This window comes from Pongo pygmaeus, chromosome X (assembly GCF_028885625.2).
Source record: "Pongo pygmaeus isolate AG05252 chromosome X, NHGRI_mPonPyg2-v2.0_pri, whole genome shotgun sequence".
NCBI lineage: Eukaryota > Metazoa > Chordata > Mammalia > Primates > Hominidae > Pongo > Pongo pygmaeus.
The window spans coordinates 159,513,863-159,635,758 of NC_072396.2; the positions used below are offsets into that span (position 1 = coordinate 159,513,863).

General features: G+C 42.4%; 2 protein-coding genes and 1 pseudogene across 7 annotated transcripts; all 3 read right to left on the reverse strand.

Annotated features, from left to right (window-relative positions):
- Window positions 1-9,331: 9,331 nt before the first annotated feature.
- LOC129024240 (RNA-binding protein 7-like) lies at window positions 9,332-12,721 on the reverse strand (annotated as a pseudogene).
- A 2,724-nt stretch (window positions 12,722-15,445) lies between these two features.
- LOC129024802 (cancer/testis antigen 2) lies at window positions 15,446-17,236 on the reverse strand. 2 transcript variants are annotated; one of them, XM_054472017.1, is made up of 3 exons: window positions 16,719-17,236; window positions 15,966-16,100; window positions 15,446-15,736 (listed from the first exon to the last, which is right to left on the reverse strand). In XM_054472017.1, exons 1-3 carry the CDS (start codon window positions 16,985-16,987, stop codon window positions 15,598-15,600), a joined length of 543 nt encoding a protein of 180 aa, XP_054327992.1. In that variant the 5' UTR covers window positions 16,988-17,236; the 3' UTR covers window positions 15,446-15,597. The 2 variants fall into 2 exon arrangements, with proteins under 2 accessions (XP_054327992.1, XP_054327991.1); XM_054472016.1 differs by lacking the exon at window positions 15,446-15,736 and having other exon boundaries at window positions 15,737-16,100.
- Window positions 17,237-44,752: 27,516 nt separating this feature from the next.
- GAB3 (GRB2 associated binding protein 3) lies at window positions 44,753-120,409 on the reverse strand. 5 transcript variants are annotated; one of them, XR_010125360.1, is made up of 11 exons: window positions 120,301-120,409; window positions 86,446-86,749; window positions 83,677-83,896; window positions 82,699-83,171; window positions 70,490-70,545; window positions 69,780-69,999; window positions 67,639-67,720; window positions 66,421-66,523; window positions 49,716-49,832; window positions 46,904-47,880; window positions 44,753-46,421 (listed from the first exon to the last, which is right to left on the reverse strand). XR_010125360.1 is itself a non-coding variant. In XM_054473093.2 (10 exons), exons 1-10 carry the CDS (start codon window positions 120,370-120,372, stop codon window positions 47,764-47,766), a joined length of 1,761 nt encoding a protein of 586 aa, XP_054329068.1. In that variant the 5' UTR covers window positions 120,373-120,409; the 3' UTR covers window positions 44,753-47,763. The 5 variants fall into 5 exon arrangements, 3 of the variants coding, with proteins under 3 accessions (XP_054329068.1, XP_054329067.1, XP_063516236.1); XR_008497207.2 differs by having other exon boundaries at window positions 44,753-45,249; window positions 46,179-47,880; XM_054473093.2 differs by having other exon boundaries at window positions 44,753-47,880; window positions 83,677-83,893.
- Between the last annotated feature and the right edge of the window lie 1,487 nt (window positions 120,410-121,896).

Here is a 121,896-nt window from a genome sequence, read left to right on the forward strand (position 1 = left end):
CATCAGGCAGCCCCTGGGTCTGTCGTCTGGGAAAGAACCCCTTGTCCTCACATTGCCTTCTGTAGCCACCGGCTCTGCCCTCTAGCGGTCTCTCCTTATCCATCTGTCCCCCTGGGCCACACCTGATGTGAGCATTGGGGAGTATGGGCTTCTTGGAGGTCACGCAGTGATTCAGTTACAATGTTTGACCCCGCCAAATCTCATGTTGAATTGTAATCCCCAGTGTTTGAGGTGGGGCCTGGTGGGAGGTGATTTTGGGTCATGGGGGTGAATCCCTCATGAATGAGGCCTGGGCTGTCTCCTTCTTGATGCGTGAGCTCTCAGTCTGAGTTCACACGAGATCTGGTCTTTAAAAGTGTGTGGCAGCCGGGCACAGTGGCTCATGCCTGTCATCGCAGCACTTTGGGAGTCCAAGGTGGGTGGATCGCTTGAGCCCAGGAGTTTGAGACTAGCCTGGGCATCGGGGCGAAACCCTGTCTCAACAAAAAACACAAAAATTAGCTGGGCGTGGTGACGCACACCCCTGGTCTCAACAACTCCGGACACTGCATTCCAGCCTGAGCGACAGAGTGAGACCCTGTCTCAAAGAAATGAACAAATTAATAAAAGTGTGTGGCACCTCCCTCCCCTACTGTCTCTGTCTCTGTCTCTCTCTCTCTCTCTCTCTCGTTTTCACCATGTGAAGTGCCAGCTCGGTCTTCACCTCCCACCATGAGTTAAAGCTTCCCGAGGCCTTTCCAGAAGCAGATGCCAGTACTACGCTTCCTGCACAGCCTGCAGGACCGTGAGCAAATTAAACCTCTTTTCCTAAAAATTACCCAGTCTCAGGTACTGCTTTATAGCAACACAACAATGGCCTCACACGTGCAGCCTGCTACCTACCGGTGCAGGTTTCAGGAACCCCAAAGTGTTGCTGGAGGGTTGGAACAATCACTGGCTGGCAGGCACGGCTTGTAGTTTCATTGGCAGTACAATTCCCTCTAAAGATTGGTTGGCTTCCAGCCAGTTCCGCTACAAAAATTGCTAATCTAGATTTGGTTATTAAGCCTGAAGTCTCTTACCTTTTATGCAGTGGCCTCCCTGCTCGCCTGTGTCCCTCTCTGACAGTCACTCAGTAGGCTCAGATGGGAATGCAATACTCGTAAGCTGGTCTTAACTACTTGGCTGGCTCCTAAAGTCTGTATCGCCTCCTCAGGATGCTGATTCCAGGGCACCTGCGCAAATGGCTGCAGTTGGAGCTTTAGAAGTAGTTAGCTTCCTCAGCCTGTAAGTTTCCAAATGTTCAGGCTCTCATTCAGCAAAGACTTCAGGTCTCAGGAGGAGAGCAACGCTCTCAGAAGTGCATCCCCTCCCAGCTCTGGCTTGTAGAATCCTAGCTCTAGTCCGAGTTCATCTTCCTCTTGTAGGACTCTTGCGGAAGTGACAAGAAGCCTCTGACACATCTCCAACAGTTTGGTTCTTTCTACCATTTCCCCCAACACTTGGCATGCTCATTCTTTCTCATGTTAGCCCTTCTACTAAGTATGCGGTGGTATCTCACTGTGGCAAGTATGATGTGGTGATATCTCAGTCTCACTATCCATTTTCCTAATGCTAAATGATGCCGGTTCTGGCGTAGCTGAGGATGAAGGTTGGCTACTATCAACTGGCCGAGTCATTTTGTCTACAGTGCTGGCGAGGGGGCGTGACACATGCCAGCTTCAGCATCACCAGGTGCTGGGCTGGTAGCAGAACCAGCAGGGTAGGGCCTAGGGCTCCTCCAGACCAGTTGCCACTTTCTCTTGAGCTGGAGAGAAGGCTTAGGGTACAGGCAAAAGGGAGGCACTGAATTGGGAGTGGGGTCTGGCCCGCTCCTTTCCGCTGGGACCTAGATAGAGCTCTTCACACTCAGCTTGAGTATCTGCCACTTTGCCCTGCGGGGAATCAGATAGCCCGTGCCGAGCCACAGCCTGTGGTGTACATGTTTACAGCAGCGTCATTGTGTGCAAGGGTTGTGTTCACGCTTCTCTCTTTCCCCGCCCTGCTGACCAGCAGCCCCATGCCTCCTGGGACAGCGCCCCAGTGCTGGCCTTCCCCCATAAGTCAGAACTTGCCTGGATGTCTCAGCTGCCAGAAGCTCCAACTGGACAGTCTCTGTCAAACGTATTCAGGGAGAGACAGTCGGCTGTGTTCTCCCTCCAAACGATTAGCGTTTGAGACAGGGTCAAAGTCTTAGCCTGGGTACTCAATCACAGCTTCTCAAGTCAGAGTATTATTATGTATTGCATCATACAAACTTATGACACCAGGTTAGTATTTTTGGAATTTGTAAGTCTATGTTGTTCCTCATAATTCACTATTACTCCTATTTGGTTTTCAAACTATTCTCTATATATTAAAAAGCAACATTGTGCCAAGGCTGTAGTATTCAAAAGGATCCCTGGTTTTCTTTTTTTTTTTTTTCTTTCTATTTTATTTTATTTTATTTATTATTATTATTATTATACTTTAGGTTTTATGTTACATGTGAGCAATGTGCAGGTAAGTTACATATGTATACATGTGCCATGCTGGTGCGCTGCACCCATTAACTCGTTATCTAGCATTAGGTATATCTCCCAATGCTATCCCTCCCCCGTCCCCCCACCCCACAACAGTCCCCGAAGTGTGATGTTCCCCTTCTTGTGTCCATGTGTTCTCATTGTTCAATTCCCACCTATGAGTGAGAATATACGGTGTTTGGTTTTTTGTTCTTGCGATAGTTTACTGAGAATGATGATTTCCAATTTCATCCATGTCCCTACAAAGGACATGAACTCATCATTTTTTATGGCTGCATAGTATTCCATGGTGTATATGTGCCACATTTTCTTAATCCAGTCTATCATTGTTGGACATTTGGGTTGGTTCCAAGTCTTTGCTATTGTGAATAATGCCGCAATAAACATACGTGTGCATGTGTCTTTATAGCAGCATGATTTATAGTCCTTTGGGTATATACCCAGTAATGGGATGGCTGGGTCGAATGGAATTTCTAGTTTTAGATCCCTGAGGAATCGCCACACTGACTTCCACAAGGGTTGAACTAGTTTACAGTCCCACCAACAGTGTAAAAGTGTTCCTATTTCTCCACATCCTCTCCAGCACCTGTTGTTTCCTGACTTTTTAATGATTGCCCTTCTAACTGGTGTGAGATGGTATCTCATTGTGGTTTTGATTTGCATTTCTCTGATGGCCAGTGATGGAGAGCATTTTTTCATGTGTTTTTTGGCTGCATAAATGTCTTCTTTTGAGAAGTGTCTGTTCATGTCCTTCGCCCACTTTTTGATGGGGTTGTTTGTTTTTTTCTTGTAAATTTGTTGGAGTTCATTGTAGATTCTGGATATTAGCCCTTTGTCAGATGAGTAGGTTGCGAAAATTTTCTCCCATTTTGTAGGTTGCCTGTTCACTCTGATGGTAGTTTCCTTTGCTGTGCAGAAGCTCTTTAGTTTAATTAGATCCCATTTGTCAATTTTGGCTTTTGTTGCCATTGCTTTTGGTGTTTTAGACATGAAGTCCTTGCCCATGCCTATGTCCTGAATGGTAATGCCTAGGTTTTCTTCTAGGGTTTTTATGGTTTTAGGTCTAACGTTTAAGTCTTTAATCCATCTTGAATTGATTTTTGTATAAGGTGTAAGGAAGGGATCCAGTTTCAGCTTTCTACATATGGCTAGCCAGTTTTCCCAGCACCATTTATTAAATAGGGAATCCTTTCCCCATTTCTTGTTTTTGTCAGGTTTGTCAAAGATCAGATAGTTGTAGATATGTGGCATTATTTCTGACGGCTCTGTTCTGTTCCATTGATCTATATCTCTGTTTTGGTACCAGTACCATGCTGTTTTGGTTACTGTAGCCTTGTAGTATAGTTTGAAGTCAGGTAGCGTGATGCCTCCAGCTTTGTTCTTTTGGCTTAGGATTGACTTGGCGATGCGGGCTCTTTTTTGGTTCCATATGAACTTTAAAGTAGTTTGTTCCAATTCTGTGAAGAAAGTCATTGGTAGCTTGATGGGGATGGCATTGAATCTGTAAATTACCTTGGGAAGGATGGCCATTTTCATGATATTGATTCTTCCTACCCATGAGCATGGAATGTTCTTCCATTTGTTTGTATCCTCTTTTATTTCCTTGAGCAGTGGTTTGTAGTTCTCCTTGAAGAGGTCCTTCACATCCCTTGTAAGTTGGATTCCTAGGTATTTTATTCTCTTTGAAGCAATTGTGAATGGGAGTTCACTCATGATTTGGCTCTCTGTTTGTCTGTTATTGATGTATAAGAATGCCTGTGATTTTTGTACATTGATTTTGTATCCTGAGACTTTGCTGAAGTTGCTTATCAGCTTAAGGAGATTTTGGGCTGAGACAATGGGGTTTTCTAGATATACTATCATGTCATCTGCAAACAGGGACAATTTGACTTCCTCTTTTCCTAATTGAATACCCTTGATTTCCTTCTCCTGCCTAATTGCCCTGGCCAGAACTTCCAACACTATGTTGAATAGAAGTGGTGAGAGAGGGCATCCCTGTCTTGTGCCAGTTTTCAAAGGGAATGCTTCCAGTTTTTGCCCATTCAGTATGATGTTGGCTGTGGGTTTGTCATAAATAGCTCTTATTATTTTGAGATATGTCCCATCGATACCTAATTTATTGAGAGTTTTTAGCATGAAGGGTTGTTGAATTTTGTCAAAGGCCTTTTCTGCATCTATTGAGATAATCATGTGGTTTTTGTCTTTGGTTCTGTTTATATGCTGGATTACATTTATTGATTTGCGTATATTGAACCAGCCTTGCATCCCAGGGATGAAGCCCACTTGATCATGGTGGATAAGCTTTTTGATGTGCTGCTGGATTCTGTTTGCCAGTATTTTATTGAGGATTTTTGCATCAATGTTCATCAACGATATTGGTCTAAAATTCTCTTTTTTTGTTGTGTCTCTGCCAGGCTTTGGTATCAGGATGATGCTGGCCTCATAAAATGAGTTAGGGAGGATTCCCTCTTTTTCTATTGATTGGAATAGTTTCAGAAGGAATGGTACCAGCTCCTCCTTGTACCTCTGGTAGAATTCGGCTGTGAACCCATCTGGTCCTGGACTTTTTTTGGTTGGTAAGCTATCGATTATTGCCACAATTTCAGCTCCTGTTATTGGTCTATTCAGAGATTCAACTTCTTCCTGGTTTAGTCTTGGGAGGGTGTATGTGTTGAGGAATTTATCCATTTCTTCTAGATTTTCTAGTTTATTTGTGTAGAGGTGTTTGTAATATTCTCTGATGGTAGTTTGTATTTCTGTGGGATCGGTGGTGATATCCCCTTTATCATTTTTTATTGCATCTATTTGATTCTTCTCTCTTTTTTTCTTTATTAATCTTGCTAGCGGTCTATCAATTTTGTTGATCCTTTCAAAAAACCAGCTCCTGGATTCATTTATTTTTTGAAGGGTTTTTTGTGTCTCTATTTCCTTCAGTTCTGCTCTGATTTTAGTTATTTCTTGCCTTCTGCTAGGTTTTGCATGTGTTTGCTCTTGCTTTTCTAGTTCTTTTAATTGTGATGTTAGGGTGTCAATTTTGGATCTTTCCTGCTTTCTCTTGTGGGCATTTAGTGCTATAAATTTCCCTCTACACACTGCTTTGAATGCATCCCAGAGATTCTGGTATGTTGTGTCTTGGTTCTCGTTGGTTTCAAAGAACATCTTTATTTCTGCCTTCATTTCGTTATGTACCCAGTAGTCATTCAGGAGCAGGTTGTTCAGTTTCCATGTAGTTGAGCGGTTTTGAGTGAGATTCTTAATCCTGAGTTCTAGCTTGATTGCACTGTGATCTGAGAGATAGTTTGTTATAATTTCTGTTCTTTTACATTTATTGAGGAGAGCTTTACTTCCAAGTATGTGGTCAATTTTGGAATAGGTGTGGTGTGGTGCTGAAAAATATGTATATTCTGTTGATTTGGGGTGGAGAGTTCTGTAGATGTCTATTAGGTCTGCTTGGTGCAGAGCTGAGTTCAATTCCTGGGTATCCTTGTTGACTTTCTGTCTCGTTGATCTGTCTAATGTTGACAGTGGGGTGTTAAAGTCTCCCATTATTAATGTGTGGGAGTCTAAGTCTCTTTGTAGGTCACTCAGGACTTGCTTTATGAATCTGGGTGCTCCTGTATTGGGTGCATATATATTTAGGATAGTTAGCTCTTCTTGTTGAATTAATCCCTTTACCATTATGTAATGGCCTTCTTTGTCTCTTTTGATCTTCGTTGGTTTAAAGTCTGTTTTATCAGAGACTAGGATTGCAACCCCTGCCTTTTTTTGTTTTCCATTTGCTTGGTAGGTCTTCCTCCATCCTTTTATTTTGAGCCTATGTGTGTCTCTGCACGTGAGATGGGTTTCCTGAATACAGCACACTGATGGGTCTTGAGTCTTTATCCAATTTGCCAGTCTGTGTCTTTTAATTGGAGCATTTAGTCCATTTACATTTAAAGTTAATATTGTTATGTGTGAATTTGATCCTGTCATTATGATGTTAGCTGGTTATTTTGCTCGTTAGTTGATGCAGTCTCTTCCTAGTCTCGATGGTCTTTACATTTCGGTATGATTTTGCAGTGGCTGGTACCGGTTGTGCCTTTCCATGTTTAGCGCTTCCTTCAGGAGCTCTTTTAGGGCAGGCCTGGTGGTGGCAAAATCTCTCAGCATTTGCTTGTCTGTAAAGTATTTTATTTCTCCTTCACTTATGAAGCTTAGTTTGGCAGGATATGAAATTCTGGGTTGAAAATTCTTTTCTTTAAGAATGTTGAATATTGGCCCCCACTCTCTTCTGGCTTGTAGGGTTTCTGCCGAGAGATCCGCTGTTAGTCTGATGAGCTTCCCTTTGATGGTAACCCGACCTTTCTCTCTGGCTGCCCTTAACATTTTTTCCTTCATTTCAACTTTGGTGAATCTGACAATTATGTGTCTTGGAGTTGCTCTTCTCGAGGAGTATCTTTGTGGCGTTCTCTGTATTTCCTGAATCTGAATGTTGGCCTGCCTTGCTAGATTGGGGAAGTTCTCCTGGATAATATCCTGCAGAGTGTTTTCCAACTTGTTTCCATTTTCCCCGTCACTTTCAGGTACACCAATCAGACGTAGATTTGGTCTTTTCACATAGTCCCACATTTCTTGGAGGCTTTGCTCGTTTCTTTTTATTCTTTTTTCTCTAAACTTCCCTTCTCGCTTCATTTCATTCATTTCATCTTCCAGGGCCGATACCCTTTCTTCCATTTGATCGCATCGGCTCCTGAGGCTTCTGCATTCTTCACGTAGTTCTCGAGCCTTGGTTTTCAGCTCCATCAGCTCCTTTAAGCACTTCTCTGTATTTGTTATTCTAGTTATACATTCTTCTAAATTTTTTTCAAAGTTTTCAACTTCTTTGCCTTTGGTTTGAATATCCTCTCGTAGCTCGGAGTAATTTGATCGTCTGAAGCCTTCTTCTCTCAGCTCGTCAAAGTCATTCTCCGTCCAGCTTTGTTCCGTTGCTGGAGAGGAACTGCGTTCCTTTGGAGGAGGAGAGGTACTCTGCTTTTTAGAGTTTCCAGTTTTTCTGCTCTGTTTTTTCCCCATCTTTGTAGTTTTATCTACTTTTGGTCTTTGATGATGGTGATGTACAGATGGGTTTTTGGTGTGGATGTCCTTTCTTTTTGTTAGTTTTCCTTCTAACAGACAGGACCCTCAGCTGCAGGTCTGTTGGAGTACCTGGCCGGCCGTGTGAGGTGTCAGTCTGCCCCTGCTGGGGGGTGCCTCCCAGTTAGGCTGCTCGGGGGTCAGGGGTCAGGGACCCACTTGAGGAGGCAGTCTGCCCGTTCTCAGATCTCCAGCTGCGTGCTGGGAGAACCACTGCTCTCCTCAAAGCTGTCAGACAGGGACATTTAAGTCTGCAGAGGTTACTGCTGTCTTTTTGTTTGTCTGTGCCCTGCCCCCAGAGGTGGAGCCTACAGAGGCAGGCAGGCCTCCTGGAGCTGTGGTGGGCTCCACCCAGTTCAAGCTTCCAGGCTGCTTTGTTTACCTAAGGGAGCCTGGGCAATGGTGGGCGCCCCTCCCCCAGCCTCGCTGCCGACTTGCTGTTTGATCTCAGACTGCTGTGCTAGCAATCAGCGAGACTCCGTGGGCGTAGGACCCTCTGAGCCAGGTGCGGGCTATACTCTCCTGGGGCACCGTTTCCTAAGCCCGTCGGAAAAGCACAGTATTCGGGTGGGAGTGGCCCGATTTTCCAGGTGCCGTCTGTCACCCCTGGAAAGGGAACTCCCTGACCCCTTGAGCTTCCCGAGTGAGGCAATGCCTCGCCCCTGCTTAGGCTGGTGCACGGTGCACTCACCCACTGGCCTGCGCCCACTGTCTGGCACTCCCTAGTGAGATGAACACGGTACCTCAGATGGAAATGCAGAAATCACCCGTCTTCTGCGTCGCTCGCGCTGGGAGCTGTAGACCGGAGCTGTTCCTATTCGGCCATCTTGGCTCCTCCCGGATCCCTGGTTTTCAACAAACGAATTCTTATAAAGAATTCTGCCATGAAAAGGAAACAGTATCTCAAGATGTAAAAGTTTTGTTAAACAGGATTCAATAATTTTCAAGTCAGAAAATGTGAAGAGTAAATTTTTTCAAAGGTTCAAAGGAAAAAGCAACCTGTGCAAGCTCCATTAAACCTGTCTTTGCACACACTTCCTGAGCACTTTGAAACTGCTAAAATTTTTAAAGTTTGACTGAAAGAGGCAGTACTTAAAGTCTTCAGGAATCTTCTTTTTTTTTCAAGAAATGTACCGATAGCCATTTCAGACGGTCACCTGGGATGCTTTCTATTACATACAGCAAAATCTGATTCATGAACAAGAAATTTCTCGCAATACAAAAAGATAAATGATAATTAAAATATCTGCTTTATCATACAACCAATCTGCATAATCCATTCCCTCCTAAAGTGTTTAAAGGATTAGGAATGGAGACACATTGTTTTGCATAAAACCTTTCCTCTACATAAAACCCAGGGGTGAAAGATTATTATTCATGTAATAAACCACAATTATTTCCATTTTGGTATTAAATTGTAGCTATACATTTACAAAACTTTATAAAGAAATGTGACAACTTGTAAGGCTGCTCTGTACAGGTTTTCAACAAAATAGTTCCACACCAACTTAGACAAAGGGCCTAAAAATAACCCTATAAAAACAATGTTCTTTTAACACTTGTTAGTGTGAGATGAGCACCATTTTCCCTCGTTACTACTGTCTCTTCTGTTATCACAGTCATAGTGGATAGTCCAGGTCGCTGAGGTTGAATGAGGTCAGAGGGGCAGGCCCCTGGTCCTATAGGACTGGAGCCCCCATGAGAAAAGGAAGAGAGCTGCATTCCTGCCAGGCACTGCGGACCTTGCTTGGCCTTAGTCCCTCGCTGCATCCTCTGTAATGATGGTTACATCCATGATCAGTGTGACGCCGTTCCCGGCTATAATGTCTAACTGCTAGGTAGGGATGAGCATTCTGTCTGACTCTGCACAGTGATCAGGGTGCATCTTGGCGCCACTGAGAGCTTGAAGACTGGTTCAAAGTATGATTGTGTGATTGAACTGATGGTGAAAATCCTAACTGATCCAGAGGCGGAGAACCAAATATGGTATTTGTCTCAAATCACTGCTCATCACTGCTTGTCTCTGAAAATTTTCTGGAGAAGAGAAAGATCTCTGAAGTATCTGTGCTGATGGAGCCCTGTTACCCACAGTCCTTTCATACCCACCGCTGGGAGATGTGGAGGCAGGGCTTGAATTTGCAACATGAGGCTGGGGGCATGACAAATGGATATCCTGTGAGGCATGACTACTTCCTGTCTAAATTGAATTTTGATAGGCCTTCCATAGAGTTTGATTCCACTAAGAGGAGCAGATACTTCCTGTGTGAAATTCACAAATGCAAATTGCTTTGGTTTACCATCCTCATCTTTTGGAATTTTCACCTTTATTACTGGCCCAGCCTTGGTGGATAGCTTGAGAAGGAGCTCTTTGGTCATGTTTGTTTCAACGTTGTCCACAAAGAGAGTGGCATTCATCTCAGCAACAAGACCCTGGAGGCAGCAGTGTGAAAAGCACAGGATGGAACAGAGAGGAGTGAGGAGGAGGGGCCAGAGCCAGCCACGAGTGCAAACAGGGTGACTGAGAGGTGGCATCCTGTGTGTCCACCGGGACCCACATCCTACTCCTCCTCTTTGCCAGATGAGGGCACCAGCCAGGGTTGCTCAGTCTGAGTTGGGAAGAGGTGGGCTATGCCGCATCCAGAACACCACTGCACATTTACCTTAACATCAGGTACCGATAAGCGCTGTAAAAGAGAAAAATAAAGCCAGTTGGTTTCAGGGAGAGTGGTCAGGAAAGGTCTTCTTGAGATCATGAAAGGAAAACACAGGCTGCCATTTGTTGAACACGCTCTTCGTGTCAAAAATCACTGTTAGGGACATTCGTGCAATAAACAAAATTTCGTTCCTAATGACAAACGTGAAAGCTGCATTACTCGTCAGAAACCTGGTAAGGTATTAAAAAGAGATTCATAGACAGGCCTTTCTGGCTCCAAGGCTTCTGTTCTGCCTGACATTCTCCCTCCAATTACCAGTGTGGAGGGAAGAAACAAGGCAGTCGTGCTTTCGAAGGCCTACCCGAGCTACCCTAGCCATCCCAGAGTCGGCCGGAGGAGAAGTCACTCACTCACAGTCTAAAAAGAAAGACATGGCTGGATAAGATTCTTGTAGGGTAAGGAACGCAGTTCTTAGGACGTACACTGGACACTTAATTGCCAACAACTTCAATAATTTCCCTGCCTGCTGCCCCCATAGACAGAACAGCGAGGCCTCTCCAAGTCTGTTCCCTCATCCATAAAGTGGAGCTGATAGTGACGTCTCCCTTGAGGGTATCTGTATTAAATGAGATGGTGGCCGGGCGTGGTGGCTCACGCCTGTAATCCCAGCACTTTGGGAGGCTGAGGCGGGTAGATCACGAGGTCAGGAGATCGAGACCATCCTGGCTAACACAGTGAAACCCTGTCTCTACTAAAAATTCAAAAAAATTAGCTGGGCATGGTGGCGGGCACCTGTAGTCTCAGCTACTCGGGAGGCTGAGGCAGGAGAATGGCATGAACCCGGGAGGCGGAGCTTGCAATGAGCAGAGATCGCGCCCCTGCACTCCAGCCTGGGTGACAGTGCGAGACTCCGTCTCAAAAAAAATAAATAAATAAAAATAAAATGAGATGGTGGATGCACATAATTGTCTTCCTGAGAAAAAACCTCCATATTCTCAAATTTCCCCACACCAAGGAACTCAGCCTGTGGCTCAGGGTCAGGCCAAGGACTGAGAGGGTGCCACAGACACTAGGATGCCACAGGAAGCCAGATGAGAATGGCCCAAGCTGGGCTCAGGGCACGCGTTTTGAGAAACGACCCTCAAGAGGCTTTGGAAGACGTTTGATGTGGAAGTTGAAGATACAACATTATAGCTAGGATACAACATTATAGCTAGATAGGAGGAATAAATTCTAGTGTTCTATACCATTGTAGAATGGCTATAGTTAACAATAATATATTATATAGTTTCAAATAGCTAGAATGAGGATATTGAATATTCCCAACACAGAAATGATAAATGTTTGAGACGATGGATATGCTAATTACGTTGATCTGTTCACTGTACATTATATGTATCAAAACTTCACTATGTACCCAATAAATATGTAGAACTGTTATGTGTCAATTAAAGAAATAAAAGCCATAAAAACCCATATTGATGTATATGGTAAATACATACAATTTTACATGACAATTTTAAAAACAAATAAATTTGAAACATCTAAATATCTAATAGGAAAGAAATAATAAAGATAAGAGCAGAAATTTAAAACTGTAAAATGAACAAACAACAAAGAAAAATCCATGAACCTGAATGCTTTTTAAAATACCAATAAAACTGAAAAAAGAATAACCAGGAAATATTAGGAGCAATATTTGGAAATAAATTTGCCAATTTCGATGAAATGGACAAATTCCTTGAATGACTCAGATTACCAAAACTTGCTCAAGAGAAGTAGAAAACCTGAATAGCCTTCAATCTGTGAAAGACATTTCATATCCTAGGCTCACGTCTGTAATCCGAAGTACTTGGGAGGATTGCTTGAGGCCAGGAGTTCCAGGCTACAGTGAGCTATAATCCCTCATAGCCTGGACAACAAAGTGAGATCTCGTCTTTAAAAAAAAAAGTTATTTTATTGTTTTTCCTCTGACGCTGTAGATAAAACAGTTTCACGGGAGGGAAAACAAATGAGCAATACAGAAAAGTATAGAGAAGAATGTAACTGTCACCCACAGCCACATGAGAGGACTGTCAGGATCCTGGTGGCCCTACTGCCTGCACATGCCTCTGCACATGCACTCACACACACACACACACACATACACACACACACACGCTCATATGGAGAGTGCATAGCACACATGTATGCTGCATGACCCAGACACATTCATCATTGTCACGTCCCCAACCTGAGTCTCATTTTGACAGCCATGTACCTCCCCACACTTTTCCCCCATGCCATGTGCTAATGCTAGAAAATGAGGTGGGAGGATCATGAGGTGGGAATCATGAGGTGGGAATGGCCTCGCCCATTTTCCCTCCTCACCAAGCTGGCCACTCCAGCGCCCGTGTGGCTGTGAATTGGGGGCATCCTTCAAGACAGGGCAAAAGGAGAACCTGCTGTCTGTCTGCTCTCCACCTCAGGGAGCCCTCCTGCCCTCTTGCGTTTCCTCCTGGGCCCTTGAGGTCACTTGAGGGAGGAGAGGGGAAGCCTAACACACTGGAGACACAGCTTTGGGAAGGAAGACACAGAGCTGAGCCAAACAAAGGAGGCCGCTCTGGGAAGCTCAGGGAATGAGGCCCCAGAGGACAGATGAGCATCACAGGCAGAGCGCGGTCAGATCCCCCGTGAATTCAATACTTCAGCCAAGCGGGGTTTACATCCTAGGGCAGGAGGGGAAGAGGCAGCTCCAGTTAAGGAAGGGCCGCCCTCTGGAGACAGGCCCCGGGTCACTCCGGGGGCCTCCCTGCAGCGCCTGTAGTGTTGCTCCCAGACTCAGTGGGCCAGCAGGTCCCTACCTGACAGTTACTGTGCTCCTGGATCTTCATCTTTGCTCCCTGGGCTTCTGCTTTTGTGCCCGTGATGTTGGCTGCAGGGGCCGGTGGCTCAGCACCTGGTCAAAGTTGTCTGGATGCAGTTACAGCCTGGAGTTCTGAGCCAGCCCGGCCGGGGTCCCGGCCCTGGGGCACAGTGACCTCTCCGGGTGCTGCTTCCCCTGGGGCACGGTGACCTTGCTGGGGCGGGCACATGCTGGACTCGTGGCCAGGTTTGCCCGGGCCTCCCTGTTTCACCAGGAGTCAAACTCCTCTAACCGTGTGTGACGACCACCCTGCATGTTTGAGAGGACGGAAGTTAAGCGGACTCTTCAGACTTGACTTGGAATTCTGGAATATGAGAGCTAGAGGGAAGCATTAGGGACCTCTTCACCTGAGGCTGGGGTGTGTTCTGCCACAGCCTTGACCCATGCTCCCACCAGCTGTGACAGAGCCCTCAAGGGCTGGAGCACTCACTGGCTCCCAAGGAATCCCGCTGGCATGACAGGAAGGTCTCTCTGACATTGCTGCTGGTCTTTCAGTTTTCCTTTGCGCAACTTGCGCTGAAACAGAGCGAGTTCACTAAGTCCCTGCGTTCCAGGAAGCTCCCCAGGTCTCAGCGTCCTCTCTCAGCTTCCATCCGTCCCTGGCCTTGACAGAGACCCAGGCCTCTCCTAGCACACCACCGATCCAGAGGAGAAGGAAGCTGCTCACACCCTCCGGGGCAGGCATGCCGAGGTGGCATTCGCCTGGCTTCCTGCTGGGACTTCCTCACAGCGTGCCCACGTCTCTTGGAAAAACTCCGCTGCTCTGAGACAGAACTGGCTTTGGCACCGCCTGGATGTGCCAACCCCCCTCGCCTTCCTCAGTTGTGCAGTGATTTGTTCAGCCTTTCCGCAGCTGGTGGACATTTACATTCTAAAAACTATTTACGTGGTGGTGTCATTAAGATGCCGGTGGATTCTATCTCATTTGCATATCCAGGAGTTTCTCAGATGGATTCCTCAAGGTGGGTGGAAGGGAATGCACATCTTTCCCTTAATAGAAAATGCCAAATAGATGTCCAGATAGATGTTACTACCACTCCTACTGACAGCATATGAGTCCTCGTTTCCAGCTACAGCCTTGCCAAGCATTGGAGATTATCGACTAATACTATTAATCTTACATTAAAATCTGCTATGTTCCCACTGAGCAAATCCTAAAACAAAACTCAAAGGGATCAAGTTGTCTCCAAGCAACTTAAGAGCATCTCAGAACACAGCTCAAGCATGTTTGTTTTGCTTTGTCAAACAGCCCCTTTCCAACCTAGCTCTGCCCAAGATGGTGCCAGCGTGACCTCCCCGCAGACAAGGCACCTCAGCATGTCATGTAGACCCCACAGCTGCCTGCTCCCTCCCCTTCCTACCATTTATGCCAAGTCCTCCTTTAAAAGGCCCTGCTTTCTGCCCCCAATGAGAAGCAGTGCCCTTAAAGGCAGGAGCCTGTACGTCTTCCCCTAAACCAAGCATGGCAGAAAGTCCGTTTCTTTACAGCAAACCTTGCTCTTGTTCATTGGACTCTGCAAGCAGTAAGAGAATCTGTGTTTTGTTAACATTATGTGTTTACAAACATTTTACGCTGTTCACATTATTACTATCACTGTTACTTTAGAGTCAGGGTCTCGCTTTGTCACCAAGGCTGGAACTCAGGGATGCATTCATAGCTCACTGCAGCCTCGAGATCCTGGACTCAAGCCACCCTCCCATGTCAGCCTCCTGAGTAACTGGGACTACAGGTGCCTGCCACCACTCCCTCCACCCCTAATTTTTAAATGATTCTTATGGAGATAGAATCGCACTACATTGCCCAGGGTGGCCTCCAACCGCAGGTCTCAAGCCATCCTCCCACCTGAGCCTCCCAGAACAATGGGAATACAGGTGCGGGCCACCATGCCCGGCCCATATCACATGTTTAACGGTGAAATAATGCTGGTTTTATGCATCTATTCAAGTACATGTTTTTGAAACATTTTTAGAAAGCACAAAAGCTCATATGTTCAATGAAAACAATTTGGGAAAAAATTTAATGCTGACCTGGAAAATATTCTAAAATGTCCACAGTAGTTAATGCTGAATGGCAGGACCCAGTGGCTTTTCATTTTCCCCCATTTCCCAAATTGTCTCCCATTACCTTGTGCTACTTCAATCTGTGAATCCCAGAGCCTCCTCTGCAACCCGAGGACAAGGGCATGCAAGTCCGAAGGTGCCTTCGCTCGCAGAAAAGAGACTCAGACACGGAATCGTAGCTCAGTTTTATTTTCTACAGAAACAAACATGCAAGCCGCCCTCCTCCAGCGACAAACAATCAGGCCTCCACAAGGAAGTCGCCACTCGTGCTGGGACCATACCCTAGGGAAGGAGGCACGACTTAGGAAGGGGCGCCAGGCTGGGCTTAGCGCCTCTGTCCTGAGTGAAGCAGAGCCAAAAACACGGGCAGAAAGCACTGCATGACCCACATCAACAGGGAAAGCTGCTGGAGACAGGAGCCGATGGAGAGCTGGAGCTGGCGGTGGTCTGCAGCAGTCAGTCGGCTAAATGTGAGGGGCAGAGAACATCACGTTAAAGGCGACACCTCTGCACCCATCTCCCTGGGCTCCCTCGGGTGGCGGCGGGCCTGGTGTACCAGGTCTCTGTTCTGAGACCTTGTGTTTGGGTGTTCCGAGGTCTCTAGCTTTCTGCCCCTCCGGGGAGGCGGATCCCAGCCCCCAACCCACCACTCTCATCTGCCCAGCGCCTTCCCTGTCCTGGTCCCGAACTGACATAAACAGTAGGTTGCCGGACACGGCGAAGTCCTTCAGAACCGCCTCTGGTCGGGGGAGCGGTGCGGCATCCGGGGACAGGATCCTGCGGACCAGCTCCGCTTCCATGGGCGACGAGAAAGGCATCGTGATGTGGCTGGTGGGGACACGGTTGAGGTGCCATCTCCTAGGATTTGGCCGGTGCCCATCTCATATCCTCAAGCTGTCTCCCCACTCACTGGCCCAGGTCCTGCAGCAACCCCACCCAGCTGTCTTGATTCCCCACTTTCCTCTGTTGCACCTCAAGCTGACTCCTGCGTGCCCTTCCAAGGCCCTCCCCACCATGCCCCCTGCCGCATCAGCCGGGACCTCTCCTCATCGCTTGATACCACCCCCATCCAGCCCACACCCCAGCCACCGGCTCCCACCTTGCACGCTTCCCCCCAACTCCTGATCCCTTCACACACCCAAGAACCCGTCTCCTGTCCCCCTGCCCCTCACCCCATAGCCCAGCACCCAACTGTGCACACGCTCCACCTCCCATCCCCTACCTACTCCCTTTCTCTGAGCCATCCCTCGACCTCCAACTCCCAGCACCCACCCCCACCCCATCCGGCCCCTTACCCCCATCTCCCAAACCCCACCTCCCGCACCTGGCCCTACCCTCACCTACCTCCTGGCCCTGCCCCCCACCTCTTGACCCTGTTGTCCCCATCTCACGGCCCCCACCCCGCCATCAGAACCTCCTAGAACAGAACAGAACAGAACAGGATACAACTGAAGCAGGCGGCTGTCCGGCCTCCTGGCCTCGCAGGGGCACCTTCCATCCTGCGCAGAAGTGGCATCGCCGTGCGGACCCCGCGGGGTGCCTCCTCCCGGCCCCGAGGCCCTCGCTGCCCCTGCGCCCTGGGGACCTCCGCCACCGGTAGCACCCGCCTCTCCTGGGCCGCCAGCATCGCCCCCTGGGCCACCAGGAGCGCCAGGGCCTCCTGGGCCATCAGCATCGCCCGCCGCACCCCCTGTGCCCTGGCCTGCGGCCTGCATGGCTCCGGAGCCTCTGCGTCGCTCTCAGAAAGTCAGGGCCCACGAGGACGTGGAAGCAGAGAGGCTGCAGGAAGTTCCGCCCCCTGGCGTGAGATGGGGAGCCCGGGATCCTCAGGGCGCCTGCGCACAGGGGCCCTACTTCCGGCCGTGGGAGACCCCGAGTGAGCCCCGGAGCACGTGACTGGTTCTCACCAACCCCGCCCCTCCCCAAGAGAGCCCGGGCCGGAAGGTGGCTGCAATGCCAGCTTGGACCCCTCACCCCTGAGCAGCCGGCTGTCCGCCGGACCCCTGTCCCGGGAGCCCTGCAGGGAGTCAGGCACTGCGGGGCCCAGCCTGTCCCATCCCCCGGGTCTCCCTCACACCGAGGAGCAAGACAGGCCTGGGAACACGGGGCCGGGGCTGTGCGGCCGTCATCCCGGACCCTACCTGCCCTGTCCGTCTTGGGGGAGCTCCCAGGACAGACCCCGGGGACAGGCCTCTAACTGGGTTCAGCAGCCTCCGTCCCTGTCCTGGTAGCCCAGCTGGTGGGGTAGCTGGAACTGCATGTCGGGTGGGAGTGGCCTCGCGCCAGCCAAGGTCTCCCAGGTGCCAGGTCCAGCCAAGGTGGACGGGAGGGCCCAGTGGGACCCGGGGCCGGATCTCACTCCTGGGTTCAACGGGTTCTGTCCCTGTCCTAGTCGCCCCGCCTGGTGGGGGAGCTGGAGCTGCGTGTGGGGTGGGTTGCGGGTGGCCTCCCACCAGCCAGGGGCTCCCGGGCTCTAGGCCTGGCCCAGGTGGACAGGCGGGACCTGCTGGACCTGAGGCTGCGTCGGGCCTGGCTCCTGGGTTCGGCAGTATCAGTTCCTGCCCTAGTCGCTCTTGCCTCTCCCTGGTGGGGAGCTGGGAGGTGACCCTGTGTCTGCCGGGTGCTGGCTTACTTCTGTGTCTGGAAGGGGGTCAGATCCACAGGAAAGGTGCTGCGAGAGGCGGGCAGGGGTGGGGGTGGCATGGCCCTAGGAGCTGGGTGTCTGTCCCCACGCCCTGTTCACAAGTCTGTGGGGCGAGAGGCTGCAATACTCCATCCCGGGTGTCTGGGCTGCTCACCAGGCCGGCTCAGGCTTCCCACATCCTGTACCCTGGGCTGGGCATGAAACCGATCAAATCGTCCCATAGGCTGTTCTTTTTGATACACATAGAAACTGACCCTTCTGGTCTTCAAGCTTGAACCTTACAGTTGTTTTATCTGAATTCCTTCCTCAGGAAATGACTTTCGGGCGTCTCAAAGTATCAAAGAACTGAAACTCACCAGATCACCACATCCAGACAATGAGATGCTGGACCCCCCTCATTCATCAGGATTGCTTTCTGGGCCCTCCCGAGTTCCTGTTTTCCTACACATTGGTGCATTTCTTCCTTGCTATATAAACCCCTAGTTTTAGTCAGGGGGATGGATTTGAGACTTAACTCCCATCTCCCCGGCTGCAGCACCCAATTAAAGCCGTCTTCCCTGGTAATTCTCTTCGTCTCAGTCAGTCATTGGCTTTCTGTGCGGACAGCAGCAGGACCTAGACCAAACCCTTGGTATTTCGGTAACAGGCACACCCCCAGGAAAGGGCCCCGGACATGGCTCCCACCTCTAGGCTTAAAGCGAATGCACTTCCCGCACCTCTAGTCTTCCGTGTAGCAGCTTTAACCTATGTATGTCTGTGCCACATCCAGTCCTCAGACGGCTGAGTGACCCTGAGAAAGGCTTCCCCGACACCAGGACAGAGGCTGGAGGGCTGGGGCTGGGTGAGGGTGGCAGGACTGCGGGGACATTCTTACAGTGCTAAAAAGCCAATGCACACATAGCAGTAAAAGCATGCCATTTTCCAAAGCAGGCTCCTGCTTCCGCCTCTGCTGCTCTAAGAAGGAGTCGAGGTGCAGGAGGTTGGGGGATCCTCCTCCAGCTGGAGCTGATGCAGTGAGCAAGACTGTGCTCTGGAGGCCTCTGCGGCCGGCACCCTTCTGGGGACTGGGAAGGGGGCAGGGAAGGCAGCAGCCCAGGGAAAGCCTTGTCCCCCTGGAGCCGAGGCAGTTGGGGAGAGCAGGACGAGAGTGAGCTGGAGAGCAGCCACACCCGCGGGGAAGGGTGGGTGAAGGGATTCCACAGGTGTCTAGAAAACTGGAAAGAGCTCCTTAGCAGGTCCAAGCCCCAGGTGTAGGGGAGGACCAGATGTGGAGGATGAAGACGGTTGTCCAGAGGGATCTCCAGGCGTTGGCATTACTGGGTCCTACTGAGATGCCGTCAAGGAGAAAACACAGGCTGAGTGGGGCAGGGCGACAAATGAGTGCTGCTGCCAAGCTCTGTCCTGTTTTCTATGCACGTCTCGGAGCCCCTCCAGTGACCGTCATCTCCGGCCTCCTCTTGTGCATCTGTGTTCGTAGACATCTCACATCTCAGATCCTGCTGAGCCTCTGCGCCCCCTGCACATGCCTTCTGCCTCTCGGCTGCTGGGATGGGGACCTCTGTGCCCTGTGCCAGCGCCTCTCCTGCAGCTCACGACACATCTGCTTTTTCTCCTGTGCCCTACACAGGGTGGGCCTGGAAGCTCTGGGGAAGTTGTACCCTTGGACACAGCCCCCCACCGATGGGGCCAAGAGTCACTGGTTAAAAGTCTTAGTCTCTCACTCTTTGAAGGACAACTCTGAGTTGCGGCTGACTGTGGAGCGAATGAAATGAAACGGATGCACGGGGATGGGTGTGGACAAAGGAACGCCGACTTCTCAGGCTGCCAATACATATCTCAGTAGAAGCACCGGGGGAATGCTATATAGAGAAATATTTCTATAGTATCTGAAGTGTTTAGAATGTATTGACCTAATATATACACAATAAAAGTAAAAACATTGGAAGAAAATTTAGATGAACTTTATTTGATTGTTGGAATGGAAAAGACTTTTCTCTCTTTCTTTCTCTCTTTTTCTTTCTTTCTTTCTTTCTTTCTTTCTTTCTTTCTTTCTTTCTTTTCTTTCTTTCTTTCTTTTCTTTCCTTTTTTTCATTATTATACCTTAAGTGCTGGGGTACATGTGCACAATGTGCAGGTTTGTTAACATAGGTATACATGTGCCATGCTGGTTTGCTGCACCCATCAACTCGTTGACCTAGCAATCCCATTACTGGGTATGTACCCAAAGGATTATAAATCATTCTACTATAAAGACACATGCACATGTATGTTTATTGCAGCACTGTTCACAATAGCAAAGACTTGGCACCAACCCAAATGCCCATCAATGTTCGACTGGATAAAGGAAATGTGGCACAGACACACCATGGAATATATGCAGCCATGAAAGACAATGAGTTCATGTAGTTTGCAGAGACATGGATGAAGCTGGAAACCATCATTTTCAGCAAACTAACACAGGAACAGAAAACCAAACACCGCATGTTCTCACTCATAAGTGGGAGTTGAACAATGTGGACACAGGGAGGGGAACATCACACACCGGGGCCTGTCAGGGGGTGGGGGGCAGGGGGAGGGATAGCATTGGAAAAGACTTTTCTAAACCTACTAGCAATGAGAATAATAATAACCAATAACATTTCTTGGGTGGTTACCACGTCCCAAGCCACTGTTGTAAGCACTAGACAAGAATTGGCTCATTTATCCAGAAATACACCACATTTTCATTGTCGTTATCCTTGGCGGTGAGATAATGGTTAGTTTTTTATTTTCTCTTCCAAACTTGCCCATATTTCCTCTTCTTTTGCAGTGAACATGTATTACATTTATAAGCAGAAAGCGATTAAGAAAGTTATTCATTACTTGCCATTGAGGAAAATTTCTAATTAGCTCTGGAGTGAGCCAGTTTGCCAAAGTTTAAATTAGCCTGTTCAATTCATTGGAGGCCGTATTTTTCCTCTGAAACTTGTTCTAATTGGCACCTTTTCTTGATGCAATGAGGCAGACCGTGCCGTGATGAAGTCCCTGAAGTCACCGAGCCTCGGGGCCCACGCTAGGCACCACGGGGCGGATGTCGCCCGGCTCTCCCGGTCGTCTCTGTGGCTTTCGGCCGCTTCCAAAAAACAATTGTTTCCAAATTCCACACACACAGTTCATCCTGCCTTGAAAGTTATTCCTCCAGAGGGCTGTTGATAGTTTGCTTCATCAGCATTTTGTCACTATTACACAATGAGATGTTTTTTTTTCTTCTGCACCTTGGAGGTACACATGAAGAACACATGTGTGCTTAAACGCAAAACCTACCAAGGCCCATAACAGCCCCTCCTCTCCAGATGGCGGGTCCTGGTCCACACACGCTGGCAGTGACAGCCTTTGTTTCCGAATCAGAGAAGACTTGCTTGGAATGGATGAAATGTATTTGAAATCACATTAGGCATCATCTGGAATGCTGAAGCTTCAGAGGTGACAGGGCCAGGATGTCTATATTCAAAGAGGGCCATCGAAATAAAGTTAAGCAGGGATCTGTGCTTGAATTCCAGAGTTTCAAACCAGCACAGTCATGTGAGCTTGGATGGCCTGTAGGTACTTCCAACCCAACCTGCCCCCAGCTGGCCTCACTGCCTGTCCCCCGACTCCTGGAATGGCTTCCCTCTGCTTCATTCTCTGTCTTGGCGACACGCGTTTCCATGGCCCCACACTGTCATCTCACCTTCCGTCTAGTCAGTTTCCTTCAATGTGTCCTCTCCACCCTCCATAGGCCAGGTCGGCATCATCTCTCACCTATATGATGAGAACAATCTTCCCAGGTCTACACAGATTCCCGACCCCTTTCCTAGGAATTTGGCCTGAGTGGGGCGGTCTAAGTGGGGATGATGTAGGCTGGCCTCATATGGCCCAGGGGGAGGGCCCAGCCATAGCTACCAGGGCTGGTGAGCACGGCTTGTTTCGCCCTGTGGGGGTCATTGCAGGCTCTTGTGAGGGACTCGGGATGGAGGTCTGTTGGGAAGCCCCGGATGGCCTAGTGTCCTGGCCTTGAGCCTTTGGTCTTCTCTGAGCGCCCACCCGCCATCACTTGAGAACAGTGAAAGGCAGCTGTGTTGACCCTTTGAGCAGCATGTGGCCGTTCCTAGGTTTGGTGGTAGGGGTGAGTGACCCTTTCCTGTGAAGGAATGGCGAGTAACCATTGTATGACAGTGAATTGTCTTAGTGCCTAATAGCCCAGCCTACTTTGTGAGCTCCATAAAGGCAGGAAACTTGTCTGGAGCTTTTCTATATCCCCAGTGCCAAGCCCTGTAATGGGGAGACACGAGGTACTCTCTCATTCTTTCTTTCGAGAAATATTTCCTGGCCAGGTGCAGTGGCTCATGCTTGTCATCCAAGCATGCTGTGGAAGATGGGGTTTAGCATGTGAGTGAGGACTACACATAGCACAGAGAGCACCCAGTCGCCCAAGCCAGAGTATGCAGAGCTGGGAAGGATGTAGCAGGGGACTGAAATGAGGTAGAAAAGACCGATCATAGTGAGATGGGCAACACAGGTAGAAAAGGCTTTTCTTCAGCCCTGGGTGGAATGAATCCTGAACAGCAGCCACAACGTGTCCATAGGAGACCACGACCAGGACGCAGGGTGTGAGAGCCACTAGAAAACTGAAGAACAGGGCAAGTTCATTGGTACGTGTGCTGGAGCAAGAGAGTCTGAGCAGTGACGGAGGTCGCAGAAGAAGTGGGTGATGAGGCAAGGCCTGCAGAACTTGGGTAGAGCTGTGAGGATGCTGTAGGTGAATGTGTTGGCCAAGGCCAGCAGGCAGGAGATGGAAGTGAGGCCCGTGTGGGTCAGTCAGCCCGAGGACAAAGTAGTGCAATGGCTGGCAGATAGCTGCATAGTAATCATAGGCCACAGCTGTGAGGAGGAAGGACTCCCAGGGTGCCAGGAAGTGGAGAAAGCATATCTGGATGAGACAAGCACAATAAGGTATGGGCCCTACCGGAGCCAGCAAATGCACCAGCACCTAAGGCACCATGTTGGAGATACAGGCGGTATCCATCAGCAAGTGGCCGCCCAAGAAGAAGTACAGGGGAGTGTGGCATCGGTAGTCCACTGTGAACACGTGGCTCCCAACCACAACCACTATGTAGATTAGCAGAAAGGTGGTGAACAGCAGGGGCCTCCAAGCCTTGCTGTCCCTCAGGCCTTTCAGAAGAAACTGGGACACTAGGGTCCCATTCCGCAGCTTCTTGGAACCACGCACAGAACCCTGCACCTGTAGTATCCAACTCAGAGTCAGATAAGGGTCTAGGTGTGGAGTCCCAACTTACAAGGAGGGGAGGGGATGAGGGATGGACTAATGACTAGGCAGGCAGGTTTCAGATTTAATGGAGGAAGACTTGTTGGTTCAATACAATGAGGAGCCTCAAATGGCCAGGCAAATCTTTCATCTCCCATTGAATAGAGCCTTTTTTGGGAGGAAGTGATGGGGATCAGTCTTTAGGGTATCCATAGATGGCTTTGCTGGCAAAACTGTGGCAGGTGGGAGGGCAGATACATATACAGAAAAAGTCTCTATTCCTGGGACAAAAATTCTACTGCTCCCTGAATGAGAGAATGGGTCCAATATAATCCACCTTCCACCAGGCAGCTGGCTGCTCCCCCTGAGATGACAACCTAATAAGCTTTGCTTTACATCGGGTACACAGCAGAAGTACCCAGATCAGCCTCGGTGTGGTGAAGACCATGTTGTGTCATCCTTCCCGTAGCTGTGTCTCCAGTCTCCCTGTTTGTAGAGTCAGCCCAGGCTGTGTGGAAGGCTGCGGCCACCAGCTTGTGCATACCTACCTATCTATGTGTCCAAAACTAGGTCTGTTAGCTCAAAGACATCAGGACAATAGACACCAACCTGTCTTGTCTGTGAGGAAGGTGTGGGGGGAGGAAGAGGGTGCCTGGTGTCTGGAGTGGCTTGTGGCTTGAGAGAGCATCTCACCGAGCAAGGTCCCCACAGAGAGCCCGCCCCTGGGGCTGACACCGTATCTGCGTCCTGTTCTCTGACACTTTGCCCTCTGCAGGCAGCATTCTTCTCTTCTTAGGCCTGTGCAGGAGGAACCTGCAGCCAGAGAACCGGAGCCAAAACCACAGGGCCCCCTGCACCTAGGCCGGAGCATGGTTCGAGGGGTCAGACCAGGCTGGCCTCCCTTCAGTTGTAGCCAACTTAAGTCTTTGCTTTCATTTCCCAGATAATCTGACCCCGAGGAAAGTAATTCAACACTGCAGAAATGACTGAGATGGAGTGAAAGTTTACATATGCACACTCCCCCCACAACCCACAGAGTGACTACTGTTACCACGCTGGGTAGGTGCTTCATAGCTAGAGTTCATGTTCTACATATCACATAAGGCTATATCTTTGTAATTTCTTTCCTTCTACTAATGTTGTGCTTACTTTGTTCTTGTGATTCTAGTTTCTTGAAATGCAACATTAGGTCATTTATTTTAGGTATTTCTTCTTTTTGGTGTATGCATTTATTGCCATAAACTTCCCTGTTAGAATTGGTTTTCCTGTATTCCACAGGTTTTGATATTTTGTTTCCAATTTCTTTACTCCCAGGGAATGTTTAAATTTCCCTTTTAATTTCCTAATTGACCCATTGATTGTTCAGAAGCATATTTTTAAATTTAGATATTAATATGGTTTGGCTCTGTGTCCCCAACCAAATCTCGATTCAAATTGTAATCCCCATAATCCCCAGGTGTTAAGGGAGGGACTGAGTGAGAGGTGAATGGATTATTGGGGAAGTTTCTCCCATGCTGTTCTCCTCATAGTGAGTGAATTCTCACGAGATGTGATGGTTTTATACGTATTTGGAAGTTCCTCCTTCACTCTCTGTTCTCTCTCCTGCTGCCTTACAAAGAGGTGCCTGCTTCCTCTTTGCCTTCCGCCATTATTGTAAGTTTCTTGTGGCTTCCCCAGCCACGCAGAACTGTGAGTCAATTAAACCTCTTTTGTTTATGAATTATGCAGTCTTGGGTAGTATATTTATAGTAGTGTGGGAACAGACTAATATAGTAAACTGGTACTGCAGAGAATGGGGCACTGCTATAAAGATACCTAAAAATGTGGAAGCAACTTTGGAACTGGGTATTGGGCAGAGGTTGGAACAGTTTGGAGCGCTCAGAAGAAGACAGGAAGATGTGGGAAACCTTGGAACTTCCTAGAGATTTGTTGAATGGCTTTGACCAAAATGTTTTGTTTTTTTTTTGAGACAGAGTCTTGCTGTCGCCCAGGCTGGAGTACAGTGGCACGATCTCGGCTCACTGCAAGCTCTGCCTCCCAGGTTCACGCCATTCTCCTGCCTCAGCCTCCCAAGTAGCTGGGACTACAGGCGCCCGCCACATCGCCTGGCTAATTTTTTGTATTTTTAGTAGAGACGGGGTTTCACTGTGTTAGCCAGGATGGTCTTGATCTCCTGACCTCGTGATCCACCTGCCTCGGCCTCCCAAAGTGCTGGGATTACAGGCGTGAGCCACCGTGCCTGGCTGACCAAAATGTTGATAGTATTATGGAAAATGAAGTTCAGGCTGTGGTGGTCTCATATGGAGATGAGGAACTTCTTGGAAACTGGAGCAAAGGTCACTCTTGCTATGCTTTAGCAAAGAGACAGGAGGCGTTTTACCCCTGACCCAGAGATCTGTGGAAGTTTGAACTTGAGAGAGATGATCTGAAACTGAAACTTACGTTTAAAAGGGAAGCAGAGCATAAAAGTTTCGAAAAGTTGCAGCTTGTTGATGCGGTACAAAAGAAAAACCCATTTTCTTGGGAGAAATTCAAGTCAGCTGCAGAAATTAGCATAAGTAATGAGGAGGCTTTTTAAAAAAAAATTTTTATTTTATTTTAAGTTCTGGGATACATGTGCAGGATGTGCAGGCTTGTTACGTAGGTAAACATGTGCCATGGTGGTTTGCTACACCTATCAACCCATCACCTAGGTATTAAGCCCTGCCTGCATTAGCTATTTATCCTGATGCTGGAGAAGCCAAATGTTAATCACCAAAACAATTGGGAAAATGTCTCCAGGGCATGTCGTAGATCTTGGCAGCAGCTCCCCCCCATCACAGACCCAGAAGCTTAGAAGGGAAAAATGGTTTCCTGGGTCGGGTCCAGGGCCTCTGCTGCTCTATGAAGTCTTGGGACTTGGTGTTCTGCATTCCAGCTGCACCAGCTGCAGCTGGGGCTACAAGGGGCCAAAGTATAGCTCAGGCAGTGGCTTCAGAGGGTGCAAGCCCCAAAACTTGGTGGCTTCCATGTGGTATTGGGCCTGCGAATTCACGAAAGTCAAGAAGTGAGGTTGGGGAACCTCCGCCTAGATTTCAGAGGATGCATGGAAACACCTGGACGTCCAGGCAGAAGTCTGCTGTAGGGGCTAATCCCTCATGGAGAACCTCTGCTAGGGCAGTGTAGAAGGGATATGTGGGGTTGGAGCACCCATAGAGAGTCCCCATTCACTAGAATGGCATTCACCCATCCACCAGAAATGCTGGGTGATGGTTCACCAATTATTATGTTGCCTCTCCAAGAGTGATAATCTGGCCATGCCAGGGGGAGAGGCTATTTCCTGATGGTCCACACCTGTTAACATCAAAATGTTAATTGGATGCAGGCCCCAGGGAGAAGAAACTTTCTGGGCATGCATATTAAGAGACAAAAATGGTGAAGTATTATCTTCCACTGGAAAAAGGAAGAAAGCCTCAGGTGGGCATGCGTGTATAACTCCCTAGACACACTGGGCATGCTCACTTCCCAAGGGTAAGGAGGGCTCCATGTATGTGGGCAGCCCACCCTAAGGGAAGAATCACGGGAAAGAGGTAAGCTTATAAATGTCCTAGGATCACAGTTAAACAGGGCATTTGACCTTCTCTCTTTAATTAAACCTTCATGTGCCCCCTTGGGTCTCTTCCAAGTGCACCTTCCTTTCCTGTTGTAAGGCATTTTAAAATAAACTTCCATTCCTGCTCTGGAACTTGCCTCAGTCTCTTTTTCTGCTTTATGCCCTGCAGTCGAATTCTTTCTTCTGAGGAGGCAAGCACTGAAGTTGCTACGGACCCATACAGATAGGCCAACAGTAACATGGGGTAACTCAAATTTCTGCCACCGCTAACAAGTTCTCACAAGATTTGATGGTTTTGTAAGGCAGTTTTCCCTGCTCTTACTCACTCTTTCTCACCTGCCACCATGTAAGATGTGCCTGCTTCCCCTTCCACCATTTCCTGAGGCCTCCCCAGCCATGCAGAACTGTGAGTCAATTAAACCTCTTTCCCTTATAAATTACCCAGTCTTGGGCATGTCTTTCCAGCAGTGTGAGAACATACTAATACAGATATACGTGTGGATTATCCGAAGTCCCTCATTTTCTAGTTTTATACCATTTTGTGATCAGAAAAGATACCTGATATGATTTCAGTCTTCTTGAATTTGTTAAGACTTCTTTGGTGGCATAACATACTATATATCTCAGAGAATGTTCCATGTGCAGTTGAGAAGAGAGTGTATTCTGCAGCTATTGGATGGATTTTTCTGTATATATCTGTTAGGTCCATTTGCTCTAGAGTGTAGTATATGCTTGTTGTTTGCTTACTTATTTTCTGTCTTGACGATTTGTCCATTACTGAAAGAGGGTTGTTAAAGTCCCCTAGTATTACTGTATTGCGGTCTGTCTCTTTTTCAGATTAATTAATATTTCTTTTATATATTTAGGTGCTCTAATATTGAGTGCACATATGTTTACAATTGTTATACGCTTTTGTTGAAATGACCACTTTATCATTACATAGTGATTTTCTTTGTCTCTTTCTAGAGGTTTTGACTTAATGTCTATTTTATCTCTTACAATTATAGCTATTCCTGCTCTCTTTGTGTTTTCATTTGCATGGAATATCTTTTTTCATCCCTTCACTTTGACTCTGTGTCTTTACAGGTGAAATGAGTCCCTTGTAGGTAGCAAATGTCTGGGTCTTAATTTTTAAATCCATTTAGCTAGTCTATGTCATTTGATTGGACAATATATCCCATTTACATTCAAGGTAATTATTGATAAGTAAGAACGTACTACCGCCATTTTGTTAATTGTTTTCTAGTTGCTTTGTTGATTCTCTCTTTTTTCCTCTCCTACTGATTTTCTTTGTGGTTGAGTGATCACTCTCGTAGTATGTTTTCGTTCGTTGTTTTTTATTTTTTGTTTATCTGTTATAGCTTTTTGCTTTGTGGTTACCATGAGGCTTAAAGGAAACATCTTAAAGTTATAACAGGTTATTTTAAGCTGGTAACAACTTAGATCACAAAAATAAAAACCTCTGCAGATTTACTCCACTCCCTCCACACACATTTTTTTGAGACAGGAACTCACTGTTGACCTGGTTATAGTGAGGTGGCATGATCACAGCTCACTGCAGCCTTGACCAACAGGGCCCAAGTGATCCTCCTGCCTCAACCTCCCCAGAGGCTGGGATTACAAGCACAAGCCACCATGCCCAGGTAATGTTTTCTTCTTTTTACTACAGATGAGGTATCCTCATGATGCCCAGTGTGGTCTTGAACTCTTGAGCTCAAGCAATCCTTCCACTTCAGCACAAAATTCTGGGATTACAGGTGGCAGCCACTGCATCTGGCCCACATTTTGAGTTTTTCATGTCACAATTTACAACTTTTCATATTGCATATTTTAAAATAAACCACTGTCGTTATTCTTTTTTAATTATTATACTTTAAGTTCTAGGGTACATGTGCACAACGTGCATGTTTGTTACATAGGTATACATGTGCCATGTTGGTTTGCTGCACCCATTAACTACTCATTTACCTCAGGTATTTCTCCTAATGTTATCCCTCCCCCAGCCCCCCAACCCACAACAGGCCCCGGTGTGTGATGTTCCCCATCCTGTGTCCAAGTGTTGTCATTGTTCAATTCCCACCTATGAGTGAGAACATGCGGTGCTTGGTTTTCTATCCTTGTGATAGTTTGCTGAGAATGATGGTTTCCAGCTTCATCCATGTCCCTGCAAAGGACAAGAACTCATCCATTTTTATGGTTGCATAGTATTCCATGGTGTATATGCACCACATTTTCTTAATCCAGTCTATCATTGATGGACATTTGGGTTGGTTCCAAGTCTCTCCTATTGTGAATAGTGCTGCAATAAACATATGTGTGCATGTGTCTTTATAGCAGGATGATTTATAATCCTTTGGGTATATACCCAGTAATGGGATCACTGGGTCAAATGGTATTTCTAGTTCTAGATCCTTGAGGAATCGCCACACTGTCTTCCACAATGGTTGAACTAATTTACACTCCCACCAACAGTGTAAAAGTGTTCCTATTTCTCCACATCCTCTCCAGCATCTGTTGTTTCCTGACACTTTAATGATCGCCATTCTAACTGACATGAGATGGTATCTCATTGTGGTTTTGATTTGCATTTCTCTGATGACCAGTGATGATGAGCATTTTTTCATGTGTCTGTTGGCTTCATAGATGTCTTCTTTTCAGAAATGTCTGTTCATATCCTTTGCTCACTTTTTGATGGGGTTGTTTGTTGTAAATTTGTTTAAGTTGTTTGTAGATTTTGGATATTAGCCCTTTGTCAGATGGGTAGATTGCAAACATTTTCTCCCATTCTGTAGGTTGCCTGTTCACACTGATGGTTGTTTCTTTTGCTGTGCAGAAGCTCTTTAGTTTCATTAGATCCCATTTGTCAATTTTGGCTTTTGTTGCTATTGCTTTTGGTGTTTTAGTCATGAAGTCCTTGCCCATGCCTATCTCCTGAATGGTATTGCCTAGGATTTCTTCTAGAGATTTTTTGGTTTTAGGTCTAACATTTAAGTCTTTAACCCATCTTGAATTAACTTTTGTATAAGGTGTAAGGAAGGGATCCAGTTTCAGCTTTCTACATATGGCTAGCCAGTTTTCCCAGCACCATTTATTAAATAGGGAATCCTTTCCCCATTGCTTGTTTTTGTCAGATTTGTCCAAGATCAGATGGTTGTAGATGTGTGGTGTTATTTCTGAGGCCTCTGTTCTGTTCCATTGATCTACATCTCTGTTTTGGTACCAGTACCATGCTGTTTTGGTTACTGTAGCCTTGTAGTATAGTTTGAAGTCAGGTAGTGTGATGCCTCCAGCTTTGTTCTTTTTGCTTAAGATTGTCTTGGCAATGCAGGCTCTATTTTGGTTCCATAGGAACTTTAAAGTAGTTTTTTCCAATTCTGTGAAGAAAGCCATTGGTAGCTTGATGGGGATGGCATTGAATCTATAAATTACCTTGGGCAGTATGGCCATTTTCACGATATTGATTCTTCCTATCCATAACCATGGAATGTTCTTCCATTTGTTTGTGTCCTCTTTTATTTCATTGAGCAGTGGTTTGTAGTTCTCCTTGGAGAGGTCCTTCACGTCCCTTGTAAGTTGTATTCCTAGGTATTGTATTCTCTTTGTAGCAATTGTGAATGGGGGTTCACTCATGATTTGGCTCTCCGTTTGTCTGCTATTGATGTATAGGAATGCTTGTGATTTTTGCACATTGATTTTGTATCCTGAGACTTTGCTGAAGTTGCTTATCAGCTTAAGGAGATTTTGGATTCAGACAATGGGGTTTTCTAAATATACAGTCATGTCATCTGCAAAAAGGGACAATTTGACTTCCTCTTTTCCTAACTGAATACCCTCTATTTCTTTCTCTTGCCTGACTACCCTGGCAAGAACTTCCAACACTAAGTTTAATAGGAGTGGTAAGAGAGGGCATCCTTGTCTTGTGCCAGTTTTCAAAGGGAATGCTTCCAGTTTTTGCCCATTCAGTATGATATTGGCTGTGGGTTTGTCATAAATAGCTCTTATTATTTCGAGATACGTTCCATCAATACCTAGTTTATTGAGAGTTTTTAGCATGAAGAGCTGTTGAATTTTGTCGAAGGCCTTTTCTTCATCTATTGAAATAATCATGTGGTTTTTGTCGTTGGTTCTGTTTATGTGATGGATTACGTTTATTGATTTGTGTATGTTGAACCAGCCTTGCATCCCAGGAATGAAGCCAACTTGATCGTGGTAGATAAGTTTCTGGATGTGCTGCTGGATTCAGTTTGCCAGTATTTTATTGAGGATTTTCACATTGATGTTCATCAGGGATATTGGTCTAAAATTCTCTTTTTTTGTTGTGTCTCTGCCAGGCTTTGGTATCCGGATGATGCTGGCCTCATAAAATGAGTTAGGGAGGATTCCCTCTTTTTCTATTGATTGGAATAGTTTCAGAAGGAATGGTACTAGCTCCTTTTTGTACCTCTGGTAGAATTCGGCTGTGAATCCGTCTGGTCCTGGACTCTTTTTGGTTAGTAGGCTATTAATTATTGCCTCAATTTCAGAGCCTGTTATTGGTCTATTTAGAGATTCAACTTCTTCCTGGTTTAGTCTTGGGAGGGTGTGTGTGTCCAGGATTTTCTAGTCTATTTGCATAGAGGTGTTTATAGTATCCTCTGATGGTAGTTTGTATTTCTGTGGAATCGGTGGTGATATCCCCTTTATCATTTTTTATTGCATCTATTTGATTCTTTTCTTTTCTTTTTTTTTTTTTTTGAGACGGAGTCTCACTCTGTTGCTCAGGCTGGAGTGTAGTGGCGCAATCTCGGCTCACTGCAAGCTCCACCTCCTGGGTTCACGCCATTCTCCTGCCTCAGCCTCCCGAGTTGCTGTGACTACAGGTGCCTGCCACCACGCCTGGCTATTTATTTTTTTATTTTTTTTAATTTTTAGTAGAGACAGCATTTCACCGTGTTAGCCAGTAAGGTCTCAATCTCCTGACCTCGTGATCTGCCCATCTCAGCCTCCCAAAGTGCTGAGATTACAGGCCTGAGCCACCACGCCTGGTCTATTTGATTCTTTTCCCTTTTCTTCTTTATTCGTCTTGCTAGAAGTCTATCAATTTTGTTGATCTTTTCAAAAATCTAGCTCCTGGATTCATTGATTTTTTGAAGGGTTTTTTGTGTCTCTATCTCCTTCACTTCTGCTCTGATCTTAGTTATTTATTGCCTTCTGCTAGCTTTTGAATTTCTTTGCTCTTGCTTCTCCAGTTCTTTTATTTTATTTTATTTTATTATTATTATTATTATACTTTAGGTTTTATGGTACATGTGCGCAATGTGCAGGTAAGTTACGTATGTATACATGTGCCATGCTGGTGCGCTGCACCCACCAACTCGTCATCTAGCATTAGGTATATCTCCCAGTGCTATCCCTCCCCGCTCCCCCCACCCCACAACAGTCCCCGAAGTGTGATGTTCCCCTTCCTGTGTCCATGTGTTCTCATTGTTCAATTCCCACCTATGAGTGAGAATATGCAGTGTTTAGTTTTTTGTTCTTGCGATAGTTTACTGAGAATGATGATTTCCAATTTCATCCATGTCCCTACAAAGGACATGAACTCATTATATTTTATGGCTGCATAGTATTCCATGGTGTATATGTGCCACATTTTCTTAATCCAGTCTATCATTGTTGGACATTTGGGTTGGTTCCAAGTCTTTGCTATTGTGAATAATGCCGCAATAAACATACGTGTGCATGTGTCTTTATAGCAGCATGATTTATAGTCCTTTGGGTATATACCCAGTAATGGGATGGCTGGGTCGAATGGAATTTCTAGTTCTAGATCCCTGAGGAATTGCCACACTGACTTCCACAAGGGTTGAACTAGTTTACAGTCCCACCAACAGTGTAAAAGTGTTCCTATTTCTCCACATCCTCTCCAGCACCTGTTGTTTCCTGACTTTTTAATGATTGCCCTTCTAACTGGTGTGAGATGGTATCTCATTGTGGTTTTGATTTGCATTTCTCTGATGGCCAGTGATGGAGAGCATTTTTTCATGTGTTTTTTGGCTGCATAAATGTCTTCTTTTGAGAAGTGTCTGTTCATGTCCTTCGCCCACTTTTTGATGGGGTTGTTTGTTTCTTTCTTGTAAATTTGTTGGAGTTCATTGTAGATTCTGGATATTAGCCCTTTGTCAGATGAGTAGGTTGTGAAAATTTTCTCCCATTTTGTAGGTTGCCTGTTCACTCTGATGGTAGTTTCCTTTGCTGTGCAGAAGCTCTTTAGTTTAATTAGATCCCATTTGTCAATTTTGGCTTTTGTTGCCATTGCTTTTGGTGTTTTAGACATGAAGTCCTTGCCCATGCCTATGTCCTGAATGGTAATGCCTAGGTTTTCTTCTAGGGTTTTTATGGTTTTAGGTCTAATGTTTAAGTCTTTAATCCATCTTGAATTAATTTTTGTATAAAGTGTAAGGAAAGGATCCAGTTTCAGCTTTCTACATATGGCTAGCCAGTTTTCCCAGCACCATTTATTAAATAGGGAATCCTTTCCCCATTTCTTGTTTTTGTCAGATTTGTCAAAGATCAGATAGTTGTAGATATGTGGCATTATTTCTGAGGGCTCTGTTCTGTTCCATTGATCTATATCTCTGTTTTGGTACCAGTACCATGCTGTTTTGGTTACTGTAGCCTTGTAGTATAGTTTGAAGTCAGGTAGCATGATGCCTCCAGCTTTGTTCTTTTGGCTTAGGATTGACTTGGCGATGCGGGCTCTTTTTTGGTTCCATATGAACTTTAAAGTAGTTTGTTCCAATTCTGTGAAGAAAGTCATTGGTAGCTTGATGGGGATGGCATTGAATCTGTAAATTACCTTGGGAAGGATGGCCATTTTCATGATGTTGATTCTTCCTACCCATGAGCATGGAATGTTCTTCCATTTGTTTGTATCCTCTTTTATTTCCTTGAGCAGTGGTTTGTAGTTCTCCTTGAAGAGGTCCTTCACATCCCTTGTAGGTTGGATTCCTAGGTATTTTATTCTCTTTGAAGCAATTGTGAATGGGAGTTCACTCATGATTTGGCTCTCTGTTTGTCTGTTATTGATGTATAAGAATGCTTGTGATTTTTGTACATTGATTTTGTATCCTGAGACTTTGCTGAAGTTGCTTATCAGCTTAAGGAGATTTTGGGCTGAGACAATGGGGTTTTCTAGATATACAATCATGTCATCTGCAAACAGGGACAATTTGACTTCCTCTTTTCCTAATTGAATACCCTTTATTTCCTTCTCCTGCCTAATTGCCCTGGCCAGAACTTCCAACACTATGTTGAATAGAAGTGGTGAGAGAGAGCATCCCTGTCTTGTGCCAGTTTTCAAAGGGAATGCTTCCAGTTTTTGTCCATTCAGTATGATATTGGCTGTGGGTTTGTCATAAATAGCTCTTATTATTTTGAGATACGTCCCATCAATACCTAATTTATTGAGAGTTTTTAGCATGAAGGGTTGTTGAATTTTGTCAAAGGCCTTTTCTGCATCTCTTGAGATAATCATGTGGTTTTTGTCTTTGGTTCTGTTTATATGCTGGATTACATTTATTGATTTGTGTATATTGAACCAGCCTTGCATCCCAGGGATGAAGCCCACTTGATCATGGTGGATAAGCTTTTTGATGTGCTGCTAGATTCTGTTTGCCAGTATTTTATTGAGGATTTTTGCATCAACGTTCATCAAGGATATTGGTCTAAAATTCTCTTTATTTGTTGTGGCTCTGCCAGGCTTTGGTATCAGGATGATGCTGGCCTCATAAAATGAGTTAGGGAGGATTCCCTCTTTTTCTATTGATTGGAATAGTTTCAGAAGGAATGGTACCAGCTCCTCCTTGTACCTGTGGTAGAATTCAGCTGTGAACGCATCTGGTCCTGGACTTTTTTTGGTTGGTAAGCTATTGATTATTGCCACAATTTCAGCTCCTGTTATTGGTCTATTCAGAGATTCAACTTCTTCCTGGTTTAGTCTTGGGAGGGTGTATGTGTCGAGGAATTTATCCATTTCTTCTAGATTTTCTAGTTTATTTGTGTAGAGGTGTTTGTAATATTCTCTGATGGTAGTTTGTATTTCTGTGGGATCGGTGGTGGTATCCCCTTTATCATTTTTTATTGCATCTATTTGATTCTTCTCTCTTTTTTTCTTTATTAATCTTGCTAGCGGTCTATCAATTTTGTTGATCCTTTCAAAAAACCAGCTCCTGGATTCATTAATTTTTTGAAGGGTTTTTTGTGTCTCTATTTCCTTCAGTTCTGCTCTGATTTTAGTTATTTCTTGCCTTCTGCTAGGTTTTGCATGTGTTTGCTCTTGCTTTTCTAGTTCTTTTAATTGTGATGTTAGGGTGTCAATTTTGGATCTTTCCTGCTTTCTCTTGTGGGCATTTAGTGCTATAAATTTCCCTCTACACACTGCTTTGAATGCATCCCAGAGATTCTGGTATGTTGTGTCTTGGTTCTCGTTGGTTTCAAAGAACATCTTTATTTCTGCCTTCATTTCGTTATGTACCCAGTAGTCATTCAGGAGCAGGTTGTTCAGTTTCCATGTAGTTGAGCGGTTTTGAGTGAGATTCTTAATCCTGAGTTCTAGCTTGATTGCACTGTGATCTGAGAGATAGTTTGTTATAATTTCTGTTCTTTTACATTTATTGAGGAGAGCTTTACTTCCAAGTATGTGGTCAATTTTGGAATAGGTGTGGTGTGGTGCTGAAAAATATGTATATTCTGTTGATTTGGGGTGGAGAGTTCTGTAGATGTCTATTAGGTCTGCTTGGTGCAGAGCTGAGTTCAATTCCTGGGTATCCTTGTTGACTTTCTGTCTCGTTGATCTGTCTAATGTTGACAGTGGGGTGTTAAAATCTCCCATTATTAATGTGTGGGAGTCTAAGTCTCTTTGTAGGTCACTCAGGACTTGCTTTATGAATCTGGGTGCTCCTGTATTGGGTGCATATATATTTAGGATAGTTAGCTCTTCTTGTTGAATTAATCCCTTTACCATTATGTAATGGCCTTCTTTGTCTCTTTTGATCTTTGTTGGTTTAAAGTCTGTTTTATCAGAGACTAGGATTGCAACCCCTGCCTTTTTTTGTTTTCCATTTGCTTGGTAGATCTTCCTCCATCCTTTTATTTTGAGCCTATGTGTGTCTCTGCACGTGAGATGGGTTTCCTGAATACAGCACACTGATGGGTCTTGAGTCTTTATCCAATTTGCCAGTCTGTGTCTTTTAATTGGAGCATTTAGTCCATTTACATTTAAAGTTAATATTGTTATGTGTGAATTTGATCCTGTCATTATGATGTTAGCTGGTTATTTTGCTCGTTAGTTGATGCAGTCTCTTCCTAGTCTCGATGGTCTTTACATTTTGGCATGATTTTGCAGTGGCTGGTACCGGTTGTGCCTTTCCATGTTTAGCGCTTCCTTCAGGAGCTCTTTTAGGGCAGGCCTGGTGGTGACAAAATCTCTCAGCATTTGCTTGTCTGTAAAGTATTTTATTTCTCCTTCACTTATGAAGCTTAGTTTGGCTGGATACGAAATTCTGGGTTGAAAATTCTTTTCTTTAAGAATGTTGAATATTGGCCCCCACTCTCTTCTGGCTTGTAGGGTTTCTGCCGAGAGATCCGCTGTTAGTCTGATGAGCTTCCCTTTGATGGTAACCCGACCTTTCTCTCTGGCTGCCCTTAACATTTTTTCCTTCATTTCAACTTTGGTGAATCTGACAATTATGTGTCTTGGAGTTGCTCTTCTCGAGGAATATCTTTGTGGTGTTCTCCGTATTTACTGAATCTGAATGTTGGCCTGCCTTGCTAGATTGGGGAAGTTCTCCTGGATAATATCCTGCAGAGTGTTTTCCAACTTGTTTCCATTCTCTCCGTCACTTTCAGGTACACCAATCAGACGTAGATTTGGTCTTTTCACATAGTCCCACATTTCTTGGAGGCTTTGCTCATTTCTTTTTATTCTTTTTTCTCTAAACTTCCCTTCTCGCTTCATTTCATTCATTTCATCTTCCAGGGCTGACACCCTTTCTTCCATTTGATCGCATCGGCTCCTGAGGCTTCTGCATTCTTCATGTAGTTCTCGTGCCTTGGTTTTCAGCTCCATCAGCTCCTTTAAGCACTTCTCTGTATTGGTTATTCTAGTTATACATTCTTCTAAATTTTTTTCAAAGTTTTCAACTTCTTTGCCTTTGGTTTGAATATCCTCTCGTAGCTCGGAGTAATTTGATCATCTGAAGCCTTCTTCTCTCAGCTCGTCAAAGTCATTCTCCGTCCAGCTTTGTTCCGTTGCTGGTGAGGAACTGCGTTCCTTTGGAGGAGGAGAGGTACTCTGCTTTTTAGAGTTTCCAGTTTTTCTGCTCTGTTTTTTCCCCATCTTTGTGGTTTTATCTACTTTTGGTCTTTGATGATGGTGATGTACAGATGGGTTTTTGGTGTGGATGTCCTTTCTGTTAGTTTTCCTTCTAACAGACAGGACCTTCAGCTGCAGGTCTGTTGGAGTACCTGGCCGGCCATGTGAGGTGTCAGTCTGCCCCTGCTGGGGGTTCCCTCCCAGTTAGGCTGCTTGGGGGTCAGGGGTCAGGGACCCACTTGAAGAGGCAGTCTGCCCGTTCTCAGATCTCCAGCTGCGTGCTGGGAGAACCACTGCTCTCCTCAAAGCTGTCAGACAGGGACATTTAAGTCTGCAGAGGTTACTGCTGTCTTTTTGTTTGTCTGTGCCCTGCCCCCAGAGGTGGAGCCTACAGAGGCAGAAAGGCCTCCTTGAGCTGTGGTGGGCTCCACCCAGTTGAAGCTTCCCAGCTGCTTTGTTTACCTAAGTGAGCCTGGGCAATGGCGGGCGCCCATCCCCCAGCCTCACTGCCGACTTGCTGTTTGATCTCAGACTGCTGTGCTAGCAATCAGCGAGACTCCGTGGGCGTAGGACCCTCTGAGCCAGGTACGGGCTATAATCTCCTGGGGCACCGTTTCCTAAGCCTGTCGGAAAAGCACAGTATTCGGGTGGGAGTGGCCCGATTTTCCAGGTGCCGTCTGTCACCCCTGGAAAGGGAACTCCCTGAACCCTTGAGCTTCCCGAGTGAGGCAATGCCTTGCCCCTGCTTCGGCTGGCGCACGGTGCACTCACCCACTGACCTGCGCCCACTGTCTGGCACTCCCTAGTGAGATGAACACAGTACCTCAGATGGAAATGCAGAAATTACCCGTCTTCTGCATCACTCACGCTGGGAGCTGTAGACTGGAGCTGTTCCTATTCGGCCATCTTGGCTCCTCCCTCCCAGTTCTTTTAATTTTGATGTTAGGGTGTTGATTTGAGATCTTTCCTGCTTTCCCTTGGTGGCTTTTAGTGCTATAAATTTCCCTCTACTCACTGCTTTAAATGTGTCCCAGAGATTCTGGTACATTGTGTCTTTGTTCTCATTGGTTTCAAAGAACATCTTTATTTCAGCCTTCATTTTGTTATTTACCCAGTAGTCATTTAGAAGCAGTTTGTTCAGTTTCCATGTAGTTTTGTGGTTTTTAATGAGTTTCTTAATCCTGAGTTCTAATTTATTGCATTGTGGTCTGAGAGACAGTTTGTTATGATTTCTGTTCTTTTACATTTGCTGAGGAGTGCTTTACTTCCAATTATGTGGTCAATTTTAGAATAAGTGCGATGTGGTGCTGAGAAGAATGTATATTCTGTTGATTTGGAGTGGAGAGTTACATAGATGTGTGTTAGGTCCTCTTGGTGCAAAGCTGAGTTCAAGTCCTGGATATCTTTGTTAACCTTCTTTCTTATCTGTCTAATATTGACAGTGGGGTGTTAAAGTCTCCCATTATTATTGTGTGGGAGTCTAAGTCTCTTTGTAGGTCTCTAAGGACTTGTTTTATGAATCTGGGTGTTCCTGTATTGGGTGCATATATATTTAGGATAGTTAGCTCTTTTTGTTAAATTGATCTCTTTACCATTATGTAATGGCCTTCTTTGTCTCTTTTGATCTTTGTTGGTTTAAAGTCTGTTTTATCAGTGACTAGGATTGCAACCCGTTTTTTTTTTTTGCTTTCCATTTGCTTGGTAGAACTTCCTCCATCCCTTTATTTTGTGTCTATGTGTGTCTCTGCATGTGAGATGGGTCTCCTGAATACAGCACACTGATGGGTCTTGACTCTTTATCCAATGTGCCAGTCTGTGTCTTTTAATTGGGTCATTTAGCCCATTTACATTTAAGGTTAATATTGTTATGTGTGAATTTGATCCTGTCATTATGATGTTAGCTGGTTATTTTGCCCGTTAATTGATGCAGTTTCTTCATAGCATCAATGGTCTTTACAATTCGGCATGTTTTTGCAGTGGCTGGTTCCAGTTGTTCCTTATCATGTTTACAGCTTCCTTCAGGAGCTCTTGTAGGGCACACCTGGTGGTGACAAAATCTCTCAGCATTTGCTTGTCTGTGAAGGATTTTATTTCTCCTTCACTTATGAAGCTTAGTTTGGCTGGATATGATATTCTGGGTTGAAAATTCTTTTCTTTAAGAATGTTGAATATTGGCCCCCTCTCTTCTGGCTTGTAAGGTTTCTGCTGAGAGATCCGCTGTTAGTCTGATGAGCTTCCTTTTGTGGGTAACCCGACCTTTCTCTGTGGCTGCCCTTAACATTTTTTCCTTCATTTCAACCTTGGTAAATCTGACAATTTGTGTCTTGGAGTTTCTTTTCTCGAGGAGTATCTTTGTGGTGTTCTCTGTATTTCCTGAATTTGAATGTTGGCCTGCCTTGCTAGGTTGGGGAAGTTCTCCTGGATAATATCCTGAAGAGTGTTTTCCAACTTGGTTCCATTCTCCCCGTCACTTTCTGGTACACCAATCAAGCCTAGAGTTGGTCTTTTCACATAGTCACATATTTCTTGGAGGTTTTGTTCTTTTCTTTTTACTTTTTTTTCTCTAAACTTGTCTTCTTGCTTTATTTCATTAATTTGATCTTCAATCATTGATATCCTTTCTTCCACTTGATGGAATCAGCTATTGAAACTTGTGCATGCATCACGAAGTTTTCGTGCCATGGTTTTCAGTTCCATCAGGTCATTTAAGGTCTTCTCTACACTATTTATTCTAGTTAGCCATTCATGTAACCTTTTTTTCAAGGTTTTTAGCTTCCTTGCAATGGGTTAGAACATGCTCCTTTAGCTCAGAGAAGTTTGTTATTACTGACCTTCTGAAGCCTACTTCCGTCAACTCATCAAAGTCATTCTCCATGCAGCTTTGTTCCATTGCTGGCGAGGAGCTGCGATGCTTTGGAGGAGAAGAGGCACTCTCGTTTTTAGAATTTTTAGCCTTTCTGCTCTGGTTTCTCCCCACCTTTGTGGTTTTATCTGCATTTGGTCTTTGATGTTGGTGACCTACAGATGGAGTTTTGGTGTAGATGTCCTTTTTGTTGGTGTTGATGCAATTCCTTTCTGTTTGTTAGTTTTCCCTCTAACAGTCAAGTCCCTCAGCTGCTGGTCTGTTGGAGTTTGCTGGGGGTCCACTCTGTACCCTGTTTGCCTGGGTATCACCAGTGGAGGCTGCAGAACAGCAAATATTGCTGCCTGATCCTTCCTCTGGAAGCTTCATCCCAGAGGGGCACCCATCTGTATGAGGTGTCTGTCAGTCCCTACTGGGAGGTGTCTTCCAGTTAGGCTACACAGGGTTCAGGGACCCACTTGAGGAGGTAGTCTGTCAGTTCTCAGAGCTCAAATGCTGTGCTGGGAGAACCACTGCTCTCTTCAGAGCTGTCAGACAGAGACGTTTAAGTCTGCAGGTTTCTGCTGCCTTTTGTTCAGCTATGCCCTGCCCACAGAGGTGGAGTCTACAGAGGCAGTAGGACTTGCTGAGCTGTGGTGGGCTCCGCCCAGTTCGAACTTCCTGGCCACTTTGTTTACCTACTCAAGCCTCAGCAATGGTGGATGCCCCTCCCCCCACCAGGCTGCTGCCTCACAGGCTGATCTCAGACTGCTGCGCTAGCAGTGAGCAAGGCTCTGTGGGCATGGGACCCACCGAGCCAGGTATGGGAGAGAATCTCCTGGTCTGCTGGTTGCTAAGACCATGGGAAAAGTGCAGTATTTGGGCAGTAGTGTCCCGTTTTTCCAGGTCCAGTCTGTCACGGCTTCCCTTGTCTAGGAAAGGGAAATCCCCTGACCCATTGCACCTCCCGGGTAAGGTGATGCCCTGCCCTGCTTTGGCTCACCCTCTGTGGACTGCACCCACTGTCCAACCAGTCCCAATGAGATGAACGAGGTGCCTCAGTTGGAAATGCTGAAATCACCCTTCTTCTGCATCGATCACACTGGGAGCTGCAGACCAGAGCTCTTCCTGTTAGGCCATCTTGGAATGGACCCCCATTGTCATTATTCTTAATAGTTTTGTCTTTTAACCTTCATACTAAAGATGTAAGCAAAGTATACACCATCATTACTGTAATATTGTAAATTGAACTGTGTACTCACTTTTATCAGTGAGTTTTATAAGTTCAGATGTTATCATATTCATTAGCATCCTTTTCTTTCAGCTTGAAGAACTCCCTTTAGCATTTCTTGTAAGATAGGTCTATTGATTATGAATTTTCTCTGCTTTTGTTTTTCTGAGAAAGTCTCTATTGTCTTGATTTTCTGGGTATAGTGTTCTTAGTAGGTAGTTCTTTTCTTCCTTCAGCACATTGAATATACTATCTCACTTCCTCTTGGCCTGTAAGGTTTCTACTGAAAAGTCAGCTACTAGACATATTGGAATTCCCTTATGTGTTATTTGCTTCCTTCCTCTTGTTGCTTTCAGAATTCTCTTTTTGTTTTTGTTATTCGGCAATTTAATTCTAATATGTCATGGGGTAGTCTTATTTGATTCCATCTGAGTGGTGTCCTTTGACCTTCCAGTACCTGAATATTTATATTTTTCTCCAGTTTGGGAAATTTTCTGCTATTATTTCTTTAAATAAGCTTTCTACCTAGTTGTTTTTCTCAGTCCTGCTTGAACTCTGATGACCCAAACACTTGCCCTTTTGATGCTATCTCATAAATCCCTCAAGCTTTTTTCATTCCTTTTTATGATCCTTTTTTTTTTGCTCCTTTGATTGGATAATTTCAAATGTCCTGTCATTGAGCTCACTGCTTCTTCTTCTTCTTCTTGGTCTATTCTGATGTTGAGGCATTCTATTGATGTTTTAGGGTTCAATTATTGTATTCTACAATTTTTTTTGAGACAGAGTATCTCTCTATCAACCAGGCTGGAGTGCAGTAGTGGAATCTTGGTCACTGCAACCTCCACCTCCTAGGCTCAAGCAATTCTCCCACCTCAGCCTCCCAAGTAGCTGGGACCACAGTCTTGAGACACCACACCAGCCTATTTTTTGCAATTTTTGTAGAGACAGGGTTTCACCATGTAGCTCAGGCTGATTTCAAACTGTTGAGCTCAATTGATCCACCTGTTTTGGCATCTCAAAGTGCTGGGATTACAGACGTGAGCCACCAAGCTCCACAAGTGATTGTATTCTTCATCTTTAGGATTTCTATTTGATTTGTTGTTGTCGTTGTTGTTGTTTGTTTCCATTTCTTTGTCAAATTTCTCATTTTGTTCATGAATAATTTTTTATTTTATTTAATTATCTATTTGTATTTTTGTAGTTCTCTGAACTTCTTTAAGAGGGTTATTCTGAATTATTTGTCATTTATTTCATAGATCTCCTTCTCTAATGGGTCCATTACTGAAGCTTTATTAGTTTCTTCTCGTCTGTTGTATTTTTCAGATTTTTTCATAATCTTTGTGTTTTTACATTGATGCCTGTGCATTTGAGGACCCAGCCACCTCTTTAATTCTTTGCAGGTATTCTTTGGTGGTAATAGACCTTTAGTATTTAGTCTAACCTGAGATTCTGAATGGGCCAGCTGGTTACAACCATATACAAGCAGTCTTTGGTGTCATGTTCTTGAGTTGCTTCCTGCGCCCTGAGGTTGAATGGTAGTGCTGCCTCTGCGCCATGGTCCAGTGAGACCACTGGCTGGAGTCCACTGTCAGGTGGGGCTGCTGGCTGGGCTCTGCAATCAACTCTGGTTAGGCAGGGTTGCAGTTGTCTTCCCAGGCCACGTGGTACTACTGTTTGGAATCTGTATTGTATTTCCGAAAGTGTGATGCCATTGGCTAGTTTCTCCAGCATGGTGCCTCCATTGGCTAGAATGCAGAGCAACCACGAAATCTGTTCCCTTGTCACTGTAAGCTCCACCCCTATCCTCCATCTCCAACTTACCCCAGGTGTCCAGCCCTGCTGGCACTCCCAATGTTCCCTGAAGTATGTGACAAGACTGAGCCCCCTGAAAGGGGTTCAGAATGGTGGGGAAGACAAATGTCAGCCTCCAACTCACTGCTCCCACAGTAGAAACTATGAGCTCAGAAAAATTCTGTGTGCGGTAGTGTGCCAGCCTGGAGGAAGGGCAGCAGGGTCAGAAAAGAATTGTTCCTCTTATCATCTGATTGTGGGCTTTCTAGATTCGGTAGTTCAAAGGGGTGTCTCACATTCACTTCTGAGTTCTGTGGTGCTCACAATGGTAGTCTTGCCTTTTGATAGTTACTGGTTGGATTTCTGTTTGGGAGAGTAAAGCTGGAGAACTCCTATTCTTCTACATGGCTGAGATCATTCCTATATTTAGACTATAATTTATTCTTATTTCTTGTTTTCTTTTCATTTTTTTTAAAGACAGGGGCTTATTCTAATACCCAGGCTAGAGTGCAGTGGCATGATCATAGCTCACTGTATTCTCAAACTCCTGGGCTCAAGTTATCCTCCTGCCTCATCCTCCCAAGTAGCTAGGATTACAGGTGTGTGCCACCATGCCAGGCTAATTTGTTGTATTTTTATTTTTGTAGAGACAGGGTCTCACTATGTTTCCCAGGCTGGTCTCAAACTCCTGGCCTGAAGCAATTCTTCTACCTCAGCCTCCCAAAGCACTGGGATTACAGGCATGAGCTACTGTGCACAGTCTAATTTGCTTTTCTATATCTGATTTTCTAAAATATTGTTCTATCAGTTACTAAAAGAGGAGTGTGAAAATATTCATCTCTGTGGGTTTACGTATTCCTCCTTTTTTTCTATGAGTTTAACTTCATGTATTTTGAAGCTCTGTTATATTCAGTGCACATATATTTATTGTGTCTTCTTCATGAATTGAACCCTTTATCATTAATAAATGTCCTCCGTCCCATTTTATTCTGTGTATTCCATGGGTGATGAGAAAGGCATCCTGATGTGGCTGGTGGGGAACTCGGTTAAGGAGTCTCTCAGTTGGCCTTATGGGCCAACCTGCTGTTTTGTGGGTCGGAGACTTGGTCTAGAGTGTGTGTGTAGGGAAAAAGTGTTCATGATTGGCCTCATACTTCACCAGTGGTGAGGGATTTAATGTGGCTTTTTGTCCTTTCTCTAGGCCCCAGGATTCCCCAGGCCTGTTCTCTCTATGCCTTTGGCCTGTTTCCCCCAAACATGAGCCTGCCCCCTCCCTACTTTGTTTGTCCCTTCCTTGTTTCATGGCCTCGAGATGCCACTGACCCAGCACCCAGGGCATCTAGGAGACTCAGCTATGAAGAAAAGGGAGGTGGTGGCAAAAGAGACGCCTGCTGGGGACAGGCAGGCGTAGGGCAGTTGCCTTCTCATGCAAGTAATCACGAAGGTCATGTTATACATGGTGTCAGGGAGAGCAGTTGATTTTACTGTCAATTATCAAAGCAAGTTTCCAACGAAGAAATAAAGAAAATGACAAGATATGGTTTGGCTGAGCCGAAGCAGTACTGATTACAGACACCTGCTCAACTGTTTGCAGTGAAATAACATGCACGTGAGTCAGGTTAAGTTTGTTGTACTTCAACGTAAAAGTGGTTATGAAGTCCATTTTCAAATATTCCGCTTTCAAAACATGTTCCTTATTTATATTGGATGTCATCAGTTAAATAAAAAAGAACTTAAGTCACGATTTCTCCTTATAAGACTTTTATTAATGCCAGAAATGAAACAGCAAAAACAAAATGAATTTGAAAAATCAGTGTGATTGTGGCTGCAGAGATGGTATGAACAGGGACTGAGGAAAAAGCCAGGTCTGAGGAGAGCCTTCAGTTTCAACTCGGAACTTTTAAAGGTCATGATTCAGCTGATCCTGTGAAGTGGACTGTACAGTGGGTAGGTCGCTTCGTGCCTTTATAGCCAGGCTGTGTGCTGGACATCAAGGCTCTTCCCTCCCCAAGGAAAGCTTAACTCCCAGTGCTCCTGGGTTTGTCACCTTCTGGACTTGCAGGCTTGAGACCCTTGGGTCCCCCGTCCTGCAATGGATGACCCCTGACTGGGAGGAATTTTCTAACGAGATGAGACAGAAGAAAATGAAACAAAAAGGAACTACAGAAAACAATGTGGGGTTAATTGCTGCATTGCCCTGTTGTGCTGATTCCCACATCTTGCAGGTCTCTGGGATCATTTCTGTAACAAACATCAGGACCTTGGTCAGAAACATAGCTCTCTCTCACACATGCACACATCGATCATCTCCACCAAAACCAATATTTTGACTTATGGTGGCTTTGCTGCTGTCAGCTCAAAAACGACCTATACTTTGTTTCCTTGAATCGTTATGCTTTTGCATAGCCATCCTCTAGCAGTTTTATCAAAGCAGGACATAATTGCATACACTCTGGAAATGAGGGGTGAGTCACCTTTTTCAAAATTAAATTTTTAAAATTCTGACCCCTATCGCCTTACATACCTTTAATGTAGAGAGTCCCTATTCAGAGCATTCCATTTTTAAGTAATCACATCCAAAGAGGTCACACTACCCATGTGTGTATTTCTTCATGCTATAAATACGTTTCTGGAAATGTTTTGTAGAAACAGATTTCTTTTCTTTTTTCAGTGGGTCAATTGAGTGACATTTCACTACTGACATAATTTCAGCTATTCTTTTCTATCTCCAATCTGGTGTGGTTCTTGACACTTGGGCCTACAATTTTTTTCTGCACCAGTCTTTGTCAGATAACCACTGATCCTAACACAAGTACTCCACATGAGGGAACCACCCTCCATGGGAACTGGCAATTTGAAGCCCTGGTTTCTTGCCTGAGACTCTTTGCAAGTCACATGGGGAAGAAGGTAGCTCCTCACAGGCTCTGGCTGTGTGTGGTGATGCAGAGCTGGCTGTGGGGCTTAGGGAGTGGGGAGCCCTCTCCTTGCTCTGTCCAGGCTCACTAAGGACCCTGAACTCAGTTAAAATACTTAGAAATTTTCCCCCACTTTGTCCAAGGAAGAAAATAATGTCACCAGAACCTGCTTCTTTGAAAATCAAAATGGCTTCTTTGAAAATCAAAATGACTTCTTGTATGGTCTGAAAAAAGAAGACTTTGGCATTTACTTACCTGTGGGGTGACTGGAAACCCTGAAATCCTGTAGCAAAGTCTACAACTGCCCCAACTGCACTATCATGGGCCTGACTGCCAATTTGATCTATCCTCATAAAGAAGACACAATCTCAGTCAGAATACAGGACCAGTATCTGCTTAGTTTCCAGCTGTAGGTGCTCAGAAGGATCAAGAACGGACATTAAATAACACTTCATGCCCAACTGACACCTTCATTCTGGGTCTCCTGGACCCCAGGACCTGTAAAGGAAGGGGTGACATGATGCCCTCATTATAAAGTGGGAGTGTTTGTACTTTCAGTACCTAGTCACTTCTCAAGCAGAAGGGAGCAATTGGCTGGGAAACCTAAGAATGGAATTCATAGGTTTTTTCCTGGTCATTTTTCTCTATCACTCCAAAGCTTGGGCCCATCATAGGATAACCAGGGACAACCTATGCTTTCCCCAAGGTGGTAAAAATTCCTCTGCTAGCATTAATCAGCTCACAGGGAAACACACCGTATAGGTGACCATGAGAATGGCCTTCAGACTGACCATCAGTAGGTATTTCTAATTGTAACTACTGATGAGAGAGTTCCAGTTGAACATCGCAGAAAGAAACCCTCACTTGACATGCACACCTTTCAAGTGTCAAAACACCTGTTCAGATCCCTATTGAAAGGGAGACAGGATGATTACTCATTTTGTGTCTGCAGGTGTTTCCCACATGTCTCCAAGGCTCACCCAATTAATCCATTTTGTCAAAATCCTCAGAGGAAGTATGAGGTAGAGGAATGAGCTTGCAATTGGCAGCCTGGACAACTCTATTCTCTAAGCCGGACTCTGGGTCTTGGCTTTGTGAGTAATCTTGGGCAAAGCGTTCCCTCCTCTAGTTCTCAGTGTTCTTTTCTTCAAAGTGGCATCAACAGTCTCTTCCAGGCCTATCTTCCAAGGTCTTTCGGAGAAGATATGAGACGATGCATGGGAAAAGGCCAAGAGCGGCAGAATACCTGGCTACAGGTAGCTGCTTAATTGCAATATCCTTAGAGCCACCGGTGTCATCTGATATACTTATCTCAGAGCCTGAGATCCATTGCCCCTCTCACTTGTCTTTCTTTGGGTATTGAAATAACTAGTCTGCTGAAGTCTGTGGAGTAAGATTCTGCCACCATTGCTGGGCTTGATCTCCTCAACTGTCTTCAGAGGCTGGAACAAGATGGTCTCCGGAGGCCCCTTTGCTAGGATAATTTATCATTCTCATTGAAGCACAGGAGAGAGGTCAGAATTTCAGGTATTGGAGTCAAATGATAAAATCCTGTTGGTGGCAACACTCACTCCAATATTTGCTCCAATAGGACAGAGGGGAGGCTAGATTCTCTCAGCGCCCCCTCTGGAAGGCAACTGCTTCCTTCTTTTCTTCCTTCAATGTATAAACAGGTCTTCTTTCCTAAAGGTTCTGGCCAAGACCTTGAAAACTACACATTCTCTCTTGGTTTTGACCTGTGTTGACCATCAGTGTGTTTTTAGTGGACAAAAAAAAAAAGAAAAAACTCAAACTGAGCCCTAAGCTTCCCTGTTTCACACATGGCGCAAGCCCGCACCTCTCATACTTTGGATTGCCTTTCATCCGTCCACTCCTGTTTTGTGCTCTGGAGAGCCTGTGTCTTCTGCTCATCCACTTGGACATAGTCTACTCTTTGTTCTTCTGAAAGGAGAAGTTTCTGAAGGAGGAGAACAAAAAGGTTTTCATTACATCTAACTTAAAATGTCAGGAAAATGTTTACCCTTTTGTATTAAATTACATTGTTAAATATTTGTTGCCCTTTCCTCTGTGTGGAAGCTTTATACTTTGTATGTGTGCTTGTGCTTCCCTCAGCTTTGCTCTAGCCACTTGACTTGCTTTGACCAATATAATGTAAGTGGAAGTGACATGGCCTGGCACGGTGGCACGTGCCTGTAATCCTGGCACTTTGAGAGGCTGGGATGTGGTTTGGCTGTGCCCCTACTCAAATCTCATCTTGAATTGTAGTTCCCATAATCCCCATGTGCCCTGGGAAGGACCTGGTGGGAGGTAATTGAATCATGGGGATAGTTACCCTCATGCTGTTCTCATGATAGTAAGTTCTCAAGAGATCTGATGGTTTTATAAGGGGCTTTCCCCACTTCACTCTGCACTTCTCTTTCCTGCCGCCATGTGAAAAAGGATGTGTTTGCTTCCCCTTCCACCATGATTGTAAGTTTCTTGAGGCTTCCCCAGCCATGCTGAACTGTGAGTCAATTAAACCTCTTTCCTTTATAAATTACCCAGTCTCAGGTATTTCTTCATAGCAGTGTGAGAATGGACTAATACAGAGGCCAAGGCAGGAGGATCACTTGAGCCCAGGAGATCAAGATCATTTTTTATTAAAAAATAAAAAACAGCTGTGGGTGATGGTGTGCAACTGTAGTACCAGCTACTTGGGAGGCTGAGATGGGAGGATAACTTGAGCCCAGGAGATCGAGGCTGCAGTGAGCTATGACCATGCCACTGCACTCCAGCCTGAGTGACAGAGTGAGATCTTGTCTCAAGGAAACAAAACAATAATAACAAAAAGGAAGTGACATGTTCCAATCCTAAGGAGAAAGAGGTATTCTGTGATTCTGCAATCTCTCTTTTTCCTCTGCCAGGAGGCCAGCACACCTCAGATGGGGGCTGCTTCTCTTGCCTCGGCCCTGGACTGGAGATGACCTGGAACACAAAGGCTCTGGCCTGCAATAAAAGAGCCTTTGTGTTGAAAGCAGATGAGATTTGGGGGTTGTTTTGAGTGCATAGTCTACCAAAACTGACTAATGCTCCTTTTATACTTATTGCTCCCATCCTTCTTACCAGCTTTTCTCCAATCTCATATCAGGTTTTTGGAACGATATTAAAAGCAGAAAACAAGTAGGAGTTACCTCAGCAAAAGAGCAGGAAAGTCCTCCATTGTTTCCCATGCACTCATTCTTTACGCTGTACAGTGGGTGATACTAGTTCACAGATATGATAACTTACATGTATTAACTCAATTAATCCTCACAACAGCCCTTGACATAAATGTTGTCATTTCTGATTCCCATTTTTCAGATGAGAATTCTACCCAAAGGGGTAGCTGCCCAACTTAGCATTCAAGGCCCCTTACTGAGGGGTTCCACTTCCAACTTACAGTTCTTTCCACTGCTCCCTCAAGTCTAACCAAACTAGGCTATCACTTGACAGGATGTTCCTACACCTGGAGGGTCCTCTACTCCACCCTCATTTCTGCCTGAGATATTTTTCCATAAGCTTTTTGGTCCAAATTTTGAAGTGTGAATATCACATCTATTTATACATATACACACAAAGAACACACCCTAGAAGGAAATACACCAAGATTTAATTCTCTCTGGGAGGCAGGATGAGGGCTGATTTTAATATTCTTCATTATACATGTCTGCATTTTTAACACTTTCTAAGGAGAATATGCATGGTTTAATAATCAGAAAAGTCTAGGCAGAGATGGAATCACCTGGGAATTCTTAGACGCAAAGCCCTTCCTACCTGCTGCATGGGGGCTGGTGATGCTGAATTGAAGTCCAGGGCCAAATAATCTAGGCTGAATTTCTTTGTCCATGTAAGAGCACCACTGCTCAGGGAACTGGCTGTTCGGTGCTCCTCCTAGGAACCAACATCACAGGAGTCAGGTTAATGATGTCTATCTGGGTTGCTCAAGGGAAGGAGGGCAAGTTGTGGCTTCATCCAAGCAGCTGCCGTCAGATTGTAACAGAATAGTCTGATGAGACCTGAGTCAATCAGCCTGCATATCTGAGTGAGAACTGTAATTTCAAACAGAATATAGCCAATTTGGCCTTCACAATGAAACCATACCATTATTCACCATGGGAACAGTTTGCCAAAATTCACTCAAAAAGGAATTTGCTTCACGAATCTGACAGGCCTGTGACACTTCAGAGATTAAACCCTGACAATATCAACTACACTTATTAAAGTTATCGTGAAGGCATATCCCAAATGCACTTAAATATGGTTTGCACAATACAAACAGTTATAACACAGATGAAAATCAGGGCCCAGCTTCAGAAGTGAAATGCTACCAATCCATATCTTTGAAGCTGTTTCCCCTCTACCATCTTTCCTTCTCCTCCCAAGAGGTAAAGCACTATCTTGAATTTTGTGCTTACCGCTCCTTTTACTTTTAAACATAGTTTTATGAGTATGCAAGTATCCTTAAATAATAGACTATTTCATTTTGCCTGTTTTTGAATGTCATATCAACAGAATCACATTGTATGCATTTTGGGTGGCTTCAGCTTTGTGTTCAATATTAGGTACTCCACATTCACTTGTGTAGAAGCATTAGCCCTATTTCACTCATTTGCACTGGGTCAGATATTCCATTGCATGACTTATTTAATCATTCTGCCATCAAAGGATATTTCAGTTGCTCCCAGTTTGGGGGCTATTGTAAGCAATGCTGCCATGGACATTCATGCACCTGTGGGAGAAATTCTAGGGCATTTACTTGGGAATAGAATCACTGGGTTATAGGATATGAGCATCTTCATCTTTACTAAATATCACCAAACTATTTTCCAGACTGAACCAATCTACACGTGTACCAGGAGTGTATAAGAACTTCTATTGCTTCCCATCCTGGCCAACACTTGGTATTGTCAGAATTTTTAACATTTTTCCTACCTGAGACAGGTAAAATGGTATCTTACTGTGGTTTGATTTTCCATTCCCCTGATTATTAATTAGTATGAGCACCTGTTCATATGTTGAAAGGTCATTTGTTTATTTCTCCTCTGTGAACTGCCTGTTTGGGTTTGTTTTGTTATTTTTGTTTTTTTTTTGCCTTGTTTCTGGTTAATTTTTGTATTGAATTATTTGTATATTTTTCTTACTTACTCTTAGTACTTTTTCCTCTGCCCTGGAGAGTAATCATTTGCTATCATGTATGTTGCAGATAGCTCATCACACTCTAGCTTCTTGTCTTTTCATTTCTTTTTATGGTATTTCTTTTGACTAAGAAATACTTTTAATGTAATATGTCGATCTTTTCCTGTATGGCTTACTTTATGTTTAAGGAATCCTTCCCTATGCTAAGGTCATAATTTATTTCTCTGTATTTTTCCTGAAGTTATAAAGTTCTGCAATAATTTGCTTCATGTTTAAGCAATAATCTCACTTGAACGGATTTTAATATTGTATATGGTGGTCCAATAGAAATAAAATTCATTCCATTTTTGTTGTTGTTTTTACTCAACATGGATAACCTAGTTTCCCCCAGAATGTCTTGCGTGATCTTGACCCTTTTAGAATCAGCTTCAAAGTTCCTCAAAAATCTCTGTTAGGGAATTGGTTAGATAATGTCTTTAATATTTGAGTCTTCCTATTCAGGAACATGGTCTACTTTTCCACTTATTTCATTCTCCTTAATGTCTTTCAATAAGTTTTAGTAATTTTCTCCACAATATTTTTTGTTAGATTTATCGCTAAATGCCTAGAGTTTGTTGTTACTGTAAATGGTAAGTTTTGTTTAAATTCTTTTTTCTATTTGTTACCATTATCTAGACATCGAACTGGATGGTGTATATTGATTTTATATCCATCAGTCTTGATATCTTTTATTAATTGTAATTATTTATTTTACTAACTTAGTAATTCTAATTATTTCTAAGTAGATTATTTTGAGTTATCACTCATATAAGCAGATTATTTTGAGTTATCGCTTCATCTATGAATAATCACTCTTTGTCTTCTTCCTTCCTTTCCAATTCTTATTCATTTTGTTTCTTTAGGAGATGTTTTTAGCTTTTAACCACTGAGTATGATATCTACTATAGGTTCTATAAGATTCATTTTTCATTTGTTATGAGGTTAAAGAAAATTCCTCTATTCCTTGTTTACTAATAGATTTTTTCATGAATAGATGTTGAGTTCTATCAAATGCTTTTTCTGCATCTAGTAAGATAATATATCTTTTTTCTCCTTTAATCTGTTAATGTGCTTGGTTGACTTAATAGATATTGCTGGTTTATGGTTGTAATAGCTCATCTCTCTGAGAATATTGGTAATAGTAGAGTTTTAAAAAGGGTTTTCCTAGCCGGGCGCAGTGGCTCACGCCTTTAATCCCAGCACTTTGGGAGGCCGAGGCGAGTGGATCACTTGAGGTCAGGAGTTCAAGACCAGCCTGGCCAACATAGTGAAACTCTGTCTCTACTAAAAATACAAAAATCAGCCAGGCATGGTGGCGCATGCCTGTAGTCCCAGCTACTTCGGAGGCTGAGGCAGGAGAATCGCTTGAATCCGGGAGGCAGAGGTTGCAGTGAGCTGAGACTGTACCACTGCACTCCAGCCTGGGTGACAGAGTGAGACTCCGCCTCACAAAAAAATAAAATAATAAATAAATAAAAAGGCTTTTCCTTCTGGCATAGTTCTTATTTCCTCCAATCTGTTTTGATTTCAATCTTTCATGCTAGAGTTCTCCTGAAATGTCACATGAAATCACTGACCGTTGCTTATGAGTGAAAGACCAAAAAGCTAACGTGAAGCTTTGTGTACATGGATGGTGTTTGTCAACTCTGGAGTTTTCTGCAAGGTGATCCCATTGGGTGGTTATCTTGAGTAACCACCAATATTAGGAACTACGTTTTGCCACTTGGGCTGCTCAAATAGCCCAGAGAAATATTTTCTAATCTCCAAACTCAATTGTAAAGGTCTGGTTGTCAACATTCTGGAAAAGGGCTTGAGAATAGTTCTCATATCCATTATGCCTATTTACTTAATCACCTTGTTGTTGGTATAGTATTCGCGGTCAAATATGTCTAGTATGCCCCAGTGCAGAGACCTTTTGTTTTACTCTCTCCAGAGAGCCTGAACTTCAACTTTTCTATGAGATGGGGGATGGAAAGTCACAGTGTTTCACCTCCATGGAGTGAGGGAAGGGATCTTGGAATTTACCTGATGCCTTTGACCATTACTGCTTCTTTTACTTTCCCTTCAACCCTACTTCAGAACTACCTACTGTGGACAATTCCTGAACTCTTTGGGTAGTCTGCAGTATAAGTCAAGTTGCTTCTTGCCTTCCTTCCACCACATTTAAGATTTAATTTTTTTGCGGGGGGGGAGGGGTCTTCTAAGTCATTTACTACATATCTACCTGCAATCCAGTTTCCAATATGTTACTGCTATTTTCTTCTCCAATTCTTCATATCTTTGTGGGTTTATGCCTTTAACAGATTTCTTTACTGTTATTTTAGAGGGTGTTTTGGGATGGAGAGAAATTGGAAGCTTGCGGTCAATCTTCCATCTGAGGTTCATATGTCAGCACTTTATTTCTTTTTATAGCTGCATAATACAATGGAATATTATACTACATTTTATTATATATTATACTACATTTTATTCACACATTCATCAGTCGATGATCATTTGAGTTGTTTTCCCTTTCTGGCTATTATGAAAAAATGCTTCTATGAACATTTGTGTACGAGTATTTGGTTAGACATATTCTTCTTTGGGATTTTGAAATCTGCATCCACCAGTAACATTGGCCTACAGCTTTCTACTTATGTAATTGCTATTTGTTTTATCAAATTATTTTAGCCTCATAAAGTAAGGTGGGTAATATTCTCTTCTCCCATTCCTGGTAGGTGTTTATGTAAGATTGCACTTATCTCTTCTTTTTGGTAGAAACTATCTGTAAAGTTTTTTGGGCCTTATGATCCTTTGTAGTACAAATTTTCCTACTGATTCAGTGTCTTTATTAGGTACATAAACATTCAGATTTTCTAATTCTACTTGAGTCAATTTCTGATTTTTTTTTAATCCAGAGAATTTGCCTATCACAAAAGTTTTCAAATTTATTGGTACAGAGTTGTTCACAAAATTCTCTTAGGTAGTTATCTCTCATGTATTTGTAATTATTATCTGTTTTTCATTCTTAATATTACTTATTTGTATTAATATCTTTTGTATTAGTTTTGTTAAATTTTAGTCTTTTTAAAGAGCCAATTACAGCTGTATTGATCCTCTCTGATTTTGTTGTTTATTTTGTTAGTTTCTGTTTTTGCCTTTATTCTTTCACTTTTGTAGGGTTTTTCTAAACTTATTATTATAAAATTTTTCCAGCAATCAGCCAAATTAAAGAAAATATACCCACCATGTATACTCCACTAACATTTTATTATACTAACCTGCTTGTAAGTCTTTGGGCTTGTGGAGGAATGGTACCTTTCATGAATTGTGAGCAACTCTAGCATTATCCCTTGACATATTGCTTCTCTCCTATTTTTCTATAATCTCCTTCAACAACTCTGACTATACAAATATTTGACCTTCTTATTCTATCTTCCATGTCCCAAATTTCTTTCATATTCTCCATGTTTTTAACTCCTTGTTCTGATTTATTAGTAACTTATTCATAAATTATCTTCCGGCTCACTAAATCACTCTTTGTGCTTAGTCTGTTTATCTCATTTGAGTTTCTAATTTCATTCTTGTTTTTATTTCTACAAGTTGTAAATGGTCTTTTACAATCTACTTGGCCATTTTTAATAGTATCTCATTACTTAATCCAACTTTCAATTTCTCATTTATTTCTTTAAATATAGTAAAACTACTTATTTTATATTCAAAATCCAGTGTTTCCAAAAACTGCCTACTTCCATATTTGATTCTATTGTTTGTAATTCTTATTAATTCGGGGGTTGCTGTTTCTCAATATTTTTGGCCCCAGAGATTTCTTTTCCCTTCCCTTCTTGTCAGCTGAGTTTTAGATTTAAAAATGTATCATATTTATAATAAGAGGTGTTTTTCATGCTATCTCGCCTACCAAAGTGTTCCATCAAATTTTAAAAACAGAATAAATGTAGTTTCACCTCCAGTAATGTTGAATAAAGTAAGTTTGATCACCCTTCCTGCCGAGAACAATATTTTTTTTCCTTTTTTGGTAGAAATTAAAAAATTGTTTCTAAAATTTTTATGGGAGTAGAAAAGTCAAAGAAAAAAAACGAAAAAAACCTAGAGGAAGGTAAACAAAGCAGGAGGACTTACTTTCCTTGATATTGAGTCTTATAAAGCTACAGCAACTAAGGGAGTTTGTATTGTTCAAAGATAGACAGGGAAACCAACAGAATAGAATTAAGAGTCCATAAAAAACCGTACATATATGGATATTTGATTTATGGCAAAGATGGCACTGCCGAATAGTCAGTAAATGATAGTCATTTTACATAAATGGTGCCAACCAATTAGATAAACATATGGGGAAAAATGAGTCTTGACCCCTATCTCACAGCACACACAAGTTAATTCAAGGTGGTATAATCCAAATGTGAAGGTAAAACTAGAAAACTCCTAGGAAATAACCATAATTCACCCGAGATCAAATAGATAATGATCCTGTATTAAATAAATTGAATTCACCCAGAGGGTTTCACTGGTGAATTATACCAAAAATTTAAAGAATAAACAAAACTAATTCTACACGATCTGTTCCAGAAACTAGAAGAGGAGAGAACACTTCCTGAGGAGCCTGGCATGACCTTAATACCAAAACCACACAAAGACACTACAAAAACCTAAAGATCAACACCCATTAGGAACACAGACATGAAAATCCTCAACAAAATATTAGCAGATGAAATGCAGCAATATATACAAGGAAATAATACACCATGACCAAATGGGGTTTATCTAGAGAATACAAGACTGGCTTAAAGCCTGGCACAGTGGCTCATGCCTATAATCCCAGCATTTTAGGAGGCTGAGGTGGGAGGATGGCTTGAGCTCAGAAGTTCAAGACCAGCCTGGGCAACGTAGTAAGACCCTGTCTCTACCAAAAAAAAAAAAAAAAAAAAAAATCCCAAGAAATCTGAAGAAAATAAAAACCTCCTATAATTAATAAGTTAATTCAGCAACCTCAAACTCTTGGGCTCAAGGGATCTTCCTGTCTCAACCTCCTGATTAGCTGGGACTATAGGCACAGCTACTATGCATGGTTAATTTTTAATAACATTTTTGTAGAGACAGGGTCTCACTTTGTTGCCCAGGCTGGTCTTGAACTCTTGGGCTCAAGCCATTCTCCCACATCAGCCTCCGCAAAGTCCTGGGATTACAGGTGCGAGCCACTGAACTCTGCCAATCATATTTCTATATACCACCAGTGGGTCATTGGAAGCTGAAATTTAAAAAATACCATTTATAATAGCTCCAAAAATGAAATACTTAGATATAAATCTAATAGGACACGCATAAGATCTATGTAAAAATTCCAAAATTATGAGGGGAAAAAAAAATCAAAGAAAATCTGAATAAATGAGCCAGGCGCGATGGCTCATGCCTGTATTCCCAGCACTTTGGGAGGCTGAGGCAGACGGATCACTTGAGGTCAGGGGTTCGAGACCAGCCTGGCCAACATGGTGAATCCCTGTCTCTACTAAAAATACAAAAAGTTAGCCAGGCGTGGTGGTGTGTGCCTGTAATCCCAGCTTCTTGGGTGGCTAAGACATGACAATCACTTGAACCCGAGAGGCGGAGGTTGCAGTGAGTCGAGATTGTGCCACTGCACTCCAACCTGGGTGACAGAGCAAGACTTTGTCTCAAAAAAAACAAAAAAACAAAACAAAAAAAAACAAAAACCAATCTGAATAAATGGAGATATATACTGTGCTCAGTAATTGGAAGATTCAGAATAGTAAAGACTCAATTCTCAAATGTATGTATAGATTTAATGCAATTCCAATTAAAAAAAGTGTTAGGCCGGGCATGGTGGCTCACGCCTGTAATCCCAGCACTTTGGGAGGCTGAGGTGGGTGGATCACGAGGTCAGGAGATCGAGACCATCCTGGCTAACATGGTGAAACCCCGCCTCTACTAAAAAAAAATACAAAAAACTAGCCAGGTGGGGTGGCAGGCGCCTGTAGTCCCAGCTACTCAGGAGGCTGAGGCAGGAGAACAGCGTGAACCTGGGGGGGCGGAGCTTGCAGTGAGCCGAGATGGCGCCACTGCACTCCAGTCTGGGTGACACAGCGAGACTCTGTCTCAAAAAAAAAAAAAAAAAAAAAAAAAAGTCTCAGCAGGATATTTTTGTAGATAAAGAACATCTGACTCTAATTATACATGGAAAGGCAAAAGAAGTAGAATAACAAAAACAAGTTTTAAAAACAAGAATGACGTTAGAGAAAATACACTTCCTGATTTTAAAATTTACTCCAAAGCTACAATAATCAAGACTGTATGGCATAGGCAAAGAGAGAGACAATGGAACAGAATAGAAAATCTACACAAATATGCCCAACTGATTTATTACAGAGGTGCAAAGAAAATTCAATGAAGAAAGGATTATATTTTCCATAAATGGTACTGAAACATTTGGACATCCATATGCAAAATGTCAGCTTTGACTTCACCTCACATCTCATATAAAAATTAACTTAAAATGGATCATAGACCTAAATGTAAAACCATAATTCTTTTAGAAGGAAATAAAGGAGAAAATTCTAATGAACTAAGGTTAGGCAGAGTTCTTAGACATAACAATCCATTAAGGAAACAAAATCAATAAATTGGACTTAATTAAATTTTTAAATGTTTGCTCTGCAAAAGACAGAAGAGAATGAAAAGACAAGCTCCAGATATGGAGAAAATATTTGCAAACTATATATCCATTGGAGGACTTGGGTTTTTTTTGTTTTGTTTTTGTTTTTTTTTTTTGAGACAGAGTCTTACTCTGTCACCCAGGCTGGAGTGCAGTGGCATGATCTTGGCTCACTGCAACCTCTGCCTCCCGGGTTCAAGCGATTCTCCTGCCTCTGCCTCCCGAGTAGCTAGGACTACAGGCACGTGCTACCACGCCCGGCTAATTTTTGTATTTTTAGTAGAGACAGGGTTTCACCATGTTGGCCAGGCTGGTCTCAAACTCCTGCCCTCAGATGATCCTCCCACCTCAGCCTCCCAAAGTGCTGGGATTACAGGTGTGAGCCACCGTGCCTGGCCCCTTTGGAGGACTTGTACACAGAATGTATAAAGAACTCTCAAAACTCAATGTAAGAAAACAAACAACTTGATTTAAAAATTGGCAAAAAGATTGAACAGATACTCCACCAAAGAAAATATATGGATGGCAAGTAAACACACCAAAATATGTCCAACATAATTTACCATTAGGAAAGTACATGTTAGAGCCACGCTGAGATACCAATATACATCCATTAGAAGGTAGAAAATTTAAAAATCTGGTAATACCAGAGGTACAAGGAGGAGCTGGTACCATTCCTTTTGAAACTATTCCAATTAATAGAAAAAGAGGGAATCCTCCCTAACTCACTTTATGAGGCCAGCATCATACTGATACCAAAGCCTGGCAGAGACACAACAAAAAAAGAGAATTTTAGACCAATATCCCTGATGAACATTGATGCAAAAATCCTCAATAAAATACTGGCAAACCGAATCCAGCAGCACATCAAAAAGCTTATCCACCATGATCAAGTAGGCTTCATCTCTGGGATGCAAGGCTGGTTCAACATACGCAAATCAATAAACGTAATCCAGCATATAAACAGAACGAAAGACAAAAACCACGTGATTATCTCAATAGATGCAGAAAAGGCCTTTGACAAAATTCAACAGCTCTTCATGCTAAAAACTCTCAATAAATTAGGTTGTTGATGGGATGTATCTCAAAATAATAAGAGCTATTTATGACAAACCCACAGCCAATATCATACTGAATGGACAAAAACTGGAAGCATTCCCTTTGAAAACTGGCACAAGACAGGGATGCCCTCTATCACCACTCCTATTCAACATAGTGTTGGAAGTTCTCGCCAGGACAATCAGGCAGGAGAAGGAAATAAAGGGTATTCAATTAGGAAAAGAGGAAGTCAAATTGTCCGTTTGCAGATGACATGATTGTATATCTAGAAAACCCCATCATCTCAGCCCAAAATCTCCTTAAGCTGATAAGCTACTTCAGCAAAGTCTCAGGATACAAAATCAACGTGCAAAAATCACAAGCATTCTTATACACCAATAACAGACAGAGAGCCAAATCATGAGTGAACTCCCATTCACAATTGCTTCAAAGAGAATAAAATACCTAGGAATACAACTTACAAGGGACGTGAAGGATCTCTTCAAGGAGAACTACAAACCACTGCTCAACGAAATAAAAGAGGACACAAACAAATGGAAGAATACTCCATGCTCATGGATAGGAAGAATCAATATCATGAAAATGGCCATACTGCCCAAGGTAATTTATAGATTCAATGCCATCCCCATCAAGCTACCAATGACTTTCTTCACAGAATTGGAAAAAACTACTTTAAAGTTCATATGGAACCAAAAAAGAGCCCACGTTGTCAAGTCAATCCTAAGCCAAAAGAACAAAGCTGGAGGCATCACGCTACCTGACTTCAAACTATACTACAAGGAAACAGTAACTAAAACAGCATGGTACTGGTACCAAAACAGAGATATGGACCAATGGAACAGAACAGAGCCCTCAGAAATAATGCCACACATCTACAACTATCTGATCTTCGACAAATCTGACAAAAACAAGAAATGGGGAAAGGATTCCCTATTTAATAAATGGTGCTGGGAAAACTGGCTAGCCATATGTAGAAAGCTGAAACTGGATCCTTTCCTTACACTTTATACAAAAATTAATTCAAGATGGATTAAAGACTTAAACATTAGACCTAAAACCATAAAAACCCTAGAAGAAAACCTAGGCATTACCATTCAGGACATAGGCATGGGCAAGAACTTCATGTCTAAAACACCAAAAGCAATGGCAACAAAAGCCAAAATTGACAAATGGGATCTAATTAAACTAAAGAGCTTCTGCACAGCAAAAGAAACTACCATCAGAGTGAACAGGCAACCTACAGAATGGGAGAAAATTTTTGCAATCTACTCATCCAACAAAAGGCTAATATCCAGAATCTACAAAGAACTCAAACAAACTTACAAGAAAAAAACAAACAACCCCATCAAAAAGTGGGTGAAGGATATGGACAGACACTTCTCAAAAGAAGACATTTATGCAGCCAAGAGACACATGAAAAAATGCTCATCATCACTGGTCATCAGAGAAATGCAAATCAAAACCACAATGTGATACCATGTCACACCAGTTAGAATGGTGATCATTAAAAAGTCAGGAAACAACAGGTGCTGGAGAGGATGTGGAGAAATAGGAACACTTTTACACTGTTGGTGGGACTATAAACTAGTTCAACCCTTGTGGAAGTCAGTGTGGCGATTCCTCAGGGATCTAGAACTAGAAATACCATTTGACCCAGCCATCCCATTACTGGGTATATACCCAAAGGATTATAAATCATGCTGCTATAAAGACACATGCACACGTATGTTTATTGCGGCACTATTCACAATAGCAAAGACTTGGAACCAAGCCAAATGTCCAACAATTATAGACTGGATTAAGAAAATGTGGCACATATACACCATGGAATACTATGCAGCCATAAAAAATGATGAGTTCATGTCCTTTGTAGGGACATGGATGAAGCTGGAAACCATCATTCTCAGCAAACTATCGCAAGGACAAAAAACCAAACACTGCATGTTCTCACTCATAGGTGGGAACTGAACAATGAGAACACTTGGACACAGGAAGGGGAACATCACACACTGGGATCTGTCGTGGGGTGGGTGGACGAGGGAGGGATAGCATTAGGAGATATATCTAATGTAAATGATGAGTTAATGGGTGCAGCACACCAACATGGCACATGTATACATATGTAACAAACCTGCACGTTGTGCACATGTACCCTAAAACTTAAAGTATATTAAAAAAAAGAAAACTTAAAAAAAAATAAAAAAATAAAAATCTGGTAATACCAACTATGCTGGCAAAGGAGGTGGAGCAACTGGAACTCTCATAAGTTGCTGGTGGGAGTACAAAATGGTACAGCCATTATGGAAAACATTTTAGCAGTATCTTACAAAGTTAAATAAACAATTGATGACTCAGTTAAACATACATTTGATGACCCAGCAACACCACTTCTAGGTATTTATCCTGGAGCTGGATTTCTCAGCTGTGGCACTAATGACATTTGGGGCTGGATAGTTCTTTGTTGTGAGGGCTGTCCCGTGTATTGTAGGATGTATAGCAGCCCCCCTGATTTTTTTTCCATTAGATGTCATTAGCACTACCTCCTCCATTCCAAGTTGTGGCAACCAAAAATGTTTCAAGACATTGCCAAATATCCCTTGAGGGTCAAAATCACCACTGTCTGAGAACCACTGATCTAGAGAAATGAAGACGTCTATCCACGTAGAAACCTGTCAAATACCACTAAGATCAGAAACAAGGCAAGCATGACCACTTTTGCTACTTCTATTCAACAAAGCATTGGGAGTTCTAGCCAAAGCAATTAGGCAAGAAAAAGAAAGAAAAGACATCCAAACTGGAAAGGGAGATGTAAAGTAACCTCTATTTGCTGATAATATAACCTTATATATAGATAACCCTAAAAATTATATAAACCCTAAAAATTATATAAAAATATAACCTTATATATAGATAACCCTAAAAAAATACAAAAACTAATAATAAATTAAAATGAACAAATTCAGCAAAGTTGAAGGATATAATATCAATACCCAAAAACCAGTTGCATTTCTATACACTAATAGTGAACAATCACAAAAGGAAATTAAAAAAAAATTTTCGTTTACAATATCATCAAAAAGAACAAAATACTTAGAAATAAATTTAACCAAGGAGGCAAAGACTTATACATTGAAAACTGTAAGAAAGAAAGTAAAGGAGACATAAGTAAATGAAAAGATATCTGTGTTCATGAATTGAAAGACTTAATATTGTTAATATGATAATATTATGCAAAACAGTTTGCAGATTCAAAGCATTCCCCATCAGAATTCCAATGGTCTTTTTTTGCAGAAATAAAAAACCCTGTCCTTAAAGTTCACATGTAATATTAAGTGACCCTCAAATGACAAATCAATCACAAAAAAGAAGAACAAAGTTGGAAGACTCATACTTTCTGATTTCAAAACTTACTACAAAGCTACACTAATCAAAACAGTGTGGTACTGGCATAAGGATAGACATACAGACTAAGAAATAAACCCTTGCATATATTGATTTTCAACGAGATTTTCAATGAGAGCGCCAGGACCATTTGACATGGAAAGGATAGTCTAGACTTTCCAACAAATGGTGCTGGGAAAACTGAATGTCCACAAGCAAAAGAATGACGTTGGACTCTAACTTTATACTATATACAAAAATTAACTCAAAAAAGATCAAAGATCTAAACATAAGAGCTAAAACTATAAAACTTTTAGAAGAAAACATAGGAGAGAATCTTCATGACATTGGATTTGGCAATGATTTCATGGATATGACGCCAAAAGCAAGGCAATAAAAGGAAAGAAAATTTTGACTTCATCAAAATAAAAAACTTCTGCGCATCAAAGGACACTATCAAGAGAGTGAAAAGACAACCCACAGAATGAGAGAAAATATTTGGAAATCATGTATCTGATAAGGGGTTAACATCCAGAATATATTTTAAAAATTCCTATAACTCAACAACAAAAAAAGAAACAACCTAACTTAAAAATATGCAAAGGACTTGAATAGACAGTTCTCCAAAGAAGATATACAAATGGCCAATAAGTACATAAAAAGATGTTCATTAATCATTAGGAAAATGCAAATGAAAACCACAATGAGATACCAATTCACACCCATTAGGATACTGATTATAAAAAATGATAAATAGGTTGGGCGTGATGGCTCACGCCTGCAATCCCAGCACTTTGGGAGTCCAAGGCAGGCGGATCACATGAGGTCAGGAGTTCGAGACCAGGCTTGCCAACATGGTGAAACCCCATCTCTACTAAAAATGCAAAAATTAGCCGGGCATGGTGGTACACGCCTGTAATTCCAGCTACTCAGGAGGCTGAGGCAGGAGGATTTCTTGAACCTGGGAGGCGGAGGTTGCAGTAAGCCGAGCTTGCGCCACTGCACTCCAGCCTGGGCAACAGAGCGAGACTCTGTCTCCAAAAAAAAAAGATAAATAAAAATTGTTAGTGAGGATGTGGAGAAATTGGAACCCTTGTGCATTACTGGCAGTAATGTAAAATGGTGCAGTCACTGTGGAAAACAAGTTTGGTGGTTCCTTAAAAAGTTAAGCATAGAATTACTGTATGATCCAGAAATTCCACTTCTACATATATATATACAAACAAATTGAAAGCAGGAAGTCAAGCATACACTTGTATGCCAATGTTTATAAGCAGCATTATTCACAATAGACAATGGTAGGAACAACCCTAAATGCCCATTAGCAGATGAATGGATGAACAAAATGTGGTCTATACAGTTAAATATTACTCAGCCTCAAAAAGAAATGAAATTCTGTTGTATCCTACAATATGGATGAATCTTGAAAACACTAGACGAAATGAAAGAAGACAAACACAAAAGGACAAATATTGTATGACTTCACTTATATGAGGTACCTAGAATAGGTAAGTTCATAGAGACAGAAAGCAGAGCTTTACTACAAGAAAAATATTTTTTGAAAACTGTAAAGGAAAGCATCTAACAGTTCTAATTGCCTAAAAACTTGAAAAAAATCCAAATGTCATTCCATGGGTGAGGGGACAAACAAGATATGACACATCCATATGCTTGAACGCTGCTCAGCAATAAAATGGAAAGAGCTATTAATACATGTAACAATGGATGAATTTCAAAAAAACCATTCTGAGTGAAAGAAGCCAGTTTTAAAAGGTACCGTATGATTCTATTTTTGTGGCATTCTTGAAAGGATAATACTATAGTCATGAAGAACAGATCAATGGTTGCTAGGGGTTACAGGTGAAGGGAGAATGTGGCTCTAAAGAGGTAGCATGAGGGATTTTGGAACTGTTGTGTATTCTGATCATGGTGGTGGTTACACAAATCTCTATATATGTTCAAACTCATAGAACTGCACACCAAGAGAAAGTCAATTTCACTGTATGATGTAAAAATGATCTAAAAACTTAAAAGTATTGTAATACCATAATAAAAAAATTAATGTGAGATTTAAGAGTCTAGAACTCTACTATAAAAGCCTTACAAAACTGTTGAAACCAAAGGGCTTGAAAAAATGATAGAGAAGGAATCCCATATAATAAAATTATGTTTATTCTTCTAAATTTTCTATAATTTCACAAACATTTAAAGAAGGATATATGGCAAAACTTGTATTTCAGTAAAGCAAAACCGTGTTTCAGCCCCTGGCCTTAATCACTACATTCAGATCAGAACTTGCCCTTAAAGAGAAAAAAATAAATTAACATATATATTTATGCACAAAATCAAAGTCAAATCATACTAGGTTTGACTACCATATTGGGCTGTTATGTGGCACAAGTGAAATAACGTAAATCAAAGTCACATGAAACTGTCTTATTACTAAAGTTTAAAAAAACACAATTGAACAAGATGGGATAGCCTTTAAACATTTTTATACGACAGTTCCCAGATCATAGCTACTATCAGCCAGTGTTCTGGGTTCTTAATCTGCTGTGTCATGTTGCCTACTAATACACAGAGACAGTCATTGATCAGTGATTATAAACCTAGGCAAACAAACGATTCTTAACTTTGTTGTTAATGAAACACTGATCTTTCTCTTTTTCTTTTTTTTTTTTTTTTTCTGAGACAGAGTCTGGCTCTGTCGCCCAGGCTGGAGTGCAGTAGCACGATCTCGACTCACTGCAAGCTCTGCCTCCCAGGTTCATGCCATTCTCCTGCCTCAGCCTCCCAAGTAGCTGGGACTACAGGCGCCCGCCACCACGCCCGGCTAATTTTTTGTATTTTGTATTTTTAATAGAGAAGGGGTTTCACCGTGTTAGCCAGGATGGTCTCGATCTCCTGACCTCATGATCCGCCCGCCTCAGCCTCCCAAAGTGCTGGGGTTACAGGCGTGAGCCACCGCGCCCAGCCAACACTGATCTTTCTCACAACATCAAAGATCAGAAATGAACTGTTGGTATCTGGAATGACTCTGCACTTGCTTCCATTGGGTTTTAGATTCACTTCCTTTTTCCGTTCTCTGGAGACAGAGCACAGCTGTTAAGCATCGTTTTATCAGAGTGTTTTCTTCTAGAAATTTCCCAAGGGCCATTACTAAGTGTGAGAAATATTGGGAAGACCATAACAGATTTGTATATGAGTCACTTTGCATCTGCATACGGTTAAGTGCACTTACAGCATGATTTGAATAAAATAAGAAGGTAAAATGAAGCATTTAATTATAGCTTAACTGGAGATCGCTATTTTTAGATTTTCAGTTGCTGATTATCCTTGCACATAGGAAGGCAGAATTGTCTTCTCAAGAGTATATTGTCACAGAGCCTTGAACATTGTCCTTCTAAGATCTCTTTTCAAAATTTCGTAGTTCAAACAGAAGCTCTCTCTTGAGTTCCCTACATTTCTAAATTGCAGAACAGGCAGTGTCATGGCTAAAGTGTCTGCTAATTGCCAGAGGTGCTAAAAGTCCCTCTCCATCTTCAAAAAGCCCATGTTCTCAATAGCATCCAAGATGAAGAGAACAGAAGGAACAACAGGCTAGAAGGGAAACATCAGGACTCTTTAACTGCGAATGGTTAATCAAGTCTCCATCCACTCAGGTCTATAGAAAGACCCATAATAGGAGTCTTCCAGAGGCTAAGATACACTCACAGTCCAGGGCACTGTACCTTTCCCAATGGGACTCTAAGTGATTCATCCTCCAGGAAGGTTCAGAAGCAGTCAGGACAGGGCCACCAGGTGTTCTGGTGGAAGGGAACATGTAATATGTTGAGTTTTTACAATTTAAACTCTGGACATCCAGAGAACTACAAACCTATTGGGGTGAAACAGGACATCACAGCCTTGGTGAAAAGAATTGCTGGCATTTCCATTTTCAAACTAAGCAAGCCTCAGCCCTGAGCTATCTTGAAATACTGCAATTTCAAAATGGTATGAGGAGTTGAATGTTGCAGGAAAGAAAGCCAACTTCAAATTGATTTGTTCCAAGTCTAGAAAAGCTTGTGGCCTGGTTTTACGATCAAGTGGTTGTTTTAAAATTGCATAGGGCTTACTGAAGGATGTGTTTCCTTTACAATGAGCTCATAAGAGTATAGATTGGGGTGAAGGATAAGAAGAGTGTGAAAAATATAAGATTACCATTTCGATGTAGCTTTCTTCGTCTTCTCTGGAAACAGGATTAGCAAAAAATCTTGCAGAATTAATACCATTTCTTTCTGGAGAGAGAAAGCTGGTTCGACTGCTAAGAATAAAAATATAGATGAGGTCAAAGCAATGTCTTACAGCTGCTCTGAAAGCTGGCCAGGAACTAACATGGCCCTCATGGGGTTTCAGCCCTCCTCTTCCAGACACAACTTCCTTCCGGCCAAAGCAATTCCTGAAGAGGCAGAAAATGCTCAACAGTTTCTGCTCCACTTTGGGGCAAATGGCTCCCAATTCACAAAGGCTGCTTTTTCTCAGGCCCTCTATGTGACACAGCTCATGAGCTTTCTAAACGGATGAGGGCATCATATCATTTAGCAAAAAAAAAAACAAAAAAAAACAAACAAACTCCTTTGGGGCCTTCTTGTTTCTATTCAATGTAAGGAAAAGTGAGGAAGTATGGCCATTCCTCTGATAGGACACAAGACTGCTAATCAACTCCCATCCTTCTCCTGAGTCAGAAGCATGAGCTGAGTCACAGTCTTGGCTGGAAATACAGCTCATTGCAGAATTCTGCTTTACAATGCAATTGTGTTTTGTGGCATTTAGAGTGAACCGAGAAACTCCTGAGCCAAGCTCAGGACTAAAAATGCAACCTCTAAAAGGTGAAATGAAAGGGTGCAATTACATTTTGAAGTCTGTCTACCCAGCCTGTGAACCTGGGAACTCCCTTGTCCTACCCCATTCACAAAGTTGGGCTTGGGCCATAGCCAGTTCCACTGAGACTGGGGAACACAATTCTCTCTCCCCAGGAAATCTGAATTGGCATTGAAAAACAGCCCATCTGTTGGTACTGGAGTTGTAGCATGTAAACAAGTTCAGGGGGTATGGTACAGCTATCTTTGACCATGAGGATTGTGCAATAGAAAAGAATACTGCAAAGACAAAGGAATGCACAGACGTGAAGAGTGAAGCAGAAGTGAGTAGATTCCTTGGGTTCCCAACAGCACACTAGTTCCTGATTCCAGGATCCTGGGAGACCCAGACATATTCCTTCCTTTGCGATCTATAAAACAGCTCTTGCTCTCGATAATAAACCTCACCCCTCCTTTGGCTTAAACTAGATCAGGTGGGCTTCAACTACATTTAATCAGAGGCCTAACACACACCGGGGTGTTTGTGCTGGATGAGGCTCTTTTGAGCAATCAGTCTTACCAAGGCACAGTGCGGGTCCTGGTAAGAGATGCATGTTCCCGGATGGTGGAGAGGTTTCTCAGGTCCAGAGGAGGTGGCCGTGCTACAAGACAGTGTGCAACATCCAGGAGGTCAAGGCCAGAATCTAAAGGCTGTAAAACTATGACATTTCACTTTCCCAGCACACCAAATCCACATTTACTAACAGGCAGCACTGATGATGAGGGTGAATTTCACTGTCCTCCTCTTCCCTGCCTCACTGGGAGTAAAGACAAATACTGAGCAAATGGTCACATTACGTGCTGGAGGTAACAACGTGGCAAGGCATTATTAAGAAGTCTGTGTATATCACGCGTGCTTCTAGGTGTTGAAGGCACAGGATGAATAAAGCAGATGAAAGTCTCTGACCTTGTGGAATTGCAACACCTATTACCTCACACCCGATGTGTCTGAAGTGGAAATGTTACCTTTCTTATCACAGGCAGAGATGATCAGCCAGGTCCTAGTCTTCCCCACCTACAATCCATTGTCCACCTGATGATCCTTCTGCCTAGAACATTCTTTCCCATCTCTTTGCCTCCAGACAAGATCAGGCCCCACAGCCTGGGCTCTCAAGTTCCTGTACTTACCCTTCACAGCACAGCCCCAGTTTGTGATAATACACTCATCTATGATTTATCTGGGCCTAAACTGCTCCAGGAGAATAGGGGTATATCTGGTTTGTTCACTGCAGTAGCCTCAGCACCTAGAGAAGCACTTGGTATCTGCCCCAACCCTTATTCCACCTCAGTGGCCCATCTTCCTGAGTTAGTCCTGGCCGAGGTATCCACCTTTGCATCCACTCATTATATCTCCAACCCTGAGTGTGTCAGACATCTTCTGTTGCCTATCACAAGGTCCTGCAGAGCTGCACTGTCCATTGTCGTGACAACTAGCCACACGTGCCCATTTACACATATATGTAAATTTATTAAAATTAAATACAATTTAAAATGTAGTTCCTCAGTCACATTAGCCAAATTTCAAGGGTTCGATAGCCATTATTTCCAACATCACAGAAAGTTCTGTTGTTGTTTAATTGTTTCTGACCAGAATTAATGGCTATTTCCTCTGAACCTCATAAGACAGGGTCTGTTCTCCTATTTAGCACTGATTTCATAATTCTATTTCGAGGGTCCTCCCCTCAGACTGAGGGGATCCTCCCCTTGCTTCCTCATCTTCGTATCCCACCCAGTGCCCACCACAGCAATACATGTGCAGCACATGCATTGTAAATGTATAAATGTAGTTTGACTGAAATTTAAGGGAATATGCCTGGAGTAGACCAGGCATGAGTAGGGGTCTTAGTTGGCAGCTTTGGGCACAGCCACCTGAAGTGACTTTTTTTGCTTTCTAAAGAGCAAAGAGAAGTTGGAATGGACAAGAGATCAGTCATTCTACCAGTGCTTCCTCGTAATCACACAGCCGACTGGGAAGGGGAGGATGAGCAAGAATGAAGTTAATAAGTCACTCTGACCTGCTCTTCCTCTTTCCCTCTTTTCCTATCTATCTCCCTGTCTGTCCATGCTGCTTAGCAGACCAGAGAAGCTGCCTGGGAGTAAGACAGAAGCTGCAAGTAACTCCGTGTGCAGAGGAGTCAGCCTGCTCGTTGCCAAAATCCTCTTCTATCCCTGAATACCTCTGCTGACGGGCATGCACAGAACGATGAGTGATAAACTGCATGTGACTGGGTCTGACCTTCAGGAATTGGTGTCAAAGGCTATTCCTGACTGCCTTACAGAGGCTGGCACTATGATTACATTCAAGTGCTGTCTAATGAGGAGATACCAGGTGGGATTCCATTCTAATCCACCATCACTTATTCCTGGGCCTTTGTTAGGGAAACAGCCAAAGATGAGCCCTCTGGAATGAACCTGGCTTTGTCAGCTGTATTTGCAAGGCCACAGTGCCTGTAAGTCCCCCGACTCCTATTATCATGACAATCTGGGGCAGCAAGGTGCCCCAGCCCTTCCTATTCTATCCCAGCCACTTCTTTCCTGACCTTATACTTTCCGGCCCTCTGGGGTGGTTTCTCTAGGTCTTCCTTTACAGAAACCTTTTCTATGCAACCACCGGAACCTTGCTCCCCTACCCCTGTACAGCAGGCCTGGTCAAGTGCTTACATTTCCTCTGAGGCTTGAGATCTCTATTCACTGGGGGAGGTTCCAGGTTTGCAGGTAGCTCAGGCAATGGGCTTGAGATGCTTCCTGAGTTCATTGGAATGTAGTCATCAGGGCTGCAGTGGGGTCCAAGACCAGAGGCACCAGCCTGGGGGCTCATGGGCACATAGCTGTCTTCGATACTGGCTGAAGGTGTGGGGTACATCGGGGAGAACCTGCATGGCTGCAAAAGAATAGATACAGATTGGGAACCACAGACCAGTCATGGAAACTGCTATCAGAGGGCGGCCAAAGCTGTACATATGGTTTCAGTTCCAAATTATCCAAGTATAACTCTGAACTTCCTCAGCAAAGTCAGACAAGCCTCTAGTTCAAGTTCTGCCTCTGGACTTATCGTTTTAGTATAGGCAATAACTCTCCAAGATCTGACACTGGAAAACAGAGGGTTATGAATTTATGCAAATGCTTTAAGCATAAAGTGATGCCCTAAGTAGCTACACCAAGTTGAGCAAGTGTTTGAACCATTAGAACCAATAAGGCCCTTATAGAACACCAAGTCCTGTAGTTCCCAAGCAAGTTCAAGTCTTCAGGGGAGACTGTAAGAGTCCTCAGAGACTCAGAGTGCTGAATCTTAAAGATTTCAAGGGAATATACATAGATCAAGCTGTTTTTGGTAAAATTGATGCTTAAAAGAACCTGAGTGCTAAACTTACCAAATTTAAACTAAGCCGCTTGTCTCGGTGTCTTAAGGATTGGCCTTCTACATCAGCTGCAAGAAATAAGCCAAGGTGGTGAGAAATGCAGAACAATATCAACTGAAACTAGAGTCCAGAGAGGCAGAGAAGCATAACACAACAGTTGCTATTAGAGTCTAGCTGGGCAGTCAGAACACTTTTCCCCAACAGATGAAAAATCAGACCAGATTTTGAAGAAGTTTCTAGCCGATGGTTTGAGTTCTTTCTGTGAATTAGGAGGAGATATAGCAAGTAATTAACCAATGCTTGTTGCATTTGTTACATAAATCTTCTGAGCTGGAGGCAGAACTGGAGGTTTGAGGAGAGGAGAGAGGTTTGAAATATTCCTTGTAATGAGCAAGAGAACAGGGTGAACAGAGAAACGATTGCCTTGTGGAGCAGCATTAAGGGCCCAATTGAGGTCTGTGACCAGAAAAGCTACTCAGGTAGACCCATGGAGAGAAAGGACATTTGGAGTTATCCAGGATTAGAAACTCATCAGATGGATGCAAGAAACAGTGTGATATTAAAATTTAGAATACTTTAGACCAGAAGAGTAGATGAAACTATCTAGGTTGCAAGTGTTGAGAAAAGTACAAAACTCTAGAGAATCCAAGATTCAAAGAACTAAGAGATAAGTCAGTGAAGTATCTTGAGAAACAGCAACCATAGATTAATGAGGAAACTTGGGGGGTATGGTGCCATGAAAGTCTCAGGAAGGAAAGAATGGCCAACAGTGTTGAGTGGTGCAGAGAAGTCCAGCAAGTGCTCCCAGCACGTGGTGGCCAGAGCAAAGCGGCCCTCAGCCCTCAGCCCTCAAGAGCTTGGAGGTGTGAAAAGTCAGGAGGCCTCTAAGAAATAAACTTAAAATTCGACAACATCTTAAAATGCAAGGACAACTCCCAGCTCAGAAAAGATGTGACAGAGACTGATGGAATTAAGCATATATATTATATATACATATATGTGTATGTATATATGTATATATCTATGCTTACATATGTTTAAAGATGTACAAGTACTGGTTAAAAACTACCCTGAAGTCAGACTGTCTAGTTATAAATCCCTACACCACCATGTATTAGCTGTGTGGCACTAGACAAGTTACTTACCCTCTCTATGTCTCAGTTTCCTATTTGTAAAGTGAAGCCAATAATAGAACCTATTTCATAGGACTTCTGGAAAGGACGTAGAACACTGCCTAGAACACAGAAAGTACTTAATAATTCTTAGAAACTATTATGGAATAATTTCTTATTGTGGGACTTGCATGTGTGAGCACAAGCCCTTAACTCCCTTTCCACTACCAGACCCTTTTGAAGTCATCAAATAACATAAATATAGAGAAAACTCTGAATCAAAGACATAGGTATAATCCATGTGCCAGATACTTTAAGAGATTTGTGACAGATAGAATGCAGATGGGATCAGAGTAAAGGAAGGCACTTTTTCTCTTATATGACAGCATTCATTGCAAGCTTCCTGAAGTGCCCTTGGGCCTTAAGGGAACATGGGCAGACAGTACTCCCCATGGCCTGGGGTGGTGGTAGCTATGAAGTGAGGCTCCTCTGCCTTATATTGGGAAAAACCTAAAGACTACACAAGAAAACTGTTAGAACTAATACACAAATTCAGTAAAGTTGCAGGCCACAAAACCAACATAGAAAAATCAGTAGCATTTCTATATGCTAACAGTGAACAATCTGAAAAAGAAATTAAAAAGTAATCCCATATACAATAGCCACACAAAAACTTAAATACCTAGGAATTAACTTAACCAAAGAAGAGAAAGACCTCTATAAGGAAAACTATGAGACAATATTGAAGGAAATTGAAGAGCACACCAAAAAATAGAAAAATATTCCACGTTCATGTGCTGGAAGAATCAACATTATTAAAATGTCCATACTACCCAAAGCAATCTACAGATTCAATGCAATCCCTACCAAAATACCTATTATAGTCTTCACAGAAATAGAAAAAAATCCTAAAATTTGTATGGAACCATAAAAGACCCAGAATAGCCAAAGCTATCCTAAGCAAAAAGAACAAAACTGGAAGAATCACATTACCTGACTTCAAATTATACTACAGAGCTATAGTAACCAAACAGCATGGTACTGGCATGAAAACAGACACATAGACCAATGGAACAGAATAGGGAACTCAGAAACAAATCCACACACCTACAGTGAACTCATTTTTGACAAAGGTGCCAAGAACATACACTGGGAAAAAGATAGGCACATAAATAAATGGTGTTGGGAAAACTGTATATCCATACACAAAATAATTAAACTAAGACCCTTATCTCTCACCATATACAAAAATCAAATCTAAATGGATTAAACACTTAAATCTAAGACATCAAACTATAAAACTACTACAAGAAAACATTAGGGAAAAAAGGCTAAGACATCAAACTATAAAACTACTACAAGAAAACATTAGGGAAAATCTCGAAGACATTTGCCTGGGCAAAAAAATTCTTCAGCAATACACCAAAAGTACAGACAACCAAAGCAAAAATGGACAAATGGGATCACATGAACTTGAAAAACTTCTGCACAGCAAAGAATACAATCAACAGAGTGAAGAGACAACCCACAGAATGGGAGAAAGTATTTGCAAACTACCCATCTGACAAGGGATTAATAAACAGAATATTTAAGAAGCTCAAACAACTCTATAGGAAAAAAGTCTAATAATCTGATTAAAAGATGGAACAAATATTTGAATACACATTTCTCAAAAGAAGACAAACATATGACAAACAGGCATATGAAAAGGTGCTCAATGTTATTGATCATCAGAGAAATGCAAATCAAAACTGTCTCAAAAGAGACATACATGCAGCCAACAAGGATACAAAAAAACTCAACATCATTGATCACTAAAGAAATGTAAATCAAAACCACGATAACATGCCATCCCACACCAGTCAGAATGGTTATTATTAAAAAGTCAAAAAATAACAGATGCTGGTGAGGTTGCAGAGAAAAGGGAATGCTTATAAACTGTTTTTGGGAATGTAAATTAGTTCAACCATTGTGGAAAACAGTGTGGTGATTCCTCAAAGACCTAAAAACAGAAATACCACTCAACCCGGCAGTCCCATCACTGGGTATATACTCAAAGGAATATAAATCATTCTAACGTAAAGACACATGCACGCATATGTTCATTTCAGCACTATTCACAATAGCAAAGACATGGAATCAACCTAAATGCCCATTGATGACAGATTGGATAAAGAAAATGTGGTCCATATACACCATGGAATACTATGCAGCCATAAAAAATAATGAGATCATGTCCTTTGCAGGAACATATACAGAGCTGGAGGCCACCGTCCTTAGCAAACTAACGCAATAACAGAAAACCCAATACCACATGTTCTCACTTATAAGTCAGAGCTAAACGATGAGAACACATGGACACATAGAGGGGAGCAATAGACACTGGGGCCTATTGGAGGGCAGAGGATGGTAGGAGGGAAAGGATCAGAAAAAATAACTAATGGATACGAGGCTTAATACCTGGGTGATGAAATAGTCAACAAACCCCTATGACACAAGTTTACCTATTTAATAAACCTACACATGTACTCCTGAACTTAAAACAAAAGTTAAAATAAAAAATATATTTAAAAACTGCAATGAGATTATCATCTCACTCCAGTTAATATGGCTTATATCCAAAAGACAGGCAATAACAAATGCTTGTGAGGATATGGAGAAAAGGGAACCTTTGTACACTGTTGGCAGGAATGTAAATTAGTACAACCACTATGGAGAAGTTTGGAGGTTCCTCAGAAAACTAAAAATCGAGCTACCATAGATCCAGCAATCCCACCGCTGGGTATATACCCCAAAGGAAGGAAATCAGTGTATCAAAGAGATACAAAACTCCTATGTTTGCTGCAGCAGTGTTCACAGTAGCCAAGATTTGGAAGCAACCAAAGTGCCCATCGACAGATAAATAGATAAAGAAAATGTGGTATATATATACGATAGAGTACTCTTCAGCCATAAAAAAGAACGCGATCCCATCATTTGCAACAACATGGATTGAACTGGAGGTCATTAAGGAGGTTAAGTGAAAGAAGCCAGGTACAGAAAGACAAATGTCACATGTCCTCACTTATTTGTGGAATCTAAAAATCAAAACAATTGAACTTATGGGCATAAAGAGTGGAAGAATGGTTGCCAGAGGCTGGGAAAGGTAGCCAGGGTGGGGGGCTGTGGGGGAAGTGGGGATGATTAATAGATACACAAATTCATTAGAAAGATTAAGACCTAATATTTGACCACACAACAGGGTGACTATAGTCAATAATAACTTAATTGTACATTTTTAAATAACGAAAAGAGTGTAATTGGATTGTTTGCAACATGAAGAATAAATGCATGATGTGATTATTTCACATTGCATGCCTGTATCAAAACATCTCATGTACCCTGTAAATATATACACCTACCATGTACCCACAAAAATTAAAAAGAAAAAAGAAACTATAAAAGCAAGAGCAAACCAAACTGAAAAATAGTATAAGGAAATAAATAATAAAGATCACATCAGAACTACAGAAAAAGCTGGTTCTTCAAAAAGACAAACAAAATCCATAAACCACTAGACTAAGTGGTTTAGTCACTTAGTCAGTAACTAGAGTAAGAAAAAGCGAAGAATGCTCAGATAAATAAAATTAGAACTGAAAAAGGAGGCATTACAATAGTTACCAAAGAAATACAGACGGTTATTAGAGATTGTTTTGAACAATTATACATTAACAAATTTGAAAACCCAGAGGAAAAGGATAAATTCCTGGACACGTAAAACCTACCAAGATTGAATCAGAAAGAACTAGAAAACCTGAACAAACCAATAATGAGTAATGAGATTGAATCAATAATAAAAAAAAGTCTCCCAACAAAGTAAAGCCCAGAAACTTGATGGCTTTACTGCTGAATTCTACCAAACATTTGAAGAAGAGGTGACATCAATGCTTCTCAAACTATCCCCCAAAAAATGAAGAGGAGCGAATTCTCCCTAACTCATTCTACGAGACCAGCATCACCCTGACACCAAAACCAGACAAGGACACAAGAAAAAAAAGAAAACTACAGGCCAGTATCTCTGATGAACATAGATGTAAAATCTTCAACAAAATACCAGGTTTAGTACCTAGGTTATGAAATAATCTGTACAACAAACCCCGTGACACGCATTTCCCTATGTAACAAACCTACACATGTACCCGAAACCTAAAATAAAAGTTTAAAAAATTAAAAAACCAAAAAACACTAGCAACCTGAGTCAAACAATACATCATAAAGATAATACACCATGATCAAGTGGGATTCATCTCAGAGATGCAAGAATGAGACACATCACATCAACAGAATCAAGGATAAAAACCATATGATCATCTCAATAGATGCATAAAAAGCATTTGATAAAATTCAACATCCCTTCATGATTAAAAAAACTATCAACAAACTAGGCATATAAGGAACATACCTCAAAATAATAAAGGCCATATATGACAAACCCACAGCCAACATCATAGAGAATGGGGAAATGCTGAAAGCCTTTCCTCCAAGAACTAGAACAAGAAAAGAATGCCCACTTTTGCCACTTTTATTCAACATATTACTGGAAGTCCTGGCCAGAGCAATCAGGCAAAAGAAAGAAATAAAAGATATCCAAATTGGAAAAGAGGAAGACAAATTCTCTCTATTTGTACATGACATAGTATTAAATATAGAAAAATTTAAAGATGCTACTAAAAAACTCTTAGAACTGATAAATGAATTTGGTAAGTTTGCAGGATACAAAATCAACATACAAAAATCTGTAGCATTTCTATACATCAAACAATGAGCTAGCTGAAAAAGAAAGGAAGAAAGCAATAACATTTACAATAGCTACAAAAAATTTCCCAGGGATAAATTTAATGAAAGAGGTGAAAGACCTGTACAATGAAAACTAAACTACAAAACACTGATAAAAAGAATTGAAGAGGACACAAACAAATGGAAAGAAGAATTAATATTGTTAAAATGCTCATGGATCTGGCCAGGCACGGTGGCTCACACCTGTAATCCTGGCACTTTGGGAGGCCGAGGCGGGCAGATCACCTTAGGTCGGGAGTTCAAGACCAGCCTGATCAACATGGTGAAACCCCATCTCTACTAATAATGCAAAAATTAGCTGGGCGTGGTGGCGCATGCGTGTAATCCCAGCTACTTGGGAGGCTGAGGCAGGAGAATCACTTGAACCTGGAAGGCAGAGGTTGCAGTGAGCCAAGATCGCACCACTGCACTCCAGCCTGGGCGACAGTGCATGACTCCATCTCAAAAAAAAAAAAAAAAAAAAGCTCATGGATCAGAAGAATTAATATTGTTAAAATGAACATGCTACCCAAATTTATCTACAGATTTAATGCACTCTCTATCAAAATATCAGTATATCAATTACGTTCTTCACAGAAATAGAAAAAACAATCCTAAAATGTATATGGAACCACAAAAGACCTTGAACATCCAAAGCAATACTGAGCAAAAAGAACAAATCTGAGCTGGACATAGTGGCTTATGCCTGTAATCCCAGTACTTTGGGAAGCTGAGGTGGGAGGATCGCTTGAGGTCAGGAGGTCGAGATCAGCCTGGGCAATATAGCAAGACCCTGTCTCTACAAAGAAATTTTTTTTTTCAAATTAGCCAAGTGTGGTGGCGTGAGCCTGTAGTCCCAGCAGCTTGGGGGACTGAGGTGGGAGGATCATTTAAGCCCAGAAGTTTGAGGCTGTAGTGATCTATGATCACACCACTGCACTGTAGCCTGGGTGACAGAATGAGACCTTGTTTCTAAAAAAAAAAAAAAAAAAATTTAGAAAGAACAAAGCTGGAGGCATCAAACTACATCAATTCAAAATATACAAAATTACAATAACCCAAACAGCATGATATTGGTATGAAAACAGACACACAGACCAATGGAACAGAATAGAGAACCCAGAAATAAATCCACATTTTATGACATCAGCATAACATTTTTACCAAAACCAAAGACGTCATGATAAAAGAAAGTTACAGGACAATCTCCCTCATGAACACAGATTTTTTTTTGAAGTTCTAAACAAAATATGAGCAAAACAAATCTAGTAATTTATAAAAAGGATAGGTATCATGATAAAGTTGGGTTTATTCCAGAAATGCCAAGGTTAGTTTAGCACTAAAAAAATTATCCAGTGAATTTCTTGACATTAACATGATAAAAATAATATGATTATAAAGTGCTTTAACCACAAAAAATGATAATTATATTAGGTAATGTTTGTTAATTAGCTTGATTTTAATCATTCCATGATATAGATGTATATCAAAACATCATATTGTATCCCATAAATGTATACAATTATTTGTCAATTAAAAATAAAAGAAATACATCTATTCATGACTTTAGAAAATAACAGTTAGCAAAGGAGAAAATATGTGAATGACTTTAATCTAATGAATGGTATCTACAATATTCCACAGCAAACCACATTGTAATGGTGAAATATTAGAAGCTTTCTATCTGAGATCAGGAATGATACAAGGATCCATATTGTCACCATGACTATTCAGTAACGTACTGGACTTCTTATCCCATGCAGTGACATAAGAAAAAGTAATGAAAAATACAAGGGTTGTTAAAGAAAAAACAAAGCTATTATTATTTGCAGGCAATATAATTATATGCAAAGAAAAGACAAAATAATCCATAGTTTTAAAAAGCTGGATATAAAATCAAAATCCAAAACTCAATTTAAGTTTTCATACAACAGCAAAAAACAGTTATTAAAATACCATTGACAATAACATAAAAAATAGCAAATACATGGAAATATATTAATAAGAGATATGTAAAATTTCTACACTAAAAACTATAAAACATTATATACACAAATAAAACCTACATTGTACTGGCATAAAAACAGATACATAAACCAAAAGAACAGAATAGAGAGGCCAGAAATACACCCACATGTACATGGTCAACTACGCTTTGACAAGAGTGCAAAGAATACACAATGGAGAAAGGAGAGTCTCTTCAATAAATGGTGTTGGGAAAACTGGATATCCACATGCAAAAGAATGAAGTTGGGCCCTTTTCTTATACCATATACAAAAAATTAACTTGAAATGGATTATAGACTTCAATCTAAAATCTAAAACCATTTAGCCCCTAGAAGAAAATATAGGGGGAAAGCTCATTGACATTGGTATTGACAATGATATTTTGGATATGATTCCAAATGCACAGGCAAAAATAGCAAAAATAAACAAGCGGAGCTACATCAAACTAACAAGTGTCTGCTTAGGAAAGTAAACAATCAACAAAATGAAAAGGCAACCTAGAGAACGAGAGAAAATATTTGCAAATCATATAAAAGGGGTTAACAGTAAAAATATATGAGGAACTCACATAACTGAGTAGCAAAAAAACTAAATAACCTAATTTTAAAATGGGCAAAGATCCGAATAGACATTTCTGAAATGGCCAACAGGTACATGAAAAAATGCTCGACATCACTAACCATCAGGGAAATGCAAATCAGAACCACACAAGGTATCGGCCCACACCTGTGAGGATGGCTAATATCAAACAAGACAAGAAATACAAGTGTTGGAGAGCATGTAGAGAAGAGAACCCTTGTACACTGTTGGTGGGAATGTAAATTGGTATAGCCATTAAGGAAAACAGTATGGAGGTTCCCCAGAAAACTAAAAATATAACTACCTTATGATCCAGCAATCTCTCTTCTGGATACATATCCAAAAGAAATGAAATCAGTATGTCAAAGAGATATTTGCCCTTCTGTGTTTATTGCAGCACTATTCACAATAGCCACAACATGTGATATAGTTTGGCCCTGTGTCCCCCACAAATCTCATGTTGAATTGTAATTCCAATGTTGGAAGTAGGGCCTGGTGGGAGGTGACTGGATCATGGGGGTGGTTTCTAATGGTTTAGCACCATCTCCCTAGTGCTGTCTTGTGATAGAACTCTCACACGATCTGCTTGTTTAAAAGTGTATGTAGCACCTCCCCCTTCACTCTCTTCCTCCTGCTCCAGCCATGTAAGACATGCTTCCTTCCTCTTTGTCTTCCTCCATGATTGTAAGTTTCTTGAGGCCTCCCTAGCCATGCTTCCTGTACAGCCTGTGGAACTGTGAGTGAGTCAATTAAATCTCTTTGCTTTATAAATTACCCAAATTACCCAGTCTCAGGCAGTTCTTTTTTCTTTTCTCTTTTTTTTTTTTTTTTGAGACGAAGTCTTGCTCTGTCACCCAGATTGGAGTGCAGTGGTGTGATCTCGGCTCACTGCAAACTCTGCCTCCCAGGTTCAAGCGATTCTTCTGCCTCAGCCTCCCGAGTAGCTGGGACCACAGGCGCCCGCCACCACACTGGGTAATTTTTGTATTTTTAGTAGAGACAGGGTTCCACCATATTGGCCAGGCTGGTCTTGAACCTCTGACCTTGTGATCTGCCCACTCCCGCCTCTCAAAGTGCTGGGATTACAGTCTGAGCCACCGCACCCAGCCTCAAATAGTTCTTTAGTCCATTTTCAGTATGAGAATGGACTAATACAACATGTAGTCAATTTGTGTCCATCACTGGATGAATGGATAAAGGATATAATGGATATAAAAAATGTGGTATATATTCAGAGTGGAATATTACTCAGCCTTAAAAAGGAATGGTATCCTGTCATTTGTGACAACATGGGTAAACCAGGATGAGATTATGTTCAGTGAAATGAGCTGGGCACAGAAAAAAAAATACTGCATGATTTCACTTATATGTGGAATCTAAAAAAGTCAAACTCATGGCAATAGTAAAATGGTGGTTGTCAGGGACTGGGGAATGCAGGTAAATGAGAATATGTTGGTCAAAAGGTACAAACTTTCAGTGGTAAGTGAACAAGTCTGGGGGATCCAATGTACAGCATGGGTGGCCATGGATGTGCTAATTAGTTTGATTGTAATAATCAGTACATAATGCATATGCACATCAAATCATCATGTTCTGATGCATATGCATTCACACCTTGAATACATGCAATCTTTATTTGTCAATTAAATATTTTAAAATACAAAAATAAGACCTATATAAATGGAAGCATATTTCCTATTCGTGGATTGGAAAATTCAACATTGTAAAGATGTCAAATCTTCACAAACTGATCTACAGATCGGATGCAATCCTCCTCAAATCCCCAATATATTTATATATGTGTATCTAGAACCTCACCAGCTGACTGTAAAATTGACCCTAGAATAGCCATTATATTCTTAAAGGCAGGAGGACTTGTCCTACTGGATATTAAGATAGAATGGTACAGTAATTAAGAGAGTGTGGTATTGGTGCAAGCTGGACAAGTAGGCTCCAAGGGATAGAAAGCAGAAAGGAGACTCAGACCCTCACATACATGGGCACTTCATCTATGGCAGAGGGGGCGCTGGAGAGCCATGGGGACAGGGTCATCGGATGGAGATCCAGATGGACAAAAATGAACCTTGACCTCACTCTGCCACCACGTACCAACACAGATTCCAGGCAAATCTCAGTGGGAAAGGCAGAACAATAAACTTTATGCATTCCCTCTGCTTTATCAGAGCCATTTTGCTTCTAGGCACCACTGTTGTTTGGTCTTTGTTTCATGGTCAAAACCTCTATTTTACTTAGTTTTAACCTTTGTTTGCCTTCATGTAAAAGAACACAATCTAATTGTTTTATGTTTGTGTTGAAATTTCAAATTATTTCAAGTTTTTGTTCTTCAATTTAAGACTTTTAATTCATTTTCATATGTTATTATTCTACTGGTTTTATTCATTTCACTTCCTAAAATCTGCTTAACCACTTTCATTTTTCCCTTTTTGTCAACTGTTCACACATGTTAGCATATCCAGATCATTTGTGTAATCAGTATACACCTATTTCATAAGGACTGTCAAAAGGAAGCAACATACGTAATGGTAACATCATTAGGGACATTAGGGAAGGTTTTTACTAGTGACTTAATTCTCAGTCAGAATGAGAGATTCGTACAATTTGAAAATAAATTTGCACTCCTTCCACTTTCCATAATTCCTTGAAAACATGGCCTAAATAAGTAGTGAGGTGTGGGTGATTATATTTCAATGGAGAGAGAAAGAAAGAGAGAAAAGAAAGAAGAAAGGAGACACAGAGATAGACAACTAGTTTTTGTGTCTATCTGTGTATCTGAGAGATACAGACTGATGTAAGAAAGAAGAGCAAAATGCTAAGGTTGGTTGGCTCATGGCAGAAAGATGAGGTGGCCCAGCAAAGCAGTAAAGAAGAGGTTACTGAAAAACCACAATGAATGGGCTTGAATTGGCTTTCACCAAACAGCTTCTGAAGGCCAGAGAGGCCCAGGTGGAAAGAAACAGGCGGAGGAAGATGGAACTGCAAGCAGAATTGCAAGATAACCTCGTGAGGATAAATGGCCTTATAGAAAAGGGCAAAAGAGGGCTGTGGGAGGGTCCTTTGTACAGCCACTTAGAATTTGGAAAGAACAAGTGTAATGGGATGATGAATGAGGTTGATGGGATTGCTAAAAAATAGAAGGCAGTGATGGTCTGTGATCTCAGGACTCTCTATGTATGTGAGAGAGAGGCAAAGAAGGGAATGGGACTGAGTTGAGACAAAAGACATCAACTTTTGTACCAAGTGGGTCCCTGAGTGACTCCAAAAAACACTAGGAGCTCAGACTCAGGTGGGAAGCTTACCACATGGGCAAGGACTTGCATGGGCAAGCCCATCACAAGGGACCAGGGTTCCAACCTATTGCAGCATCTATGGGGACCTAAATGTCTCTCCTGGTGGTCAGGCTCAAAGGAGGGGTGGGGGGATCCGGGAACAGAAGAGTGCTGCTTTCAGGGTATATGCTTCCACCAAGGATCCAGCCCCATTAGAAGATCAGGCCAGCCTGAGCAAGGGACAAGCACATATGTACACAAGTACACACTACTGATGTGGCTTTTTACCAAGCTGCACACATCAAGGTAATTCTAACCCAGCCCCATCGTTTTGGTCCATTGGCACGACCTCACATGGACACAAAGAGTGAAGAGGAGCCAGGGTTTTCCTGGCGCCTGAATCTTAGGACCCAACGCTTACCTTTCCAGGTTCTCATGTTGTCTAAACCAGAGAGGGAGATTCTTCTTGGAACCAGAGTGCATTCTGGCTTCTTGCTAACGCTGTGTGTACTCCACTCCTCTTGGCGCCGTTCAGACAGATGGCTTGGCTTAGGGGGGCGGGGAGGTGGAGTGTTGGACATAATGTCTAGTTCTTTTGCTCCACAGGGTAAAGAACCTTGATTTTTATCTACCTGAATGGTGGAACTTAAGGAACTTTCCAGCAATGGTGAAGAAGACAAGTGGTCCCTGGGTGGCCCATTGATTTCTCTACTCCAGATCAGGGCAGCCTGAGGCCTTGAGGATGGCACCTCCTGAGCTCCACTGCCATGGCATGAGGGGTGGACCAAATGACTGGAGGGGAGCGGCTGCAGGCAGTCAACAAAAACATCATCAAATGAAGCCTGTTCCAATGAACGGTCTGAGTTTGACCAGCTATCACATCTGGTGGGTAGACTGGGGAAGAAAAGCATGTAAGTTGGACTAAAATGCAGCCATCCACCCACCACAAAACCAACGCTGGTCTCATTCCCATCTCCCCAGTACCACCTTGCTTGCTACTTGCATAGCCACATTCCCTCTACAACACTCAGTTACACCAACCCCTTGGTGTGGCAAAAGAAAAATGGTTTGTTGATTTTTTCATCCTCTAAGCATCAGATACACATGAAAATGCAAGGCTAGAAGTGAAAACCACAATGCTGAAATGCATGACTCATTCTGTTTAGTATACTACATGCTTCATCTTTCACAGTGGTTCATAGCGATCTGTTCCTGCCTTGACATTGGCAGGAAGAGAGGTGAGAGCAGACACACCCACTAGAAAATGCTACCACTAAATGGACTAATTTGGTGAAGCACACTGAACACATCTCAGCTACAGACTGCAAGAGGAGGCAGTGTGACTCTAGAGAGCATGCTAGCAGGCCCAGCTCAGACAGAGTCCTAGGCATAAGCATACCTGGTATGGTGCAGTCTTCCAGTCTCGCAGTTGGACAAAACCAGATAATCTGGAAGGAAGAGAAGCTCTGACTCACTTCTGGTTTCCTCAGTGGCTACGGCATTAGTGTTTGGGTCATCTCTTGGCAAAGAGGAGCTGGCAGCATGGGCGGTAAGAAGGCAGCTGGCAGAGGATGGCTGCAGGGAGGAGGGCGTGTAAGAGAGGCTCTCCATGGAATCTGCTGGAGAAATCATTTCCCAGGTTAATGTTTAAGAATGGCTATAACACGCACTCAAAATTTCTCCAACAGAATCAAAGAAGCCAAACAGAAGATGCAAATCACAGCTGGTGTTTGTACTGATGGAGAAGACCATTTCCCCAAGCTATAAACAATGTCTGGGAAAGAAGGCCAATGTTTCAAGAGCAAAGTGTTGAATCAATTAAGAGTAAAAAACCCAGCATTCTTGGCCTAAAAATCTGCAGTTAATCTACACACAGCTTCTTTATGGCCCTCAGCAGCAGCCCTGCCTCATTGTTTTTTCACTCAACAAACAAACATATATCTATATATATGCATAACAAGTACATGCATATAGTTATATATGTACTTGTGCATATATGTATGTATATCTATACATGTTTATTATATAGGTATATGTCTATATAGAATACCTATTACATCTACCACGTGCCCAGAATGCCACTAACCCTCACAATACAGCCAAGACAAAGATCCTGCCCTTACTGAAGTTTAGATTCTAGCAGAGAAGACAGACAAATAACACATAAATAAAGAATCCTGTTCATCACTGTTATAAGTAAAGGGAAGGAAAGAAACACGTGCTGTGGTGGCTGGAAAAGTCCATTTCTTTTTCTCAAGGAGCGTAACATTCTCCCCATCACCTGAGAACATGGCCCTTAAGATGAATTTGAATCAGGAATCAATGAGAACTCCAGATCAGAAACAGCCAATGAAAAGCCTGCTTTTATTTCCCTTTTGAACCAAGTTAATAGTCCAGGATTCCTGAGTCAGGATGACCCAGAACTGCCTGGGTTCAAGTCCAGGCTCTACTACATAGCCATTACTACATGACCTGCCTTCTCCAAGTTTCCTTTTCTATACAGTGGAGATAATAATCACACATAGGCCATAGAACTGCTGTGGGGATGAGACGAGTTAATATACAAAAGCATTTCAACAGAGCTCCTGGCCAGGGTACACACACAATGTGTTGACTACTATATGGTTGCTGGAGACAGAACCAAACACTCTGTGAAAAGCCACAAGAAAGCCCTTTGGGTGTAATTCTCAGATGAACAGGACCCTGCTCTTATGTGGTTCTAAAAACCGAGAGGGGGGCTACAGAGAATGGAAAGGGTCATAGGTGAGTTTTCTGGCTTCCTCCAACTTCATGCCGGGGCAGGCGCTCCAGTTTTGGCCTGGTGCCTTACTCATTCCTGGTGCTCTTGGGTTATTGGGAAACATATTATGTATGTATGTTTTAGGATAACTCCTGGATAAGGAAAGAAACAGAGGAGACATATAACACAGTATATGACGATATACCTAGTCAGGGCTGAAGGTACAGAACAGGGTGGTAAAGAGCCAGCAGCAAGGCTGGAGAAGTTGGTCAGGGAGGTTCTGCTTCATTTGCATAACGTCAGACTCTAGCCAGAACCTACTTAATGCTACTTTTCCAATTAAGTTTTGTCCATTGTACCAAGGATAAAGAACTTGCCATCACTTCACTTCCTTTTATTTGAGTGCTCCCAATGCTCAGCAATAGTATTGAATAGCCTCACTTAATATGCTTCCCTGGTTCGTGAAACGAAAAGGAATGTGTTCTCAGGAAGCACACTCTTGTGCCTGTCCCGGAGGGAGATTCAACTCTGACTCTCCATTGCCACCTAGCGTTAGAGTGTGGCTATTTCAGTGGCAGATGGTGGAAACCATGCAGTAACCCTTAAAATGTTGAAGCAACTATAGATTACAGGATTTAGGGGCAAAGTTTTGTCTACTAGACTAAGAGGCTAAAAGAAACCAGATTCAAAATCTCATATTTTGAGGAATAGGACATGCTGCAATAATGTCAGGGGCTCAACAACAAAATCTATGAAGGGAAGTGAATTGTAACCCTAGGTTACAATATACCTGGAAAATTACACAGGATGAGTTGTGTGTGTGCTTGTGTGCGTGTGGCAGAGAGAGAGAGAGAGAGATTCTGGGGTACTCTTCATGGGTCAATTGCTCCCACTGCCCAGAAATGGCCCAGAGCAAACTTACAACTAATTTCCTCTGCAGAGAACTTGAGACATTTGGAGGTATCAGGAAATCTTTCTTGCCTACGATAAGTAGCCAAGTTCTCTCTTTCTACCATTTAGTGATGAACAACCCAATAGGCACCAGAAATGCTGGAGTTCCAGAATATTCTGAAGTATGGCAATAGTTCATATTTCTAGAAAGTCATGAGTGTCAGCATCATGGGAAGACATCTTCATCCACATTTGACTTTCACCGTGGCTGAATGAGAGCAAAGACATGAGGGGGTTTTAAAGCCATTAAAGTAACCTGCAATGCTCAGCGTGTGCATGGACTCTGCCTTCCCACATTTGGACTGGGGAAAAGAGGGCAATTTCCAGTATTGTATTTGGTAGGAACAGTTCTGATATAAATTAGCCTGCCAAAACACCCTCAAGGAGGCAGGCTTGGCATCTGGAACTGTTTTTCTGCAGTAACCCTCCAGTCCTGGGATACCCCTTAGCACGTGGGAGCCCCAACTCTGCTCTTACCTGCACCATCCTCCAGGTGGCCAAGGTTGCAGACCTGACTGATGCTGTGCACCCACACCTGCATTTCTTGTTCAGTTTTGGCCACCAGGTAGAATGTACGGGAAGTAGTCTTGACAATGAACACGAAATTATTCTGAAATTCCTTCCGAACAAAGCTGGGGCCCACATGCTTCCACACTGCACACTCGCTGAGGTCTATCACCCGGATGGGCTTGCTGGAGTGCTTGTTCCTGTAGTACTCCAAGACATCGGGGTTGCCGCTCATGCGGCCTCGCCGGAGCACAAACCAGCGCTTGCGCCAGGCCTGCAGAAAGGCAATTCAATAAGGAGTTACTGGACCAATTTCTCTTGTTTCTCAGGCTATGCCAAGAACCCATGTCATGACAAGGACAGCAGGAAGGAAGCAAATCAGCCATTCTAATGATGAAACGCTTTGTATTACAGGACTAGTGCCCATCTTCAAGTCTGCTTTATTGGATGATTTTAAGGATGGGTCAGGATTGGAGACTCTAGTAATGGGATTCACACCCACAGTTTGAAGGGCCAGAATTATACAATCATTGAAATTGATGCAGCAAAGGAATGTAGTAGAAATTTAACATATCCTGAAGCTTTAAAAGAATCTTAGCAATAAAGAACTAGAAGGAAGCTTTCTTACTATTATCTATCTCAGTTCAAGAGCCAATATCATATATTAAAATCAGATGAAAATCACAAATGCTCACCACTGCCCCAGTATCTTCTAACATTGTTATTTAAGTTCCACACAACTGGCCAAGAAGGAAAATCATACACATTGGAGAGGAGGAGAGAGGATTGCCAGTGTCTGAAGGTGACAAATTGTCTTCCATAAAACCCCCAATGATGATTAAAACACTAATAGAATTCTCAGAGAATTAACTAGCTTGGCTAGTTACACTTCCTATGTAAGAGACCCTTGTCTAAGCGCTTTACTGTAACCCATTTAATCCCTAAAACTATACTATGGGAGGGGTAACTATTACTATCTCCATCTTATGTCTGATAAAATTGAGGTTCAGAGAGATTAAGTAATGTGCTCAAGGTCACATAGCTAAACAACTGTAGGAATGAATTTGAACTCAGGTTGGGATGGAAGGATCGGTAATGGATGTGAAGTTAAAAAAAAAAGAGAGGAAGTGTAGCCAGCTCTTCAGAAACATCTGACTGTAAAGGGGGAAAGCTCTGGGGTCAAGGGATTTTTTAAAGATGGGAGACTCTTAAGCATTCACCCCCTAAGTCACAGTGTTTTTCAACCAGGGATGGTATAATTCCTCTCGGGAGCATCTGAAAATATGTGGGTTTTGCTTGTTATAAAGCCTGGAGATGGAGTTGGAGGTGGGGCATGGCAGGATTGGCCTAAAGCTATCAGTGCCCCTGTTTTGAAACACTGTAAAAACAAAAAGGAATTTTCCTTAATGGAATAGGAATCTTGGAAAGAGCCAAGCCTGGAAGTCAGATGAACAGGTAAAGCTCAGTCCATGCTCAGAAAAGAAAAGAGAATGATATTCCACAGAAACCAGTGCCAAGATATGACAGGTCTCTTTTTGTGCTACTGAGAACTACTGAGAATGACCTAGGGCTCCTTGGCTTCCCACTCACCATTGACTTAGAATGTTTGATGTAGACAGTACCATCTTGGCTCAGTACAAAGAAAGGGTGCAGATCTCTGGCCTGGGGAAAGAGGTATTTACAATTGACCAAAGCCCTAGGGAGTCCCCTGGATCTGTAAACCTCCCTGCCCTCTCATGGAGCCAGGGGGAAGGAAATGTTTGAGTTCCTTGTCTTACATTTAGGTGCCCTTTGTTCATCAAAGGGCCAGACAGGCCAGCCTGCATGGATAGTGTATCCTTACTTTCTGCGGTAGGGAACTATGGCATTAGCCCCCGTTGGGAATTGAGCACAGAGAAGGATGACGGGCTGACCGCAGGGAGATTTATAGCTCTGTGGTTTTTCTCTCCCATGTGGTAGCATGTGTGACAGCAGGAAGTGTGGGGTTCTGCCAGGAGGTACAGCGACCCCTGGGACAGGAAGTCTTTTGTATCTCTAGCTTCATTTATGTGTGATACTTTCTAAGCCCACCAGCTTTGACCAAGAGGCCAGGGAAAAAGGAAAATACACTATTTGGAGTATTCTCAGCTCCCTCCCTGCTCAGAGAACATGAATCTGAGATGGCAGAGAATCCAAAGAAGCACTGACCTCCAATTATGCCTTAGAATAAAAAGCCCTTCCAGGACTGCCTTCCAGTCACTCCATGTCAGGTTGGGGCAGGTGAATCCTGGTTTGCTCCTGCCTTTACAGACAGTATAAAGCTTTGAGAAGGGGTCTGGCCATGAGTCAAACAAGGAGACAAACTCAGGAGACAAACAACATGGTGTGATTAAGTCCATGTTTTTAAGACAGGAAAAATAACAGCATGTTTGTATGCTCGTGGCACTGGATGGGAGTAGAGCCACTAAACATAAGAGAAGGAGCTCAAGTCTTGCTGTGGGGTTTGAAAGTGGGAAACCTGGGCTTCTGGCGTCAACTGAGGCAAACAGGAACATAAGGCCTAGTCCCGGGAAGGGGCTCAGGGGATGAGAGAATGCCATGTGTGCCTGCTGAGGAAAGCTTTCATGGGGAGGGAGCATGGGGTGCTCCAAACTTTCCAAAAGCCACTTTGGTGGGGGAAATGTAAAGAGGAACTTTGTTGCACTTCCCAAAAATGATTCTAAAAGAGGAAGTCAAACTAAGCACAGAAACAAGTTTCACATTAACCGCTCTTAGTGTTATGGAGACAATAGATTTCTTATCTTTTAATAACAATATTGGAAGAGAAGTAACACCAAGAGTTTATTTGAGTGCCTACTCTGCACTGTGAATCCTGCTAGACAATGAAGCTAGAAAAGGGGATTAGAGCTGGGATAGGGAGAAGGGTACAATTAGGATATGGGTAGATTTCAACTCAGCGTAGTGAGCGGTCTAGCAGAAGAATGAACCAGGAGTGGTGGAAGTGCAATGGGAAGAGTGACATGAAGAAGTTTGGGCTTTATCCATTCATTCAACAATTACCTGTTGATAGCCCACTAATATGCTGGACACTGTGCAGATACTGGGGAAGATGAAGTGAGCAAGCCACATGCCCTGCCACTCACAGTCTCGTGGGCAACAAGGGAGTGAGCAGATGGATAAACAGACAATTGCAATCAGTGAGATAAGTGCTACGATAAGGCAAAACCAAGATGCTATGGGAACAAACAAAAGAGACATCTCTCTCAGATCAGTTGTCTGGGGAGGCTTCCAGGAAGAAGTGGTGACTAAGCTAAGGCTAAAGTGGGGCAGGAGGAAGCAGCATGCACAAAGGCATTAAGGTGGAAAGGCTCAAAACTTTGCGTAAGTAGTTCAGCAGGGTTGGAAGGCAGGCATGAGGGTGGAAAGGAAAAAGAACAGTCACACAGTAACTTAAATAGGATGTAGCGTAGTCTTGATGCTGAATCATGCAAAATCGCCAGTGTGTCATCCCTTAGGTTTTTAAATCTCTACATAAGAGTTGTGATTATGCAAAAACAGAAATGAGGTGTTCTTGGAGCTCTTTGCTAAGTAGGTAAAACCAGAGGCCACATATAGTTCTGTTCCATCAGGCTTACAGGTTTCTGGAAAATGGAAGACATGTGACAAAGCCCCTGAAAGCAGTCAGCCTGCCAGCACTAAAGTGAAGCTTTTTACAGTGAAACAATGCCACAAGGGATGACGAGGGCCATGTCAAAAGGACTTAGGGGCTAACCTGAAGAGGCTACCACTGGCCATATATGAAAGAATTTTTGCTTTCATAAATACAGTCATATGCTGCATGACATTATAGTAACAATGAACCAAATACACAATGGTGGTCCTGTAAGATTTTTTTTTCAATCCTCCGAGACATCTGAATCCCAAAAGATTTAATACCATATTTTTATTGTACCTTTTCTATGTTTAGATACACAAATACCTACCATTGTGTTATAATTGCCTACAGTATTCAATATAGTACCATACTGTACAGGTTTGTAGCCCAGAAGCAATAGGCTATACCATATAGCCTAGGTGTGTAGTAAGCTAGGTTTGTGTAAGTACACCCTGTGATGTTTGCAAAGTGACTAAATCACCTAATGACACATTTCTCAGAACATATCCCCGTCATTGAATGATGCATGATTGTATAATAATTATAGTAGCTTGAAATCCATCAAGTACACTTAAATCCATGAGTTCATTGTGATATTAGAAAAAGAATTTGTCATCGTCAGAGGATGTAAGGGAACTACTTCATTTCCTTGAAAACTGCTTAAGTAAAAGGGAAGAATCAAGCATTATCCAACCTTTCCTCTATGTGAGCTGTCCCACTTGGGTAGATGAAGGGAATGTCTCTTTATGAATGTATTCTGATCAGTAATGGAAAAACAAATGACAGAATTAGAATATCCCCATTTTGCTAGCCCCAGTGAATTAACAGGTACAGCCATTAAGCATCAACAGCTGCTAACTTGGGAAAAGAAACAATCAGATATTTTGTGCCCTTGGTAGCCTGATATGAGGGTGCAATCAGCAGAAGCCAGCCTGTGGAAAACTCTACAGGTCAAAAGCCCAGGTTCTTCAATGGATAAGTTATAAGAAAAAGAAAAGCACAGGAAAGGAAGCAATCAATAAAATGAAAAGGCAACCTACATACAGGGAAAAAATGTTTGCAAACTACATTAAGGGGTTAATATTCAAATTTTACAAAGAACTCTTACAACTCAGTTGCGGAAAAAGAAACAAAAATGGGTGAAGGATCTGAACAGACATTTCTCCAATGAAGACATAAAAATGTCTAGCAGGTATCTTAGTCCATTTTCTTTTGCCATAACAGAATATCTGAGATTGGATACGTTAGACCTAAAACCATAAAAACCCTAGAAGAAAACCTAGGCATTACCATTCAGGACATAGGCATGGGCAAGGACTTCATGTCTAAAACACCAAAAGCAATGGCAACAAAAGCCAAAATTGACAAATGGGATCTAATTAAACTAAACAGCTTCTGCACAGCAAAAGAAACTACCATCAGAGTGAACAGGCAACCTACAAAATGGGAGAAAATTTTCACAACCTACTCATCTGAGAAAGGGCTATATCCAGAATCTACAATGAACTCAAACAAATTTACAAGAAAAAGCAACCCCATCAAAAAGTGGGCAAAGGACATGAACAGACACTTCTCAAAAGAAGACATTTATGCAGCCAAAAGACACATGAAAAAATGCTCACCATCACTGGCCATCAGAGAAATGCAAATCAAAACCACAATGAGATACCATCTCATACCAGTTAGAAGGGCAATCATTAAAATGTCAGGAAACAACAGGTGCTGGAGAGGATGTGGAGAAATAGGAACACTTTTACACTGTTGGTGGGACTGTAAACTAGTTCAACCCTTGTGGAAGTCAGTGTGGCGATTCCTCAGGGATCTAGAACTAGAAATACCACTTGACCCAGCCATCCCATTACTGGGTATATACCCAAAGGACTATAAATCATGCTGCTATAAAGACACATGCACACGTATATTTATTGTGGCACTATTCACAATAGCAAAGACTTGGAACCAACCCAAATGTCCAACATTGGATTAAGAAAATGTGGCACATATACACCATGGAATACTATGCAGCCATAAAAAATGATGAGTTCATGTCCTTTGTAGGGACATGGATGAAATTGGAAATCATCATTCTCAGTAAACTATCGCAAGAACAAAAAACCAAACACTGCATATTCTCACTCATAGGTGGGAATTGAACAATGAGAACACATGGACACAGGAAGGGGAACATCACACTCTGGGGACTGTTGTGGGGTGGGAGGAGCGGGGAGGGATAGCTTTAGGAGATATACCTAATGCTAAATGATGAGTTAGTGGGTGCAGCACACCAGCATGGCACATGTATATATATGTAACTAACCTGCACATTGTGCACATGTACCCTAAAACTTAAAGTTTAATAATAATAAAATAAAAAATAATAAGAAAAAGAGATCGGATAATTTATAACAATATTAGTTTATTTTGCTCATGATTCTGGAGACTGGGAAGTTCAAAGGCATAGCACCAGAATCTGCTCAGCATCTGGTGAGGATCTGCTTGCTGTGTCACCCCATAGCAGAAGGCAGAAGGGCAAGCAAGTGCACGCAAGAGCAAGAGAGAGCTGAACTCACTTTTAGAACAAACCCACTCTCTTGATAACAAACTCACTCCCTTGACACTGACATAATCCCATTCATGAGGGCTGACCTCATGACCTAATCATCTCTTAAAGGTCCCACCTCCCAACACTGTTGCATTAGGGATTAAGTTTCCAATACACGAACTTTGGAGGACACATTTAAGTATAGCAACAGGTATATGAAAAGATGCTCAATATCACTAATCACCAAGGAAATGCAAATGAAAACCACAATGAGATATCACTTCATATTCATCAGAATGGCTATTATCAAAAAGACAAGCGATAACAAGTGTTGGTGAGGGTGTGGAGAAAAGGAAACCCTAGTATACTGTTGGTGGGAATGTAGATTCATACAACCCTTATGGAAAACACTATGGAGGTTCCTAAGGAAGTTGAAATTAGACCTACCACATGACCCAGCAGACCCTGACCCAGCAGACCCTCTTCTGAGTATAGACCCAAAGGAAGTGAAATCACCCACTCATAAAGATATCTGCACTCCCATGATCAGTGAAGCATTAATTTACAATGGCCAAGATATGGAAACAACCTAGGTGTCTGTTGACAGATAAGTGGATAAAGATATTGTGGCATATGCATCACATCACACTGTGAAATATTATTCATCCTTAAAAAGGAAGGAGATCCTGCCATTTGCAAAAAGATAGATGGATCTAGAGGACATTATGGTAAGTGAAACAGGCCAGACACAGAAAGACAAATATAAACTTATATGGAAATAGTCTTTAGCGAGTTAAAGTGGGGTCATAATCAAATATGACTGGTGTCTTCATAAAAAGGGGAAATTGGAACACAGAGATGCATAGAAGGAAGACATTGTGAAAAGACATAGAGAGAAGATGGCCATTTACAAGTCAAGGAGAGAAGCCTGGAACACATCCTTCCCTCACAGCCTTGAGAAGGAACCAAATCTGCTGACAGCTTAATTTCAGATGTCCAGCCTCCAGAACTGTGAGACTATAATGCACCTCTCTTGTCTAAGCCACCCAGTCTGTGGTACTTTGTTACAGCAGCCCTGGGAAACTAATACACTCTTGCAACCTTTATTATGCATCTGAATCACCTGGAAGGACTTCCACTTCCAGCCACATTAGTGTACTGGACACTGAACTTGCCTCCTACCCATAAAACCAATTAGAAAACTAGACCAAATAAATACATGAAATAGACATTAGATGGCAGTCAGTGCAGAGCTATGGCCTCTATAAAAAGGAAAGCAAAAGAGGTGAGTCCCTGATCACCCTGGATTTCATCCTGTAAGCACTTTCTCAACCATGGCTATCTCACAGAGTTGAGAAAGCAGAGATCAGAATTCTGGGTGGTTGAGGTGGCTAGAATTTGCAGGACAAAGGACCACAGAGAACACAGCTGTGTAGAGAAAGAGCTCTACAAATCTACATAGGTGTTTTCCCATGAGACTTTGGCTGAATACTAACATTCATGTGTGTAGAGTGAAACCTCATGAGGTGCATCCTAAAACAACTACTGAAGACCCCCAATCTAAACAACTGCCAGAGCTCACACAGGGCTGGGAGATGTCTGAGTGCTGATCAGCCATAATGCAGACACCTGGAACATTCAGTAGCGACTCAAAGAAAGGCCACACCTTAGAAGCAGGAGTAAGGCCAAACTAGCCCTAGAGTACAGGCTGCTCTAGACTTGCCCCAAGAAAGCTTAAAAAGAAGGCTTGGAATGATCAAGTTCATCAGCAAGTTAATGAATTGCTGGCCAAAACAAAATTCAACACTCTAAGGAAAGACAAAAGCAGACACTCAACAATAAAATATTTACAATGAAAACATCCAAGAAATTACTAAATATGCAAAGAAGCATAAAAATATGACTCATAACCAAAGGAAAAATCAGTCAATAGAAAGAAACCTAGAATAACAGAGATGATAGAATAAGCAGACAACTTTAAAACAGCGATTATAACATTTGAGATTTAAAGGAAAATACGAACATAATGAGAGAAATGGAAGTTACAGACAAGAAAAAAAATGGAACATGTGTAGGTAAAAAATACAATATCTGAAACAAAAAAATACACTAGATGGGCATAATAACATCTTAGACTCTGAAGAAGTGATCATCAAACTTGAAGCACAGATAGAAAAGCCTGGGAAGAGAGGAATAACCAGAATCACCCAGAGAGCTGTTAAAAATGCATATTCCTGGACCTCACCTCCAGAGATCCTAATTCACCAGGCCTGACTTGGTGCAGAGGTGCAGATCACGATGCATAAAAGTAAGTGGCCACAGATGAAAATAAAAGAGGCTTCATCCAGTGTCATTCCCCTTAACTACCATCTATTTGATGATGGTTTACAAAATTATGTTTCCAATCTGGATCTTTCCCATGAACTTCAGACCCATATAGCCAACCATCTAACTGACATCTCCACTTACATATCTAAGAGGCCTGTCAAACTTAACATGGCCAAAATGTAGCTTTTATTTCATGGCCACTTAACCCTCTCCTCTCCCAGTCTCTCAATACCTCCCAATGGTACCACCATCCTTCCATTTTCTAAATACAAAAACTTTGGAGTGATCTTTGCTTCCACTCTCCACATCCAAACCACTAGTGAGCTCTGTTGACTCTACTTTCAAAACATTCCAAATCAATCCACTTCTCTCCATGCACCACCCCTGCCCCACCACCACCCTAGTCCAAGTCACCATTGTCTCCCACCTGGGTAATTGAAATAGCCTCTTCTCTTCCCACATCCACTCTCAACTCCCCCCATAAATTCATTCTTAACAAAGAAGTGAATAACATTTTAAAATCATAAATCAGATCATGTTGTTCCCTTGGTTAGCACCCTCCAAAGGCTTCCCAATATATTAATAACAAAACCCAAACTCTTTCACATAGCCTAGAATGTCCCACATGAACTGGCTCTGCCTGTCTCTCCCACTTCACATCTCAGCCACTCTCTTGCTCTTCCACACTGATATTTTTGCTGTTCCTGAACATGTAGAATCTCCTCTCCATCTTGGGGGCTTTGCCTTACTTGTTCCTTCTTCATGGAATACTCTGTCTCACAGATCTTTGCATGGCTGTCATGCAGATCTCTGCTTCCTGTCATTGAGACCTGAACTTAATTGTCATCTCTCAGAGAGACCCTCTCTGATCATCCATATTGAAGTGGCCAGCCACAGTCATTCTCTGCCTCCACCACTAGAATGTGAGCTCCCGGACAGTAGAGACTTTGTCTGTCTTGATCACTGTTTTATCCTCTGGGCCTAGTAGTGCCTGGCACAGGATAGTTGCTCAGTAAATACTTGTTGAATGAATGAATTGTACATGTGATTTCATGATATCATAGACCTAGGTTTAAAACACTACTCTTGAGGAACAAGACTAGTATTGTAGTTTATAGCAAACCTAATCACCAGAATTTACTCATCACATATTTATGTGCTAGGAGCTGGAGATGTAACAGTGAACCAGATAGACACAGTCTCCAAGCTGGAACTTAGGCTGTCAGGCAAGGCATCATACCAGAGTTTTAACTCAAAACCAGCAAATACTCTATCCAGATATTGTAGCATGTTGTTCAGGATTAAACTGAACAACGAACAAGGCTTAGAAGTTTGGACACGTTCCTCCTGCACTCAATTCTACTTGCACAGTAAAATAAACCTGGCTGGGTTATAGCAAGTTTCACTTCTTTGGCTCCAGAATTCACTCCAATAAAATTGAAGTGGCCCGCCTGGATTGCATCCATTGTCAAAAGACACAGAAATGAACTGAGAATACATCCTGAAAGTCTCTGAGGCTCTAAAGAGACACCTCTGATTTAAACTACTTTTCTGGTGAGAGTGATTATTGTCCCTTTGTTTCAGCAGAATTGGCCCTCTGCCCCCTCTGCAGTGGTGAAATCCCAAAGCTATGAAATCATTTCCTTCACATGTGCACAGGAGGGGTCAGCAACCTGCCTTCAGAGCCAGGCTTTCCAACTGAGGCTGAGGGAGGAGAAGCTATATGTATCTGCATTTGGAGCTCTACGTTTTGATCCTTCAATACTGCTGTCATTTCAGCAATGACACTTTTTGACTGAACCTGCCAAAAGGAATCGTGTGGGCCTCTTTCCCTCCTGACCCATGGACGTGCTTCATACTGTCCCGGCCAAGAGCGTCTAGAGCGCCAGGATTTCGGTGCTCAGATTCTGATTGTTCTGATTGCTTACAGGTGTTGGTCTCCTTCTGCGCTGCTTTTTCAGGGGCCTTATTGACCAGGTATAGGAGATGCCTCAGATTAAAAGACAACAAGGAGAAAAAAAAAAATGTTGCTAAGAACTTACCTGAACCAACTGTGAAAGGCTTTCAAGTTGAATGTAAATTGATGAGATGTTGGAAATGGAACTAGCTTGGGGAGCAGTTGGAGTTACAGATAGAACACAGAAATCCTGGAAACCAAGCCACACCCAGTAAACAGCAACTGGCTCCAACTTTCCCTGGGATGTTAGCCTGTGCTGACCTAAACTGTATGCTCTGTGAAGGCAAGGACATTGCCCAGCTTGGTCCCTAAAGTACCTCCAACATCTTTAAGAGTCTTGGCATACAATACATACTCAATGTGTTGTTGTGGACAGCATGACTGACTAAAGTATGGCTATAAAGGGGCAACACAAGTTCAGTATTGGTTTCAGTGGTGGGTACATGACTCTACACAGGTGATGAAATCACACAGAGCTACACATGCACACACATGCACGTGTAAGGGGTGACATCTACAGCTGCTCTTAGAGGGTATCAATGTCATTTGCTGGTTGTGAGACTGAACTTAGAATTATGCTAGATGGCGACACTGAGGGAACTGGGGGAAAAGGTGCATTGGTTTCCTGGACATTTCTTTACAACTTCCTGTGAATCTAGTGATTTCAAAATAGTAAGTTTACAAAAAGACAGTCAATCCAAAGGAAATTTTAAAAGTGCAGAAAAAGAAACCTAGAAAAGATAGGGCAAATAAAAAGCACAATAAGATGCTTGACTTTAATCCAAAGGCACCCACAATTACTTTAAATGTAAATGGACTCAATGCTCTTGCGAAAAGACATTTATCCAATGCCTACTGTGAACCAAACCCGGTGATGTGTGCAAGGGAAACAGCTAAGAATATGACCCAGGCCCTGCTCCTATGATGCTTGGTGCAATGAACCAAGAACTGGACCAAATGCTGTTAATGAGTGCCACCTGGATGAGTTTGTAACTGCCAGAGGTTTGGAGTGACGGAAGATGAAGCTAGAGATGTGGCAGTAGCAGACAAGTTGCAAGGAGAATGAACAGGACTGGATCACCAAATGCATGTGGGCCACCAGGGAGAGGAAAGGGTTCAGACTGAATCACAGGGTTCTGGTTTGCAATTAGCAGATGATACTATTGTGTAACATGCTATCAAGGCCTCATGGAACAAGGGCAAATGAGCTTTCACTGATGACATTTCTTTCTCCTACAAGTTTTTATCAATTGACATTCCTAATCTCGTGCAGTGGTCAAGGCAGCTACTACCCTAATTTTCCAGAAAAAGAAACTGGTACTCAGACAGATGAAGTGGCTTGCTCACTGAGTAACAGTGAATCTGAACCCATGGCTCCCCCATTCAGTGTTCAACAACATTGTTTCAAATTATTTGAAATTAAAGAAGAGAGAAAACAGAGCCACAGTAAGGAGAGGGTATGTGCCCATTCAAGTTGGTTGATGACCCTTCAAGATAGCTTAGAACTTTACCAGGCAAGTTTTCAAGCTGGTTGCTCCTGCCACGCTCTGCAGTTTGCTGTGGGGGTATCTGGAGGAAAACAGTCATGTGCTAGAGCACTTTGGGTACTGTTCTATCACATGGAACTGTCAAAGTTATTTCCTCTGATTTAGCTCTGTATTGCAAAGTTGGATATTTTTGTCCCTTCATGTGCAAACATTCTTTGGAGTCCAGAAGACACAGAGGAAAAGAAGGAAAGAGGAATAAGAATTGCTCTTGTCTGATTTACTGACTTTTCACTTCCTTTGACACCCTTCCTCACCCCTGTTCCTCTGACTATGGACAACTTTCCCCTACCATGTTTTTCTTGTTCTTGTGTTGTTATTGACATATACTTAGTAGATTCTAGTTACTGTTTAGAAAACCTAACAACTCAATTACTGACTGCCACTTGCAAGGCCCCTAGGAATCTTGGATGTGGTCCCAGAACATGAAATGAAATAAAGCATTTGGTAACAACTTAGAGATTTTTGGTAACTTCCCAAGACCTGCTCCTCTAAGCTGATCTCCAGTTCTCTGCCCAGTAGCTACACCTTGAACGCACTCACGAGGCTGGCGGGTGTTTATGTGTTGCAAAAGGTAAGCATCATTAAAGAAACAGAAATCTGGTTAATTTTCTATTTTCTGCTGAGCTTTACTCAAGAGGGCCCTTTCCCTCCACCTTCTACTTCCTTGCCAAGGCGGGGGGGGGGGCACAAAGGTTGGGAGTTTCCAGGAGCAGGTTACACACTTCTCCTCTCTATCCTGGGATTGCTGGTGACCTTTCAGCCTGATGGCCTGTAACCTTCTGCTCACTGCCAGATAGAGTTGGGACTTGTCCAAGGCGTGGAATAACTTCCTGTGATTGTCCTGAAGATTGGCCTGGCCCACAGGATCTGCTTCCATAGCTTGTCAACAGAAGCAGAAAAGTCCTGTATCTCTACAGTATGGTGGGCCTTGGAAGGAAGAATCCTGAGGAGAAATGTTCAGCAAAGATAAGTATGCCAAGAGGTCTGTGTTCAAGTACATACATGACATGGACTTGACCTTCCTCATGTATTGTCAACCAAAGTGCCACTGAATATCCTGGCTAGTTTCTCATTATTTATTGTGTGGCAGAATCTTTGAGGTCATTAAGACCAGCTAATCAAATTTGCAAGTGTTTACAAACCTGGGAGGGTCACTAATATGTTAGGTCAGGATCAGGATACAAAATTACGGGTTGAAACAATGGGCCAAAACCAACTCAGGAATAAAGTTATTTTAAACTCTGGTAAGTTCTCTGATACATTAAGTGTCTGAGGTGCAGTGGAGGTAATCAAGTCGGGATGGAGAATCAAGGAAGGTGCAATATAGAGGAAGTGACGGCGCAGCTGAACTCACCAGTTGTGTGAGACCAATGTGGTTGAAGGGAGGCTCTTCTAAGCAGAGGTACTTGCAAAACATTAAGAATAACTCCAAAGTGTTAGGTATAATTAGTGGTGATGATTACACAACATTATGAAGGTACAGTAGTTAATGCCACTGAACTGTCCCTTTACACATGGTTAAAATGGTCAATATTATGTTATGTATCTTTTCTCACAAGAAAAGTAATGAAAAATGTTACCCTCACACCCATAGGTGTCCCCTTGGGACATTCTCCATTGCCCAAGCTGAGTGCACAGGTGCGGTGGCTCCTGGGATTGTCTCTAAATGAGTCCATTAACAATGAGAAGATATCAGTACCAGAGTCACAGACAAACATGAAGTAACACAGATCCCTCAAAATATGCAATAGCAATATTAATAGCGAACATGTATATCCCAGGAATTATTCTAAATGCTTTAAATTAAATTAAATCATTTGACGCTCACACAGACCCCACGTGTGTGAGTTAATACTCTTTTTAGGGCATTCTATACGTATGCAGAAACTGAGGCACAGAGAGGTCGAGCAAGTTGCGGTCGGGCAAGAGCGAATATGTAGCAGAGGTGGCCATGAAATCAGATCGTCTGCTTCAGTCTGGTTCCTAATCACAGACTATGTGTGATGTCGAGAAGCTGTCATCCGCTGACTAGAGCTATGTAGGTCAAAGAGCTTAGCACATCAGAAGAGTGAGCAGTGGGTGAGGAGTCAAAGAGGAACCTCATTCCACATGAAGAAAAGCATGAGCTGAATGACTGGGATTGTGGAAGAGTGTGTATTCAGGTTAAAAGGTCTAGGAGAGGAGAAAAATACAACATCATTTTGCAAAAATGAGCTCATAGTCTAGCAAGAGGTCCTCCTATTCTTTTTCCTAAAATACATGAATTTGGAAAGCATTCAGAAAACCTTGTATCTTGTGTTATTGGACATAATATAATCTGACGTTTAATACTGAAGAAAGTCTTTCTCAAATGTCCCAACAGTGCCTGGTGCCTAACAGGGACTCAGTAAATCTTGCTGAATTAATTAATGAAACTCTATCTCATTCCACATATAATAAAAATAAATTCTTCCTGGATTAAACATTTACATTGAAATAAAGAAACTGACAGTACTGAAAAAATAGAGGTGGACACTTACGTAATACTGGCAGCTTGGAAGGCTTTCTAACCATATATGAATTCCTAAAAAGTAGAAACGCTTGAAACACCTAAGTGTTGTGTGTGAGTCTAAGGGTGAGAGGGAAGAAAAGAGATGACAGGGGAAGGAGTGAGCCGTTCTAGAAGCGGTCCCAGCACCTCAGGGTCAGTGGGAAATCCAGCAGTCAGCTACAGCCCCAAATGAATTTTTTCAGGGTGGTTCATCAGTTCTAAGTACTCCTCTGGCTGGAGGAAGTTGCCAAAACCACCTCCGAGCCCCTGGCCAGCACATAACCTTGAGTGAATAGAAGCTGCTCCATCAGAGACCACAGGGCACCAGTGTTTACTTAAGCTCCTGTCTCAGCGTGGGAGAAGTTAAGACCCCAGAGGGCATCTGCCTGCTGACTTATCCCCAGGTACTTGGAGAGGAAAAGAACACTCTCAATTTCAACTTGGTTTCAACTTGCTTGGCTCAAAGCACTTCTGCTAGAAGGAAGAACCCTTTATTGTTTACAGTTCCAGACAAACTCTTGGCCTCTTCACTGTTGACCCAAATGCCCTTTCTTTCCTCCCAAGAACACATGTGCAAGTTAGGGTTCAGAAAATGTTTGCTGAATGAATCAGTGAGCACTGGTCCAGAATATGTCAATATGCACACTCAGATACAACAACACCAACCAGTCTCATTTGCAATTCAATGTATGTTATTTTTTATGTGTCATGTCCCTTTGTGAACTGCTGTGAACTGTCTGTGAACTGCTGTTCATGTATGTTGCCGATTTTCCAATTGTGATGCTGATCTTTTTCTAATCATTGATCAGGATTACTCATAAAGGTGAAGAATATGAACTCTTTGCTTGCCTCGTATGATGTGAAAAACTTTCACATTTTGTCATTTGCCTTATAAGTTGGTATTGTTTTTGAAGTACCTAAAATAGTGTTCAGCATACAGGAGACACTCACTAGATTATTTGTTGGAGAACTGACTGAATAAATAAATAAGCAAAGAGATATGTTTATTTTCATGTAGCAAAAATCCTTGTCTCCTCCTTTATAGTTTTTCCTCTGCTATCATGTTTAGAAAGGTTTTCCCAACCCCAAGATCAGATTGAGATTCAATAACATTTCCCTTCTAGAAATTATATTATTTCGTTTTCTTTACATTTAAATACAACACATCTAGAATTCGTCTCTCATATCTGCGTTAAGTGAGATTGATCTATAATTTTCTTTTTTGTACTGTAAGCTCTTTACCTAATTTGGTATCGGGGTCATACTAATGTCATACAATGAACCAAAGACGTTTGCATCTTTTTCTGTGCCTAGTTTCGAGAGTGTGAGAGTTATATGTTCTTTAAAGCTCAAGAGATCTCAAATCTAAAGACTTTCCAAGTCAGTTATCTGTCCTGGAGGTAATTATCTGACAATAATTTTCATCTCTTATATTTACTTACAATGTTGATCAGTCTAACATTTTAGGGGCTAACACTTTGAAGAGTGTACCTTTTTTTTTGGCAAGGTGATGTTAGAGTTCTCATTTGGTGTGAAAATTTGGGTAGGGTTAAATTACTGTTTAAACCTCAGTTTAACTTCTAATCACACTGTTCTCCTGGCCAAAGACCCTAAACCACTGATTTCTTGTTAGCATTAAAAGCCACAATGTAACAGGCTGGCTTCTTGTGAAATAGGAACCAAATACTGCGAGAACTGGAAGCCTCTAACAGGAAGTCATGACTTAGTGGTGAAATAACTAAAGAAAAGGAGGGGACAGAAAAGCAGCCATCCCCCTTTGGGGGCCTAGCTGTCACTTTGCTGCTGCTGCCTTTTAGTAAGTAATAGCCAAAGCTTTAGCTTAGTCTAGAGCATGGTGACGTTCTTATGTGCAAAGAAGGCAAAATAGGCTGAATTACTTGGACAGAAAGTCTCCAGTGAAAGGCTACAAATATGAGTAAGTCAAACAAATAATCACTGTGCAGAATGCTAATGTTGTAACAGAGGGAAGTCCAGGGCCTAAGAGGGAGGATGGGAAGGTTTTCGCCCACACACTTTGCAGGTCAGTGGGACGTTCTTACAAGGCTCTACTTGGCAGGAAGACACTGTGTTTTCAGGCACTGGGCACAACCCACAAGGGAAGGAACCCCGACTTTGATGTAGCACACTGCAGGCCCTGGGGAGACAGCGCTGAGCAAGGCGCTCAGGGAGGGAGACAGACAAGTAAACAGAGGGGCTGCTTTGCAAGGGAAGGAAACTGACTTTGATCGCTGTTTCTACTCTAACGCTTGCCCTTAGCTACAGAGACAGCAGATCTGGAGCCACCCCAGCCAAGGCTTCCCAGCATGCTTTGAACACACCCAGCCTGACTGACGTGGGGGCTAACCTCCTATTATGCGATCTGGAAGCCTTCCCCACTCCAAGATTATCAAAATATTTTCCTATGTTTTCTTTTAATCTTTTATGTTGAATTACACATAAATGTGTATGTAATAAACAACGCACAAAAAGAACTTCTATGAGACGTTAAGATAAATATGAATGACCTAATAGAAAAACATGGGCAAAATATATGAATCAGTATTTCACAGAAAAAGAAACAGAAAGGGCCCCAAACTATATATCCATATCTAATTTTAAATGAGACATCTTTGTACATAAGCCTGGCAGAAATGTTCAAACATGTGCAATGTATCTTAATGTCATTTTTCATAATAACTAAAAATCAGAAAGAAACTAAACATCTATCAAAAGGTTGAATAAATTATGGTATGAATAAGCAAACAACACACATAAGCCCCTCCACCCCAGTCTACGCTTATATTTTGGCAATCTTGGCACTCTTGTGTGCTGTGATTATTTGAGTTCCATTCCCTTCATCCCATTTACAAGTCGGAGTGAAATGAAGAGTAAAGTCTATAACTCCAAAAGCAAATTTTCAAAACAATTAAATGCAGACTGTTCACAAGACATCTTTCCAGAATGGAGCCCATGGGGGTAGTTGGGGTCTCCCTAACTAAACCTGTTCCTTCCACATGCTTTCACATCTCAGTACATGGCAACTCTATCCTTCCAGGTGCTCAGGCCAAGACACTGGAATTCTTGACTCCTTTCTTTCTCTTGCATAGAATAATCAATCCATCAGATAATCTTGCCGGTTCTACCTTTAGAATATACCCCTCTCCACGCATCTCACCTGTATCACTGCACTAGCCCCTCACCCGGTCTCCCTGCTTCTGCCAGAGTGATCCTGTTACAATTCACATCAAATCACGTCAGCTCTGTTCTCAGAACCCTCTGGTGTCTTCCTCCCTTACTCAGACGAAAAGCCAAAGGCTAAAGTAAGGCCTCTACTCGCATCACCACTCTGACTTCATCTGCTCCATTCCTTACTCCCTGGGCTGCAGCCAAGCTCACTGCTCTTGGAACATTCCAGGTGTGTTCCTGCTTCAGAGGCTGTACATTGTCCATCCCCTCCCCTGATTAAGGAGTGGGGTATGCCATTCCCAGACACTTTCAGCTCTCTAACATGCAAGCAAAATGGTCTCTAGTAGGCCAATAGCAATCTCTCAAACAGGAGCTGCCGCTGTTGGAAGTGAAAGCCCCCCAAAGTGGGGGGAGAGGAGCACATCCTCCAATATCTTTCTGTGGTACTAGTACTAGCAGTACTAGTAATACAATATGAATTGGTCACCTTTATTGGCTACTTATGAAGTGCATTACATATAACTCACTTCATCCTCACAACAACCCCATGACACAGGACATTGGTCAACCTTGACAAGAGCAGTTTTGATGGAGTGGTGGAGTAAACACTTGATCAGGAGCGAATGAGAAATAGAATCTCACCATTTGTAATCCTTAATGAATTAATCAATTTAAGCATTAAGCATCAGTGGTTGCTACAATCACAAAAAGGGAGACAACCAGATACGATTTTCCTCCTAATGGAAGTACAATAATACCACCTAGGGAGGGCTCATTATATTATTCTCTCAGAAAATAACAACATATTTGAGTGCTGACTGTTATCATCTAGAGCCAAGTGGATCCACATACTGCCATCTTCCAATTTAAAAAGAGTAAAATGCTAGACTTGAAGTTTTCTTTCTGCTTTTCTGTGGTGTGCACATATTTTGGTGCTAAGAGTGGTTATTCTCCTGAAAGATCTTAGAGTCTTGTATCCGATTCATGGTAAAGGTTTAAGGTATTCATCAAATGCAGGGGCAGGGAGAATAAGCCATGGTTGGACCTGAGTGACCTCTCTGCCATTTAGAGAGCTTGTCCCAAAGCATTTGGCCTGTGGAGGAACCAGTCCAGGGGTTTTTCCTATTAATACTTCTAACCTGTGCACTTTATCCTCAATCTCACAAATACCTATTGGCAGAACTCATCTAAAACACACACTTCAGGCCCTAAAGATGTAGTTAGCCCTTTGGAAAATTGTTGACTTTGAGTCCATCTCATCACTTCGTTGTATTTCTTTCTTTATTAGGCCTGGGTCTGGTAGCCTGGGTCACTGGTTTTCTGGTTGACACTGCAAATGAATAAATACTTTCCTCCCATTTGCTTCTTTCACTTTTAACTACCATCTCATCTCTTTTCTCTTCCACTGCCACACTTCTTGCTGTCCTTGCTACCCATTTCTTCCTAAACCATTAATATTGGGAATCCGCTTCACCAGAAAGACTCGGAAGCCCCACTTAGACTTCAGGCCCAAGTAGCTTTCTCCAATTCAGCTTTTTCAGTGATAAAACAGCTGTTTTGCATCCATCTTCCCTATCTTGTGTCCCTTGTCCATTCCTTCTCTGTGCCCTATCAGTCAGAGCCCTGAGAGGAAAGATGGGTGACTGGCATTACCACTGCAAGGTATTTAGGGTTATCCATCGCCTCTAATGGTCTCTTCTCTTATCTCTTCTCAGTTTTGCTGACACTTTTCCTCTTACTCTCTAACTGCGGTATCTCCCAAAATTCTGCCCTAGGTCCTTTTCCTTCTTACTCATCACACCCTCCTTGGATAATCTCATCCACCCCCATAACTTTAACTACTTCCTATACCCCAGTAACCACCAAAACTCCATCTGGAGTCCAGGTCCCTCCCCTCGGCTCTAGACAAATTTACCCACGGTTACTTCAAACTCAGTATGTGCCAGCCTGAATGTACCAGTCTCACTGACTTGCCCCCAAACTGGGTCTTTTCTCCCATGCTCTTGCTCACAGTGTTTGTATGACATAGTCAGTGTCCAAAAAGATGTGGCGTAAAAAATCAATTACAGGCCAGGAGCAATGTAATCCCAGCACTTTGGGAGGCCGAGGCAGGAGGATGACCTGAGGTCAGGAGTTCGAGCCTGGGCAACACGGTGAAGCCCCATCTCTACTAAAAATACAAAAATTAGCCGGGCATGGTGGCAGGCGCCAGTAATTCCAGCTTTTCAGGAGGCTGAGGCAGGAGAACTGCTTGAACCTGGGAGGTGGAGGTTGCAGTGAGCTGAGATTGCACCACTGCACTCCAGCCTGGGCAACAGAGTGAGATCCTGTTTCAAAAAAAATAAAAAAGAATCAATTACAAAAATAAATAAATAAAAGATGAAATTCAACAGTAATAATGTAGGTCCTGTTCCTGGGCTTAAGCAAAACACCAATAGCACAAGAACAGACTGGAGAAAAGATAGCTTAGCTGAAACACAGAGGAAATCTAAATCCATTTGACAGGAAGCTCAGTGTGAGTCAACGGTGTGGCGTGGCTGCCAGAACAAAGCTAATGGAATCTCCAGCTGCTTTCTCAGAAGCACGATGTCCAGATGAGCAATGATGGTCCTGGAGGAGTTTATTTAGTTCTGGTACCAGTTCAGAGGAAATATACAGGACAGTGAGGGAACTCAGAACTCTGTTCTATCCTAAGGAATGACTGAGTAAAGTGGCAACATTTAGATTGGATATTTGCAGGGCTCTCAAATTGAAAAAGAATTAGAAGTGTTCTGTATATTCTAAGGAGGTAACACCAGGACCAATTTCTTGCAGTCAGAACTATCACACGATTATTTGAGCAGCATATTATGTAACCGGTTTCCTGTCATTGGAAGTGTCCAGATAACAAATGGCTGGCAAAAATGTGGCTAGCATTGGAGTTGCTGTAATTCATCTTGGGCTAATCACCCTTCTCCTCATCCCTACTCCTGTCAAGTTCAAAATCTTTAATTACGCCCTCTCTCACATACCTTATAATTAAGCAATCAACATTTCCCATTGATTATTTCTCTAAAATATTCTCATATTTTCCCTTCTGCTGCATTCACATTATTACCCTGGACTAAGTCGCCTTGCCTAGGTAAGATTTTTTTAAAAAGGATATCTTCAAATACCATCCCAATCAACCTGACTTCCAGAATGTAAGTGGCAATCTGGAGTAACATTGTCAGTTGTTTTGGCCACCCAGCATCTGCACCTTTTTCTATATTTGGGGAATTCCCAACCTTATAAGTTACTGGGAGAGAAGAGACCAACTCCAGTTATAGAAGCAAGAAATGATGGATCCTTTCTTTTCTGGTCTGCCTTACAATGAAGGTACAGATTCTGATTGTCTTTCCTGACAGTTTAACCTCAAGATTGCTTCTGCAGATCCCACAACAGTATTTTTTATCTGCCTAATTAAATCATCATCTAGTTACCTGAAATGACATGCCTACTAAAGATAAGGTTTTGGGGGAGTGGGGAGTGGGAGCCCAGTGTCAAAAATTAAAGTTTTTATTAAAGATATATGATTTTAGAAAACAAAGCTTCTCAGTACCGTGCCCTGAAACTCATTAATAGAAGCTGTTTTTACATATTTACACCATACTTAAAGTATACTTATGTCATCCATGTGTATTGCAGCACTATTCACAATAGCCAAGCTACAGAATCAACCTAAGTGTCCATTAATGGATGACTGGAAAAAGAAAATGTGGTACGTACACACAATGGAATACAATTAAGCCATAAAAAAGAATGAAATCCTGTCATTCACAGCAACACGGATGGAACTGGAGGTTATTATATTAAGTGAAATGAGCCAGGCACAGAAAGACAAATATAATATAATATAGTATAATATAATATAATATAATATGTCAATCATATATGGGGACTAAAAAACTTGATGCCATGGACACAGAGGATAGAACAATAGATACCACAGACTGGGAAGGGTGGGGGGTGAATGAAGAGAGGTTGGTTAATGGGTACAAATGTAAAGTTACATAGAAGGAAGAAGTTTTAATGTTTAATAGCAGAGTAGGGTGACTATACTTAGCAACAATGTACTGCATATTTCAAAATAACTACAAAAGAGGACTTGAATGGATACCAACATATAGAAATGAAAAATACTTAAGGTGATGAATACTCCAAACAGCATGACTTGATCATTATACACTCTATGCATGTAGCAAACATATGTACACCATAAATATATAAAATATGGCCAGGCGCAGTGACTCACGCCTGTAATCCCAGCACTTTGGGAGGCTGAGGCAGACGGATCACCTGAGGTCGGGAGTTTGAAACCAGCCTAACCAACATGGAGAAACCCTGTCTCTACCAAAAATACAAAATTATCCAAGCATGGTGGCGCATGCCTGTAATCCCAGCTACTCGGGAGGCTGAGGCAGGAGAATCACTTGAACCTGGGAGGTGGAGGTTGCGGTGAGCCAAGATCGTGCCATTGCACTCCAACCTGGGCAACAAGAGTGAAACTCCGTCTTAAAAAAAAAAAGTATATATATATATATATAATATCGATAAAAGAAAAAAAGATGAACTCTGGCCACTGACATGGAGACAATTCTAGGATAAATTTTTAAATGAACAGATTAATGTACAGAACATTGTGTACCTTTTGTGTAAGAAAAGGAGGAATAAGAAGCTGTATATGTATTTCCTTGTGTTCATATAAAGAAATACTGAAAAGATTAAAGAAAAAAATTAAAAAATGGTTATTTGGGGGTAAGGATAAATAGGGTGGATGAACACAGAGGTGGAAGAAGTTTTCATCAAACATTTAAAATATATTTTTAAATGTTTGAAACATGACTGCATTACCTATTTGATAGCAATTTTTAAAACTAAGGCAAAAGTAGAACAATTGACAGGAAGATCAACAAAACTGCCCCAAAACAGACCCAATGAAGGATTTAAGATTTAGGTTACATTTAAGATAATTTTCTAGAAACAGAAACATAAATGGCTTTTATACTTGAAGAGATGTTCAACCTCACTCACAAAGAAATTTAATTAAAACAAGATGCCATTTATCATCTATTGATTTTTCAAAGATAAAAACATTTAACAGTACACTATATTTGAGGACAAGCACTTTCATACTCTGTTGCTGACAGTAAAAATTGGCATTATATGTTTACATGCACTTCGACTCAGCAATTCGACTTCTAAGAGTTTTTTTTACAAGCATAATTGCACATAACCACAAAGACCAATGTACAAAGATATTCACCACAGTATTGTTTACAGCAGCATGAGACTGGAAACAAGAGAAGTTCTATCATAGTATCTCCACATAGTGAAATATTACAAAGCTGTTACAGACTGATATGGACCAATCTCCAAAATACATCACTAAGAAAGGAAGTTACAAAATAGTGAGTATAGTGTGCTACCATTTGTGCAAAAAATGGGGAAGTATATGTGCTTGTATATGCATGGAATATATCTGAAAAGAAAATCAAGAAACTTGTCTCAGAAAAGAAATATAAGGGGTCTCCGCTTCTAGGAACGTAAAAAGATGCAAAGAACATCCTTCCCACTATGACAAGAAAAGCTGGACAAAACACAAAATCTTCATTTTCTTGAGCCCATCAGAGAGTGGAGGTCACAAGGCACCCAAGTGATCTGACTTCCAAAGAGGGATGACAATCCCTTCCCATGGTATATAGGACTCATGGAGGAGATCCCTCCCTTAGTGGTGATCCTAAGCATGGAGACTTCCAGTTGCTGAGGTAGCCCACAACCCAGAAAACAAGCTACCTGCATAGCCAACCCAGGTCCCTGGCCTTCCTCTTCACCATAACAGGAAAGAATTAAAGTAGATATCTATCAACAGAATTCTCACTTAAGCTGAAGGAATTCACTGTTCAATCTGGAACAGAATTTCTCCCTCTTGGCACCACTTGGACCCATTTGGGCCAAATTCATGGTGGTGGACTGTCCTGTGCATTGCAGAATATTTAGCAGCATCCCTGGCCTCTACCTACTAGAGAATGCATCCACGGAGATATGGTTTGGCTGTGTCTCCACGCAAACCTCATCTTGAATTGTAGCTCCTATAATTCCCATGTTGTGGGAGGGACCAGTGGGAGATAATTGAATCATGGAGGCGGGTCTTTCCCATGCTATTCTCATGATAGCAAATAAGTCTCACAAGATCTGATGGTTTTATAAAGGGGAGTTTCCCTGCACAAGTTCTTTCTCTTGTCTGCTGCCATGTGAGACGTGCCTTTCACCTTCCACCATGATTGTGAAGCCTCTGCCGCCACGTGGAACTTTGAGCCCATTAAACCTCTTCCTTTTGTAAATTGCCCAGTCTCTGGTATGTCTGTATTAGCAGTGTGAAAACAGACTAATATATGTGGTGTATTAGGCCGTTCTCATACTGCCATGAAGACATACCCAAGACTGGGTAATTTATAAAGGAAAAAGGTTGGGTCGGGTGTGGTGGCTCACACCTGTAATCCCAGCACTTTGGGAGGCCGAGGCGGGTGGATCACGAGGTCAGGAGTTCAAGACCAGCCTAGCCAACATGTTGAAACCCCATCTCTGCTAAAAATACAAAAATTAGGTGGGCGTGGTGGCAGGCGCCTGTAATCCCAGCTACTCAGGAGGCTGAGGCAGGAGAATTGTGTGAACCCAGGAGGCGGAGGTTGCTGTGAGCCGAGGTCACATCACTGCACTCTAGCCTGGGTGACAGAGCAAGACTCCGTCTCAGAAAAAAAAAAAAAAAAAAGAAAGAAAAAAGGAAAAGGTTTAATTGACTCACAGTGCCACATTGCTAGGGAGGCCTCAGGAAATGTACAATCATGGCAGAAGGCAAAGGAGAAACAGGTACCCTCTTCACAGGGCAGCAGGATGAAGTGAGTGCAAGCAGGGGAAATCCCAGACCTTTATAAAACCATCAGATCTCATGAGATTCACTCAATAGCATGAGAAGCATGGGGGAAACCGCCCCCATAATCTGATTATCAATTACCTCCACTTGGTCCTGCCCTTGACATGTGAGGATTATGGGGATTACAATTCAACGTGAGATTTGGGTGGAAACACAGAGCCAAACCATATCTCGTGGGTTCCATCAACCATAGGTTCAACCAACCACAAATTGAAATTAGAAGTAAAAAACAGAAAGATATCTAGGTAATTCCCAAATATTTGGAAATTACACAATACATTTCTAAATAACCCGTAGGTCACAGAAAAAAACTACAAGGGAAATTAGAAGATATCTTGAAGTGAATAAAACCAAAAATACAATATATCACCAGAATTTGTGGAATGCCATTAAAGCAGTGCCAAGGGGGAAATTTGTAGCACTAAATGTCTACGCAGTTGATCCTCAACTTACAGTGGAGTTACATCCCAAGAAACCCATCATAAGTTGAATATACCCTAAGTCAAAAATGCATTTAATACATCTAACCTATCAAACTTCATAGCTTAGCCTAGCCTACCTTACATGTGCTCAGAACACTTACATTAGCCTACAGTTGGGCAAAATCATCTCACACAAAGCCTATTTTATAATAGTTATAAAGAATTTTGAATCAAAATTCAAAATTTGAAGTATAGTTTCTACTAATGAGTGTTGCTTTCATACCATCGTAAAGCAAAAAAAGTCATAAGTCAAACCATCATAAGTCAGGAACCATCTGTATTAGAAAATAAGAAAGATCTCATATCAATGGCCACAGCTTCTACTTTAAATGAATTTCAGAAAGTACACTGGCTGCTGTGGGGTCAATGCTAAGGGAAAGAAGCCAGACATAAAAGGACCACATAGTCTATTATTCCACTTATATGAAATTTCCAGAAAAGGCAAATCTATAGAGACAGAAAGCAGATCAGTTGCTGCCTGGGGCTAGAGAGAGGAGTGAGGAGTGACTGCAAATAGGCTAAGGGAATTTTTTGTGGGGATAGAAATGGTCTAAAACCAGACCACAGTGATGGTTGCATAATTGTATAAATTTACTCAAAGTCAACCAACTGTACACTTATGATGGGTGAATTCTATAGTGTGTGTACATATATATGTAAACACATACACACACACACACATATATATACACACACACACATACGCACACGCATACCTCAATAAAGCTGTCTTTAAAAACTACTCAAATCTGTGGAAATGGGTTCCCAGGATGTTAAGCCAAGGAAGACAGAATATAATATTGGATCAAGCTAAATGTATTAATATGTGTGTGTGCTTACCAGAGATTCTAGATTTAATGTGTTAGCTCAAGTGTTCTAACAGTTTTCCTGATTGATAAAGTGACATCTTTAAGGTGCTGAAAAGAAAAACAAAACAAAACAAAATTTTTAAACTGTCAACCCATAATTCTATGCCCAGTGAAAATATTTTTTAAAATGAGGGAGAAATAGACCTTCTCAGACAAACAAAACAGAGAATTCATTGCCAGCAGACCTAAACTACATGAAATGCTGAAGGAAGTTCTTCAGGCAGAAGGAATACGATAGCAGACAGAAACTTGAACTTACATAAAGAAATGAAGAGTGATGGAAATGGAATAAATAAAAGAAAAATAAAAGTTTAGTTTTTTCTCTTTGTTTTAATTGACTGAAAAGATAACTGGTTGTCTAAAGCAAAATTAGTAGTAGTGTATCATATGTTTATAGCACATGTAAAAGTAAAATGCATGACGACAGCACAAAGAATATAAGAACGGAATTGGGAATATACTATTCCAATGTCCTCATACTACTAATATTATAATGATATAATATTATAATGATATAATATTATTTAAAGGAAGTCTGAAACTAATTAAAGATGTATAATTTACACTCCAGGGCAACTGCAAAAATATGAAGTTATGAAATGTAAGTTAATGGAGATAAAATGGAATAATAAAAAAGGCTCAATTAGCCCAAGAGAAGGCAGAAACAGAGGAGAAAAGAAACAAAGAACAGATAGAACAAATGAAAAACAGCTAGCAAGATGGTGTATTTTAATATAAATATTTCAATAATCATACTTTATGTGAATGAACTAAATATGCCAATTAAAACAAGGTAAGAGGCTGGGTGCGGTGGCTCATGCCTGTAATCCCAGCACTTTGGGAGGCCGAGACAGGTGGATCACGAGGTCAAGAGATCGAGATCATCCTGGCCAACATGGTGAAACCCCATCTCTACTAAAAATACAAAAATTAGCCAGGTGTGGTGGCACGTGCCTGTAATCCCAGCTACTCAGGAGGCTGAGGCAGGAGAACTGCGTGAACCCAGGAGGCGGGGGTTGCAGTGAGACGAGATCGTGCCACTGCACTCCAGCCTGGCGACAGAGTGAGACTCCGTCTCAAAAAAAAAAAAAAAAAAAAAAAAAGGCATTAAAAAGCAAGACCCAACTCTATGCTGTATATAAGAACCTACATCAAATATAGACACAGAGAGGTTAGACGTAAAAGAACGGAAAAAGATACACCGTGCAAGCACATATCAAAAGAAAGCTATTATCAAAAAGACAATAGAAAGAAGAAAATAGACTTCAAAACAAGGAATAGCATCAGGGATAAAGCAAGACATTAAATAATGAAAAAGGCTTCTATTCTCCAAGAAAACATAGTAGTTCCAAATGTGTATAACTAGAAATGGAGCATCAAAATATGTGAAGTAAAAACAAATAGAACTGGAGGTAGAAATGTGGACACTGTGGACAAATCTAAAATTATAGATAGAAACGTTCACATTCCTCCCTCAATAACTGAGAGTAAAAGTGAACAGGAAATCAGTAAGGATACAGAAGAACTGAATAACATTATCAACCAACCTGGCCTAATTAACATTTATAGAACACTTCACCCAATGACAGAAGAATACATATTTTTTCAAGTGCTTATGTACATGAAGTGAAACTATATTGTGGGCCATGATATACACTTAACAAATTTTAAAGAATATAAATCATATAGAGGTTGTTCTTAGATCATAATGGAATTTAACTAGAAATTAATAATAGATATCTAGAAATTCCAATATTGGGAAATTACATAAACTTCCAGACAACCCTTGGATCAAAGAGGAAATCTCAGGGGAAAATTAAATAATATTTTGAAATGAATTAAAATGAAAATGCAACATATCCAATTTTGTGGGATGCACCTAAAGTAGTGCTTAGAAGGAAGATTGGCCGGGTGCGGTGGCTCACGCCTGTAATCCCAGCACTTTGGGAGGCCAAGGTGGGCTGGATCACTTGAGGTCAGGAGTTCAAGACCAGCCTGGCCAATATGGTGAAACCGCATCTCTACTAAAAATTCAAAAATTAGCCAGGCATGGTGGCAGGTGCCTGTAATCCCACCTACTCAGGAGGCTGAGGCAGGAGAATTGCTTGAACCCAGGAGGCAGAGGTTGCAGTGAGCTAAGATTGTGTCACTGAACTCCAGCCTGGGTAACAATGCGAGACTCAGTCTCAGAAAAAAAAAAAAGGAAGCTGGTAGCATTAAATGCTTATATTAGAAAATAAGAAAGGTCTCAAATCAGTAATTTAAGTTTCCTCCCTAAGGAACTAGATAAAGAAGTGATTAAATTAAACCCAATGCAATCAAAAGGAGGAAAATAATAAAGATAAGAGGATAAATTAATGAAATTGAAAGCAGGGAGAAAGTAGAGAAAATAAATGAAACCAAAGGATGGTTCCTAAAAACTAATGTAATAAATGAAAATTGAGGCATCACTACAAATCACACAGGCATTTAAAGGATAATAAGGGAACATAATGAACAACTTTCTGCCAATAAATTCAAGAACTTAGACAAAATAGAGAAAAGCCTTGAAAGACACTAACGACACTCATTCAGGAAGATATGGATAACCCAAATAGCCCTATATCTATTAAAGAAATAAAATTTGGCTGGCTCACACCTGTAATCCTAGCACTTTGGGAGGCCGAGGCGGGTGGATCACCTGAGGTCAGGAATTCAAGACCAGCCTGGCCAACATAGCAAAACCCTGTCTCTACTAAAAATACAAAAATTAGCCAGGCATGGTGGTGGGCACCTGTAATCCCAGCTACCTGGGAGGCTGAAGCTAGAGAATCTCTTGAACCCAGGGGGTGGAGGTTGCAGCGAGCCAAGATCGTGCCACTGCACTTCAGCCTGGGTGACAAGAGTGAAACTCCATCTCAAAAAAAAAAAAAAGAAAGAAAAAAAGAAAGAAAATTTGTAGTTGATAGCCTTCCCAAAAAGAAAAGTATAGGCCCAGATGTTTTCAATGGTGAGTTCTACCAATCATTTAAGGAAGAAGGAATACCAATTCTACACAACATCTTTCAGAAAATACAAGAGGAGGGAGAACTTCTGATTTCATTTTATGATGCCAGCATTATGCTAATATCAAAACCAAAGATAGTATAAAAAAGGAAAACTGCAGACCAATATCCCTCATGGACAGAGACACAAATATCTTCAGCCAAACTCTCAGCAAAGCAAAACCAGAAATATATGAAAAGAATAATATGTTACAACCAACTGAAGTTTATCCCAGAAGTTTGAGGTTGGTTCAACATTCAAAATCAAGCAGCGTAATTCACCATAGTAACAGACTAAAAAATAAAAAACATATCATCATTTTTATAGATGCAGGAAACACAACAAAATCCAACTCATGAGAAGAAGCCTCAGCAAACTAGCAAGATGGGGGAACTTCCTCAATTTGGTAAAAGGTGCCTACAAAAAGCCTACAGCTAACATACTTAAAAGGTGAAAAATGGAACGCTTTCCCTCTAAAATCAAGAAAAAGTCAAGGATGTCTGCTCTTGTCATTTCTATGCAACATTTATAGTATTGCAGGTTGCAACTACAGACAAGGCTATTAGAACTAATAAGTGAGTTTAGCAAGGCTATGGGATATGAGGTCAGTGAAATCAATTGACAAACCAATTCTAAAATTGTTATAGAAAAACAAAGGACCTAAAATAGCCAAAACAACTCTGAGAAAGAAAAAGTTTGAGGGCTAAAATAACCTGATTTCAAGAATTATTGTAAAGCTACAGTCATTAGTCATTAAACAGCATGTTGTTGGCATAGAACAAATAGATCAATGGAACAGACTAGAGAATCCAGAAATAGATCTACATGGATATGGTAAATGGATTTTTTTTTTTTAGATAGTTTTGCTCTTGTCGCCCAGGCTAGAGTGCAATGGTGTGATCTCAGCTCACTGCAACCTCCACCTCCGGGGTTCAAGCAATTCTCCTGCCTCAGCCTCCCAAGTAGCTGGGATTACAGGCGCTCACCACCATGCCTGGCTAATTTTTTTTGTATTTTTAGTAGAGACAGAGTTTCACCATGTTGGCCAGGCTGGTCTTGAACTCCTGACCTCAGGTGATCCTCCAGCCTCAGCCACCCAAAGTGCTGGGATTATAGGCGTGAGCCACTGTGCCCTTCAGGTAAATTGATTTTTGATGATGTTTCAAAAGTAAATCAATGGAATAAAGGCAGTCTACTCAATAAATAGTACTGGAACAAATGAAATCGGTATGCAAGAAAAGAAACCATGATACAAACCTCACAGCTTTTATAAAATTTACTCAAAATGGATCATAGATCTAAATATAAAATGTAAAAATATAAAACTTTCAGAGGCCAGGTGCATTGGCTCATGCCTGTAATCCCAGCACTTTAGAAGGCCAAGGTGGAAGGATCACTTGAGGCCAAGAGTTGGAGACCAGCCTGTGGGCAACATGGAGAAATCCTGTCCTCTCTACAAAAAATACAACAATTAGCAGTGCATGGTGGGGAGCAGCTATAGTGCCAGCTACTCAGGAAACTGAGGTGGGAGGATCACTTGAGCCCAAGAGGTCAAGGCTGGGTGACAAAGGATCTTAGGCTAGATGAAGAGTTGTTAGATTTGACATTAAATCCATGATTCATAAAAGAAAAATTGTACTGGGGATTTCATTAAAATTTTTAAATTTTAGTTCTTCAAAAGAGAATGAAAAGACAAAAACTATGGGCTGCTAGAAAATATTTGCAAATTAAATATGCAACAAAGAACCTATATCCAGAGAACCTATATCCAGGGACAAAATCAGTGCCTGGCTCTTGTTGGCATTGTTTTGAAAAATTAATGAGTTAATACAAGTTCTTAGTGTAGTGCCTGGCACATATAAACATTCAATAAAAGTGAACTATTATAGCTTTATTATCACTGTTATTATAGGATTCTTTAAAATTGATAAAAATAGATGCAAGCCAAATGTTCACCAATAAAAAAATTGTTATATTATATGTATTACAAGGAATATTTGACAATGCTTTAAAGAATGAAGTAAATCTATATGTACTAACCTGGAAAGATGTCCAGAACTTTTGTGAACAAAGCAAATTGCAGGACAGTTAGTATAATATGATCCCAGTTGTGCAAAAAGAAAATTATATATTTTCTGAAAAATTGTGTAGAATGGTACTCACTAAACTGCTCACAGTTGTTATCCCTGGGTTGGGGAGTGGAATAAGGAGGAGAGCAAAGGGAAGGTAGGGGGGTAGGGGAAATTTAAAGGGGGTCTTCACTTTTCATTCTATTTATTAACATAAGAATATATTTCTTGTGAAACAAAAAATACAAATGAAAATAACTATCTTTTAAAAGACCAATGATAAAAAAATAACTTTCTGATTGTCTTAACTGATGGATTCAAGTGGATGAAGTACAAGCCTACTTTGGACTGAAAGGTTTACCTAAAAACTGCCTGAGCTTCCATCTGTAATAGCAAACATTGATGGAGTGTTGCTTGCTGGCCTGGCAGCACGAATAACTGAGTTATTGTCCTGGTTGTGCCAATAACTAGTTTTGCTATGTTATTATTATAAATGTTAAACTGTAAACTGGAATCAAGTCTTTTTTTTCTGTCTTCCCAGCCTGTAACACAGGGCCTAGTTCGGAGTTAGCGCTCCGTTAACCGGAGGGAGTGACAGGAATTGAATTTAAGCAGCTGTAACAGCCCTGTCCAGGCCCCGTCGAAGTGACACATGATCACCATCTAGTGGTGAAAAGGATTCGTGCAGAATTTAGCTATGAGAGGAAAAATAATTCTTTCTGTGGTGTGTTCCAGGGACAGATGCCTGTCAGCAAAAAAAGCATTGACTGTCTATGATCTTTCTTAGAGAGAGTTCCCAAACATCAAAGTTTATGTCTTGGAGTGTTGGTAAGATGACACCTAGGTACTCTTGTGTCTTAAGTCTAGTCACTGCCCCATCATCACACGCCCCACATATCTCTAAGCTGCGCAGTGTCCACTCTTGCCACATCCCCTAAAGGAATGAACCACGTGTGATAATAGGCACACACACTCATGCCTTCCCAAAGTTGATGAAATACTAATAAACTTCCCTAAGCCAGTCTGCTTAAGATACAAAAAAAGACTGGGAAATAAAATATTCTATAATCTTTGCCCTCTAGGGGCATCTTTCTGTATCATCTACTGAAACTGTATAGTGAACCTTTAAAATATCTGTCATTCCAAAGGACAACAAGGAAACCCATCCTGAGTCAACATTGCAAGCACTATTGTGTGACAAAAGCCTCACCTGCTCATGCAGGTGATGGGAGCAGGTTTTCTTCTCTTGCCTCCTTTGAGTAGCTTCACAGTTAAGGAAGCAGCTGGATAATGCAGAGGCCAAGAGATATTGGACCCTGTGCTTATGGACTCCTGGACTCAAAAGCAAATGATGTAGGGACACACTGGCACTTAGAGAAATCTCAGTATTTATGCACTCCTGATATTCACGTGCTAAATAGAACAACCTTCCTCTAAAGTTCTGTTCTGCAGAACAAACAACAAAAATCTTTTCAAAGACCCTTAAGAGAGAAACAAACACTGTCTAGCCCGAGGTGAATGGGGAAAGAGGGCTTGAGCAACTCTATGTTCAGGAAAATCTCCTGCCACACATCCTGGAAGTATTCATACATTATTAAAGTCTTTTTATAATCCCACCTCTTGAACTTCCACACAATATGTGCCTCATCTACGTGGGAACAAAAACAGTTGTGAAATTTGTCCAGAAGAGGACAGCAGTTTGAGAGCATTGTATAGACAAAAGCACAAGGCTGAACCACATTTGGGGTGGGCTGCTTTGGATGAGCGCAGACATCCTACCACCGTGCGGTGAAGTTGCAGAGAAATTAGGGATTAAGAACAAGATGAATCCATCCAGCTACTGCCAGCCTAAAAAAAAGCAAGAAGTCCTAATATCTATTTATATGCAACTCCCTGGGGACTGAAGTGGTTCTTCCTAATGGCTGAAAAACACTGAATAGCAATCAGGTCTTTAAGCAGAATGTTTTTAAGACCTTATCGTGAGGACGCTGATGGAGATAATGAACGTTTGAGGTGTCGATAGTACATCTTAAAACAGTAATGGAATATGTAGGAAGATACGCTCTTCCAAGTATTCCTAATTTCATACTAGTAAAAGTCAATTGTCCCGCTGGCACTATAAAAGCGCGGTGTCAGCATTAAAAAGAAGCTGAAACGAGTTACACGATGAGAAACGAGTTACACTGTGTAGGGTTCCAGACAGCAGTGTCCGATGACAGCTACAAGAGCAGCACTCCTCACTCCTTACGGTCCACGGGGAATGCAGGCAATTCCCCTCTGGCTGTCAGTCTCCCTATCCCCTGCCGCGTCTCCTTCGCGGGGCAATGGGTCTCAGAGCCACCCCCAGCCAAAGAAAGGGGCACGCTTTCGAGATGTCTCCCTGGCCGCTCCTGCACGGAGACTGGCGCCTGAGGTTTCAGCCCCAACCCGCCTCCCTCCGCTAGAGTCAGCGGCAGTCTGGAGTCCCTGAGCCCCGCGGGCAGGCGCCACCTGGTCTCCGGCCCGCTGCCTAGCACAGCGGCGAAGCTGGCTCGACGTGCGATTTCGCTTTCCGTCCATCGGCCTCTCCCGCAGTCCCGGGCGCTGGGAGCGGCTGCGCCTGGCGCGCCCAGAGCCCAGCGGCTCCCCGCGGCCACCGCGCGGCCGCCCCGCGGGCCGGTGCCCCGGGACGCGAGGGCCGGGCGGGTGGCGGCGCCCCTACTCACGTAGCGCTGTAGCTTCCTCTCGGGGGGCGACTTAACGAGCCAGCCGGTGCACACTGCGTCGCCCGCACTCATCGTGGCCGCCGCCGCCGCTTCCTCCAGCTGGGCCAGCCGCCCGCGGCAGAAGGAAGTCGGGCCAAGGATGCCGGCGGGGCGGGCCCAGCGCCCGCCCGCCCAGCGCCGCCCCGAGCGGCCGCTACGACCCCTGCCTCCGGCCGCTGCGGCCCCCGGGGAGGGAACCGACGCCGCCCGCAACCCAAGACGGCGGGAAAAGCAAGCAGCGAAGCCTGGGAAGCTCCTTCGAGCAACTGCAGCGCCGCCAGCGGCTGTGCCCTGGGGAGCCTACGCAGCAGGGCGCCTGCCACTCTCACCCAGGGTCACGAGAAAGCGCTCGGAAGGAGCCCTGCGACCTAATGGGAGCACAGCCTGGAACCTGTTGCCCTCATGCCCCATCCCCAATCAGGCACGCCAAACGGGCTGGTCCCTGGGCCTCAGGGACCCTGGAGCAGAAACCCAAGTAGCACCCTCATCTGCCATGTGCATAGTTCACGGAGAAACAAAAGCAAGACTCCTCTTGGACTTCCCTATTCCACTTGATTGTTTGCAGAGTACTGTGTTTTCTATGTCCCTCCTCCAAAGATCGTTGTATTCAGTGATAAGCTTTGCCGGCTAAACGGTCTAAATGTCTTAATGAACCCAAATGACCCAAACTCAAAAGGTAGTGCTGTTTGCAATCTCTTTGACTCGAAGGTTTTAAAAGATGGATCTAAAGTTGATTGTGCCAACTAGTGTGCTGACCACGCTAAGTAAAAATAACAATCATGAGCACCTAACACTTGTGACCTTCCTTACTGCCAAGCTAACACCATGCCAGCGATTATGCTTTACAGGCGTTATCTCATTGAATCCACACAAACACCCTGTCAAAGGGCTCTTATTATTATCTCAATTTTGCAGGTTACTAAAATGAAAAACAGGATGAGAGTGTCACTTGTCGAGAGCCACACAACTAGAAAATCATCCATAGGCAGCCAGAGCTGTGTCAAGAGCCCATCCACTTAAGCACCACCCTCTGCTTTTTGTGGGTATCATCTGTGTGACGTTTGCTAGCATCTTCAACAGAATGACCAACCTACCATCCTATCAGGCCAGGTGCTTCAGGGTGATGAGCTAACATGGTAACACTAGTGGAGTCCATCAGCACGGGCACACTGGCTTATAATGATTTTCTTGTGTGAGATAATGTCAGTGCGAATAATGGGTTCAGTAAGTCAATGGGTGGGAGTGCCAGCAGAAATGTGAATTTTAAAAAAGTGAATCCATGTACAAAATTAGTACCTGTTTGAGTGAGAAAAAATTGCTGCCCCTTCCAGATGGCAGTCCAGGTGGCTGTCTGGTCCCCCCAGGGAATGCTATGTTATTAGGGGTTCATTGTTTGTCTCTGCCTGTGGGCAGCTTGAGCACTTAGCAGTGGCTGTGGCCATATCAACTGTTGCCAGTCCCTGAGAGCCCCACTATGCATTGCTAATTCTCTAAGTCTTGCTCACACCTCTGTTAAAAAAAAAAATCCCTTAGTTATACTTTCCTCATTTCAACCCC

Bases quoted from the DNA above. Each gene is read 5' to 3' on its own strand.
- GAB3 (XM_054473092.2), bottom strand. From the start codon at position 120,372: ATGAGTGCGGGCGACGCAGTGTGCACCGGCTGGCTCGTTAAGTCGCCC. The intron at 70,000-70,489 runs GTAAGTTTAGCA...ATTCTTTTGCAG, and splicing joins AGCGGCTTAGTTTAAATTTG to CCATGCAGGTTCTCCCCGAT. The intron at 49,833-66,420 runs GTAATCTTATAT...GTTGGTTCCTAG, and splicing joins AAGAAAGCTACATCGAAATG to GAGGAGCACCGAACAGCCAG.
- LOC129024802 (XM_054472016.1), bottom strand. From the start codon at position 16,987: ATGCAGGCCGCAGGCCAGGGCACAGGGGGTGCGGCGGGCGATGCTGAT. The intron at 16,101-16,718 runs GTATCCTGTTCT...TGTCCCCACCAG, and splicing joins GACAGCCGCCTGCTTCAGTT to CCACATCACGATGCCTTTCT.